Source organism: Clavelina lepadiformis, chromosome 6 (genome assembly GCF_947623445.1).
Source record: "Clavelina lepadiformis chromosome 6, kaClaLepa1.1, whole genome shotgun sequence".
NCBI classification, from domain to species: domain Eukaryota; kingdom Metazoa; phylum Chordata; class Ascidiacea; order Aplousobranchia; family Clavelinidae; genus Clavelina; species Clavelina lepadiformis.
The window spans coordinates 19,306,447-19,428,342 of NC_135245.1; the positions used below are offsets into that span (position 1 = coordinate 19,306,447).

Below are 121,896 nucleotides of genomic sequence, written 5' to 3' on the forward strand. Positions count from 1 at the left end.
AGCCATATTGCTCCTGATCGGTACAGGGCTGAAATTCGTGCAAGTCCCTTTCTGTGCGTAATACATGTTGAAATATTGTGATTGCTTTACATGTGCGCTTGAATTTCTATAACGACGGCACCAGTGAAATGACGTGTCGTCGATAAATGTAATTACTATGGTGTCTCTTTTACATCACGTAGACAAAACTCTTTTAACTTTCTGCATGTAGATCAGCTTTTCTTTCGGTGTTCTTTCATTTACCCATTTCCGTGCGTCCACTTCATCCCACAAAGTTTAGCTACCACGTTACTTGGACCCGTTTCATTCTTGGTTCATCTCTTTCCGCCCGTGTAGCTAAACCTATGAGAGCCCTCGCGTCGGTCTTTAGTTTGGTTCATTTGCAGACTTTCAACCGTTTCTGTTTGTTTTTCAGGGGTAAGATCGACCCCTCGCTTGCGGCTACTCTGGCCCGGTCGCTGCCACGCCCGTCGCAGAGGTACCACCCCTTGCTCAGTCCGATACCAAACTCGGAAAATTTCGTCTTCACGGAAGACCTTGGAACGTCGCACTTTTGATGATCGGCACTTCCCGTGGCTTAGTAGACGGTCTTTTTAATTGCAGCGATTCCTTTCGAAATCAATTATCTACATTCGCGGTTTATAGCAATTTTTCTGTTCGATATTATACTGTATAGTTTGTATCACGGTTTCGGAAAGATAGCGCGGCTCTATGCTTTTGGACAAAGTTTACGGTGTTTCATTGCGCAAGTTTCTTAATTTATTATGATTTTGTGCTTCATTTGCGATTTGGAGCTTGTGTAAATGGAGTTGATCCAATCTCGTAAATTGGAAATATTCAAACTTGAGTTCAAGCGATTGGTACCGAATGTGATGTTTGTGCAAAAATCCAATTTTCTTTTGTCGTCATTTCAACGAGTTAATTCCGCTTAGCTATTAGCACCGCTTTATGGTTTTTTTCCTGCGTTGTGTTGTCTGTACGTCCTTTTCGCGAGTAATTCTTGCTATCGTGTGTATTGCTGCCAGATTTTTATTAACGTTTGAAAAAAATGAATGTAGTTTGCATTTTGCTTTTTCGAGATGTTCGAAAGTGAGATGTTGTTCCTCGCGAGAAACAAGCGCTTGCACCAAAGTGAAATTGGGTATTTTCTTTAAGGGCTCAATTCCCAATATAAAGACAATTTCGAGCCGGCAACACAGTGATTATTACGTGTTCGTACGTCAATGCGTCATATTAAAAAAAGTAAGAAATTTTCCGGTCCAATGCGCATGTGACGTCGATGTGAACTAGTTTTGTTGTTGTTTTGGCGACAGCTGGTTCCAGGTTTAGGCTAAATTGTACATTTTTTGAGGGTTTGATTTATTTTTCGGCTTTTAGGAGTATTTGTGCTAAATTTTTAAGTTCAAAACTTGCTGTAAAGTTTAGGTAGCTGTTATAGAAAACTGAGTACATGGATTTTGTCCAAATTAAGACTGCAGACAGTCCTGACCTAGATGTCGTTGCAAGCCAAAATTCAGTGTAGGTTTATGATGTGAATTTGCGACAGTAGCGTCTTGATTTAATGTACTTTGCATTGAAAAGCCTATCTCTTTCAAATGGGAATTGACCCCATAAGCAGGCAGGTACCCGGTTAAAGTTGTAATTATAACTTGTCTGTAGCCATTGGGTATGCTTACTGCTTCGCCATTGTCACCCAAAGAGATGTGGACAACTCACACCGCAGCAGGTGATCAGAGCTATAAACTTGTATAGTGCTGAGGTGCGCAGATTATGCGATCGTGATACTTTGCGGCAAGCGAGTCGCTACAAGGTGCAAACGATGCACTACCCGGTTCAAAGATTTCTGTCGAAATGGGAGTCTTTATAGATTTCTATTAGTGTTCCTGTATATGCAATTTACTAATACGACGAAACTATTTCCTAACGTTGTAAGCTTATTATAATTTTGCTAAATTATTATTATTTTAAAATTAAAAATGATGGTAACACAAAACAACAGGAAGGAAAAAAACAAGTAAGTATACACACAAAACGAGTTTCAAGAGATATGACTGTTGTAGTCCTCCGTCACAATTAGAAAACAATTTGAATACATGACGTAATAATGGACATAAGGAAAAAGGCCTTGTTGTGTAACGAAACTTTTCCTTAGCCAGGAATCTTCCCGCTCTAACGGCTAGTCACTTAGCCGGTTTTGCCTTGTTTACTTTTAATGGCATTTTACTTAATAAAAACGATCATCTCTCACTAAAACCGAAACGTAACTGCCCAGCCGCGCACAGTACTACACCAAACAAATTCCACGCGATGAAGGAATCAACGTGGAACGTAAAACACGATACTAATTTAGCCTTTGGGGTAACTACGTGAGACGTCACAAGAGATTTGATAAAAACAGGTGTACAAGAACAAGTAAAATACGGCAGACCGTGAACATGCATAAAAACAACACAATGCAAAGAAAAGACGGTGTATAATGTGGTGTCTACAAAACAGGTGCATAAAAATAATCCCGTGACAGTTGCAGATTCTTAAAGAAGATTTCCTCCTCTTCACGATGGTCACCTTGAAATCGTTCGGTATGGACCGGAAAGTTCCGAAATTCACAAAAACGCGACAGGTACTAAGAAATGCGATAATACCCCCAAAACGTACAAAATGCCGTATTTATGAAATGTTTCACGTCAATTCTGCTGAGTGTTGTTTTTTTCACGCTTGGGGGGGGGGGGGGCCGCCGGAGGCTCGAGTCTCCTCATTTTTTTGTGGTGAAATGGATCTGGGGATTTCCCACAAAACCGATCCCTTTGCGCCGGATAATTAAAAAGTACGGCACCGTCATTCGTATTTTCTCTTTAAATCTATCCAGGAGTTGCCCCGGTACGCTTGTCATCCCTGACGGCTGGCTGTGTTACCTCGCACCCGAAGTGGTCAAAGCTCTTCGATTCCCCGAAAACGAGAAAGATGACGTGATATCAACGCTCCCTTACACCGCGCACTCCGACGTATACGCTTTCGGGTTCGTTGTATTCTTTGTTACAAACTTTGCGGGAAAACTAATTTTTCTAGCAAGTTATTCGTGGTTAAAAGTTGGATGCCGCAGGTGTAAAAGGTCCCTGGTGTTTATTTCAGCACCGTTTGGTACGAACTACTGTCCGGGTCGTGGCCCTTCAGTGGATTCTGCGCCGAGTCAATTATCTGGCAAGTGGGCTCCGGAAAGAAACAAAATCTGAGCCAACTTCAGGGTCGTGGAGAAGTTAAGGTAGAAACCAAAGTTATCTCCGTCCTAAAACTTACAGATCATTTTAAAGAGTTTGGAAATGCTATGAAATACCGCAGCGAGCAAACTTACCGGTTATTTTCAGGATATCTTGATGCAGTCGTGGGCGTTCGATCCGAGCAGACGCCCGGACTTTAGCGACGGCGGACTCATGGGCATATTAAAGAAGTTGCAGACCCAGATTCCCAGGTCTCTGTCTTCTCATCCCCGCCGCGGTGGGGTTAATCGGGGAATTTCGCACGAGAGGCTCTTCGACCCATTGAGGCATGGCACTTTTTCTACCATTCACGATCTTGAAGAGTGATTCCTTGAAAGAGTATTATCGGAGTCGCACGAAAGAATTTTTTCTGTTTTTTGCAGCAGATGTTAAACGATTATATCATATTTTAGCAAGCAAATTTTCTACCTATCGTTGATTCTTAAAGTCTTTGTGAAATGTCAGTATTGTCGACCGGTAATCCCTTCAAAAACACCCCGCTTATTTCGGTGGGTTTAGAAATCTCTAGCAGAATGCTTGATGGTGCAGCTGGCGTAAAAGCTACGAAAGAGTGTTACGATTGTCATTCACCTTTGCTCTGTTGTCATTCTAATAATTGCACTTCGTAGACCGGTGACGGTAATTTTTATCCAAATCTTAACATTTTAGCTGACCTTTTGCGCCGCTTTTAACGTCGTATGCCGGATAGTATTCTTCGAACCAACTTTTCTTGGTTTTCGTTCCTTTATTTTCACCAAGCGGAGGCTTCACCACGAACGTCGATAATAATTAAGCTTTCATTTAGCTACGAGCTATTCTCCACGTCAGTGCCTTTGGCGAAAAATCTTGTTACACGGTGATGGTTTATATCGCCCTGCTCGCGGCACATCTAGAACTTAACTTGTAAAATGAGTTATAACTGTGCCTCAGATGTTGCTGAACTGCGTTCTTGTCGCGGGCAAAAGCGATAGTTATGTTTTTTACATTTTGTTAGTTCCACATTTTCAATTCATTAACTTTTACAAGCCTTTGATGATGAAAACGTGGTACATTCTTGCTCGATACGTTTGAAACTGATCGTTGCATTCTATCTAGGCAAGAACTAACTTCTTTACCACAAGTCCATTATAATAAGCGTATTTTTCATTCAATGTTTCTTTGTGTGGTGCGCGACAGTCTCACGCCGCGTTCGTCATCGTCGGTTCGTGTTGTCATTCGCCGAGTGTTTTATAACTGTCGTTTTGTGCTAAAGTATGTTCCACAAATCCATCATCTTCCAATTTACAGTGACTGCTGTTTCTTTTTGTGGCGCCAACCACCATATGTTTATCAGTAGACATCTTATTTACTTCAAGCATCACCCGCTCGTCGGTTTCGTGTGTGCCGTGTGCCGTGCCTAACTGTCCTCTGTGCTTCCACTAACATTTTCCGTGGCCTCGGCCAGTCGGGGTGGTTGTTCCGCTCGTCACACCTGCACCTGAACGTCGTGAGTTGCATGGATTTCTTTGTCATCGGACTGCACAAATTTTAGCCCAGTATGGAGGCTTTCGTTTCGGTGTGTTCGAGCTCTCGCTTAAAAGTTAATTTCCTTCATAAAAATTGTTTTCAGCCATATTGCTCCTGATCGGTACAGGGCTGAAATTCGTGCAAGTCCCTTTCTGTGCGTAATACATGTTGAAATATTGTGATTGCTTTACATGTGCGCTTGAATTTCTATAACGACGGCACCAGTGAAATGACGTGTCGTCGATAAATGTAATTACTATGGTGTCTCTTTTACATCACGTAGACAAAACTCTTTTAACTTTCTGCATGTAGATCAGCTTTTCTTTCGGTGTTCTTTCATTTACCCATTTCCGTGCGTCCACTTCATCCCACAAAGTTTAGCTACCACGTTACTTGGACCCGTTTCATTCTTGGTTCATCTCTTTCCGCCCGTGTAGCTAAACCTATGAGAGCCCTCGCGTCGGTCTTTAGTTTGGTTCATTTGCAGACTTTCAACCGTTTCTGTTTGTTTTTCAGGGGTAAGATCGACCCCTCGCTTGCGGCTACTCTGGCCCGGTCGCTGCCACGCCCGTCGCAGAGGTACCACCCCTTGCTCAGTCCGATACCAAACTCGGAAAATTTCGTCTTCACGGAAGACCTTGGAACGTCGCACTTTTGATGATCGGCACTTCCCGTGGCTTAGTAGACGGTCTTTTTAATTGCAGCGATTCCTTTCGAAATCAATTATCTACATTCGCGGTTTATAGCAATTTTTCTGTTCGATATTATACTGTATAGTTTGTATCACGGTTTCGGAAAGATAGCGCGGCTCTATGCTTTTGGACAAAGTTTACGGTGTTTCATTGCGCAAGTTTCTTAATTTATTATGATTTTGTGCTTCATTTGCGATTTGGAGCTTGTGTAAATGGAGTTGATCCAATCTCGTAAATTGGAAATATTCAAACTTGAGTTCAAGCGATTGGTACCGAATGTGATGTTTGTGCAAAAATCCAATTTTCTTTTGTCGTCATTTCAACGAGTTAATTCCGCTTAGCTATTAGCACCGCTTTATGGTTTTTTTCCTGCGTTGTGTTGTCTGTACGTCCTTTTCGCGAGTAATTCTTGCTATCGTGTGTATTGCTGCCAGATTTTTATTAACGTTTGAAAAAAATGAATGTAGTTTGCATTTTGCTTTTTCGAGATGTTCGAAAGTGAGATGTTGTTCCTCGCGAGAAACAAGCGCTTGCACCAAAGTGAAATTGGGTATTTTCTTTAAGGGCTCAATTCCCAATATAAAGACAATTTCGAGCCGGCAACACAGTGATTATTACGTGTTCGTACGTCAATGCGTCATATTAAAAAAAGTAAGAAATTTTCCGGTCCAATGCGCATGTGACGTCGATGTGAACTAGTTTTGTTGTTGTTTTGGCGACAGCTGGTTCCAGGTTTAGGCTAAATTGTACATTTTTTGAGGGTTTGATTTATTTTTCGGCTTTTAGGAGTATTTGTGCTAAATTTTTAAGTTCAAAACTTGCTGTAAAGTTTAGGTAGCTGTTATAGAAAACTGAGTACATGGATTTTGTCCAAATTAAGACTGCAGACAGTCCTGACCTAGATGTCGTTGCAAGCCAAAATTCAGTGTAGGTTTATGATGTGAATTTGCGACAGTAGCGTCTTGATTTAATGTACTTTGCATTGAAAAGCCTATCTCTTTGAAATGGGAATTGACCCTTTAAGCAGGCAGGTGCCCGGTTAAAGTTGTAATTATAACTTGTCTGTAGCCATTGGGTATGCTTACTGCTTCGCCATTGTCACCCAAAGAGATGTGGACAACTCACACCGCAGCAGGTGATCAGAGCTATAAACTTGTATAGTGCTGAGGTGCGCAGATTATGCGATCGTGATACTTTGCGGCAAGCGAGTCGCTACAAGGTGCAAACGATGCACTACCCGGTTCAAAGATTTCTGTCGAAATGGGAGTCTTTATAGATTTCTATTAGTGTTCCTGTATATGCAATTTACTAATACGACGAAACTATTTCCTAACGTTGTAAGCTTATTATAATTTTGCTAAATTATTATTATTTTAAAATTAAAAATGATGGTAACACAAAACAACAGGAAGGAAAAAAACAAGTAAGTATACACACAAAACGAGTTTCAAGAGATATGACTGTTGTAGTCCTCCGTCACAATTAGAAAACAATTTGAATACATGACGTAATAATGGACATAAGGAAAAAGGCCTTGTTGTGTAACGAAACTTTTCCTTAGCCAGGAATCTTCCCGCTCTAACGGCTAGTCACTTAGCCGGTTTTGCCTTGTTTACTTTTAATGGCATTTTACTTAATAAAAACGATCATCTCTCACTAAAACCGAAACGTAACTGCCCAGCCGCGCACAGTACTACACCAAACAAATTCCACGCGATGAAGGAATCAACGTGGAACGTAAAACACGATACTAATTTAGCCTTTGGGGTAACTACGTGAGACGTCACAAGAGATTTGATAAAAACAGGTGTACAAGAACAAGTAAAATACGGCAGACCGTGAACATGCATAAAAACAACACAATGCAAAGAAAAGACGGTGTATAATGTGGTGTCTACAAAACAGGTGCATAAAAATAATCCCGTGACAGTTGCAGATTCTTAAAGAAGATTTCCTCCTCTTCACGATGGTCACCTTGAAATCGTTCGGTATGGACCGGAAAGTTCCGAAATTCACAAAAACGCGACAGGTACTAAGAAATGCGATAATACCCCCAAAACGTACAAAATGCCGTATTTATGAAATGTTTCACGTCAATTCTGCTGAGTGTTGTTTTTTTCACGCTTGGGGGGGGGGGGGGGGCCGCCGGAGGCTCGAGTCTCCTCATTTTTTTGTGGTGAAATGGATCTGGGGATTTCCCACAAAACCGATCCCTTTGCGCCGGATAATTAAAAAGTACGGCACCGTCATTCGTATTTTCTCTTTAAATCTATCCAGGAGTTGCCCCGGTACGCTTGTCATCCCTGACGGCTGGCTGTGTTACCTCGCACCCGAAGTGGTCAAAGCTCTTCGATTCCCCGAAAACGAGAAAGATGACGTGATATCAACGCTCCCTTACACCGCGCACTCCGACGTATACGCTTTCGGGTTCGTTGTATTCTTTGTTACAAACTTTGCGGGAAAACTAATTTTTCTAGCAAGTTATTCGTGGTTAAAAGTTGGATGCCGCAGGTGTAAAAGGTCCCTGGTGTTTATTTCAGCACCGTTTGGTACGAACTACTGTCCGGGTCGTGGCCCTTCAGTGGATTCTGCGCCGAGTCAATTATCTGGCAAGTGGGCTCCGGAAAGAAACAAAATCTGAGCCAACTTCAGGGTCGTGGAGAAGTTAAGGTAGAAACCAAAGTTATCTCCGTCCTAAAACTTACAGATCATTTTAAAGAGTTTGGAAATGCTATGAAATACCGCAGCGAGCAAACTTACCGGTTATTTTCAGGATATCTTGATGCAGTCGTGGGCGTTCGATCCGAGCAGACGCCCGGACTTTAGCGACGGCGGACTCATGGGCATATTAAAGAAGTTGCAGACCCAGATTCCCAGGTCTCTGTCTTCTCATCCCCGCCGCGGTGGGGTTAATCGGGGAATTTCGCACGAGAGGCTCTTCGACCCATTGAGGCATGGCACTTTTTCTACCATTCACGATCTTGAAGAGTGATTCCTTGAAAGAGTATTATCGGAGTCGCACGAAAGAATTTTTTCTGTTTTTTGCAGCAGATGTTAAACGATTATATCATATTTTAGCAAGCAAATTTTCTACCTATCGTTGATTCTTAAAGTCTTTGTGAAATGTCAGTATTGTCGACCGGTAATCCCTTCAAAAACACCCCGCTTATTTCGGTGGGTTTAGAAATCTCTAGCAGAATGCTTGATGGTGCAGCTGGCGTAAAAGCTACGAAAGAGTGTTACGATTGTCATTCACCTTTGCTCTGTTGTCATTCTAATAATTGCACTTCGTAGACCGGTGACGGTAATTTTTATCCAAATCTTAACATTTTAGCTGACCTTTTGCGCCGCTTTTAACGTCGTATGCCGGATAGTATTCTTCGAACCAACTTTTCTTGGTTTTCGTTCCTTTATTTTCACCAAGCGGAGGCTTCACCACGAACGTCGATAATAATTAAGCTTTCATTTAGCTACGAGCTATTCTCCACGTCAGTGCCTTTGGCGAAAAATCTTGTTACACGGTGATGGTTTATATCGCCCTGCTCGCGGCACATCTAGAACTTAACTTGTAAAATGAGTTATAACTGTGCCTCAGATGTTGCTGAACTGCGTTCTTGTCGCGGGCAAAAGCGATAGTTATGTTTTTTACATTTTGTTAGTTCCACATTTTCAATTCATTAACTTTTACAAGCCTTTGATGATGAAAACGTGGTACATTCTTGCTCGATACGTTTGAAACTGATCGTTGCATTCTATCTAGGCAAGAACTAACTTCTTTACCACAAGTCCATTATAATAAGCGTATTTTTCATTCAATGTTTCTTTGTGTGGTGCGCGACAGTCTCACGCCGCGTTCGTCATCGTCGGTTCGTGTTGTCATTCGCCGAGTGTTTTATAACTGTCGTTTTGTGCTAAAGTATGTTCCACAAATCCATCATCTTCCAATTTACAGTGACTGCTGTTTCTTTTTGTGGCGCCAACCACCATATGTTTATCAGTAGACATCTTATTTACTTCAAGCATCACCCGCTCGTCGGTTTCGTGTGTGCCGTGTGCCGTGCCTAACTGTCCTCTGTGCTTCCACTAACATTTTCCGTGGCCTCGGCCAGTCGGGGTGGTTGTTCCGCTCGTCACACCTGCACCTGAACGTCGTGAGTTGCATGGATTTCTTTGTCATCGGACTGCACAAATTTTAGCCCAGTATGGAGGCTTTCGTTTCGGTGTGTTCGAGCTCTCGCTTAAAAGTTAATTTCCTTCATAAAAATTGTTTTCAGCCATATTGCTCCTGATCGGTACAGGGCTGAAATTCGTGCAAGTCCCTTTCTGTGCGTAATACATGTTGAAATATTGTGATTGCTTTACATGTGCGCTTGAATTTCTATAACGACGGCACCAGTGAAATGACGTGTCGTCGATAAATGTAATTACTATGGTGTCTCTTTTACATCACGTAGACAAAACTCTTTTAACTTTCTGCATGTAGATCAGCTTTTCTTTCGGTGTTCTTTCATTTACCCATTTCCGTGCGTCCACTTCATCCCACAAAGTTTAGCTACCACGTTACTTGGACCCGTTTCATTCTTGGTTCATCTCTTTCCGCCCGTGTAGCTAAACCTATGAGAGCCCTCGCGTCGGTCTTTAGTTTGGTTCATTTGCAGACTTTCAACCGTTTCTGTTTGTTTTTCAGGGGTAAGATCGACCCCTCGCTTGCGGCTACTCTGGCCCGGTCGCTGCCACGCCCGTCGCAGAGGTACCACCCCTTGCTCAGTCCGATACCAAACTCGGAAAATTTCGTCTTCACGGAAGACCTTGGAACGTCGCACTTTTGATGATCGGCACTTCCCGTGGCTTAGTAGACGGTCTTTTTAATTGCAGCGATTCCTTTCGAAATCAATTATCTACATTCGCGGTTTATAGCAATTTTTCTGTTCGATATTATACTGTATAGTTTGTATCACGGTTTCGGAAAGATAGCGCGGCTCTATGCTTTTGGACAAAGTTTACGGTGTTTCATTGCGCAAGTTTCTTAATTTATTATGATTTTGTGCTTCATTTGCGATTTGGAGCTTGTGTAAATGGAGTTGATCCAATCTCGTAAATTGGAAATATTCAAACTTGAGTTCAAGCGATTGGTACCGAATGTGATGTTTGTGCAAAAATCCAATTTTCTTTTGTCGTCATTTCAACGAGTTAATTCCGCTTAGCTATTAGCACCGCTTTATGGTTTTTTTCCTGCGTTGTGTTGTCTGTACGTCCTTTTCGCGAGTAATTCTTGCTATCGTGTGTATTGCTGCCAGATTTTTATTAACGTTTGAAAAAAATGAATGTAGTTTGCATTTTGCTTTTTCGAGATGTTCGAAAGTGAGATGTTGTTCCTCGCGAGAAACAAGCGCTTGCACCAAAGTGAAATTGGGTATTTTCTTTAAGGGCTCAATTCCCAATATAAAGACAATTTCGAGCCGGCAACACAGTGATTATTACGTGTTCGTACGTCAATGCGTCATATTAAAAAAAGTAAGAAATTTTCCGGTCCAATGCGCATGTGACGTCGATGTGAACTAGTTTTGTTGTTGTTTTGGCGACAGCTGGTTCCAGGTTTAGGCTAAATTGTACATTTTTTGAGGGTTTGATTTATTTTTCGGCTTTTAGGAGTATTTGTGCTAAATTTTTAAGTTCAAAACTTGCTGTAAAGTTTAGGTAGCTGTTATAGAAAACTGAGTACATGGATTTTGTCCAAATTAAGACTGCAGACAGTCCTGACCTAGATGTCGTTGCAAGCCAAAATTCAGTGTAGGTTTATGATGTGAATTTGCGACAGTAGCGTCTTGATTTAATGTACTTTGCATTGAAAAGCCTATCTCTTTGAAATGGGAATTGACCCTTTAAGCAGGCAGGTGCCCGGTTAAAGTTGTAATTATAACTTGTCTGTAGCCATTGGGTATGCTTACTGCTTCGCCATTGTCACCCAAAGAGATGTGGACAACTCACACCGCAGCAGGTGATCAGAGCTATAAACTTGTATAGTGCTGAGGTGCGCAGATTATGCGATCGTGATACTTTGCGGCAAGCGAGTCGCTACAAGGTGCAAACGATGCACTACCCGGTTCAAAGATTTCTGTCGAAATGGGAGTCTTTATAGATTTCTATTAGTGTTCCTGTATATGCAATTTACTAATACGACGAAACTATTTCCTAACGTTGTAAGCTTATTATAATTTTGCTAAATTATTATTATTTTAAAATTAAAAATGATGGTAACACAAAACAACAGGAAGGAAAAAAACAAGTAAGTATACACACAAAACGAGTTTCAAGAGATATGACTGTTGTAGTCCTCCGTCACAATTAGAAAACAATTTGAATACATGACGTAATAATGGACATAAGGAAAAAGGCCTTGTTGTGTAACGAAACTTTTCCTTAGCCAGGAATCTTCCCGCTCTAACGGCTAGTCACTTAGCCGGTTTTGCCTTGTTTACTTTTAATGGCATTTTACTTAATAAAAACGATCATCTCTCACTAAAACCGAAACGTAACTGCCCAGCCGCGCACAGTACTACACCAAACAAATTCCACGCGATGAAGGAATCAACGTGGAACGTAAAACACGATACTAATTTAGCCTTTGGGGTAACTACGTGAGACGTCACAAGAGATTTGATAAAAACAGGTGTACAAGAACAAGTAAAATACGGCAGACCGTGAACATGCATAAAAACAACACAATGCAAAGAAAAGACGGTGTATAATGTGGTGTCTACAAAACAGGTGCATAAAAATAATCCCGTGACAGTTGCAGATTCTTAAAGAAGATTTCCTCCTCTTCACGATGGTCACCTTGAAATCGTTCGGTATGGACCGGAAAGTTCCGAAATTCACAAAAACGCGACAGGTACTAAGAAATGCGATAATACCCCCAAAACGTACAAAATGCCGTATTTATGAAATGTTTCACGTCAATTCTGCTGAGTGTTGTTTTTTTCACGCTTGGGGGGGGGGGGGGGGCCGCCGGAGGCTCGAGTCTCCTCATTTTTTTGTGGTGAAATGGATCTGGGGATTTCCCACAAAACCGATCCCTTTGCGCCGGATAATTAAAAAGTACGGCACCGTCATTCGTATTTTCTCTTTAAATCTATCCAGGAGTTGCCCCGGTACGCTTGTCATCCCTGACGGCTGGCTGTGTTACCTCGCACCCGAAGTGGTCAAAGCTCTTCGATTCCCCGAAAACGAGAAAGATGACGTGATATCAACGCTCCCTTACACCGCGCACTCCGACGTATACGCTTTCGGGTTCGTTGTATTCTTTGTTACAAACTTTGCGGGAAAACTAATTTTTCTAGCAAGTTATTCGTGGTTAAAAGTTGGATGCCGCAGGTGTAAAAGGTCCCTGGTGTTTATTTCAGCACCGTTTGGTACGAACTACTGTCCGGGTCGTGGCCCTTCAGTGGATTCTGCGCCGAGTCAATTATCTGGCAAGTGGGCTCCGGAAAGAAACAAAATCTGAGCCAACTTCAGGGTCGTGGAGAAGTTAAGGTAGAAACCAAAGTTATCTCCGTCCTAAAACTTACAGATCATTTTAAAGAGTTTGGAAATGCTATGAAATACCGCAGCGAGCAAACTTACCGGTTATTTTCAGGATATCTTGATGCAGTCGTGGGCGTTCGATCCGAGCAGACGCCCGGACTTTAGCGACGGCGGACTCATGGGCATATTAAAGAAGTTGCAGACCCAGATTCCCAGGTCTCTGTCTTCTCATCCCCGCCGCGGTGGGGTTAATCGGGGAATTTCGCACGAGAGGCTCTTCGACCCATTGAGGCATGGCACTTTTTCTACCATTCACGATCTTGAAGAGTGATTCCTTGAAAGAGTATTATCGGAGTCGCACGAAAGAATTTTTTCTGTTTTTTGCAGCAGATGTTAAACGATTATATCATATTTTAGCAAGCAAATTTTCTACCTATCGTTGATTCTTAAAGTCTTTGTGAAATGTCAGTATTGTCGACCGGTAATCCCTTCAAAAACACCCCGCTTATTTCGGTGGGTTTAGAAATCTCTAGCAGAATGCTTGATGGTGCAGCTGGCGTAAAAGCTACGAAAGAGTGTTACGATTGTCATTCACCTTTGCTCTGTTGTCATTCTAATAATTGCACTTCGTAGACCGGTGACGGTAATTTTTATCCAAATCTTAACATTTTAGCTGACCTTTTGCGCCGCTTTTAACGTCGTATGCCGGATAGTATTCTTCGAACCAACTTTTCTTGGTTTTCGTTCCTTTATTTTCACCAAGCGGAGGCTTCACCACGAACGTCGATAATAATTAAGCTTTCATTTAGCTACGAGCTATTCTCCACGTCAGTGCCTTTGGCGAAAAATCTTGTTACACGGTGATGGTTTATATCGCCCTGCTCGCGGCACATCTAGAACTTAACTTGTAAAATGAGTTATAACTGTGCCTCAGATGTTGCTGAACTGCGTTCTTGTCGCGGGCAAAAGCGATAGTTATGTTTTTTACATTTTGTTAGTTCCACATTTTCAATTCATTAACTTTTACAAGCCTTTGATGATGAAAACGTGGTACATTCTTGCTCGATACGTTTGAAACTGATCGTTGCATTCTATCTAGGCAAGAACTAACTTCTTTACCACAAGTCCATTATAATAAGCGTATTTTTCATTCAATGTTTCTTTGTGTGGTGCGCGACAGTCTCACGCCGCGTTCGTCATCGTCGGTTCGTGTTGTCATTCGCCGAGTGTTTTATAACTGTCGTTTTGTGCTAAAGTATGTTCCACAAATCCATCATCTTCCAATTTACAGTGACTGCTGTTTCTTTTTGTGGCGCCAACCACCATATGTTTATCAGTAGACATCTTATTTACTTCAAGCATCACCCGCTCGTCGGTTTCGTGTGTGCCGTGTGCCGTGCCTAACTGTCCTCTGTGCTTCCACTAACATTTTCCGTGGCCTCGGCCAGTCGGGGTGGTTGTTCCGCTCGTCACACCTGCACCTGAACGTCGTGAGTTGCATGGATTTCTTTGTCATCGGACTGCACAAATTTTAGCCCAGTATGGAGGCTTTCGTTTCGGTGTGTTCGAGCTCTCGCTTAAAAGTTAATTTCCTTCATAAAAATTGTTTTCAGCCATATTGCTCCTGATCGGTACAGGGCTGAAATTCGTGCAAGTCCCTTTCTGTGCGTAATACATGTTGAAATATTGTGATTGCTTTACATGTGCGCTTGAATTTCTATAACGACGGCACCAGTGAAATGACGTGTCGTCGATAAATGTAATTACTATGGTGTCTCTTTTACATCACGTAGACAAAACTCTTTTAACTTTCTGCATGTAGATCAGCTTTTCTTTCGGTGTTCTTTCATTTACCCATTTCCGTGCGTCCACTTCATCCCACAAAGTTTAGCTACCACGTTACTTGGACCCGTTTCATTCTTGGTTCATCTCTTTCCGCCCGTGTAGCTAAACCTATGAGAGCCCTCGCGTCGGTCTTTAGTTTGGTTCATTTGCAGACTTTCAACCGTTTCTGTTTGTTTTTCAGGGGTAAGATCGACCCCTCGCTTGCGGCTACTCTGGCCCGGTCGCTGCCACGCCCGTCGCAGAGGTACCACCCCTTGCTCAGTCCGATACCAAACTCGGAAAATTTCGTCTTCACGGAAGACCTTGGAACGTCGCACTTTTGATGATCGGCACTTCCCGTGGCTTAGTAGACGGTCTTTTTAATTGCAGCGATTCCTTTCGAAATCAATTATCTACATTCGCGGTTTATAGCAATTTTTCTGTTCGATATTATACTGTATAGTTTGTATCACGGTTTCGGAAAGATAGCGCGGCTCTATGCTTTTGGACAAAGTTTACGGTGTTTCATTGCGCAAGTTTCTTAATTTATTATGATTTTGTGCTTCATTTGCGATTTGGAGCTTGTGTAAATGGAGTTGATCCAATCTCGTAAATTGGAAATATTCAAACTTGAGTTCAAGCGATTGGTACCGAATGTGATGTTTGTGCAAAAATCCAATTTTCTTTTGTCGTCATTTCAACGAGTTAATTCCGCTTAGCTATTAGCACCGCTTTATGGTTTTTTTCCTGCGTTGTGTTGTCTGTACGTCCTTTTCGCGAGTAATTCTTGCTATCGTGTGTATTGCTGCCAGATTTTTATTAACGTTTGAAAAAAATGAATGTAGTTTGCATTTTGCTTTTTCGAGATGTTCGAAAGTGAGATGTTGTTCCTCGCGAGAAACAAGCGCTTGCACCAAAGTGAAATTGGGTATTTTCTTTAAGGGCTCAATTCCCAATATAAAGACAATTTCGAGCCGGCAACACAGTGATTATTACGTGTTCGTACGTCAATGCGTCATATTAAAAAAAGTAAGAAATTTTCCGGTCCAATGCGCATGTGACGTCGATGTGAACTAGTTTTGTTGTTGTTTTGGCGACAGCTGGTTCCAGGTTTAGGCTAAATTGTACATTTTTTGAGGGTTTGATTTATTTTTCGGCTTTTAGGAGTATTTGTGCTAAATTTTTAAGTTCAAAACTTGCTGTAAAGTTTAGGTAGCTGTTATAGAAAACTGAGTACATGGATTTTGTCCAAATTAAGACTGCAGACAGTCCTGACCTAGATGTCGTTGCAAGCCAAAATTCAGTGTAGGTTTATGATGTGAATTTGCGACAGTAGCGTCTTGATTTAATGTACTTTGCATTGAAAAGCCTATCTCTTTGAAATGGGAATTGACCCTTTAAGCAGGCAGGTGCCCGGTTAAAGTTGTAATTATAACTTGTCTGTAGCCATTGGGTATGCTTACTGCTTCGCCATTGTCACCCAAAGAGATGTGGACAACTCACACCGCAGCAGGTGATCAGAGCTATAAACTTGTATAGTGCTGAGGTGCGCAGATTATGCGATCGTGATACTTTGCGGCAAGCGAGTCGCTACAAGGTGCAAACGATGCACTACCCGGTTCAAAGATTTCTGTCGAAATGGGAGTCTTTATAGATTTCTATTAGTGTTCCTGTATATGCAATTTACTAATACGACGAAACTATTTCCTAACGTTGTAAGCTTATTATAATTTTGCTAAATTATTATTATTTTAAAATTAAAAATGATGGTAACACAAAACAACAGGAAGGAAAAAAACAAGTAAGTATACACACAAAACGAGTTTCAAGAGATATGACTGTTGTAGTCCTCCGTCACAATTAGAAAACAATTTGAATACATGACGTAATAATGGACATAAGGAAAAAGGCCTTGTTGTGTAACGAAACTTTTCCTTAGCCAGGAATCTTCCCGCTCTAACGGCTAGTCACTTAGCCGGTTTTGCCTTGTTTACTTTTAATGGCATTTTACTTAATAAAAACGATCATCTCTCACTAAAACCGAAACGTAACTGCCCAGCCGCGCACAGTACTACACCAAACAAATTCCACGCGATGAAGGAATCAACGTGGAACGTAAAACACGATACTAATTTAGCCTTTGGGGTAACTACGTGAGACGTCACAAGAGATTTGATAAAAACAGGTGTACAAGAACAAGTAAAATACGGCAGACCGTGAACATGCATAAAAACAACACAATGCAAAGAAAAGACGGTGTATAATGTGGTGTCTACAAAACAGGTGCATAAAAATAATCCCGTGACAGTTGCAGATTCTTAAAGAAGATTTCCTCCTCTTCACGATGGTCACCTTGAAATCGTTCGGTATGGACCGGAAAGTTCCGAAATTCACAAAAACGCGACAGGTACTAAGAAATGCGATAATACCCCCAAAACGTACAAAATGCCGTATTTATGAAATGTTTCACGTCAATTCTGCTGAGTGTTGTTTTTTTCACGCTTGGGGGGGGGGGGCCGCCGGAGGCTCGAGTCTCCTCATTTTTTTGTGGTGAAATGGATCTGGGGATTTCCCACAAAACCGATCCCTTTGCGCCGGATAATTAAAAAGTACGGCACCGTCATTCGTATTTTCTCTTTAAATCTATCCAGGAGTTGCCCCGGTACGCTTGTCATCCCTGACGGCTGGCTGTGTTACCTCGCACCCGAAGTGGTCAAAGCTCTTCGATTCCCCGAAAACGAGAAAGATGACGTGATATCAACGCTCCCTTACACCGCGCACTCCGACGTATACGCTTTCGGGTTCGTTGTATTCTTTGTTACAAACTTTGCGGGAAAACTAATTTTTCTAGCAAGTTATTCGTGGTTAAAAGTTGGATGCCGCAGGTGTAAAAGGTCCCTGGTGTTTATTTCAGCACCGTTTGGTACGAACTACTGTCCGGGTCGTGGCCCTTCAGTGGATTCTGCGCCGAGTCAATTATCTGGCAAGTGGGCTCCGGAAAGAAACAAAATCTGAGCCAACTTCAGGGTCGTGGAGAAGTTAAGGTAGAAACCAAAGTTATCTCCGTCCTAAAACTTACAGATCATTTTAAAGAGTTTGGAAATGCTATGAAATACCGCAGCGAGCAAACTTACCGGTTATTTTCAGGATATCTTGATGCAGTCGTGGGCGTTCGATCCGAGCAGACGCCCGGACTTTAGCGACGGCGGACTCATGGGCATATTAAAGAAGTTGCAGACCCAGATTCCCAGGTCTCTGTCTTCTCATCCCCGCCGCGGTGGGGTTAATCGGGGAATTTCGCACGAGAGGCTCTTCGACCCATTGAGGCATGGCACTTTTTCTACCATTCACGATCTTGAAGAGTGATTCCTTGAAAGAGTATTATCGGAGTCGCACGAAAGAATTTTTTCTGTTTTTTGCAGCAGATGTTAAACGATTATATCATATTTTAGCAAGCAAATTTTCTACCTATCGTTGATTCTTAAAGTCTTTGTGAAATGTCAGTATTGTCGACCGGTAATCCCTTCAAAAACACCCCGCTTATTTCGGTGGGTTTAGAAATCTCTAGCAGAATGCTTGATGGTGCAGCTGGCGTAAAAGCTACGAAAGAGTGTTACGATTGTCATTCACCTTTGCTCTGTTGTCATTCTAATAATTGCACTTCGTAGACCGGTGACGGTAATTTTTATCCAAATCTTAACATTTTAGCTGACCTTTTGCGCCGCTTTTAACGTCGTATGCCGGATAGTATTCTTCGAACCAACTTTTCTTGGTTTTCGTTCCTTTATTTTCACCAAGCGGAGGCTTCACCACGAACGTCGATAATAATTAAGCTTTCATTTAGCTACGAGCTATTCTCCACGTCAGTGCCTTTGGCGAAAAATCTTGTTACACGGTGATGGTTTATATCGCCCTGCTCGCGGCACATCTAGAACTTAACTTGTAAAATGAGTTATAACTGTGCCTCAGATGTTGCTGAACTGCGTTCTTGTCGCGGGCAAAAGCGATAGTTATGTTTTTTACATTTTGTTAGTTCCACATTTTCAATTCATTAACTTTTACAAGCCTTTGATGATGAAAACGTGGTACATTCTTGCTCGATACGTTTGAAACTGATCGTTGCATTCTATCTAGGCAAGAACTAACTTCTTTACCACAAGTCCATTATAATAAGCGTATTTTTCATTCAATGTTTCTTTGTGTGGTGCGCGACAGTCTCACGCCGCGTTCGTCATCGTCGGTTCGTGTTGTCATTCGCCGAGTGTTTTATAACTGTCGTTTTGTGCTAAAGTATGTTCCACAAATCCATCATCTTCCAATTTACAGTGACTGCTGTTTCTTTTTGTGGCGCCAACCACCATATGTTTATCAGTAGACATCTTATTTACTTCAAGCATCACCCGCTCGTCGGTTTCGTGTGTGCCGTGTGCCGTGCCTAACTGTCCTCTGTGCTTCCACTAACATTTTCCGTGGCCTCGGCCAGTCGGGGTGGTTGTTCCGCTCGTCACACCTGCACCTGAACGTCGTGAGTTGCATGGATTTCTTTGTCATCGGACTGCACAAATTTTAGCCCAGTATGGAGGCTTTCGTTTCGGTGTGTTCGAGCTCTCGCTTAAAAGTTAATTTCCTTCATAAAAATTGTTTTCAGCCATATTGCTCCTGATCGGTACAGGGCTGAAATTCGTGCAAGTCCCTTTCTGTGCGTAATACATGTTGAAATATTGTGATTGCTTTACATGTGCGCTTGAATTTCTATAACGACGGCACCAGTGAAATGACGTGTCGTCGATAAATGTAATTACTATGGTGTCTCTTTTACATCACGTAGACAAAACTCTTTTAACTTTCTGCATGTAGATCAGCTTTTCTTTCGGTGTTCTTTCATTTACCCATTTCCGTGCGTCCACTTCATCCCACAAAGTTTAGCTACCACGTTACTTGGACCCGTTTCATTCTTGGTTCATCTCTTTCCGCCCGTGTAGCTAAACCTATGAGAGCCCTCGCGTCGGTCTTTAGTTTGGTTCATTTGCAGACTTTCAACCGTTTCTGTTTGTTTTTCAGGGGTAAGATCGACCCCTCGCTTGCGGCTACTCTGGCCCGGTCGCTGCCACGCCCGTCGCAGAGGTACCACCCCTTGCTCAGTCCGATACCAAACTCGGAAAATTTCGTCTTCACGGAAGACCTTGGAACGTCGCACTTTTGATGATCGGCACTTCCCGTGGCTTAGTAGACGGTCTTTTTAATTGCAGCGATTCCTTTCGAAATCAATTATCTACATTCGCGGTTTATAGCAATTTTTCTGTTCGATATTATACTGTATAGTTTGTATCACGGTTTCGGAAAGATAGCGCGGCTCTATGCTTTTGGACAAAGTTTACGGTGTTTCATTGCGCAAGTTTCTTAATTTATTATGATTTTGTGCTTCATTTGCGATTTGGAGCTTGTGTAAATGGAGTTTATCCAATCTCGTAAATTGGAAATATTCAAACTTGAGTTCAAGCGATTGGTACCGAATGTGATGTTTGTGCAAAAATCCAATTTTCTTTTGTCGTCATTTCAACGAGTTAATTCCGCTTAGCTATTAGCACCGCTTTATGGTTTTTTTCCTGCGTTGTGTTGTCTGTACGTCCTTTTCGCGAGTAATTCTTGCTATCGTGTGTATTGCTGCCAGATTTTTATTAACGTTTGAAAAAAATGAATGTAGTTTGCATTTTGCTTTTTCGAGATGTTCGAAAGTGAGATGTTGTTCCTCGCGAGAAACAAGCGCTTGCACCAAAGTGAAATTGGGTATTTTCTTTAAGGGCTCAATTCCCAATATAAAGACAATTTCGAGCCGGCAACACAGTGATTATTACGTGTTCGTACGTCAATGCGTCATATTAAAAAAAGTAAGAAATTTTCCGGTCCAATGCGCATGTGACGTCGATGTGAACTAGTTTTGTTGTTGTTTTGGCGACAGCTGGTTCCAGGTTTAGGCTAAATTGTACATTTTTTGAGGGTTTGATTTATTTTTCGGCTTTTAGGAGTATTTGTGCTAAATTTTTAAGTTCAAAACTTGCTGTAAAGTTTAGGTAGCTGTTATAGAAAACTGAGTACATGGATTTTGTCCAAATTAAGACTGCAGACAGTCCTGACCTAGATGTCGTTGCAAGCCAAAATTCAGTGTAGGTTTATGATGTGAATTTGCGACAGTAGCGTCTTGATTTAATGTACTTTGCATTGAAAAGCCTATCTCTTTGAAATGGGAATTGACCCTTTAAGCAGGCAGGTGCCCGGTTAAAGTTGTAATTATAACTTGTCTGTAGCCATTGGGTATGCTTACTGCTTCGCCATTGTCACCCAAAGAGATGTGGACAACTCACACCGCAGCAGGTGATCAGAGCTATAAACTTGTATAGTGCTGAGGTGCGCAGATTATGCGATCGTGATACTTTGCGGCAAGCGAGTCGCTACAAGGTGCAAACGATGCACTACCCGGTTCAAAGATTTCTGTCGAAATGGGAGTCTTTATAGATTTCTATTAGTGTTCCTGTATATGCAATTTACTAATACGACGAAACTATTTCCTAACGTTGTAAGCTTATTATAATTTTGCTAAATTATTATTATTTTAAAATTAAAAATGATGGTAACACAAAACAACAGGAAGGAAAAAAACAAGTAAGTATACACACAAAACGAGTTTCAAGAGATATGACTGTTGTAGTCCTCCGTCACAATTAGAAAACAATTTGAATACATGACGTAATAATGGACATAAGGAAAAAGGCCTTGTTGTGTAACGAAACTTTTCCTTAGCCAGGAATCTTCCCGCTCTAACGGCTAGTCACTTAGCCGGTTTTGCCTTGTTTACTTTTAATGGCATTTTACTTAATAAAAACGATCATCTCTCACTAAAACCGAAACGTAACTGCCCAGCCGCGCACAGTACTACACCAAACAAATTCCACGCGATGAAGGAATCAACGTGGAACGTAAAACACGATACTAATTTAGCCTTTGGGGTAACTACGTGAGACGTCACAAGAGATTTGATAAAAACAGGTGTACAAGAACAAGTAAAATACGGCAGACCGTGAACATGCATAAAAACAACACAATGCAAAGAAAAGACGGTGTATAATGTGGTGTCTACAAAACAGGTGCATAAAAATAATCCCGTGACAGTTGCAGATTCTTAAAGAAGATTTCCTCCTCTTCACGATGGTCACCTTGAAATCGTTCGGTATGGACCGGAAAGTTCCGAAATTCACAAAAACGCGACAGGTACTAAGAAATGCGATAATACCCCCAAAACGTACAAAATGCCGTATTTATGAAATGTTTCACGTCAATTCTGCTGAGTGTTGTTTTTTTCACGCTTGGGGGGGGGGGGGGGGCCGCCGGAGGCTCGAGTCTCCTCATTTTTTTGTGGTGAAATGGATCTGGGGATTTCCCACAAAACCGATCCCTTTGCGCCGGATAATTAAAAAGTACGGCACCGTCATTCGTATTTTCTCTTTAAATCTATCCAGGAGTTGCCCCGGTACGCTTGTCATCCCTGACGGCTGGCTGTGTTACCTCGCACCCGAAGTGGTCAAAGCTCTTCGATTCCCCGAAAACGAGAAAGATGACGTGATATCAACGCTCCCTTACACCGCGCACTCCGACGTATACGCTTTCGGGTTCGTTGTATTCTTTGTTACAAACTTTGCGGGAAAACTAATTTTTCTAGCAAGTTATTCGTGGTTAAAAGTTGGATGCCGCAGGTGTAAAAGGTCCCTGGTGTTTATTTCAGCACCGTTTGGTACGAACTACTGTCCGGGTCGTGGCCCTTCAGTGGATTCTGCGCCGAGTCAATTATCTGGCAAGTGGGCTCCGGAAAGAAACAAAATCTGAGCCAACTTCAGGGTCGTGGAGAAGTTAAGGTAGAAACCAAAGTTATCTCCGTCCTAAAACTTACAGATCATTTTAAAGAGTTTGGAAATGCTATGAAATACCGCAGCGAGCAAACTTACCGGTTATTTTCAGGATATCTTGATGCAGTCGTGGGCGTTCGATCCGAGCAGACGCCCGGACTTTAGCGACGGCGGACTCATGGGCATATTAAAGAAGTTGCAGACCCAGATTCCCAGGTCTCTGTCTTCTCATCCCCGCCGCGGTGGGGTTAATCGGGGAATTTCGCACGAGAGGCTCTTCGACCCATTGAGGCATGGCACTTTTTCTACCATTCACGATCTTGAAGAGTGATTCCTTGAAAGAGTATTATCGGAGTCGCACGAAAGAATTTTTTCTGTTTTTTGCAGCAGATGTTAAACGATTATATCATATTTTAGCAAGCAAATTTTCTACCTATCGTTGATTCTTAAAGTCTTTGTGAAATGTCAGTATTGTCGACCGGTAATCCCTTCAAAAACACCCCGCTTATTTCGGTGGGTTTAGAAATCTCTAGCAGAATGCTTGATGGTGCAGCTGGCGTAAAAGCTACGAAAGAGTGTTACGATTGTCATTCACCTTTGCTCTGTTGTCATTCTAATAATTGCACTTCGTAGACCGGTGACGGTAATTTTTATCCAAATCTTAACATTTTAGCTGACCTTTTGCGCCGCTTTTAACGTCGTATGCCGGATAGTATTCTTCGAACCAACTTTTCTTGGTTTTCGTTCCTTTATTTTCACCAAGCGGAGGCTTCACCACGAACGTCGATAATAATTAAGCTTTCATTTAGCTACGAGCTATTCTCCACGTCAGTGCCTTTGGCGAAAAATCTTGTTACACGGTGATGGTTTATATCGCCCTGCTCGCGGCACATCTAGAACTTAACTTGTAAAATGAGTTATAACTGTGCCTCAGATGTTGCTGAACTGCGTTCTTGTCGCGGGCAAAAGCGATAGTTATGTTTTTTACATTTTGTTAGTTCCACATTTTCAATTCATTAACTTTTACAAGCCTTTGATGATGAAAACGTGGTACATTCTTGCTCGATACGTTTGAAACTGATCGTTGCATTCTATCTAGGCAAGAACTAACTTCTTTACCACAAGTCCATTATAATAAGCGTATTTTTCATTCAATGTTTCTTTGTGTGGTGCGCGACAGTCTCACGCCGCGTTCGTCATCGTCGGTTCGTGTTGTCATTCGCCGAGTGTTTTATAACTGTCGTTTTGTGCTAAAGTATGTTCCACAAATCCATCATCTTCCAATTTACAGTGACTGCTGTTTCTTTTTGTGGCGCCAACCACCATATGTTTATCAGTAGACATCTTATTTACTTCAAGCATCACCCGCTCGTCGGTTTCGTGTGTGCCGTGTGCCGTGCCTAACTGTCCTCTGTGCTTCCACTAACATTTTCCGTGGCCTCGGCCAGTCGGGGTGGTTGTTCCGCTCGTCACACCTGCACCTGAACGTCGTGAGTTGCATGGATTTCTTTGTCATCGGACTGCACAAATTTTAGCCCAGTATGGAGGCTTTCGTTTCGGTGTGTTCGAGCTCTCGCTTAAAAGTTAATTTCCTTCATAAAAATTGTTTTCAGCCATATTGCTCCTGATCGGTACAGGGCTGAAATTCGTGCAAGTCCCTTTCTGTGCGTAATACATGTTGAAATATTGTGATTGCTTTACATGTGCGCTTGAATTTCTATAACGACGGCACCAGTGAAATGACGTGTCGTCGATAAATGTAATTACTATGGTGTCTCTTTTACATCACGTAGACAAAACTCTTTTAACTTTCTGCATGTAGATCAGCTTTTCTTTCGGTGTTCTTTCATTTACCCATTTCCGTGCGTCCACTTCATCCCACAAAGTTTAGCTACCACGTTACTTGGACCCGTTTCATTCTTGGTTCATCTCTTTCCGCCCGTGTAGCTAAACCTATGAGAGCCCTCGCGTCGGTCTTTAGTTTGGTTCATTTGCAGACTTTCAACCGTTTCTGTTTGTTTTTCAGGGGTAAGATCGACCCCTCGCTTGCGGCTACTCTGGCCCGGTCGCTGCCACGCCCGTCGCAGAGGTACCACCCCTTGCTCAGTCCGATACCAAACTCGGAAAATTTCGTCTTCACGGAAGACCTTGGAACGTCGCACTTTTGATGATCGGCACTTCCCGTGGCTTAGTAGACGGTCTTTTTAATTGCAGCGATTCCTTTCGAAATCAATTATCTACATTCGCGGTTTATAGCAATTTTTCTGTTCGATATTATACTGTATAGTTTGTATCACGGTTTCGGAAAGATAGCGCGGCTCTATGCTTTTGGACAAAGTTTACGGTGTTTCATTGCGCAAGTTTCTTAATTTATTATGATTTTGTGCTTCATTTGCGATTTGGAGCTTGTGTAAATGGAGTTGATCCAATCTCGTAAATTGGAAATATTCAAACTTGAGTTCAAGCGATTGGTACCGAATGTGATGTTTGTGCAAAAATCCAATTTTCTTTTGTCGTCATTTCAACGAGTTAATTCCGCTTAGCTATTAGCACCGCTTTATGGTTTTTTTCCTGCGTTGTGTTGTCTGTACGTCCTTTTCGCGAGTAATTCTTGCTATCGTGTGTATTGCTGCCAGATTTTTATTAACGTTTGAAAAAAATGAATGTAGTTTGCATTTTGCTTTTTCGAGATGTTCGAAAGTGAGATGTTGTTCCTCGCGAGAAACAAGCGCTTGCACCAAAGTGAAATTGGGTATTTTCTTTAAGGGCTCAATTCCCAATATAAAGACAATTTCGAGCCGGCAACACAGTGATTATTACGTGTTCGTACGTCAATGCGTCATATTAAAAAAAGTAAGAAATTTTCCGGTCCAATGCGCATGTGACGTCGATGTGAACTAGTTTTGTTGTTGTTTTGGCGACAGCTGGTTCCAGGTTTAGGCTAAATTGTACATTTTTTGAGGGTTTGATTTATTTTTCGGCTTTTAGGAGTATTTGTGCTAAATTTTTAAGTTCAAAACTTGCTGTAAAGTTTAGGTAGCTGTTATAGAAAACTGAGTACATGGATTTTGTCCAAATTAAGACTGCAGACAGTCCTGACCTAGATGTCGTTGCAAGCCAAAATTCAGTGTAGGTTTATGATGTGAATTTGCGACAGTAGCGTCTTGATTTAATGTACTTTGCATTGAAAAGCCTATCTCTTTGAAATGGGAATTGACCCTTTAAGCAGGCAGGTGCCCGGTTAAAGTTGTAATTATAACTTGTCTGTAGCCATTGGGTATGCTTACTGCTTCGCCATTGTCACCCAAAGAGATGTGGACAACTCACACCGCAGCAGGTGATCAGAGCTATAAACTTGTATAGTGCTGAGGTGCGCAGATTATGCGATCGTGATACTTTGCGGCAAGCGAGTCGCTACAAGGTGCAAACGATGCACTACCCGGTTCAAAGATTTCTGTCGAAATGGGAGTCTTTATAGATTTCTATTAGTGTTCCTGTATATGCAATTTACTAATACGACGAAACTATTTCCTAACGTTGTAAGCTTATTATAATTTTGCTAAATTATTATTATTTTAAAATTAAAAATGATGGTAACACAAAACAACAGGAAGGAAAAAAACAAGTAAGTATACACACAAAACGAGTTTCAAGAGATATGACTGTTGTAGTCCTCCGTCACAATTAGAAAACAATTTGAATACATGACGTAATAATGGACATAAGGAAAAAGGCCTTGTTGTGTAACGAAACTTTTCCTTAGCCAGGAATCTTCCCGCTCTAACGGCTAGTCACTTAGCCGGTTTTGCCTTGTTTACTTTTAATGGCATTTTACTTAATAAAAACGATCATCTCTCACTAAAACCGAAACGTAACTGCCCAGCCGCGCACAGTACTACACCAAACAAATTCCACGCGATGAAGGAATCAACGTGGAACGTAAAACACGATACTAATTTAGCCTTTGGGGTAACTACGTGAGACGTCACAAGAGATTTGATAAAAACAGGTGTACAAGAACAAGTAAAATACGGCAGACCGTGAACATGCATAAAAACAACACAATGCAAAGAAAAGACGGTGTATAATGTGGTGTCTACAAAACAGGTGCATAAAAATAATCCCGTGACAGTTGCAGATTCTTAAAGAAGATTTCCTCCTCTTCACGATGGTCACCTTGAAATCGTTCGGTATGGACCGGAAAGTTCCGAAATTCACAAAAACGCGACAGGTACTAAGAAATGCGATAATACCCCCAAAACGTACAAAATGCCGTATTTATGAAATGTTTCACGTCAATTCTGCTGAGTGTTGTTTTTTTCACGCTTGGGGGGGGGGGGGGGCCGCCGGAGGCTCGAGTCTCCTCATTTTTTTGTGGTGAAATGGATCTGGGGATTTCCCACAAAACCGATCCCTTTGCGCCGGATAATTAAAAAGTACGGCACCGTCATTCGTATTTTCTCTTTAAATCTATCCAGGAGTTGCCCCGGTACGCTTGTCATCCCTGACGGCTGGCTGTGTTACCTCGCACCCGAAGTGGTCAAAGCTCTTCGATTCCCCGAAAACGAGAAAGATGACGTGATATCAACGCTCCCTTACACCGCGCACTCCGACGTATACGCTTTCGGGTTCGTTGTATTCTTTGTTACAAACTTTGCGGGAAAACTAATTTTTCTAGCAAGTTATTCGTGGTTAAAAGTTGGATGCCGCAGGTGTAAAAGGTCCCTGGTGTTTATTTCAGCACCGTTTGGTACGAACTACTGTCCGGGTCGTGGCCCTTCAGTGGATTCTGCGCCGAGTCAATTATCTGGCAAGTGGGCTCCGGAAAGAAACAAAATCTGAGCCAACTTCAGGGTCGTGGAGAAGTTAAGGTAGAAACCAAAGTTATCTCCGTCCTAAAACTTACAGATCATTTTAAAGAGTTTGGAAATGCTATGAAATACCGCAGCGAGCAAACTTACCGGTTATTTTCAGGATATCTTGATGCAGTCGTGGGCGTTCGATCCGAGCAGACGCCCGGACTTTAGCGACGGCGGACTCATGGGCATATTAAAGAAGTTGCAGACCCAGATTCCCAGGTCTCTGTCTTCTCATCCCCGCCGCGGTGGGGTTAATCGGGGAATTTCGCACGAGAGGCTCTTCGACCCATTGAGGCATGGCACTTTTTCTACCATTCACGATCTTGAAGAGTGATTCCTTGAAAGAGTATTATCGGAGTCGCACGAAAGAATTTTTTCTGTTTTTTGCAGCAGATGTTAAACGATTATATCATATTTTAGCAAGCAAATTTTCTACCTATCGTTGATTCTTAAAGTCTTTGTGAAATGTCAGTATTGTCGACCGGTAATCCCTTCAAAAACACCCCGCTTATTTCGGTGGGTTTAGAAATCTCTAGCAGAATGCTTGATGGTGCAGCTGGCGTAAAAGCTACGAAAGAGTGTTACGATTGTCATTCACCTTTGCTCTGTTGTCATTCTAATAATTGCACTTCGTAGACCGGTGACGGTAATTTTTATCCAAATCTTAACATTTTAGCTGACCTTTTGCGCCGCTTTTAACGTCGTATGCCGGATAGTATTCTTCGAACCAACTTTTCTTGGTTTTCGTTCCTTTATTTTCACCAAGCGGAGGCTTCACCACGAACGTCGATAATAATTAAGCTTTCATTTAGCTACGAGCTATTCTCCACGTCAGTGCCTTTGGCGAAAAATCTTGTTACACGGTGATGGTTTATATCGCCCTGCTCGCGGCACATCTAGAACTTAACTTGTAAAATGAGTTATAACTGTGCCTCAGATGTTGCTGAACTGCGTTCTTGTCGCGGGCAAAAGCGATAGTTATGTTTTTTACATTTTGTTAGTTCCACATTTTCAATTCATTAACTTTTACAAGCCTTTGATGATGAAAACGTGGTACATTCTTGCTCGATACGTTTGAAACTGATCGTTGCATTCTATCTAGGCAAGAACTAACTTCTTTACCACAAGTCCATTATAATAAGCGTATTTTTCATTCAATGTTTCTTTGTGTGGTGCGCGACAGTCTCACGCCGCGTTCGTCATCGTCGGTTCGTGTTGTCATTCGCCGAGTGTTTTATAACTGTCGTTTTGTGCTAAAGTATGTTCCACAAATCCATCATCTTCCAATTTACAGTGACTGCTGTTTCTTTTTGTGGCGCCAACCACCATATGTTTATCAGTAGACATCTTATTTACTTCAAGCATCACCCGCTCGTCGGTTTCGTGTGTGCCGTGTGCCGTGCCTAACTGTCCTCTGTGCTTCCACTAACATTTTCCGTGGCCTCGGCCAGTCGGGGTGGTTGTTCCGCTCGTCACACCTGCACCTGAACGTCGTGAGTTGCATGGATTTCTTTGTCATCGGACTGCACAAATTTTAGCCCAGTATGGAGGCTTTCGTTTCGGTGTGTTCGAGCTCTCGCTTAAAAGTTAATTTCCTTCATAAAAATTGTTTTCAGCCATATTGCTCCTGATCGGTACAGGGCTGAAATTCGTGCAAGTCCCTTTCTGTGCGTAATACATGTTGAAATATTGTGATTGCTTTACATGTGCGCTTGAATTTCTATAACGACGGCACCAGTGAAATGACGTGTCGTCGATAAATGTAATTACTATGGTGTCTCTTTTACATCACGTAGACAAAACTCTTTTAACTTTCTGCATGTAGATCAGCTTTTCTTTCGGTGTTCTTTCATTTACCCATTTCCGTGCGTCCACTTCATCCCACAAAGTTTAGCTACCACGTTACTTGGACCCGTTTCATTCTTGGTTCATCTCTTTCCGCCCGTGTAGCTAAACCTATGAGAGCCCTCGCGTCGGTCTTTAGTTTGGTTCATTTGCAGACTTTCAACCGTTTCTGTTTGTTTTTCAGGGGTAAGATCGACCCCTCGCTTGCGGCTACTCTGGCCCGGTCGCTGCCACGCCCGTCGCAGAGGTACCACCCCTTGCTCAGTCCGATACCAAACTCGGAAAATTTCGTCTTCACGGAAGACCTTGGAACGTCGCACTTTTGATGATCGGCACTTCCCGTGGCTTAGTAGACGGTCTTTTTAATTGCAGCGATTCCTTTCGAAATCAATTATCTACATTCGCGGTTTATAGCAATTTTTCTGTTCGATATTATACTGTATAGTTTGTATCACGGTTTCGGAAAGATAGCGCGGCTCTATGCTTTTGGACAAAGTTTACGGTGTTTCATTGCGCAAGTTTCTTAATTTATTATGATTTTGTGCTTCATTTGCGATTTGGAGCTTGTGTAAATGGAGTTGATCCAATCTCGTAAATTGGAAATATTCAAACTTGAGTTCAAGCGATTGGTACCGAATGTGATGTTTGTGCAAAAATCCAATTTTCTTTTGTCGTCATTTCAACGAGTTAATTCCGCTTAGCTATTAGCACCGCTTTATGGTTTTTTTCCTGCGTTGTGTTGTCTGTACGTCCTTTTCGCGAGTAATTCTTGCTATCGTGTGTATTGCTGCCAGATTTTTATTAACGTTTGAAAAAAATGAATGTAGTTTGCATTTTGCTTTTTCGAAAGTGAGATGTTGTTCCTCGCGAGAAACAAGCGCTTGCACCAAAGTGAAATTGGGTATTTTCTTTAAGGGCTCAATTCCCAATATAAAGACAATTTCGAGCCGGCAACACAGTGATTATTACGTGTTCGTACGTCAATGCGTCATATTAAAAAAAGTAAGAAATTTTCCGGTCCAATGCGCATGTGACGTCGATGTGAACTAGTTTTGTTGTTGTTTTGGCGACAGCTGGTTCCAGGTTTAGGCTAAATTGTACATTTTTTGAGGGTTTGATTTATTTTTCGGCTTTTAGGAGTATTTGTGCTAAATTTTTAAGTTCAAAACTTGCTGTAAAGTTTAGGTAGCTGTTATAGAAAACTGAGTACATGGATTTTGTCCAAATTAAGACTGCAGACAGTCCTGACCTAGATGTCGTTGCAAGCCAAAATTCAGTGTAGGTTTATGATGTGAATTTGCGACAGTAGCGTCTTGATTTAATGTACTTTGCATTGAAAAGCCTATCTCTTTGAAATGGGAATTGACCCTTTAAGCAGGCAGGTGCCCGGTTAAAGTTGTAATTATAACTTGTCTGTAGCCATTGGGTATGCTTACTGCTTCGCCATTGTCACCCAAAGAGATGTGGACAACTCACACCGCAGCAGGTGATCAGAGCTATAAACTTGTATAGTGCTGAGGTGCGCAGATTATGCGATCGTGATACTTTGCGGCAAGCGAGTCGCTACAAGGTGCAAACGATGCACTACCCGGTTCAAAGATTTCTGTCGAAATGGGAGTCTTTATAGATTTCTATTAGTGTTCCTGTATATGCAATTTACTAATACGACGAAACTATTTCCTAACGTTGTAAGCTTATTATAATTTTGCTAAATTATTATTATTTTAAAATTAAAAATGATGGTAACACAAAACAACAGGAAGGAAAAAAACAAGTAAGTATACACACAAAACGAGTTTCAAGAGATATGACTGTTGTAGTCCTCCGTCACAATTAGAAAACAATTTGAATACATGACGTAATAATGGACATAAGGAAAAAGGCCTTGTTGTGTAACGAAACTTTTCCTTAGCCAGGAATCTTCCCGCTCTAACGGCTAGTCACTTAGCCGGTTTTGCCTTGTTTACTTTTAATGGCATTTTACTTAATAAAAACGATCATCTCTCACTAAAACCGAAACGTAACTGCCCAGCCGCGCACAGTACTACACCAAACAAATTCCACGCGATGAAGGAATCAACGTGGAACGTAAAACACGATACTAATTTAGCCTTTGGGGTAACTACGTGAGACGTCACAAGAGATTTGATAAAAACAGGTGTACAAGAACAAGTAAAATACGGCAGACCGTGAACATGCATAAAAACAACACAATGCAAAGAAAAGACGGTGTATAATGTGGTGTCTACAAAACAGGTGCATAAAAATAATCCCGTGACAGTTGCAGATTCTTAAAGAAGATTTCCTCCTCTTCACGATGGTCACCTTGAAATCGTTCGGTATGGACCGGAAAGTTCCGAAATTCACAAAAACGCGACAGGTACTAAGAAATGCGATAATACCCCCAAAACGTACAAAATGCCGTATTTATGAAATGTTTCACGTCAATTCTGCTGAGTGTTGTTTTTTTCACGCTTGGGGGGGGGGGGGGGGGGGGGCCGCCGGAGGCTCGAGTCTCCACATTTTTTTGTGGTGAAATGGATCTGGGGATTTCCCACAAAACCGATCCCTTTGCGCCGGATAATTAAAAAGTACGGCACCGTCATTCGTATTTTCTCTTTAAATCTATCCAGGAGTTGCCCCGGTACGCTTGTCATCCCTGACGGCTGGCTGTGTTACCTCGCACCCGAAGTGGTCAAAGCTCTTCGATTCCCCGAAAACGAGAAAGATGACGTGATATCAACGCTCCCTTACACCGCGCACTCCGACGTATACGCTTTCGGGTTCGTTGTATTCTTTGTTACAAACTTTGCGGGAAAACTAATTTTTCTAGCAAGTTATTCGTGGTTAAAAGTTGGATGCCGCAGGTGTAAAAGGTCCCTGGTGTTTATTTCAGCACCGTTTGGTACGAACTACTGTCCGGGTCGTGGCCCTTCAGTGGATTCTGCGCCGAGTCAATTATCTGGCAAGTGGGCTCCGGAAAGAAACAAAATCTGAGCCAACTTCAGGGTCGTGGAGAAGTTAAGGTAGAAACCAAAGTTATCTCCGTCCTAAAACTTACAGATCATTTTAAAGAGTTTGGAAATGCTATGAAATACCGCAGCGAGCAAACTTACCGGTTATTTTCAGGATATCTTGATGCAGTCGTGGGCGTTCGATCCGAGCAGACGCCCGGACTTTAGCGACGGCGGACTCATGGGCATATTAAAGAAGTTGCAGACCCAGATTCCCAGGTCTCTGTCTTCTCATCCCCGCCGCGGTGGGGTTAATCGGGGAATTTCGCACGAGAGGCTCTTCGACCCATTGAGGCATGGCACTTTTTCTACCATTCACGATCTTGAAGAGTGATTCCTTGAAAGAGTATTATCGGAGTCGCACGAAAGAATTTTTTCTGTTTTTTGCAGCAGATGTTAAACGATTATATCATATTTTAGCAAGCAAATTTTCTACCTATCGTTGATTCTTAAAGTCTTTGTGAAATGTCAGTATTGTCGACCGGTAATCCCTTCAAAAACACCCCGCTTATTTCGGTGGGTTTAGAAATCTCTAGCAGAATGCTTGATGGTGCAGCTGGCGTAAAAGCTACGAAAGAGTGTTACGATTGTCATTCACCTTTGCTCTGTTGTCATTCTAATAATTGCACTTCGTAGACCGGTGACGGTAATTTTTATCCAAATCTTAACATTTTAGCTGACCTTTTGCGCCGCTTTTAACGTCGTATGCCGGATAGTATTCTTCGAACCAACTTTTCTTGGTTTTCGTTCCTTTATTTTCACCAAGCGGAGGCTTCACCACGAACGTCGATAATAATTAAGCTTTCATTTAGCTACGAGCTATTCTCCACGTCAGTGCCTTTGGCGAAAAATCTTGTTACACGGTGATGGTTTATATCGCCCTGCTCGCGGCACATCTAGAACTTAACTTGTAAAATGAGTTATAACTGTGCCTCAGATGTTGCTGAACTGCGTTCTTGTCGCGGGCAAAAGCGATAGTTATGTTTTTTACATTTTGTTAGTTCCACATTTTCAATTCATTAACTTTTACAAGCCTTTGATGATGAAAACGTGGTACATTCTTGCTCGATACGTTTGAAACTGATCGTTGCATTCTATCTAGGCAAGAACTAACTTCTTTACCACAAGTCCATTATAATAAGCGTATTTTTCATTCAATGTTTCTTTGTGTGGTGCGCGACAGTCTCACGCCGCGTTCGTCATCGTCGGTTCGTGTTGTCATTCGCCGAGTGTTTTATAACTGTCGTTTTGTGCTAAAGTATGTTCCACAAATCCATCATCTTCCAATTTACAGTGACTGCTGTTTCTTTTTGTGGCGCCAACCACCATATGTTTATCAGTAGACATCTTATTTACTTCAAGCATCACCCGCTCGTCGGTTTCGTGTGTGCCGTGTGCCGTGCCTAACTGTCCTCTGTGCTTCCACTAACATTTTCCGTGGCCTCGGCCAGTCGGGGTGGTTGTTCCGCTCGTCACACCTGCACCTGAACGTCGTGAGTTGCATGGATTTCTTTGTCATCGGACTGCACAAATTTTAGCCCAGTATGGAGGCTTTCGTTTCGGTGTGTTCGAGCTCTCGCTTAAAAGTTAATTTCCTTCATAAAAATTGTTTTCAGCCATATTGCTCCTGATCGGTACAGGGCTGAAATTCGTGCAAGTCCCTTTCTGTGCGTAATACATGTTGAAATATTGTGATTGCTTTACATGTGCGCTTGAATTTCTATAACGACGGCACCAGTGAAATGACGTGTCGTCGATAAATGTAATTACTATGGTGTCTCTTTTACATCACGTAGACAAAACTCTTTTAACTTTCTGCATGTAGATCAGCTTTTCTTTCGGTGTTCTTTCATTTACCCATTTCCGTGCGTCCACTTCATCCCACAAAGTTTAGCTACCACGTTACTTGGACCCGTTTCATTCTTGGTTCATCTCTTTCCGCCCGTGTAGCTAAACCTATGAGAGCCCTCGCGTCGGTCTTTAGTTTGGTTCATTTGCAGACTTTCAACCGTTTCTGTTTGTTTTTCAGGGGTAAGATCGACCCCTCGCTTGCGGCTACTCTGGCCCGGTCGCTGCCACGCCCGTCGCAGAGGTACCACCCCTTGCTCAGTCCGATACCAAACTCGGAAAATTTCGTCTTCACGGAAGACCTTGGAACGTCGCACTTTTGATGATCGGCACTTCCCGTGGCTTAGTAGACGGTCTTTTTAATTGCAGCGATTCCTTTCGAAATCAATTATCTACATTCGCGGTTTATAGCAATTTTTCTGTTCGATATTATACTGTATAGTTTGTATCACGGTTTCGGAAAGATAGCGCGGCTCTATGCTTTTGGACAAAGTTTACGGTGTTTCATTGCGCAAGTTTCTTAATTTATTATGATTTTGTGCTTCATTTGCGATTTGGAGCTTGTGTAAATGGAGTTGATCCAATCTCGTAAATTGGAAATATTCAAACTTGAGTTCAAGCGATTGGTACCGAATGTGATGTTTGTGCAAAAATCCAATTTTCTTTTGTCGTCATTTCAACGAGTTAATTCCGCTTAGCTATTAGCACCGCTTTATGGTTTTTTTCCTGCGTTGTGTTGTCTGTACGTCCTTTTCGCGAGTAATTCTTGCTATCGTGTGTATTGCTGCCAGATTTTTATTAACGTTTGAAAAAAATGAATGTAGTTTGCATTTTGCTTTTTCGAGATGTTCGAAAGTGAGATGTTGTTCCTCGCGAGAAACAAGCGCTTGCACCAAAGTGAAATTGGGTATTTTCTTTAAGGGCTCAATTCCCAATATAAAGACAATTTCGAGCCGGCAACACAGTGATTATTACGTGTTCGTACGTCAATGCGTCATATTAAAAAAAGTAAGAAATTTTCCGGTCCAATGCGCATGTGACGTCGATGTGAACTAGTTTTGTTGTTGTTTTGGCGACAGCTGGTTCCAGGTTTAGGCTAAATTGTACATTTTTTGAGGGTTTGATTTATTTTTCGGCTTTTAGGAGTATTTGTGCTAAATTTTTAAGTTCAAAACTTGCTGTAAAGTTTAGGTAGCTGTTATAGAAAACTGAGTACATGGATTTTGTCCAAATTAAGACTGCAGACAGTCCTGACCTAGATGTCGTTGCAAGCCAAAATTCAGTGTAGGTTTATGATGTGAATTTGCGACAGTAGCGTCTTGATTTAATGTACTTTGCATTGAAAAGCCTATCTCTTTGAAATGGGAATTGACCCTTTAAGCAGGCAGGTGCCCGGTTAAAGTTGTAATTATAACTTGTCTGTAGCCATTGGGTATGCTTACTGCTTCGCCATTGTCACCCAAAGAGATGTGGACAACTCACACCGCAGCAGGTGATCAGAGCTATAAACTTGTATAGTGCTGAGGTGCGCAGATTATGCGATCGTGATACTTTGCGGCAAGCGAGTCGCTACAAGGTGCAAACGATGCACTACCCGGTTCAAAGATTTCTGTCGAAATGGGAGTCTTTATAGATTTCTATTAGTGTTCCTGTATATGCAATTTACTAATACGACGAAACTATTTCCTAACGTTGTAAGCTTATTATAATTTTGCTAAATTATTATTATTTTAAAATTAAAAATGATGGTAACACAAAACAACAGGAAGGAAAAAAACAAGTAAGTATACACACAAAACGAGTTTCAAGAGATATGACTGTTGTAGTCCTCCGTCACAATTAGAAAACAATTTGAATACATGACGTAATAATGGACATAAGGAAAAAGGCCTTGTTGTGTAACGAAACTTTTCCTTAGCCAGGAATCTTCCCGCTCTAACGGCTAGTCACTTAGCCGGTTTTGCCTTGTTTACTTTTAATGGCATTTTACTTAATAAAAACGATCATCTCTCACTAAAACCGAAACGTAACTGCCCAGCCGCGCACAGTACTACACCAAACAAATTCCACGCGATGAAGGAATCAACGTGGAACGTAAAACACGATACTAATTTAGCCTTTGGGGTAACTACGTGAGACGTCACAAGAGATTTGATAAAAACAGGTGTACAAGAACAAGTAAAATACGGCAGACCGTGAACATGCATAAAAACAACACAATGCAAAGAAAAGACGGTGTATAATGTGGTGTCTACAAAACAGGTGCATAAAAATAATCCCGTGACAGTTGCAGATTCTTAAAGAAGATTTCCTCCTCTTCACGATGGTCACCTTGAAATCGTTCGGTATGGACCGGAAAGTTCCGAAATTCACAAAAACGCGACAGGTACTAAGAAATGCGATAATACCCCCAAAACGTACAAAATGCCGTATTTATGAAATGTTTCACGTCAATTCTGCTGAGTGTTGTTTTTTTCACGCTTGGGGGGGGGGGGGGCCGCCGGAGGCTCGAGTCTCCTCATTTTTTTGTGGTGAAATGGATCTGGGGATTTCCCACAAAACCGATCCCTTTGCGCCGGATAATTAAAAAGTACGGCACCGTCATTCGTATTTTCTCTTTAAATCTATCCAGGAGTTGCCCCGGTACGCTTGTCATCCCTGACGGCTGGCTGTGTTACCTCGCACCCGAAGTGGTCAAAGCTCTTCGATTCCCCGAAAACGAGAAAGATGACGTGATATCAACGCTCCCTTACACCGCGCACTCCGACGTATACGCTTTCGGGTTCGTTGTATTCTTTGTTACAAACTTTGCGGGAAAACTAATTTTTCTAGCAAGTTATTCGTGGTTAAAAGTTGGATGCCGCAGGTGTAAAAGGTCCCTGGTGTTTATTTCAGCACCGTTTGGTACGAACTACTGTCCGGGTCGTGGCCCTTCAGTGGATTCTGCGCCGAGTCAATTATCTGGCAAGTGGGCTCCGGAAAGAAACAAAATCTGAGCCAACTTCAGGGTCGTGGAGAAGTTAAGGTAGAAACCAAAGTTATCTCCGTCCTAAAACTTACAGATCATTTTAAAGAGTTTGGAAATGCTATGAAATACCGCAGCGAGCAAACTTACCGGTTATTTTCAGGATATCTTGATGCAGTCGTGGGCGTTCGATCCGAGCAGACGCCCGGACTTTAGCGACGGCGGACTCATGGGCATATTAAAGAAGTTGCAGACCCAGATTCCCAGGTCTCTGTCTTCTCATCCCCGCCGCGGTGGGGTTAATCGGGGAATTTCGCACGAGAGGCTCTTCGACCCATTGAGGCATGGCACTTTTTCTACCATTCACGATCTTGAAGAGTGATTCCTTGAAAGAGTATTATCGGAGTCGCACGAAAGAATTTTTTCTGTTTTTTGCAGCAGATGTTAAACGATTATATCATATTTTAGCAAGCAAATTTTCTACCTATCGTTGATTCTTAAAGTCTTTGTGAAATGTCAGTATTGTCGACCGGTAATCCCTTCAAAAACACCCCGCTTATTTCGGTGGGTTTAGAAATCTCTAGCAGAATGCTTGATGGTGCAGCTGGCGTAAAAGCTACGAAAGAGTGTTACGATTGTCATTCACCTTTGCTCTGTTGTCATTCTAATAATTGCACTTCGTAGACCGGTGACGGTAATTTTTATCCAAATCTTAACATTTTAGCTGACCTTTTGCGCCGCTTTTAACGTCGTATGCCGGATAGTATTCTTCGAACCAACTTTTCTTGGTTTTCGTTCCTTTATTTTCACCAAGCGGAGGCTTCACCACGAACGTCGATAATAATTAAGCTTTCATTTAGCTACGAGCTATTCTCCACGTCAGTGCCTTTGGCGAAAAATCTTGTTACACGGTGATGGTTTATATCGCCCTGCTCGCGGCACATCTAGAACTTAACTTGTAAAATGAGTTATAACTGTGCCTCAGATGTTGCTGAACTGCGTTCTTGTCGCGGGCAAAAGCGATAGTTATGTTTTTTACATTTTGTTAGTTCCACATTTTCAATTCATTAACTTTTACAAGCCTTTGATGATGAAAACGTGGTACATTCTTGCTCGATACGTTTGAAACTGATCGTTGCATTCTATCTAGGCAAGAACTAACTTCTTTACCACAAGTCCATTATAATAAGCGTATTTTTCATTCAATGTTTCTTTGTGTGGTGCGCGACAGTCTCACGCCGCGTTCGTCATCGTCGGTTCGTGTTGTCATTCGCCGAGTGTTTTATAACTGTCGTTTTGTGCTAAAGTATGTTCCACAAATCCATCATCTTCCAATTTACAGTGACTGCTGTTTCTTTTTGTGGCGCCAACCACCATATGTTTATCAGTAGACATCTTATTTACTTCAAGCATCACCCGCTCGTCGGTTTCGTGTGTGCCGTGTGCCGTGCCTAACTGTCCTCTGTGCTTCCACTAACATTTTCCGTGGCCTCGGCCAGTCGGGGTGGTTGTTCCGCTCGTCACACCTGCACCTGAACGTCGTGAGTTGCATGGATTTCTTTGTCATCGGACTGCACAAATTTTAGCCCAGTATGGAGGCTTTCGTTTCGGTGTGTTCGAGCTCTCGCTTAAAAGTTAATTTCCTTCATAAAAATTGTTTTCAGCCATATTGCTCCTGATCGGTACAGGGCTGAAATTCGTGCAAGTCCCTTTCTGTGCGTAATACATGTTGAAATATTGTGATTGCTTTACATGTGCGCTTGAATTTCTATAACGACGGCACCAGTGAAATGACGTGTCGTCGATAAATGTAATTACTATGGTGTCTCTTTTACATCACGTAGACAAAACTCTTTTAACTTTCTGCATGTAGATCAGCTTTTCTTTCGGTGTTCTTTCATTTACCCATTTCCGTGCGTCCACTTCATCCCACAAAGTTTAGCTACCACGTTACTTGGACCCGTTTCATTCTTGGTTCATCTCTTTCCGCCCGTGTAGCTAAACCTATGAGAGCCCTCGCGTCGGTCTTTAGTTTGGTTCATTTGCAGACTTTCAACCGTTTCTGTTTGTTTTTCAGGGGTAAGATCGACCCCTCGCTTGCGGCTACTCTGGCCCGGTCGCTGCCACGCCCGTCGCAGAGGTACCACCCCTTGCTCAGTCCGATACCAAACTCGGAAAATTTCGTCTTCACGGAAGACCTTGGAACGTCGCACTTTTGATGATCGGCACTTCCCGTGGCTTAGTAGACGGTCTTTTTAATTGCAGCGATTCCTTTCGAAATCAATTATCTACATTCGCGGTTTATAGCAATTTTTCTGTTCGATATTATACTGTATAGTTTGTATCACGGTTTCGGAAAGATAGCGCGGCTCTATGCTTTTGGACAAAGTTTACGGTGTTTCATTGCGCAAGTTTCTTAATTTATTATGATTTTGTGCTTCATTTGCGATTTGGAGCTTGTGTAAATGGAGTTGATCCAATCTCGTAAATTGGAAATATTCAAACTTGAGTTCAAGCGATTGGTACCGAATGTGATGTTTGTGCAAAAATCCAATTTTCTTTTGTCGTCATTTCAACGAGTTAATTCCGCTTAGCTATTAGCACCGCTTTATGGTTTTTTTCCTGCGTTGTGTTGTCTGTACGTCCTTTTCGCGAGTAATTCTTGCTATCGTGTGTATTGCTGCCAGATTTTTATTAACGTTTGAAAAAAATGAATGTAGTTTGCATTTTGCTTTTTCGAGATGTTCGAAAGTGAGATGTTGTTCCTCGCGAGAAACAAGCGCTTGCACCAAAGTGAAATTGGGTATTTTCTTTAAGGGCTCAATTCCCAATATAAAGACAATTTCGAGCCGGCAACACAGTGATTATTACGTGTTCGTACGTCAATGCGTCATATTAAAAAAAGTAAGAAATTTTCCGGTCCAATGCGCATGTGACGTCGATGTGAACTAGTTTTGTTGTTGTTTTGGCGACAGCTGGTTCCAGGTTTAGGCTAAATTGTACATTTTTTGAGGGTTTGATTTATTTTTCGGCTTTTAGGAGTATTTGTGCTAAATTTTTAAGTTCAAAACTTGCTGTAAAGTTTAGGTAGCTGTTATAGAAAACTGAGTACATGGATTTTGTCCAAATTAAGACTGCAGACAGTCCTGACCTAGATGTCGTTGCAAGCCAAAATTCAGTGTAGGTTTATGATGTGAATTTGCGACAGTAGCGTCTTGATTTAATGTACTTTGCATTGAAAAGCCTATCTCTTTGAAATGGGAATTGACCCTTTAAGCAGGCAGGTGCCCGGTTAAAGTTGTAATTATAACTTGTCTGTAGCCATTGGGTATGCTTACTGCTTCGCCATTGTCACCCAAAGAGATGTGGACAACTCACACCGCAGCAGGTGATCAGAGCTATAAACTTGTATAGTGCTGAGGTGCGCAGATTATGCGATCGTGATACTTTGCGGCAAGCGAGTCGCTACAAGGTGCAAACGATGCACTACCCGGTTCAAAGATTTCTGTCGAAATGGGAGTCTTTATAGATTTCTATTAGTGTTCCTGTATATGCAATTTACTAATACGACGAAACTATTTCCTAACGTTGTAAGCTTATTATAATTTTGCTAAATTATTATTATTTTAAAATTAAAAATGATGGTAACACAAAACAACAGGAAGGAAAAAAACAAGTAAGTATACACACAAAACGAGTTTCAAGAGATATGACTGTTGTAGTCCTCCGTCACAATTAGAAAACAATTTGAATACATGACGTAATAATGGACATAAGGAAAAAGGCCTTGTTGTGTAACGAAACTTTTCCTTAGCCAGGAATCTTCCCGCTCTAACGGCTAGTCACTTAGCCGGTTTTGCCTTGTTTACTTTTAATGGCATTTTACTTAATAAAAACGATCATCTCTCACTAAAACCGAAACGTAACTGCCCAGCCGCGCACAGTACTACACCAAACAAATTCCACGCGATGAAGGAATCAACGTGGAACGTAAAACACGATACTAATTTAGCCTTTGGGGTAACTACGTGAGACGTCACAAGAGATTTGATAAAAACAGGTGTACAAGAACAAGTAAAATACGGCAGACCGTGAACATGCATAAAAACAACACAATGCAAAGAAAAGACGGTGTATAATGTGGTGTCTACAAAACAGGTGCATAAAAATAATCCCGTGACAGTTGCAGATTCTTAAAGAAGATTTCCTCCTCTTCACGATGGTCACCTTGAAATCGTTCGGTATGGACCGGAAAGTTCCGAAATTCACAAAAACGCGACAGGTACTAAGAAATGCGATAATACCCCCAAAACGTACAAAATGCCGTATTTATGAAATGTTTCACGTCAATTCTGCTGAGTGTTGTTTTTTTCACGCTTGGGGGGGGGGGGGGCCGCCGGAGGCTCGAGTCTCCTCATTTTTTTGTGGTGAAATGGATCTGGGGATTTCCCACAAAACCGATCCCTTTGCGCCGGATAATTAAAAAGTACGGCACCGTCATTCGTATTTTCTCTTTAAATCTATCCAGGAGTTGCCCCGGTACGCTTGTCATCCCTGACGGCTGGCTGTGTTACCTCGCACCCGAAGTGGTCAAAGCTCTTCGATTCCCCGAAAACGAGAAAGATGACGTGATATCAACGCTCCCTTACACCGCGCACTCCGACGTATACGCTTTCGGGTTCGTTGTATTCTTTGTTACAAACTTTGCGGGAAAACTAATTTTTCTAGCAAGTTATTCGTGGTTAAAAGTTGGATGCCGCAGGTGTAAAAGGTCCCTGGTGTTTATTTCAGCACCGTTTGGTACGAACTACTGTCCGGGTCGTGGCCCTTCAGTGGATTCTGCGCCGAGTCAATTATCTGGCAAGTGGGCTCCGGAAAGAAACAAAATCTGAGCCAACTTCAGGGTCGTGGAGAAGTTAAGGTAGAAACCAAAGTTATCTCCGTCCTAAAACTTACAGATCATTTTAAAGAGTTTGGAAATGCTATGAAATACCGCAGCGAGCAAACTTACCGGTTATTTTCAGGATATCTTGATGCAGTCGTGGGCGTTCGATCCGAGCAGACGCCCGGACTTTAGCGACGGCGGACTCATGGGCATATTAAAGAAGTTGCAGACCCAGATTCCCAGGTCTCTGTCTTCTCATCCCCGCCGCGGTGGGGTTAATCGGGGAATTTCGCACGAGAGGCTCTTCGACCCATTGAGGCATGGCACTTTTTCTACCATTCACGATCTTGAAGAGTGATTCCTTGAAAGAGTATTATCGGAGTCGCACGAAAGAATTTTTTCTGTTTTTTGCAGCAGATGTTAAACGATTATATCATATTTTAGCAAGCAAATTTTCTACCTATCGTTGATTCTTAAAGTCTTTGTGAAATGTCAGTATTGTCGACCGGTAATCCCTTCAAAAACACCCCGCTTATTTCGGTGGGTTTAGAAATCTCTAGCAGAATGCTTGATGGTGCAGCTGGCGTAAAAGCTACGAAAGAGTGTTACGATTGTCATTCACCTTTGCTCTGTTGTCATTCTAATAATTGCACTTCGTAGACCGGTGACGGTAATTTTTATCCAAATCTTAACATTTTAGCTGACCTTTTGCGCCGCTTTTAACGTCGTATGCCGGATAGTATTCTTCGAACCAACTTTTCTTGGTTTTCGTTCCTTTATTTTCACCAAGCGGAGGCTTCACCACGAACGTCGATAATAATTAAGCTTTCATTTAGCTACGAGCTATTCTCCACGTCAGTGCCTTTGGCGAAAAATCTTGTTACACGGTGATGGTTTATATCGCCCTGCTCGCGGCACATCTAGAACTTAACTTGTAAAATGAGTTATAACTGTGCCTCAGATGTTGCTGAACTGCGTTCTTGTCGCGGGCAAAAGCGATAGTTATGTTTTTTACATTTTGTTAGTTCCACATTTTCAATTCATTAACTTTTACAAGCCTTTGATGATGAAAACGTGGTACATTCTTGCTCGATACGTTTGAAACTGATCGTTGCATTCTATCTAGGCAAGAACTAACTTCTTTACCACAAGTCCATTATAATAAGCGTATTTTTCATTCAATGTTTCTTTGTGTGGTGCGCGACAGTCTCACGCCGCGTTCGTCATCGTCGGTTCGTGTTGTCATTCGCCGAGTGTTTTATAACTGTCGTTTTGTGCTAAAGTATGTTCCACAAATCCATCATCTTCCAATTTACAGTGACTGCTGTTTCTTTTTGTGGCGCCAACCACCATATGTTTATCAGTAGACATCTTATTTACTTCAAGCATCACCCGCTCGTCGGTTTCGTGTGTGCCGTGTGCCGTGCCTAACTGTCCTCTGTGCTTCCACTAACATTTTCCGTGGCCTCGGCCAGTCGGGGTGGTTGTTCCGCTCGTCACACCTGCACCTGAACGTCGTGAGTTGCATGGATTTCTTTGTCATCGGACTGCACAAATTTTAGCCCAGTATGGAGGCTTTCGTTTCGGTGTGTTCGAGCTCTCGCTTAAAAGTTAATTTCCTTCATAAAAATTGTTTTCAGCCATATTGCTCCTGATCGGTACAGGGCTGAAATTCGTGCAAGTCCCTTTCTGTGCGTAATACATGTTGAAATATTGTGATTGCTTTACATGTGCGCTTGAATTTCTATAACGACGGCACCAGTGAAATGACGTGTCGTCGATAAATGTAATTACTATGGTGTCTCTTTTACATCACGTAGACAAAACTCTTTTAACTTTCTGCATGTAGATCAGCTTTTCTTTCGGTGTTCTTTCATTTACCCATTTCCGTGCGTCCACTTCATCCCACAAAGTTTAGCTACCACGTTACTTGGACCCGTTTCATTCTTGGTTCATCTCTTTCCGCCCGTGTAGCTAAACCTATGAGAGCCCTCGCGTCGGTCTTTAGTTTGGTTCATTTGCAGACTTTCAACCGTTTCTGTTTGTTTTTCAGGGGTAAGATCGACCCCTCGCTTGCGGCTACTCTGGCCCGGTCGCTGCCACGCCCGTCGCAGAGGTACCACCCCTTGCTCAGTCCGATACCAAACTCGGAAAATTTCGTCTTCACGGAAGACCTTGGAACGTCGCACTTTTGATGATCGGCACTTCCCGTGGCTTAGTAGACGGTCTTTTTAATTGCAGCGATTCCTTTCGAAATCAATTATCTACATTCGCGGTTTATAGCAATTTTTCTGTTCGATATTATACTGTATAGTTTGTATCACGGTTTCGGAAAGATAGCGCGGCTCTATGCTTTTGGACAAAGTTTACGGTGTTTCATTGCGCAAGTTTCTTAATTTATTATGATTTTGTGCTTCATTTGCGATTTGGAGCTTGTGTAAATGGAGTTGATCCAATCTCGTAAATTGGAAATATTCAAACTTGAGTTCAAGCGATTGGTACCGAATGTGATGTTTGTGCAAAAATCCAATTTTCTTTTGTCGTCATTTCAACGAGTTAATTCCGCTTAGCTATTAGCACCGCTTTATGGTTTTTTTCCTGCGTTGTGTTGTCTGTACGTCCTTTTCGCGAGTAATTCTTGCTATCGTGTGTATTGCTGCCAGATTTTTATTAACGTTTGAAAAAAATGAATGTAGTTTGCATTTTGCTTTTTCGAGATGTTCGAAAGTGAGATGTTGTTCCTCGCGAGAAACAAGCGCTTGCACCAAAGTGAAATTGGGTATTTTCTTTAAGGGCTCAATTCCCAATATAAAGACAATTTCGAGCCGGCAACACAGTGATTATTACGTGTTCGTACGTCAATGCGTCATATTAAAAAAAGTAAGAAATTTTCCGGTCCAATGCGCATGTGACGTCGATGTGAACTAGTTTTGTTGTTGTTTTGGCGACAGCTGGTTCCAGGTTTAGGCTAAATTGTACATTTTTTGAGGGTTTGATTTATTTTTCGGCTTTTAGGAGTATTTGTGCTAAATTTTTAAGTTCAAAACTTGCTGTAAAGTTTAGGTAGCTGTTATAGAAAACTGAGTACATGGATTTTGTCCAAATTAAGACTGCAGACAGTCCTGACCTAGATGTCGTTGCAAGCCAAAATTCAGTGTAGGTTTATGATGTGAATTTGCGACAGTAGCGTCTTGATTTAATGTACTTTGCATTGAAAAGCCTATCTCTTTCAAATGGGAATTGACCCCATAAGCAGGCAGGTACCCGGTTAAAGTTGTAATTATAACTTGTCTGTAGCCATTGGGTATGCTTACTGCTTCGCCATTGTCACCCAAAGAGATGTGGACAACTCACACCGCAGCAGGTGATCAGAGCTATAAACTTGTATAGTGCTGAGGTGCGCAGATTATGCGATCGTGATACTTTGCGGCAAGCGAGTCGCTACAAGGTGCAAACGATGCACTACCCGGTTCAAAGATTTCTGTCGAAATGGGAGTCTTTATAGATTTCTATTAGTGTTCCTGTATATGCAATTTACTAATACGACGAAACTATTTCCTAACGTTGTAAGCTTATTATAATTTTGCTAAATTATTATTATTTTAAAATTAAAAATGATGGTAACACAAAACAACAGGAAGGAAAAAAACAAGTAAGTATACACACAAAACGAGTTTCAAGAGATATGACTGTTGTAGTCCTCCGTCACAATTAGAAAACAATTTGAATACATGACGTAATAATGGACATAAGGAAAAAGGCCTTGTTGTGTAACGAAACTTTTCCTTAGCCAGGAATCTTCCCGCTCTAACGGCTAGTCACTTAGCCGGTTTTGCCTTGTTTACTTTTAATGGCATTTTACTTAATAAAAACGATCATCTCTCACTAAAACCGAAACGTAACTGCCCAGCCGCGCACAGTACTACACCAAACAAATTCCACGCGATGAAGGAATCAACGTGGAACGTAAAACACGATACTAATTTAGCCTTTGGGGTAACTACGTGAGACGTCACAAGAGATTTGATAAAAACAGGTGTACAAGAACAAGTAAAATACGGCAGACCGTGAACATGCATAAAAACAACACAATGCAAAGAAAAGACGGTGTATAATGTGGTGTCTACAAAACAGGTGCATAAAAATAATCCCGTGACAGTTGCAGATTCTTAAAGAAGATTTCCTCCTCTTCACGATGGTCACCTTGAAATCGTTCGGTATGGACCGGAAAGTTCCGAAATTCACAAAAACGCGACAGGTACTAAGAAATGCGATAATACCCCCAAAACGTACAAAATGCCGTATTTATGAAATGTTTCACGTCAATTCTGCTGAGTGTTGTTTTTTTCACGCTTGGGGGGGGGGGGGGCCGCCGGAGGCTCGAGTCTCCTCATTTTTTTGTGGTGAAATGGATCTGGGGATTTCCCACAAAACCGATCCCTTTGCGCCGGATAATTAAAAAGTACGGCACCGTCATTCGTATTTTCTCTTTAAATCTATCCAGGAGTTGCCCCGGTACGCTTGTCATCCCTGACGGCTGGCTGTGTTACCTCGCACCCGAAGTGGTCAAAGCTCTTCGATTCCCCGAAAACGAGAAAGATGACGTGATATCAACGCTCCCTTACACCGCGCACTCCGACGTATACGCTTTCGGGTTCGTTGTATTCTTTGTTACAAACTTTGCGGGAAAACTAATTTTTCTAGCAAGTTATTCGTGGTTAAAAGTTGGATGCCGCAGGTGTAAAAGGTCCCTGGTGTTTATTTCAGCACCGTTTGGTACGAACTACTGTCCGGGTCGTGGCCCTTCAGTGGATTCTGCGCCGAGTCAATTATCTGGCAAGTGGGCTCCGGAAAGAAACAAAATCTGAGCCAACTTCAGGGTCGTGGAGAAGTTAAGGTAGAAACCAAAGTTATCTCCGTCCTAAAACTTACAGATCATTTTAAAGAGTTTGGAAATGCTATGAAATACCGCAGCGAGCAAACTTACCGGTTATTTTCAGGATATCTTGATGCAGTCGTGGGCGTTCGATCCGAGCAGACGCCCGGACTTTAGCGACGGCGGACTCATGGGCATATTAAAGAAGTTGCAGACCCAGATTCCCAGGTCTCTGTCTTCTCATCCCCGCCGCGGTGGGGTTAATCGGGGAATTTCGCACGAGAGGCTCTTCGACCCATTGAGGCATGGCACTTTTTCTACCATTCACGATCTTGAAGAGTGATTCCTTGAAAGAGTATTATCGGAGTCGCACGAAAGAATTTTTTCTGTTTTTTGCAGCAGATGTTAAACGATTATATCATATTTTAGCAAGCAAATTTTCTACCTATCGTTGATTCTTAAAGTCTTTGTGAAATGTCAGTATTGTCGACCGGTAATCCCTTCAAAAACACCCCGCTTATTTCGGTGGGTTTAGAAATCTCTAGCAGAATGCTTGATGGTGCAGCTGGCGTAAAAGCTACGAAAGAGTGTTACGATTGTCATTCACCTTTGCTCTGTTGTCATTCTAATAATTGCACTTCGTAGACCGGTGACGGTAATTTTTATCCAAATCTTAACATTTTAGCTGACCTTTTGCGCCGCTTTTAACGTCGTATGCCGGATAGTATTCTTCGAACCAACTTTTCTTGGTTTTCGTTCCTTTATTTTCACCAAGCGGAGGCTTCACCACGAACGTCGATAATAATTAAGCTTTCATTTAGCTACGAGCTATTCTCCACGTCAGTGCCTTTGGCGAAAAATCTTGTTACACGGTGATGGTTTATATCGCCCTGCTCGCGGCACATCTAGAACTTAACTTGTAAAATGAGTTATAACTGTGCCTCAGATGTTGCTGAACTGCGTTCTTGTCGCGGGCAAAAGCGATAGTTATGTTTTTTACATTTTGTTAGTTCCACATTTTCAATTCATTAACTTTTACAAGCCTTTGATGATGAAAACGTGGTACATTCTTGCTCGATACGTTTGAAACTGATCGTTGCATTCTATCTAGGCAAGAACTAACTTCTTTACCACAAGTCCATTATAATAAGCGTATTTTTCATTCAATGTTTCTTTGTGTGGTGCGCGACAGTCTCACGCCGCGTTCGTCATCGTCGGTTCGTGTTGTCATTCGCCGAGTGTTTTATAACTGTCGTTTTGTGCTAAAGTATGTTCCACAAATCCATCATCTTCCAATTTACAGTGACTGCTGTTTCTTTTTGTGGCGCCAACCACCATATGTTTATCAGTAGACATCTTATTTACTTCAAGCATCACCCGCTCGTCGGTTTCGTGTGTGCCGTGTGCCGTGCCTAACTGTCCTCTGTGCTTCCACTAACATTTTCCGTGGCCTCGGCCAGTCGGGGTGGTTGTTCCGCTCGTCACACCTGCACCTGAACGTCGTGAGTTGCATGGATTTCTTTGTCATCGGACTGCACAAATTTTAGCCCAGTATGGAGGCTTTCGTTTCGGTGTGTTCGAGCTCTCGCTTAAAAGTTAATTTCCTTCATAAAAATTGTTTTCAGCCATATTGCTCCTGATCGGTACAGGGCTGAAATTCGTGCAAGTCCCTTTCTGTGCGTAATACATGTTGAAATATTGTGATTGCTTTACATGTGCGCTTGAATTTCTATAACGACGGCACCAGTGAAATGACGTGTCGTCGATAAATGTAATTACTATGGTGTCTCTTTTACATCACGTAGACAAAACTCTTTTAACTTTCTGCATGTAGATCAGCTTTTCTTTCGGTGTTCTTTCATTTACCCATTTCCGTGCGTCCACTTCATCCCACAAAGTTTAGCTACCACGTTACTTGGACCCGTTTCATTCTTGGTTCATCTCTTTCCGCCCGTGTAGCTAAACCTATGAGAGCCCTCGCGTCGGTCTTTAGTTTGGTTCATTTGCAGACTTTCAACCGTTTCTGTTTGTTTTTCAGGGGTAAGATCGACCCCTCGCTTGCGGCTACTCTGGCCCGGTCGCTGCCACGCCCGTCGCAGAGGTACCACCCCTTGCTCAGTCCGATACCAAACTCGGAAAATTTCGTCTTCACGGAAGACCTTGGAACGTCGCACTTTTGATGATCGGCACTTCCCGTGGCTTAGTAGACGGTCTTTTTAATTGCAGCGATTCCTTTCGAAATCAATTATCTACATTCGCGGTTTATAGCAATTTTTCTGTTCGATATTATACTGTATAGTTTGTATCACGGTTTCGGAAAGATAGCGCGGCTCTATGCTTTTGGACAAAGTTTACGGTGTTTCATTGCGCAAGTTTCTTAATTTATTATGATTTTGTGCTTCATTTGCGATTTGGAGCTTGTGTAAATGGAGTTGATCCAATCTCGTAAATTGGAAATATTCAAACTTGAGTTCAAGCGATTGGTACCGAATGTGATGTTTGTGCAAAAATCCAATTTTCTTTTGTCGTCATTTCAACGAGTTAATTCCGCTTAGCTATTAGCACCGCTTTATGGTTTTTTTCCTGCGTTGTGTTGTCTGTACGTCCTTTTCGCGAGTAATTCTTGCTATCGTGTGTATTGCTGCCAGATTTTTATTAACGTTTGAAAAAAATGAATGTAGTTTGCATTTTGCTTTTTCGAGATGTTCGAAAGTGAGATGTTGTTCCTCGCGAGAAACAAGCGCTTGCACCAAAGTGAAATTGGGTATTTTCTTTAAGGGCTCAATTCCCAATATAAAGACAATTTCGAGCCGGCAACACAGTGATTATTACGTGTTCGTACGTCAATGCGTCATATTAAAAAAAGTAAGAAATTTTCCGGTCCAATGCGCATGTGACGTCGATGTGAACTAGTTTTGTTGTTGTTTTGGCGACAGCTGGTTCCAGGTTTAGGCTAAATTGTACATTTTTTGAGGGTTTGATTTATTTTTCGGCTTTTAGGAGTATTTGTGCTAAATTTTTAAGTTCAAAACTTGCTGTAAAGTTTAGGTAGCTGTTATAGAAAACTGAGTACATGGATTTTGTCCAAATTAAGACTGCAGACAGTCCTGACCTAGATGTCGTTGCAAGCCAAAATTCAGTGTAGGTTTATGATGTGAATTTGCGACAGTAGCGTCTTGATTTAATGTACTTTGCATTGAAAAGCCTATCTCTTTCAAATGGGAATTGACCCCATAAGCAGGCAGGTACCCGGTTAAAGTTGTAATTATAACTTGTCTGTAGCCATTGGGTATGCTTACTGCTTCGCCATTGTCACCCAAAGAGATGTGGACAACTCACACCGCAGCAGGTGATCAGAGCTATCAACTTGTATAGTGCTGAGGTGCGCAGATTATGCGATTGTGATACTTTGCGGCAAGCGAGTCGCTACAAGGTGCAAACGATGCACTACCCGGTTCAAAGATTTCTGTCGAAATGGGAGTCTTTATAGATTTCTATTAGTGTTCCTGTATATGCAATTTACTAATACGACGAAACTATTTCCTAACGTTGTAAGCTTATTATAATTTTGCTAAATTATTATTATTTTAAAATTAAAAATGATGGTAACACAAAACAACAGGAAGGAAAAAAACAAGTAAGTATACACACAAAACGAGTTTCAAGAGATATGAATGTTGTAGTCCTCCGTCACAATTAGAAAACAATTTGAATACATGACGTAATAATGGACATAAGGAAAAAGGCCTTGTTGTGTAACGAAACTTTTCCTTAGCCAGGAATCTTCCCGCTCTAACGGCTAGTCACTTAGCCGGTTTTGCCTTGTTTACTTTTAATGGCATTTTACTTAATAAAAACGATCATCTCTCACTAAAACCGAAACGTAACTGCCCAACCGAGCACAGTACTACACCAAACAAATTCCACGCGATGAAGGAATCAACGTGGAACGTAAAACACGATACTAATTTAGCCTTTGGGGTAACTACGTGAGACGTCACAAGAGATTTGATAAAAACAGGTGTACAAGAACAAGTAAAATACGGCAGACCGTGAACATGCATAAAAACAACACAATGCAAAGAAAAGACGGTGTATAATGTGGTGTCTACAAAACAGGTGCATAAAAATAATCCCGTGACAGTTGCAGATTCTTAAAGAAGATTTCCTCCTCTTCACGATGGTCACCTTGAAATCGTTCGGTATGGACCGGAAAGTTCCGAAATTCACAAAAACGCGACAGGTACTAAGAAATGCGATAATACCCCCAAAACGTACAAAATGCCGTATTTATGAAATGTTTCACGTCAATTCTGCTGAGTGTTGTTTTTTTCACGCTTGGGGGGGGGGGGGGGGGGCCGCCGGAGGCTCGAGTCTCCTCATTTTTTTGTGGTGAAATGGATCGCAGGATTTCCCACAAAACCGATCTCTTTGCGCCGGATAATTAAAAAGTACGGCACAGTCATTCGTATTTTCTCTTTAAATCTATCCAGGAGTTGCCCCGGTACGCTTGTCATCCCTGACGGCTGGCTGTGTTACCTCGCACCCGAAGTGGTCAAAGCTCTTCGATTCCCCGAAAACGAGAAAGATGACGTCATATCAACGCTCCCTTACACCGCGCACTCCGACGTATACGCTTTCGGGTTCGTTGTATTCTTCGTTACAAACTTTGCGGGAAAACTAATTTTTCTAGCAAGCTATTCGTGGTTAAAAGTTGGATGCCGCAGGTGTAAATGGTCCCTGGTGTTTATTTCAGCACCGTTTGGTACGAACTACTGTCCGGGTCGTGGCCCTTCAGTGGATTCTGCGCCGAGTCAATTATCTGGCAAGTGGGCTCCGGGAAGAAACAGAATCTGAGCCAACTGCAGGGTCGTGGAGAAGTTAAGGTAGAAACCAAAGTGATCCCCGTCCTAAAACTTACAGATCGTTTTAAAGAGTTTCGAAATGCTATGAAATACCGCAGCGAGCAAATTTACCGGTTATTTTCAGGATATCTTGATGCAGTCGTGGGCGTTCGATCCGAGCCGACGCCCGGACTTTAGTGACGGCGGACTCATGGGCATATTAAAGAAGTTGCAGACCCAGATTCCCAGGTCTCTGTCTTCTCATCCCCGCCGCGGTGGGGTTAATCGAGGAATTTCGCACGAGAGGCTCTTCGACCCATTGAGGCATGGCACTTTTTCTACCATTCACGATCTTGAAGAGTGATTCCTTGAAAGAGTATTATCGGAGTCGCACGAAAGAATTTTTTCTGTTTTTTGCAGCAGATATTAAACGATTATATCATATTTTAGCAAGCAAATTTTCTACCTATCGTTGATTCTTAAAGTCTTTGTGAAATGTCAGTATTGTCGACCGGTAATCCCTTCAAAAACACCCCGCTTATTTCGGTGGGTTTAGAAATCTCTAGCAGAATGCTTGATGGTGCAGCTGGCGTAAAAGCTACGAAAGAGTGTTACGATTGTCATTCACCTTTGCTCTGTTGTCATTCTAATAATTGCACTTCGTAGACCGGTGACGGTAATTTTTATCCAAATCTTAACATTTTAGCTGACCTTTTGCGCCGCTTTTAACGTCGTATGCCGGATAGTATTCTTCGAACCAACTTTTCTTGGTTTTCGTTCCTTTATTTTCACCAAACGGAGGCTTCACCACGAACGTCGATAATAATTAAGCTTTCATTTAGCTACGAGCTATTCTCCACGTCAGTGCCTTTGGCGAAAAATCTTGTTACACGGTGATGGTTTATATCGCCCTGCTCGCGGCACATCTAGAACTTAACTTGTAAAATGAGTTATAACTGTGCCTCAGATGTTGCTGAACTGCGTTCTTGTCGCGGGCAAAAGCGATAGTTATGTTTTTTACATTTTGTTAGTTCCACATTTTCAATTCATTAACTTTTACAAGCCTTTGATGATGAAAACGTGGTACATTCTTGCTCGATACGTTTGAAACTGATCGTTGCATTCTATCTAGGCAAGAACTAACTTCTTTACCACAAGTCCATTATAATAAGCGTATTTTTCATTCAATGTTTCTTTGTGTGGTGCGCGACAGTCTCACGCCGCGTTCGTCATCGTCGGTTCGTGTTGTCATTCGCCGAGTGTTTTATAACTGTCGTTTTGTGCTAAAGTATGTTCCACAAATCCATCATCTTCCAATTTACAGTGACTGCTGTTTCTTTTTGTGGCGCCAACCACCATATGTTTATCAGTAGACATCTTATTTACTTCAAGCATCACCCGCTCGTCGGTTTCGTGTGTGCCGTGCCTAACTGTCCTCTGTGCTTCCACTAACATTTTCCGTGGCCTCGGCCAGTCGGGGTGGTTGTTCCGCTCGTCACACCTGCTCCTGAACGTCGTGAGTTGCATGGATTTCTTTGTCATCGGACTGCACAAATTTTAGCCCAGTATGGAGGCTTTCGTTTCGGTGTGTTCGAGCTCTCGCTTAAAAGTTAATTTCCTTCATAAAAATTGTTTTCAGCCATATTGCTCCTGATCGGTACAGGGCTGAAATTCGTGCAAGTCCCTTTCTGTGCGTAATACATGTTGAAATATTGTGATTGCTTTACATGTGCGCTTGAATTTCTATAACGACGGCACCAGTGAAATGACGTGTCGTCGATAAATGTAATTACTATGGTGTCTCTTTTACATCACGTAGACAAAACTCTTTTAACTTTCTGCATGTAGATCAGCTTTTCTTTCGGTGTTCTTTCATTTACCCATTTCCGTGCGTCCACTTCATCCCACAAAGTTTAGCTACCACGTTACTTGGACCCGTTTCATTCTTGGTTCATCTCTTTCCGCCCGTGTAGCTAAACCTATGAGAGCCCTCGCGTCGGTCTTTAGTTTGGTTCATTTGCAGACTTTCAACCGTTTCTGTTTGTTTTTCAGGGGTAAGATCGACCCCTCGCTTGCGGCTACTCTGGCCCGGTCGCTGCCACGCCCGTCGCAGAGGTACCACCCCTTGCTCAGTCCGATACCAAACTCGGAAAATTTCGTCTTCACGGAAGACCTGGGAACGTCGCACTTTTGATGATCGGCACTTCCCGTGGCTTAGTAGACGGTCTTTTTCATTGCAGCGATTCCTTTCGAAATCAATTATCTACCTTCGCGGTTTATAGCAATTTTTCTGTTCGATATTATACTGTATAGTTTGTATCACGGTTTCGGAAAGATAGCGCGGCTCTATGCTTTTGGACAAAGTTTACGGTGTTTCATTGCGCAAGTTTATTAATTTATTATGATTTTGTGCTTCATTTGCGATTTGGAGCTTGTGTAAATGGAGTTGATCCAATCTCGTAAATTGAAAATATTCAAACTTGAGTTCAAGCGATTGGTACCGAATGTGATGTTTGTGCAAAATCCAATTTTCTTTTGTCGTCATTTCAACGAGTTAATTCCGCTTAGCTATTAGCACCGCTTTATGGTTTTTTTCCTGCATTGTGTTGTCTGTACGTCCTTTTCGCGAGTAATTCTTGCTATCGTGTGTATTGCTGCCAGATTTTTATTAACGTTTGAAAAAAATGAATGTAGTTTGCATTTTGCTTTTTCGAAAGTGAGATGTTGTTCCTCGCGAGAAACAAGCGCTTGCACCAAAGTGAAATTGGGTATTTTCTTTAAGCAGGCAGGTGCCCGGTTAAAGTTGTAATTATAACTTGTCTGTAGCCATTGGGTATGCTTACTGCTTCGCTATTGTCACCCAAAGAGATGTGGACAACTCACACCGCAGCAGGTGATCAGAGCTATCAACTTGTATAGTGCTGAGGTGCGCAGATTATGCGATTGTGATACTTTGCGGCAAGCGAGTCGCTACACGTCACAAGATGCAAACGATGCACTACCCGGTTCAAAGTTTTTCTGTCGAAATGTGAGTGGCCTATCGGTTTATAGACTTGTATTAGTTTTCCTGTGTATGCAATTTACTAATACGACGAAACTATTTCCTAACGTTGTATTATAATTTTGCTAAATTGTTATTAAGGAGGTGTCAAAGAGTTATAGCAAATGACATGACTTGATTTGACTTGCTTTATATTTTTACTTGACTTGATCCAATCAGTAATTTGACTCAGCATGACTTAAGTCAACTTCCCAAATGACTTGACTTGACTCGAGTCCTAAAAAAATGACTTGGTTACAGCACTGATAGTGACTGGTAAGTTAATGTAATTTCTCCTTTTGTGTCTTTCTAAAATCATTAAATTTGCTAAACTAATTTCTCCCGAGTGTTGCAGAGTTGCCATGTAGAACTTAAATCTAATTTTAAAGTAATAAATGTTATGAAATTTCATAGAAACCGATGTTGAAGAGTTTTGTTTTGACCACACCTGCCGCAAATCATCAACAATAAAAAGAAGAGTATTAAGAACCTTCTAGAATTATAGATGTCCATATACGTTCATTAATTCAGAAAGGGTATTGTTCAGTTTCAAGACATATATCACTTAAATAATAACAATGACGACAATGTGAAGAAAATTACCGGCGCCAGTTTAATGGCTATTGATTGTTGTACTGAATAAAATCAATTTTGGAGAAGATTTATTTATTTTATTAATATAAAAGTGGACAATAAAGAATATTTTTTTAATTTATTCACCTTCATCCACTTAGTGTGTTTGCAACAAGTATCTTTTCTTATGTCTATGACAGGCAGTGTCACGCATACTCACAGACATCTTTAACATTCATGGAAGAATTCATTTAACTTTAACATGCATTCATGGAAGCCAAGTCGTGTCGGCTGCTCAGTTGTCATAACCAACAAGACAAAATTTACACATGCTGCTCGATTAATGCGGTTAACTGCGTCAGTCTTAAATACCGTACTTGTGGTTTCTTACAAAGTTTACGCAAGTGGCAAGCTGTACCCTATTGTGGCTTCTGCCTACGTCACATGCCTGTGTTTACGTCACATGCCTCAGCTGTTTCAATCGCGTTGTAGTATTTCAGCATTTTGTTGCGTCATCTGAAAACCACGCTGTCATTCTGGCAGAATCCTAGCAGAATCATACTATCCAAACGAACAACAGTGTATCCGACTCCAAAATTTTCAAAAACAGAATGAAACAACATTTTATAACAAAGCAGACAAAGTTTAACGCTTCCAATCATCCAAGTTAAAAAAAAAAATTTAGACACATATTTTAAAATTAAAAATGATGGTAACACAAAACAACAAGAAGGAAAAAAACAACAAAGTATACACACAAAACGAGTTTCAAGAGATATGAATGTTGTAGTCCTCTGTCACAATTAAAAAACAATTTGAATACATGACATAATAATGGATATAAGGAAAAAGGCCTTGTTGCAGATTCTTAAAGAAGATTTCCTCCTCTTCACGATGGTCAACTTGAAATCGTTCGGTATGGACCGGAAAGTTCCGAAATTCACAAAAACGCGACAGGTACTAAGAAATGCGATAATACCCCCAAAACGTACAAAATGCCGTATTTATGAAATGTTTCACGTCAATTCTGCCTTTGTTACAAACCTTGCGGGAAAACTAATTTTCTAGAAAGTTATTCGTGGTTAAAAGTTGGATGCCGCAGGTGTAAACGGTCTCTGGTGTTTTTTTCAGCACCGTTTGGTACGAACTGCTGTCCGGGTCGTGGCCCTTCAGTGGATTCTGCGCCGAGTCAATTATCTGGCAAGTGGGCTCCGGGAAGAAACAGAATCTGAGCCAACTGCAGGGTCGTGGAGAAGTTAAGGTAGAAACCAAAGTGATCCCCGTCCTAAAACTTACAGATCGTTTTAAAGAGTTTCGAAATGCTATGAAATACCGCAGCGAGCAAATTTACCGGTTATTTTCAGGATATCTTGATGCAGTCGTGGGCGTTCGATCCGAGCCGACGCCCGGACTTTAGTGACGGCGGACTCATGGGCATATTAAAGAAGTTGCAGACCCAGATTCCCAGGTCTCTGTCTTCTCATCCCCGCCGCGGTGGGGTTAATCGGGGAATTTCGCACGAGAGGCTCTTCGACCCATTGAGGCATGGCACTTTTTCTACCATTCACGATCTTGAAGAGTGATTCCTTGAAAGAGTATTATCGGAGTCGCACGAAAGAAATTTTTCTGTTTTTTGCAGCAGATATTAAACGATTATATCATATTTTAGCAAGCAAATTTTCTACCTATCGTTGATTCTTAAAGTCTTTGTGAAATGTCAGTATTGTCGATCAGTAATCCCTTCAAAAACACCCCGCTTATTTCGGTGGGTTTAGAAATCTCTAGCAGAATGCTTGATGGTGCAGCTGGCGTAAAAGCTACGAAAGAGTGTTACGATTGTCATTCACCTTTGCTCTGTTGTCATTCTAATAATTGCACTTCGTAGACCGGTGACGGTAATTTTTATCCAAATCTTAACATTTTAGCTGACCCTTTGCGCCGCTTTTAACGTCGTATGCCGGATAGTATTCTTCGAACCAACTTTTCTTGGTTTTCGTTCCTTTATTTTCACCAAACGGAGGCTTCACCACGAACGTCGATAATAATTAAGCTTTCATTTAGCTACGAGCTATTCTCCACGTCAGTGCCTTTGGCGAAAAATCTTGTTACACGGTGATGGTTTATATCGCCCTGCTCGCGGCACATCTAGAACTTAACTTGTAAAATGAGTTATAACTGTGCCTCAGATGTTGCTGAACTGCGTTCTTGTCGCGGGCAAAAGCGATAGTTATGTTTTTTACATTTTGTTAGTTCCACATTTTCAATTCATTAACTTTTACAAGCCTTTGATGATGAAAACGTGGTACATTCTTGCTCGATACGTTTGAAACTGATCGTTGCATTCTATCTAGGCAAGAACTAACTTCTTTACCACAAGTCCATTATAATAAGCGTATTTTTCATTCAATGTTTCTTTGTGTGGTGCGCGACAGTCTCACGCCGCGTTCGTCATCGTCGGTTCGTGTTGTCATTCGCCGAGTGTTTTATAACTGTCGTTTTGTGCTAAAGTATGTTCCACAAATCCATCATCTTCCAATTTACAGTGACTGCTGTTTCTTTTTGTGGCGCCAACCACCATATGTTTATCAGTAGACATCTTATTTACTTCAAGCATCACCCGCTCGTCGGTTTCGTGTGTGCCGTGCCTAACTGTCCTCTGTGCTTCCACTAACATTTTCCGTGGCCTCGGCCAGTCGGGGTGGTTGTTCCGCTCGTCACACCTGCACCTGAACGTCGTGAGTTGCATGGATTTCTTTGTCATCGGACTGCACAAATTTTAGCCCAGTATGGAGGCTTTCGTTTCGGTGTGTTCGAGCTCTCGCTTAAAAGTTAATTTCTTTCATAAAAATTGTTTTCAGCCATATTGCCCCTGATCGGTACAGGGCTGAAATTCGTGCAAGTCCCTTTCTGTGCGTAATACATGTTGAAATATTGTGATTGCTTTACATGTGCGCTTGAATTTCTATAACGACGGCACCAGTGAAATGACGTGTCGTCGATAAATGTAATTACTATGGTGTCTCTTTTACATCACGTAGATAAAACTCTTTTAACTTTCTGCATGTAGATCAGCTTTTCTTTCGGTGTTCTTTCATTTACCCATTTCCGTGCGTCCACTTCATCCCACAAAGTTTAGCTACCACGTTACTTGGACCCGTTTCATTCTTGGTTCATCTCTTTCCGCCCGTGTAGCTAAACCTATGAGAGCCCTCGCGTCGGTTTTAGTTTGGTTCATTTGCAGACTTTCAACCGTTTCTGTTTGTTTTTCAGGGGTAAGATCGACCCCTCGCTTGCGGCTACTCTGGCCCGGTCGCTGCCACGCCCGTCGCAGAGGTACCACCCCTTGCTCAGTCCGATACCAAACTCGGAAAATTTCGTCTTCACGGAAGACCTTGGAACGTCGCACTTTTGATGATCGGCACTTCCCGTGGCTTAGTAGACGGTCTTTTTCATTGCAGCGATTCCTTTCGAAATCAATTATCTACATTCGCGGTTTATAGCAATTTTTCTGTTCGATATTATACTGTATAGTTTGTATCACGGTTTCGGAAAGATAGCGCGGCTCTATGCTTTTGGAGAAAGTTTACGGTGTTTCATTGCGCAAGTTTCTTAATTTATTATGATTTTGTGCTTCATTTGCGATTTGGAGCTTGTGTAAATGGAGTTGATCCAATCTCGTAAATTGGAAATATTCAAACTTGAGTTCAAGCGATTGGTACCGAATGTGATGTTTGTGCAAAAATCCAATTTTCTTTTGTCGTCATTTCAACGAGTTAATTCCGCTTAGCTATTAGCACCGCTTTATGGTTTTTTTCCTGCATTGTGTTGTCTGTACGTCCTTTTCGCGAGTAATTCTTGCTATCGTGTGTATTGCTGCCAGATTTTTATTAACGTTTGAAAACAATGAATGTAGTTTGCATTTTGCTTTTTCGAAAGTGAGATGTTGTTCCTCGCGAGAAACAAGCGCTTGCACCAAAGTGAAATTGGGTATTTTCTTTAAGCAGGCAGGTGCCCGGTTAAAGTTGTAATTGTAACTTGTCTGTAGCCATTGGGTATGCTTACTGCTTCGCTATTGTCACCCAAAGAGATGTGGACAACTCACACCGCAGCAGGTGATCAGAGCTATCAACTTGTATAGTGCTGAGGTGCGCAGATTATGCGATTGTGATACTTTGCGGCAAGCGAGTCGCTACACGTCACAAGATGCAAACGATGCACTACCCGGTTCAAAGTTTTTCTGTCGAAATGTGAGTGGCCTATCGGTTTATAGACTTGTATTAGTTTTCCTGTGTATGCAATTTACTAATACGACGAAACTATTTCCTAACGATGTATTATAATTTTGCTAAATTGTTATTAAGGAGGTGTCAAAGAGTTATAGCAAATGACATGACTTGATTTGACTTGCTTTATATTTTTACTTGACTTGATCCAATCAGTAATTTGACTCAGCATGACTTAAGTCAACTTCCCAAATGACTTGACTTGACTCGAGTCCTAAAAAAATGACTTGGTTACAGCACTGATAGTGACTGGTAAGTTAATGTAATTTTTCTTTTTGTGTCTTTCTAAAATCATTAAATTTCCTAAACTAATTGCTCCCGAGTGTTGCAGAGTTGCCCTGTAGAACTTAAATCTAATTTTAAAGTAATAATTGTTATGAAATTTCATAGAAACCGATGTTGAAGAGTTTTGTTTTGACCACACCTGCCGCAAATCATCAACAATAAAAAGAAGAGTATTAAGAACCTTCTAGAATTATAGATGTCCATATACGTTCATTAATTCAGAAAGGGTATTGTTCAGTTTCAAAACATATATCACTTAAATAATAACAATGACGACAATGTGAAGAAAATTACCGGCGCCAGTTTAATGGCTATTGATTGTTGTACTGAATAAAATCAATTTTGGAGAAGATTTATTTATTTTATTAATATAAAAGTGGACAATAAAGAATATTTTTTTAATTTATTCACCTTCATCCACTTAGTGTGTTTGCAACAAGTATCTTTTCTTATGTCTATGACAGGCAGTGTCACGCATACTCACAGACATCTTTAACATTCATGGAAGAATTCATTTAACTTTAACATGCATTCATGGAAGCCAAGTCGTGTCGGCTGCTCAGTTGTCATAACCAACAAGACAAAATTTACACATGCTGCTCGATTAATGCGGTTAACTGCGTCAGTCTTAAATACCGTACTTGTGGTTTCTTACAAAGTTTACGCAAGTGGCAAGCTGTACCCTATTGTGGCTTCTGCCTACGTCACATGCCTGTGTTTACGTCACATGCCTCAGCTGTTTCAATCGCGTTGTAGTATTTCAGCATTTTGTTGCGTCATCTGAAAACCACGCTGTCATTCTGGCAGAATCCTAGCAGAATCATACTATTCCAAACGAACAACAGTGTATCCGACTCCAAAATTTTCAAAAACAGAATGAAACAACATTTTATAACAAAGCAGACAAAGTTTAACGCTTCCAATCATCCAAGTTAAAAAAAAAAATTTAGACACATATTTTAAAATTAAAAATGATGGTAACACAAAACAACAAGAAGGAAAAAAACAACAAAGTATACACACAAAACGAGTTTCAAGAGATATGAATGTTGTAGTCCTCTGTCACAATTAAAAAACAATTTGAATACATGACATAATAATGGATATAAGGAAAAAGGCCTTGTTGCAGATTCTTAAAGAAGATTTCCTCCTCTTCACGATGGTCAACTTGAAATCGTTCGGTATGGACCGGAAAGTTCCGAAATTCACAAAAACGCGACAGGTACTAAGAAATGCGATAATACCCCCAAAACGTACAAAATGCCGTATTTATGAAATGTTTCACGTCAATTCTGCCTTTGTTACAAACCTTGCGGGAAAACTAATTTTCTAGAAAGTTATTCGTGGTTAAAAGTTGGATGCCGCAGGTGTAAACGGTCTCTGGTGTTTTTTTCAGCACCGTTTGGTACGAACTGCTGTCCGGGTCGTGGCCCTTCAGTGGATTCTGCGCCGAGTCAATTATCTGGCAAGTGGGCTCCGGGAAGAAACAGAATCTGAGCCAACTGCAGGGTCGTGGAGAAGTTAAGGTAGAAACCAAAGTGATCCCCGTCCTAAAACTTACAGATCGTTTTAAAGAGTTTCGAAATGCTATGAAATACCGCAGCGAGCAAATTTACCGGTTATTTTCAGGATATCTTGATGCAGTCGTGGGCGTTCGATCCGAGCCGACGCCCGGACTTTAGTGACGGCGGACTCATGGGCATATTAAAGAAGTTGCAGACCCAGATTCCCAGGTCTCTGTCTTCTCATCCCCGCCGCGGTGGGGTTAATCGGGGAATTTCGCACGAGAGGCTCTTCGACCCATTGAGGCATGGCACTTTTTCTACCATTCACGATCTTGAAGAGTGATTCCTTGAAAGAGTATTATCGGAGTCGCACGAAAGAATTTTTTCTGTTTTTTGCAGCAGATGTTAAACGATTATATCATATTTTAGCAAGCAAATTTTCTACCTATCGTTGATTCTTGAAGTTTTTGTGAAATGTCAGTATTGTCGATCGGTAATCCCTTCAAAAACACCCCGCTTATTTCGGTGGGTTTAGAAATCTCTAGCAGAATGCTTGATGGTGCAGCTGGCGTAAAAGCTACGAAAGAGTGTTACGATTGTCATTCACCTTTGCTCTGTTGTCATTCTAATAATTGCACTTCGTAGACCGGTGACGGTAATTTTTATCCAAATCTTAACATTTTAGCTGACCCTTTGCGCCGCTTTTAACGTCGTATGCCGGATAGTATTCTTCGAACCAACTTTTCTTGGTTTTCGTTCCTTTATTTTCACCAAACGGAGGCTTCACCACGAACGTCTATAATAATTAAGCTTTCATTTAGCTACGAGCTATTCTCCACGTCAGTGCCTTTGGCGAAAAATCTTGTTACACGGTGATGGTTTATATCGCCCTGCTCGCGGCACATCTAGAACTTAACTTGTAAAATGAGTTATAACTGTGCCTCAGATGTTGCTGAACTGCGTTCTTGTCGCGGGCAAAAGCGATAGTTATGTTTTTTACATTTTGTTAGTTCCACATTTTCAATTCATTAACTTTTACAAGCCTTTGATGATGAAAACGTGGTACATTCTTGCTCGATACGTTTGAAACTGATCGTTGCATTCTATCTAGGCAAGAACTAACTTCTTTACCACAAGTCCATTATAATAAGCGTATTTTTCATTCAATGTTTCTTTGTGTGGTGCGCGACAGTCTCACGCCGCGTTCGTCATCGTCGGTTCGTGTTGTCATTCGCCGAGTGTTTTATAACTGTCGTTTTGTGCTAAAGTATGTTCCACAAATCCACCATCTTCCAATTTACAGTGACTGCTGTTTCTTTTTGTGGCGCCAACCACCATATGTTTATCAGTAGACATCTTATTTACTTCAAGCATCACCCGCTCGTCGGTTTCGTGTGTGCCGTGCCTAACTGTCCTCTGTGCTTCCACTAACATTTTCCGTGGCCTCGGCCAGTCGGGGTGGTTGTTCCGCTCGTCACACCTGCACCTGAACGTCGTGAGTTGCATGGATTTCTTTGTCATCGGACTGCACAAATTTTAGCCCAGTATGGAGGCTTTCGTTTCGGTGTGTTCGAGCTCTCGCTTAAAAGTTAATTTCCTTCATAAAAATTGTTTTCAGCCATATTGCTCCTGATCGGTACAGGGCTGAAATTCGTGCAAGTCCCTTTCTGTGCGTAATACATGTTGAAATATTGTGATTGCTTTACATGTGCGCTTGAATTTCTATAACGACGGCACCAGTGAAATGACGTGTCGTCGATAAATGTAATTACTATGGTGTCTCTTTTACATCACGTAGACAAAACTCTTTTAACTTTCTGCATGTAGATCAGCTTTTCTTTCGGTGTTCTTTCATTTACCCATTTCCGTGCGTCCACTTCATCCCACAAAGTTTAGCTACCACGTTACTTGGACCCGTTTCATTCTTGGTTCATCTCTTTCCGCCCGTGTAGCTAAACCTATGAGAGCCCTCGCGTCGGTTTTAGTTTGGTTCATTTGCAGACTTTCAACCGTTTCTGTTTGTTTTTCAGGGGTAAGATCGACCCCTCGCTTGCGGCTACTCTGGCCCGGTCGCTGCCACGCCCGTCGCAGAGGTACCACCCCTTGCTCAGTCCGATACCAAACTCGGAAAATTTCGTCTTCACGGAAGACCTTGGAACGTCGCACTTTTGATGATCGGCACTTCCCGTGGCTTAGTAGACGGTCTTTTTCATTGCAGCGATTCCTTTCGAAATCAATTATCTACATTCGCGGTTTATAGCAATTTTTCTGTTCGATATTATACTGTATAGTTTGTATCACGGTTTCGGAAAGATAGCGCGGCTCTATGCTTTTGGAGAAAGTTTACGGTGTTTCATTGCGCAAGTTTCTTAATTTATTATGATTTTGTGCTTCATTTGCGATTTGGAGCTTGTGTAAATGGAGTTGATCCAATCTCGTAAATTGGAAATATTCAAACTTGAGTTCAAGCGATTGGTACCGAATGTGATGTTTGTGCAAAAATCCAATTTTCTTTTGTCGTCATTTCAACGAGTTAATTCCGCTTAGCTATTAGCACCGCTTTATGGTTTTTTTCCTGCGTTGTGTTGTCTGTACGTCCTTTTCGCGAGTAATTCTTGCTATCGTGTGTATTGCTGCCAGATTTTTATTAACGTTTGAAAAAAATGAATGTAGTTTGCATTTTGCTTTTTCGAAAGTGAGATGTTGTTCCTCGCGAGAAAAAAGCGCTTGCACCAAAGTGAAATTGGGTATTTTCTTTAAGCAGGCAGGTGCCCGGTTAAAGTTGTAATTGTAACTTGTCTGTAGCCATTGGGTATGCTTACTGCTTCGCTATTGTCACCCAAAGAGATGTGGACAACTCACACCGCAGCAGGTGATCAGAGCTATCAACTTGTATAGTGCTGAGGTGCGCAGATTATGCGATTGTAATACTTTGCGGCAAGCGAGTCGCTACACGTCACAAGATGCAAACGATGCACTACCCGGTTCAAAGTTTTTCTGTCGAAATGTGAGTGGCCTATCGGTTTATAGACTTGTATTAGTTTTCCTGTGTATGCAATTTACTAATACGACGAAACTATTTCCTAACGTTGTAAGCTTATTATAATTTTGCTAAATTATTATTAAGGAGGCGTTAAAGAGGTATAGCAAATGACATGACTTGATTTGACTTGCATTATATTTTAACTTGACTTGATCCAATCAGTAATTTTACTCGACTTGACTTAAGTCAACTTCCCAAATGGCTTGACTTGACTCGAGTACTAAAAAAATGACTTGGTTACAGCACTGATAGTGACTGGTAAGTTTATGTAATTTTTCTTTTTGTGTCTTTCTAAAATCATTAAATTTCCTAAACTAATTGCTCCCGAGTGTTGCAGAGTTGCCCTGTAGAACTTAAATCTAATTTTAAAGTAATAATTGTTATGAAATTTCATAGAAACCGATGTTGAAGAGTTTTGTTTTGACCACACCTGCCGCAAATCATCAACAATAAAAAGAAGAGTATTAAGAACCTTCTAGAATTATAGATGTCCATATACGTTCATTAATTCAGAAAGGGTATTGTTCAGTTTCAAAACATATATCACTTAAATAATAACAATGACGACAATGTGAAGAAAATTACCGGCGCCAGTTTAATGGCTATTGATTGTTGTACTGAATAAAATCAATTTTGGAGAAGATTTATTTATTTTATTAATATAAAAGTGGACAATAAAGAATATTTTTTTAATTTATTCACCTTCATCCACTTAGTGTGTTTGCAACAAGTATCTTTTCTTATGTCTATGACAGGCAGTGTCACGCATACTCACAGACATCTTTAACATTCATGGAAGAATTCATTTAACTTTAACATGCATTCATGGAAGCCAAGTCGTGTCGGCTGCTCAGTTGTCATAACCAACAAGACAAAATTTACACATGCTGCTCGATTAATGCGGTTAACTGCGTCAGTCTTAAATACCGTACTTGTGGTTTCTTACAAAGTTTACGCAAGTGGCAAGTTGTACCCTTTTGTGGCCTCTGTTTACGTCACATGCCTCAGCTGTTTCAATCGCGTTGTAGTATTTCAGCATTTTGTTGCGTCATCTAAAACGATTTATGGTCTTGTGACAGCGGTGTGTAGTTTGGCGAACGTATTCGTGTTTAGGGAACTATTACTTGAAGTGTTTAGCGTATTTTCTTCTGCTGAAGAATGTGGAGTAATACAATTCATGGAAAGAATAGAATTGGGATAAACGTCACCAATGGGTAATGTCCATGAAATGTTTTCGCCAGAGTTGAGGTTGGTTTGTTTGTTACAATGAATCGTAGCATTGGAGCAGTCCTAGCTGATGTACAGAATGAAGGCAATTGCCATAAATTATTACTGACGAGCGAAATAACCCTTCATGGGTGTAACGTCAATAAAATGTCCATATGAGTGTCAAAAGTTAACGTTTATTTATAAGTTTTAACAACAATGAATTAACTGATGTACAGAACATTGACCAACAGCTGTAACTTTTTCATTGCGACGCCTTTGGAAAAGTTTGCTGGACTTGCGACGCACCAGCGGTAAGAATCTAATAAAGACGCTTATTATCAAAGTTGTACTTATTGATACAACAAAAAACGAAATATGAATAAAAAAGAATGTCATTTAATGTGATGTTTGGGCTTGCTTGCTGTCGCAAAGTTTATCGAATCTTGGGAGAATTCGAATTCATGTGCCAGGAGATAGTAAATTATTTTGCGACGAAATTACATATTGTTATGAGTTGATATAAGGTTAGCTACGAAATAGAATTATTCTGTGACGCCCCTGGAAAATTAAAATCACACACCCGGGCGTCGCGTTGCACAGTTTGAGAATCGCTGACCAACAGGGTACATGAATTAGTAATGATTTTCCTTCTCGATAATTTCTACCCAAGTCCCAGTTTATACATGCATGACATATACGGCCCCCATTTCATGCTCTACTCTTCTTTGGTAACGTTACCAGTATAACTGAAATTATGAGCTTGTTAGGTGTTGCAGCTACAGAGATATATACAAGCACAATGGAATGCGTTTCCATGTGAAGTTTGCAAACAAGTATTTACCTGGCTAAGTGTTTGATTTGCTAATTTCCCATATCGCTAACTGCTACTTGACACTGTACTTTGTCTAAAAACACCGGTATTTGCATACATAGTTATAAATGCTGTATCAAGGTTTAAAGTAATGGTTGTTATATAACTCCATTGTTAATAACTGCTTGAGGGTATTATAATAAAATATGTTTCATCTAACAGTTACAGCTTTAAAAACATTTAAAAAATTTCTGGTTGGACTTGTGAAATCTTCAGAAAGACTTAAGATGGATGCATCATTGACCTCAAAAGATCTTCGGAAGATGTTCATAAACTTTTTTGAAGAAAGATACAATCATAAGTACATCCACTCTTCAAGCACCATTCCTCTAGATGACCCAACACTCTTGTTTGCTAATGCCGGGATGAATCAGTTCAAGTCAATATTTCTCGGAACCATTGCTCCTTCGAACCCTTTGTCAAAAGTGAAGCGTGCCTGTAATTCCCAAAAATGCATCCGTGCCGGTGGAAAACACAATGATTTGGATGACGTTGGAAAAGATACTTATCATCACACATTCTTCGAAATGCTCGGGGTGTGGTCTTTTGGTGATTATTTCAAACGAGAAGCAATAAAAATGTCTTGGGAACTGCTTGTTGATGTTTTAAAAATACCAGCAGAACGGATGTATGCGACTTATTTCGAAGGAGATCCAGAAAATGGGCTTGAGCCTGATTTCGTGACCAGGGATGCGTGGCTTGAAATTTTACCACCGGAGCGAGTGTTGACAGGAAACATGAAAGATAATTTTTGGGAGATGGGTGATATTGGTCCATGTGGACCGTGCACAGAAATCCATTTCGATCGAATTGGTGGTCGTGATGCCGCCCATCTAGTCAACATGGATGATCCTGATGTGTTGGAAGTTTGGAACCTCGTCTTCATGCAGTTTAACAGGGAAAAAGGTGGAATTTTAAAGCCACTGGCAAGACAACACGTGGATACAGGTATGGGATTAGAACGCTTGGTTTCAGTGATCCAAGGAAAGCGATCCAACTACGACACGGATATGTTTATTCCTATTTTTGAAGCCATTCAAAAAGGAACTGGTGCTCGCCCATATACTGGCAAGGTTGGAAGGGAGGACAGTGATGGTATTGATATGGCGTACAGAGTGTTAGCCGACCACATTCGCACTCTAACAATTGCTCTATCAGATGGAGGACGCCCTGATAATGTTGGGCGCGGATATGTCCTACGCAGAATACTGCGGCGTGCTACTCGTTTTTCAAGAGAAAAACTTAATGCTAAAAAAGGTTTCTTTGCATCCTTAGTCCCAGTTGTAGTTGACATACTAGGTGAGGCGTTCCCGGAAATAACTCATGACCCTCAGGTTGTCATAGACATCATAAATGAAGAGGAAGAACAGTTCTTGAAGACGTTGAACCGAGGACACAGAATTATGACGCGGAAGATCAAGAGCTTACCAGAAGGTTCAACTGTCTTCCCTGGTGATACTGCATGGTTACTTTATGACACTTATGGATTTCCGCTTGATTTAACACAAATTATGGCTGAAGAACAAGGCCTGAACGTGGATCTGGAAAGTTTTGAACTTTCAAAGGCAGCTGCAATACTAAGGTCTCAAGCGATCGGCGATGGTGAAGACGAACGTATTACACTTGATGTCCATGCAATTACTGACTTGCAACAACGTAAGTTTGCACCAACAGATGATACACCCAAGTACAAGTATACCTCAAGTGTTGACGGAGACTACACGTTCGAGCGTTCTTCTGGAATAATTATGGCCCTGCGTGCCGGGAATTCATTTGTTGAAGAGGTTTGCTCTGGTCAAGAGTGTGGGATACTCTTGGACCAAACTTCATTTTATGCTGAGCAAGGTGGCCAGATTTATGATCTTGGCTACATGGTAAAATCAGACGATGACCAAACAGAATTCACCGTCAAGAATTGCCAAGTGCAGGGTGGTTATGTGCTGCACGTAGGAACAGTGGTTGGTACTCTGCGTGTTGGAGATAAGCTAAACCTCTTTATTGACGAGCAGCGTCGTCACACTGTTATGAGCAACCATACTTCGACTCATATTCTTAATTTTGGTTTGCGGTGTGTGTTGGGTGAAGCTGACCAAAGGGGATCCCTGGTTGCTCCCGATCGACTTCGGTTTGACTTTACAGCGAAAAAAGCAATGACAACCGCACAGATCAAGCGAACGGAAGAAATAGCCAATGAAGTGATTGATAAAAAGGAAACTGTGTATGCCAAAGTTTCACCTCTGGCTCAAGCCAAATCAATTCAAGGTCTTCGCGCCATCTTTGACGAAACGTACCCTGATCCAGTTCGAGTTTTATCGGTCGGAGTTCCTGTTGAAACCCTTCTGGAAGATCCCACTTCAGAAATTGGACTGAAAACTTCAATTGAATTTTGTGGGGGGACTCATCTGCAGAACAGTGGTCACGCCGGGAAGATGGTTATAATAAGCGAGGAGGCAATTGCGAAAGGTATCAGAAGAATAGTGGCTGTAACTGGACAGGAGGCATTCAAAACTATACGCAAGGCTGCTCTTTTGGATGAGGAGTTGTCTAAAGTTAAATCCTCCACGGAGGATGCGATTAAAAACAAGGAAAACTTGAAGCAAGTGAACAAGATGATTGCCGACTTTACAGAGGAGCTGGGAGCTTGCGCGATTGCTCAATGGAAAAAGGATGAACTGAGGGAGCTGGCTGCAAAGCTGAAGAAGAACATTGACAATGTAGAGCGTGCTGCCAAAGCCGATGCCACCAAAGCGGCTCTTTTAAAGACAGAAGAGAGCATTCAAAATCACCCGAACCAACCTGTGGTAGTCACTGAATTGAAAACAAATGCTAATGCAAAAGCTCTAAACGACGCCTTGAAAATATACAAGTCCAAATCAAAGGAGTCTGCAGTCATGCTTTTTAGTGTGGATGAAGATGCGAGAAAGATCGTATGTTTAAGTCAGGTGCCTAAGACTTGCGTAGACAGGGGGCTGACTGCAGATCAGTGGATAAAATCTGTTTGTGGAGTGATTGGTGGAAAGGGAGGTGGTAAAGATGTAAGTGCCCAAGCTTCTGGTCAACATATCGAATCGCTGGACAAAGCAATGAACCTTGCTAAGAAATTTGCCCACGAAAAATTGAAGATTGAAAATGATGTATTATATTAATGGGAATAATTTTCTTGGTGGTATATTCAATACTGAAAAATCTGTTGCACCTGGGATTGCTTCGGTTACCATGAACACTTTTTGTATGAAGTTCCTTAAAGATTTACTGAGAGCAATTTGTTTCAGAGCCACATAAAGTTGCATAACTAAGACTGTTGAACTGTTTAAGTGCGGTGAGTTGTTGTGAGGGAGTAAGAAGCATAAACGTCACCTGATTTGCTGCGTAAGATTTATTGTTGCTGTAAAAATTACATTTGTACCAAACAATTACTATAAACATTTTTTGTGGAAAGTAACACATAATTCTGAAGTTCAGTGAATAATGTTTGTGGCACCTTCTTTAGAAGGTGTGGATGCATTGAAATTAAAACTGTTATTATTAACTATGTACAATGTTTAATGTCATAAGTTATTACCTTAAAAAATTCAGCTTATGACATGGACATTTGTGACTTTCTATATCAAAGCACTTGTAAACAGTAGTTCCACACCATTTTGATATGATATGAAAATTATCATATGATATGAAACCTATCATATTATGTTGACGTCATATCATGCATACATCCCACTAACCTGCTTGTTAGCTTGCCTTGTAGTACAATTAGTTTAATGTTTTTGCAGAATTTGCTGTAAATGTCACTCAATTGCAATTTCTTTACAGTGGCATTTAACCTCATTGTGTGATTTGGGCTATTGTTGTAGGTAATTGGAAATTGGACCTGGTGATAGCGGCTTTATTTAAAATTTGACTTTTGCATTTTCAGGTGTTGTTTGGATTTGATGATCAATTTGTAGCCTGTGATCTCAAATAATATTTAACCATGGACGCTGTTATGGCTTTATGCCATTTCTGTGAACAGCACGGGCCCAGTATTGTCTTCACATGTGAGAAAGTAAAGAAGGCTCACTACCCCAGCGAAAACATTGTCAATGAGCAAGACAGCGAAGTGTTTACTGAACCATGTTCAAGTGCCATGGACATAGGCTACGCCACGCCATATGGCTCACTGGACTCACTCGCTTCAAATGTCACAATATCAAGCAACAGAAGCTCGATAAAGAAAGCCGATTTGTGCCAGGCATGCCGTTCGCTGCCAGAAGGACACCAGCACTTCGTGAGTCATGACAAAGATGCAGGGGTGATATATCGGAGTATGCAGCATCCAAACAACCCCGATGTGTTTCGACTCGTTCGGCACGCTTGCGTGAGGAGCCTGAGCTCTGAAGTTTGTCCCGGTAGAGAAGGGCCAATCATGTTTGGGGACGAACAGCACGGTTATGTGATCAGTTTCACGTTTTACGTCAAGGATAATTATGCCCGTGGTGGACAGAGGTGGTACAGCATCATCTGTATCATGACTGACCGCGTATTTCTAATTCAGTCGTGGCCATTTTTGGTTGACTGCATTGGGCATATCATTGAATATCTGCAGGTAAATTACCAGGTTGTGTGATTCAAGTCCTGTTTGCATAATATCTTACCAGTGTGGGCGTGGCCATTGATATCATAGTAGCAGAAACATGTGATATCGATTGCAGGAAACGGTCATCTACTATGTTCAAGTAAAGTGCAAGAAATCAAGAATACTTATTTTTACTTGTTTATGTTTTGCAACTGCAGTGAATTTCTATCTTGCATCAAGAAATTTTAATGATGTCCTTTAAAACCAGATGGAAGCCGACGTAGTTTTTAAATCTGAATCGAATGAAGATACACAAAGTAACTCACGTCCAAGGGCAAGATGGTCAAATGTTGTTACTCCACGTAACTTTCATCAACAGAGAGGAGATAATTCAAACGCCAGGCCACTGGTACAGCTGACAGGTATGCATAACTTACACTGTAAATCATGAACAGGCTTGTAACTTACAAAGATACTCGTAAATTATTAATTTATTTGTTTTAATGTTGAGGTTTCAAATATTACAACCAGTTGATTTCTAATCTGTTGTCCAGGCAACCAAGACCTCTACACCTACATTCACACAGCGTTCACCTGGATCATGCGAGCTTGCAGGAAGCGTTTGAAAGAGCAAGTCACTCACGGTAAGATAACTGACGAAAACCTCATGCGTGCAGAAATTCTCGCTCGTGCCAAAAGGTCGTACTCTGTGATGTCTATGGATGACCCAAATGTTGCGGCGGCAAGTGCAGAACTGAACTCACTGTCTTTGGTGGCGCTTAAGTCCCCAGATGAACCAACATCGCCCACGAGAGCAATTTTTACTTCCCTGAGGCAGATGAGAGAAGTTTTGCAGCCGCCTCTGTTCAAGGCAATCGCTTGGCATCTTCTGTTGGGGAATCAAGTGATCTGGAGAGGTCAGGACCAGGCATTGGTGTCATCTGCTCTCCACATTTTAAAGGACATCCTGCCCATAGGATGTGTAAAAATGCAAATAAATTCTGATGTCTATGTCAACTCGTACAAGGCAAACATCCTGGGGTTAAATGACAAAGTGGCAATACCGCAGCATGTTCAGAAGCAGGAATTTTTCATATTAGTGGACGTCGTACCAAAAGTTAGCACAACTCAAAAACTCAACCAGTATTACCCAGCCTTGTTCGACATGCCACAGTCCCCACTGAGTGGAATTGAGTTTCGGATGACCAGTGGCTGTCTTATTCCCGAGAAAGTTCCTGCAATGCTTCACAAGCTAGAAGTCGCCCTCGCAAACGACAACCTCTCCAACGAAGTGGTCAAACAATGCTTGATTTGTCTTAAACAAGAATGGATGAAGTGAGTGCTTTTGCTAGATTGGTAACATGAGTAAATTTACGATGACTTTTGAGCGTCTGGTTACTTCGGTGGTAAATAAATCGTTTTTGTAGAAAATATTAGAAAGCTATCTACCTGTTATGTGCAGTTTAAAGACAAGTCAGCATGTTGTGATGGCATGCCCCACAATGTGGACAAATAACGTCTAACATGATGCTCATCTGTTGTTATTAATGGCTGGTATCAAGAATTTTGTAAAAAAAAAATTTTCAATACAAAACTTTCTATATCACCTGAACCGAATTGTCAGCCATAACAAGGGTGATTTTATTTATCAATTATTCCTCAACACTATTAGTGGTTGGGTTTAACTTCTACTAAAAAACTTTCATACTTTTCAGCAAGGCGAAGATCTTGTACAAGTTCACAAAGATCGACAATCGTGATAAAGAGGACACTAGCAAATTACTTCAGACCGTCCTCAATTGCTCAGAAGAAGACTTTCGTTTGATGAAGTTCTGGATAACTGGACTCAGCACACAGTACAAGGAGGAGTTAAGACGTTCGGCACTCGAGGCTTGAGATATTTTTGTGGTCTTCATTTGATTGTAGCGATTGTGATCGTCAGATGCTCGTTACACTCAACAGAATTGTGGCCAACTCACACCTCAAAGCAGCGAGTGAATCACTTCAATATTCTGTCATTATCTGTACATTCTGCACTTTCGTTTCTTGTGTGCAATTTCCTATCAACTTGCGTCACAGTGTTATTGTACAGTGTTTCATTTATGTTTTTATTGAATGATATTTTAAATACATGGCTCACATATTGGACTGGCTTGATGATGTCAATGACTTAGACTCGTCTACTCCTTGCCAAGTACCTTCCATAATATGTGTCAGTGTCTGCATTCTTGACAATAGCGTTATCTCTGATAATAATCTTGTTTTAAACTGTGGACAAATTTATAGGCCTGGCGTACAATGAAACATTACAGCACCAGCAACAAAGAAAGCGTTACTTATAGCAATGCACTGCGCTATGATTCCAAATAGGTAATGCGGTTTAAACAAAAGGGTTTGACATTTCCCACGGTTGTTAACGTATCACCATAGAATACTAGAATATTGTTCTTAGTATTCTATTATGCTATCACACAATTACCACAGCACAAGCTAGTCCATAAAAAAATTATCAAATTGTGAGTGGATGAAGATCATTAAAGCGTATTTCATACGTGCACAAAACAAACATTCTTAAAAATAAATAAAACAGCAAGGTATACTAATGTCAAAAATTTTCTCTCAGACTAATGCAGCAATAAATTGACTGCAATATCGAACTGTGTATGGTCATTTTTCCTTGAAATAACAACCATAACCTTTTAGCAGCTTTTTTTCGTCTACTGGTACTAAAATATATGTAATTACTTCGAACGTTTAATTTGATATAGAATTTTAGTTAGAGATCTTGTGCTGTACAAGAAGTACTGCAAATAACATTATGTGAAGCTGTGTGTTTTATTAAAACTTTCAAAAAAACGTTAAACATTATCGGATTTGGATAAAAGTCCGTAATATTATCGAATCCGTTCTGTAACCTTACCGTCACGCTTAAATGTTTCGAAACTATCAGAGCGTAAAAGTCGTTTGTGACATAATAAAGTAATCAGCTGGCTCAAAACAATAACACAAGAGTCGTTGTGGAACTTGTTCACTTGCCGGGTTTCGAACAACGAAGGTTCAGGTTTGAAGTAGTTTGGGTATCAATGATATTTACTATCCGGAAAAGGGATATTTATACTTTAACTAACTGGCTAACCGGACAATAAACGGTACGCATAAAGCAACTTTTTTACAAAGTGACTATTTCACCCTATGTATAGATCACGCAGCCTGTTGTTAAAGATAGGCGGTTAGGCTAGGAGAATAGGTAAGCAAAAAGTTGATTTTAGCTGTTTAAGGTTTTATGGTAGTTAGATTTAGATTAGAAGGTAGATTTAGGTTTGGTTGAAGTTGCTATGTAATAACATTTAAGTCTGGTTAACAAGAAACTGAAAAATAGCTTTGAACGTACGATTTTTTCCAATGAAATAGTGACAGCCACCTTTTTATCCTAAATTCCGTTAAAACAGTATGTATCCATTGTAAAAACGTTTAAGTGTGGTAAAATTTTTTTCTGAAATCACACTACCTCCAAATTTTCACAAATTCTTAATGTTTATTTAGTATTTTTGTTTTTTTTAGAATTTATTTTTAAATTTTGTAAACTCAGAAGCAAGCAATCCATCTCAAACAGCTTTCTTAAGAAAACCGTCCAAATCCTCACCTTGCAATGTATAGCCTACTACTAGTGTTAATGCCTAGAGGATAACTTAAAGTTATACTTAGGCATTTCGATCGAGTCAAACAGCATTTCTGTTTTGCTAGACGGCCCACATCTGAAAACAGAAGAGTTCAAAATTTGCTAAAAAGGCATAAAAATGTACACACGCTCTAATAACGTCATGCATTTCAGAGAGCAAAAAATGCTTTGGTTAACCAATATCCGGATACCTAGTCCAACCCTAGTTCAGATCGTAACCTATAATTGCGTTGGCTTTGTAAACAAATGCTTATGTTTTAAAAGTAGTTTACTGTAAGCCAGAATATGCAAGTTCTGGGCATAACATACACAGTAGTAGTCTGACAGTGAGACAGTTGTAGGTTAAGGCAGTTTATTGCTTCAGTGCTAGGCCATTATGACAAACTAGCAGTCTAGCACACAGCCTGGAAATGACTAAATGGTGAAGTGCCAGTGTAAGCCACAACAGCATGTTTAGTTGACCTGATTCGGTAGAAAACTTCTCAAATTTTGCTTGTTTAACAATTACACTTTCACCAGAGGTACAGTATCATACTTATGTAAAGAGGATTTTATAATAGACCTATACTGCAAAGTGGAAACATATTTACAATTTTAGGCTGTAATGCCAGAATTATACTGCCTAGTTTTTAGTTGCAGCATTGAACAAGGGTAACATCAAGCATGTTTTCAGTTGTGTAGTTAAAGTGCATTAATGCACGCCGTTATAAATATATATGCGTAATATTTTTTGCATACATTTATTCAATCGTGGATACAGGTGTTATGCATATTTGCATGATTTATACTAGTTTTAATGAAGGGTTAAGGCGAACTTAGCCCTAATTACTGGTACTTTGCTGCCTACTATATATATGTAGACTAATGCTTGCAACTATGTGTTGATTGTTTTTGTTAATATCTTTTTTTCATATTTTAAGACTCTAATCTGCTGTAAATTGGCAGGTAACTTCGTTGTGTGAAAAGCAGAAATACGTTGAATGCAATAACTGTAAATTATTAAAGTATGTGTGCAGTGTTTTTGGCGTTAACGTTGAGTTTTCAGCTGATATAACTTCACAACTGTCAGCTGATGCATTTTTCTAACTGCTATCTGCACCAACATGTATGAGAAATATATTCACTTTGGCTGATGAATGCTCACTTTTAAAACTAGATTGAATTGGAGTTTAAAACTTCTAAATTGTATATGAACAATATTTTTAGATTATACACTCACTTGGTTTCTTTGTAATGTTTTCAGTTATTTGTTAATGTGTATGTGTTCACTGTCCTAAGAACCCCTTTGCCTTTTAAAACTATGTGACTTGCAAGAAACCTCTCATAACTAACGCCAAAAAATGGATAAACTGACACCCAAGCTGCAGTGGCTTGATTATCTCAACCATGTCTGGTTAAAAGAAGGGATTGCATCGAAAATTCATGATCGGACAGAAGTTAAAAAACATTATGACACCTTAACACAAAATAAAGAAGTTTCGTTTGCTGTGAATTCTGTTTTACTCGACCGTGAACCACACTTGTCTTATTTTGAACGAGAATTCTCAAGTTTGAATGAGCAAAGACACTACATAAATGCCTTGCTTGCAAACCAAGTAAGTGGAAGTTTTATGTAGGCCTATTTTGTGTGAAGAGAATTCAGAAAGATATAACTTTGTATATACAGTCAGACCTCATTAATCCGGACCACTTTGTTTCGTCATAAAATGTCGGTTTAGCGGGGTATCCGGATTATCGGAAAGCAAACAATCAATCAATTTGCAAATGCAGCACCGTGTTGAAAAAGCAGATGCATCTTACTCCTATTCAAAGTACCGAGCTACTGACTGGAAAGCAACTAAAACAAAGCAATATTTTTTGTATGATCCAACCCAGTGTCAAACCCCAGAACTACCGTATTAAAGACGAATGCTCTAATCATTAGGTTATCTCTGCGACCTTAATCGATCTTTATTTATCAAAGTACATCAACCTCACAAGATGACGAGAACAGATCTTAAAGCAATAAAGATTGTTGGAGAGGTTTAAAGAGTGAAACTGCAACATTATTACGCGTAGATAATCGGCTATTGTTTTCGTCAACTAACTATTGTATCTAGGACAATCGTGAAGCATTTCCACTTCACTCGTAATGATCCAGTTTATCGGATTTTATTTCTATTTATTTAGCACATTTGTTTCAAAACTTTTGTGTCGGAGTCAGACAGCGGGGTTTCTCGATTAAAGGGGTAAAATGCATAGGAAGAAATCCGTTCCCGACAGTTTTGTGTCAGATAACGTGGATTACGGTTCTTCAGGGTCCGGATTAACAACGTTTGACTGTATATATATATGTGTGTGTGTGTGTTTTGCTAAGTTTCAATGTTTTTCTAAATGTTTTAGCGAGAGATGTAGAATGTTGCCGGTTATACTAAAATCATACAAGTTTCACGGCATCAGTTTTAGCTGATCTATTGAATTTCCTGGACATGTTTTAATTTTGATCCCATTTGCACTACCTTGTATAACTTTTCCGAAACAAACTTATCTTTGCTTTAGCTTGCACTGGGACAAGTTGTATGTGAGGAATCCTTATACGGTCATCATCTCAGGAAGCAACTCGTAGTGCTGCAAAGAATGTTTTATGCATGTGCTACAAAATTTCATAATATCAGTGAAATTAAGACAAATCAGGTAAAGCATAAATAGTTTGCACACCGTACCAATGGTAGCTCTTCGAAATTATAAGATTTATTTAAATATGGGTATATATAGTTATCGAGTTGTTGTGGAAGCATCATAAACCATCTTATTTTTAACAGCCTTCTTTCTATAAATAACTGTAATTTATCATTGTACATGAGTTGTATGTTTTTATTTGTGTACTGTTAAGTGAGGATTGAATTTAAGCAAGTTAAAATGTTTGTGTAATTTCAGTTGCCTGGAACTGGTGAAACCGTGGTTAAGGGCCAAGTCGAAGATCAAGTAATTCACTGTATTAGAAGTGAGCCAAATAAAATCACCGGCTCTGAAGCACTGATAGAAATGGGTAAGAACTTTAATTACTATCAAAGCGTTTTCAGGACATTCGAGAACAACTCAAGATGAATAAAATCTACTGCCACTGGTAGATGGAGCATGAATTAAAATTGTCGAAAGATTTGATTATTTACCATTTAACAAGATCTTATTAATTTGTGTGCTTACTTTGAGTGCTTGTTACTCGAACGCTTGCCATTGCCTCTGTTATCAATTTCAAGACTCTTTTTAAATGAACCAACAACTGTTACCATTTAGTAAATAATTCTGTGTTTTCCATCTCAACACAGGCGTGCGTACGGGTTTGCGACTTCTATTTACTCTCATACGCCACAGTTGGACGCAACCGTCATTGGCATATTCCATCTGTACTGATGTGCTACAGACTGCATTTGACGTTGTGAACCACTTGCCACCATTGTCACTGGCTGATGACAGTAAAATACCAGCCATGGGTTTAGACTGTTTGCAGCAGGTTTTGAGCAAGCTCTTAGTTAATTTGTAGCTGAGGTCTTCAGACATGTCAGCTTTATATTAATGTGATATATGTTCAATGTGCTTTCTAAACTATCGTTTCCTGGAAGTTTTATCTCGAATAGTTTTAGTGTGCATTGGCTGTAGGTATAATGCAAATCGTGCAGCTGCACTCTGCAAATACACTTCAGTCACTTTAACGAGCTTTGTGTCATTCTTGATCTTAATTCTTTTTAGGTCAATGATTTTCTCCGCAGCATAATTGCCCCTCAGTCGGGTGCCAATGCTACAGCTCGACAAATTTCGTGTGAGCTCCTACTTCTCCTAGCAGTCCATCGTGGCTCACTAGGACACTTACTGGATTGGATTGCAATGGCTCTGTCGTCTTCTTCGTCTTGTAAGAAGTTACCTGTTGGTTTATAAATGTTTTATATAACTTGAATTATGAAGCTTTATTGTAAATTATGCATCCTGTGCTCTTATTCAAAGAAAAACACAAAATGTTGGAAAATATTTGAGTAATTTTAGAAAAACTTCGTTTAATGCTTGCATTATACTTCTACATTCTTTTTACCTGTGTTCAGCTGCAGATGACGGCGCAGAGGGTCGACTTATATCGCAACAACTTCTTCAAAAAGTTCTGAGTGAAACGTCAAAGTCTATGGTAAATATGACGTTGCACCGGTCCTTTACTCGAGTATGTAACTTTGCAGATCCTTTTGACTCTGTTACTTTATCTATTTACCAGAATGCTGAAAGTTCCATTCCACTACCGTTTAACCTTGAAAATAAGAACAATGTTTCAATTAACTCAGCCGCAACGATGCTGTTAGCACAATTGGTCAGCCTCGCTAACGAATATGCGAAGACTTGTACTGATGATGGCGTTGAAAGGTGGAATTATCATGTCATAATCTGGTTGTTCATAACAATGTCTTTAAAGTATATTGTGTCCAGGTTTCAAACATCTCCAGCGTTCGGCCCTAGATGGTTTTGCGTTCATTTAAATAGGGATTGTAATACAAACACAATTGTTTTAGTGTCGACAACACTCACTCTGACGTGTTTGCTTGGGGTAGCAATAGCAGTCACCAACTTGCTGAGTCCGGTTCAGAGAAGGTCCTCGCCCCAAAAAAGTTGGCCAGTTTTTGTAATGCACAAGCGGTATGTTGATGCACTAACGTTAAATAATCGTTAAACATTTGTACCTTTACTTATCTTAAAATTATCAGGCTGTGATGTTATAATTGTAGCAACGGGTATGTTGTTAAATAACTGACATGTTTCCAACTACTTTTCAGTTCCGCTTCGGAGAGAAAATGAATAGATTTGAACTGAACAAGACAAATTTGTCTTGCCTGTCCTTTATTATCCTTACTCATGATGATCTGTTTTAAACGCATTGTTTATGTTGTTGTTTACATTGTTTATGTTTACAAACGTTTATCACCATGTCTTGATTTAGTTTCACATCTGTTCATTATTGCTCTGAAGAGGAACAGCAGCATGTTCTGAAAACACATTTATTTATGTTATAAATGTGTGTTTCTGTCTTTTGTCTGATTACAACATTTTGGTTTATTTAGAACTAAAATTTTAACACAGCATTTTTATGCATTTTTTGATTTATTATTGAGGTTTGTGCTAAAATATTTCTATTACAGTTGGAAGCAGGCCAATATTGCACATTTGCGGTGGCCGTAGATGGTACTGTGCGCTCATGCGGAAAGGGAAGTTACGGTCGACTAGGACTGGGAGATTCCAACAACCAATCATCTTTAAAGCAATTAACCTTTAACCCAGAACATACAATTCGAAAAATTTCTTCCTCAAAAGGTCTGCATTGTTATGTGCATAGTGATGGTATGATGTATACTGTACAGTTATTTCTAGCAATATGATTTATTGTCAGGTTCCGATGGCCATACACTTGCGCTTACGACTGACGGGAGTCTATTTTCGTGGGGTGATGGAGATTATGGTAAACTGGGTCACGGGTCAAGCTTAACCCAGAAAGTACCCAAGTTGATTACGGGGCCATTAGCTAAAAGGGTATGGGTGTTATTTTAACTTAACAGTATACAGATGATGACCTTATAATATACAGTATTTTTAACAAAACTATATTTTATTGTGAAGTTTAAGTGTTTTTGTAGAAATATGGTAACTTTTGAGTTGATGCTGTTACCGTGTTACAAACAGGAAATGCAGTGTGTAGACACTTTGTTTATATCTGTTTTAAGCCGCGAACATAATCAAATTTGAGGTGATGCAACACTACATGCTGTCATCCTTTCCGGTTTTTGCTCATACAGGATGCTGTCTGTTTGTGTTTTGATAATTTCGTTGTATGATTTGATGCTGAGTCATGTCTTCAGTGTGGTTGTCTAGTAGATTTCTGCTGACCAATAATTAAAAGTTTTCTGCCTCATAATGATTATCATCACGCAATTGAAGCTTATAGCAGTATACTTAAAATTAGTTACAATCCAGAATTTGAAGTAATTATTTTGTTTTTCTGCTTTCTTAACCCACAACACCATCGGACGTAGGTCATTGTACCTGTTTTGATTTTGTGTATGACTCTACGTTGTTTTTACAACACATCTCTTAAGTGACATTTTTGGCTTGTTGTATGACTGATGTCATCCTTACATATACCTTTTAATATACAAGCTTATATTTTTTTTGATAAATTAATAACCTTTTGAACAGGTGGTTGTCAGCATATCGGCAGGCTACAGACATTCTGCGTGCGTAACTCAAGATGGTCAGCTCTTCACTTGGGGTGAGGGTGACTATGGAAGATTGGGACTTGGTGATAACACCAGTCGTAATCAGCCGGTACTTGTGAAAGAGATCAGCAGTGCAGCATCGGTAAGCAACTGATCCAACTCATATGTCTATGATATGTCCTGGATGCTATGCGACAATTTAAACCCGATAATAATTCTCCCTTCTAACTTACTAACAATTCAAACCCTAATTCTTACAATTGTTTGCTTTCAATTGACGCAATCCTGGATAACAATATTTTTGTGAAAACAATTTTTTTCTTTCGCCAATGCTGTAAATTTTTCACAACTAATCATGTTTGAAACTATTTATGCCGATTATATCCAGGTCGTGTGTGGCAGCTCACATACGCTTGTGCTATCCCAAGATCAAACGACAATATGGAGCTTCGGAGCTGGAGATAACGGTAAACTTGGCCATGGAGACACGAGCAGGGTATACAGGTAACTGACCATTCCATCTTGTGCTTATTTAAATGTTTGAAAGACTTGGACTTTATGTTACAAGCTATCCATCTATTGCAATGTTTGTTAATTTGAATATATTTTCATTTACAAGTCAGTAACCGCTGCTGTTTAATTATTAAGCTGAGTTTTTTGCTTGTAGGCCAAAGGTTATTGAAGGACTCGGTGATCTTTTGTTTCAAAAATTGTGTGCGGGAAGCCAATATTCGCTCGCGCTGACTACCACTGGATCGGTGAGCAGCCTTTCAAATACGCTATGAATAACAACTTTAACTTTGAAATTTTAAACCTTCAAGTACAGTGGCATTATAATGAAACTCCTAAAATCATGAGCATCAACGCAGAAAGGCCTTCCAGGAGACGTTGTATGTTATTATGACATTACTAGACACACGGCCTGTCACTGTCACCAATGCTGTGCGCTCAGTTTGCCCGTCCAAGCAAAATGGCTTAGTCGGTTTTTTAACCTATGTCCTCACTCGATTTGTTCACATCTTTTGACCTTCCTAAGTTAAATCTTTGAAATTTGAACTGAGGTAGATTTACATAAAAAAGTGAAACGCCACTGATCGTGTTTAGCCAATTAGCAGCAACCTGTTTAACGCTTTGGTACATGACATGTCAGAGTTTTCAGGTATGTTTCTATATTTTGAAGGTGTATTCTTGGGGCTGTGGGGCGTGCCTTGGGTGTGGCTCACCAGATACGGTTGTCATGAAACCAACTTTGATAGAGGAGCTTACTTTCACACGAGTTGTTGACGTGGCTTGTGGGGATGGTCATTGTCTAGCTATCACCCACAGTAAGTTGCATTTTTCTCCGATTTTGCTGTTAGTTTGGTGAAATTCTTGGTTTTTAAAGAAATTTTCCCAGGAACGAGATTGGGAATATCCTTTAAAATTCTGGAATTTCGGGATCGCATAATGCCAGGATCCCAACACCAATGATAGCATGAAACTAACGTTGGCTTTGTTTGGTTATAACTACATTCACACAAACAGTTCAACTGTACAGTTCGTTGTGTTATTTTACCGCACGATTAATGTTAACTTCCCAATTTCTTTACCAGTCAACGATGTATTCGCTTGGGGTAACAACGCCATGGGCCAATGTGGCTTGGGTCACACAACTAGTCCCGTATCAGTACCCACAAGGGTGACGTCACTTTCGAACATGAACATTCATCAGATATCTGCCGGTACATCACACAGCCTGGCGTGGACCGCCCTGCCATTGGACAGGTTCTATGCGCTTTCTACTACTGTTGTGTGCTGGCTCTATTTGCGTGATTGAGTGTGATTGTTGAAATTAAGTAAAACGCTTTAAATTAAACTGTTTAGAATTTGACTTGTGAAGAGTTAAAACGGCTTTATCATGCCAAAGTGTTGCAAAAATAACAACAAGTGTAGAAATAATCATATTGTACTGTGTGGAATTTAATGGGTTCAGTCCTAGCCTGCCTATTAGAAACCTTAAATTACCAGTCTCACCGCTCCTCATGTTCTTATTTATTCTGTTGTAACAGGCACGTTATTTCCTGGCAACGGGCATATTGCATAGACTTGAACACAGGGACGTTCAGTAAACTCAACGAATTCCTAAAAAAATATTGTCTATCGTTCGTCGGTGAACCCCCGCGACCTTTTACCACAAACAGGTACTTTGAAAAAATCCAACCGTACTCAGAAAATCAAAAAAGTTGTAGCTTGTTTAGGACAAGACTTCTTTGTGGTTTAGTAGCCTCTGGTGTTGTTCTCTGTACGTGTTAATGACCACGCAGACGCATTGTAATTACTATCACGTGATACTTTTCGTAGTCTAATGGACTTGTTTGACCTTACAATTTCTTATCATATTTGCTTTGTAACTGATTTTTGTTGGCTGTTAAGCTCGCATGGTTATAGGAATGACGTAACGCAGTAGTTGTTCTTGTTTCCTGAACTGACGTCACAATGGTGAAATCATTTATAATACTAATAACCACTGCCGTAGCAACAATATCAGCTCTACTTCTTACGCAGCGACCACCACGATTTTGTGCTGATGTGTCTGCAAATGATTTGCACCCACCTCAAGTTGGCGGTGAAGGGGAATCTCTCGAACTTTGTTCTGGGCGAGGAAAGCAAAGTTTTGCGATCTCTATTGTTCCGTCTCATCGACCATGACGCCCCGGATAAGATAAAAGATGTAATTTTTTGCAGTAGTATTTATGCTGTCACTATTTCGCCCGAACAATCGTACGTTTGAAGCTATTTTTTACGGTTACTTATTAACCTATTTTAAATGTTATTACTTGTCAACCTAAACCTAACCCAAATCTACGTTCTAATCTAAATCTAACTTCAAGTAAACTCTCCACAGCCAAAATCAACTTTTTGCAAACCCGTTCTCCTAATTTAACCGTTTATCTTTAATCAGTTCTTTCTGCACAGTTTTTGCTGCACAGTCTTGCAAACACTTTGTTACTTAGTTGTGATTTGAATAGTACTTGAATCTACTTCAAGCAATGTCTAACACCAAATCATACCTTTAAGTGCAATGCGTCTTCAACGATCGTTGAAAGATAATACTTTTTGTGACGTAGGTGGTACGTGAATGTGTAAGCATCGGCGCATCCTTGCTGCTTCCTTGCATGCAAGAGAGAGTTTCTCTTCTTTTGTCATTTCTTCCAAGAAAGCTTGACAAGTGGAAGCGTCTTTCTGTCGGACAGGTTTCTATCATATTGTACTGTATATTTAAGTATATTATGTTTTGCCTGCTGTAATTTTTTCAACTTCCATTTTAAGTTATTATTCTGCACATGCCCGGATAATTCAAATTGATCTGATTTTAGTTGTCAATTTAGAAAAAAAAAACTTCCATTTCAGAGAATGCAGCTGGATGTGGTTCTTTCAAGTCTCCAGGACAGTGTCCATGTGTCCAGCATGCTCAACTTTCGTGGCAAGCATGGTGCAGGGGAGAGCGAGGGACAAACCAGCCTCGCCAGCGAGCTGCTTCTCGTGCTGCTCGAAAACGTTCACTTTCACTCTGTAATTTACGTTTAATAATTTACGATAGATAGATCTGTAGCGTTAGTGAGTGTGTTATAACGCTGAAAGGGCGCAATGATTGTTTTATGTCTATTTTGTACTGCAGCTGTGATGGTAATTTCGTATGTGAAGTGTTTGTAAATGTATCATAACATTGCAATGAGTGTGTTGTGAACGTGAGTATTGCCCATTTCCAGGTACAAAAGCTTGAAGAATTGAAATGTAAGCTCGATAAAGACGTCTCCAATGAGTGCCAGTCGAAGCCGGTTTCAACCAGTTTGGACGACGAACAGATGGAAAAAGTTTTCAATCTCATTTCTTCAATGTTCCTTCACTTGTTTTCACATTGCTATCAAAGCTCGCATGTAAGTTTGATTTCTTTTTTATTTCTGCAACACAGCCTTTTAAAAAACATGTAGCTCAACTACAAACCGCCTTGAGTTTACTATTTGAATTATTGTAAGCAAGTCACACAACACGTCATCCGTCGATATAAATAGGAAAGTTGTATTCAACAGTACTTTGAGTATATACTCGCTTATGTTGTTATACTCAATTAATTATTTTTCAATTATATATTATATTTTGAAGGTTTTGCCTTTTGCCACTGTGCTCATACAAACCAGTGTTAGACAGCTCTTGGCTCAAGCATGTGTGGAACTGAAGCTTGCCTGTTCGCTTGCTCGAAATCTATGCGACAAAGATGCGCTGTCTTTGTTGAATGGTATAATTTGTAGCGAAAAGAGTTATTGATACCAATTAGTTAATTAATCCATTGCATTTACGTTTTCGCAAATATTAATAGAGTGAAAATACCGCCGTGGTCGCCCTTTGACATCGGTTGTTTGCAAAAATTATATGATGTTGCTGTGATAAAACCAATTTGTGCTGGGCAATTAATATAGTTCTTTGCTTGTCGTTACAGACGTCTTAAATCTTTCTTCCGCCGGCCATTTACTTTCCTTAGCCACGAATTCTTTGTTGTTATGTCGATTGAGCGAAGTTTTTCCGCTTTTGCAAACTTTTATCGATATTCTACCCGTTCTAGATGAATTCAACAGGTATTCTTGCTTGGATTTAATGTTAGAATAGCAAAGTACAAGTAGGTTTTACCAAGTTAGTTTTCTCGTATGCTTTCATATTAACTTCAAAGTTTTGTCCAAGCTCAATATTTTAAATGACAAAAATTGACATGAATTTTTTTTGTCTTAACTTAAGAATGTTCTTTAAATTTCGATTCATGGCAAAACACAATTAGCTCTGGTTTTACAGGTCTGTGTCTGACGCGGCTGAAGTCCATGACTCGAGCGAACTGGCGTGGCCTGTTGATAGAGACCAACCGTCAGTCTCACCCGGTAAGTTTTATGACATTTGTATATGTCAAGAAATGAAATGGAAAATGTGATAAACATAACTACACCTAGCCCGTTGTTTAGGATGCCCTGGTTGTTATAGGTTAATTTCCTTTATGTCTTTGACTTTGAACCTGTTGGCATTTTTCTGTTGTAATGCCGCGACGTGATGGATTTTCAGGTCCCGTCGAATGGACGTGGTTGGGTGACATTGAACGCTCTTGCGCGCTTCTGATTGGCCGAATTTTAAATTCGGTTGCCCACGGCAACGTTAATCAGAAGGAAGAAGAAAGAGATAATATTGCAACCCTTTCCATGCCCATATTAGGAAGTGGTTTGCAGGGAGAGAGCAATTTGATTCGTGAGTTGATTTTCTAAAGTAGGTTATAAAAATTGACAGTTTGGTTGTTGAATTAACTGTCATATCTCATGATTGAATTTTAAGTTAAAAATCCGTTAATTATTTATTATTGAATCCAAAACCCAGACATACTATATAGTATATACAGTAGACTTCGCCTATATCGACTTCGGCTATATCGACTTCGCCTATATCGACACCTTTTTTGATCACTTTTTTGATCCCCCAGAGCATTTTGTTCGTTTATAGTGACAGTTGTAGCTCTTCTTTTCACTCCGGGACGTAATCCCACTTACGACTTTATGACGTTATCGTATGACGGTTTAGGTTGCCTAGTCGTATTTGACGTAATTATTATGTCACTATGACTTATTAGTTATTACGACTTAAGCAGTGTCCGCAAATTGTCACGTTAGATAGCTGTCTTTGGTTTGGCTATCGTCTTTGTCGGCTGGTGAGTCTCTTCTCTTCTCAGTTCTCACCGAAGAATTTTGACCACTCCGTTTTATATCAATATGTAAATACAATTTTACAAATCAATATGTAAATGCAGAAAGTTTTACATTCGCTAACAAAAATTTCAGCAACATGTGTTGAACAAAGCTGGCGCAAAATCAAAACAGAAAAAATAACGATATTTTTGCAAGGAAGTAAATACTGCACTGTACCTTGCTGTATTAACGCCATATTGCTCCGCATCCGTACCGTCTGCGTTCGAATTACGTGTAAACACAAGTACCATTATTTTTCACGATCTTATTTGTGTTCATCTCTGCCGTAGTGTACGCGAAAATATAAAATTAAGCGGCAGTGCTGATTAGAGTGCACATTTAACCCTTACATTGAACTAAAACCGGAATTTAGGTACAATTTATATTGATTCGTCTATATCGACACTTTTTCTTCATCCCCTTCCGGTGTCAAAATAGGCGAATTCTACTCTACTGCTTTTTGACCAAATACGCTTTGGTCCCTCTGCGTTGTCCTAAGACCTAAGTAGATTAAAAGCGAAAGACAAGGGTCAAATCCCTCACAAACCGCAGACAGCGAAGTAAGCTTCCACAGCGGGGGGACCTTTTACCCTCCAAACATTGGTACAAGGCGAAACCTTGTCGTCCCAGTTTCACCTGGGACTGTTATTTTCCTTACTCATTAGTTTACGGCACGAAGTGGAAGTGCTGGGAAAATAGTATTCATAGGGTTTATTTTGCTTTTCATTTGTGGTACTCAGTTGTTGATTTATACCTTTATGGACGCTATCTTAAAGATGCATTTAATAGAACGTCACAATAATGCGTTAGAACTTCCACGCTTTTATGCAAACTAAGGCTTTATTCTTTTCCAAGTTAGTCCAATTCCCAGCGAAGTTTTTCTTATTGCAACACTGCCCAAGTTCGGGTTGATAATCAAGCAGACAGCATGTTTAGCTTAAAACTTTTCGATATGTTGTCCCCTTTGCGTTGAAACCGGCCAATATTTATATTAACGGATAGATCGTTACCTCGAGTGGTGTGACAAGGAAATTACAATGTAAAATTTAATTTTTAGTTGAAAAGTTGGATGCTTTGTTAAATTGCGTCGAAACTGGAAATGTGGGAACTGTCAAAGACAAATTCAACGAAGACATAAAGCTTCTGATCAATGTAAGATCACTGTTAATTCATCTGAAGAAGAAAATATTTTAGTTTTTTATTTGGCGAATAAAATTTTTGTTTATGCTCCAATAAAATGCTACATATTTAATATGACCGCTTGATGGTGCTGCAGCTTGCTCTCGGCGAAGATTTTCCCGACTCTCAGCATCTGTGGAACAACATGATTGACTTTGCCAGGAATAGAGGTGAGTATAGATGTGAAAACATGAACAGTTTGGAATAAATCTGTGTTTGAAAGTTGACAACTTGACATTTCCAGTTGGTTTCACTCAAGTAATAGTTTCATTTCAAGCTTTTTGGGAAAAAAAATCTAATTAAAATTTATTTACACAAAAGTTGTCTAAAATTATCTTATTGTGTTAAACGTGTAACTATTTCAATTAGATCCTGTTAATAATTTAATCTGTAACTTCTCAATTCCCAATGTTGGTTAAGCAAATCACCTCGTCTTCATGCAGAATGGAGCGGCCTGGACAATGCACACGATGACCATCTTCTCGAAGGCGCGTCTAGATTCCTGCTTGCTGCCCTAATCAAGCACACCAATGTCGATCCACACGGCCTCAACCTGCAACCGCTCTACACCACCGTTTTTAAGGTATAAGTGTGTTTGGAGTGAAAGTTTGGAAGACGAATTTAGTTGTTCCTCATCATTATGCATTTTACTGAACTTTACCGTTTGACGCGCCAGGCTAGATTGCATCTACTCGCTCGACGGCCGCAATACGACTCTGACCAGAACGCAACCGTGGATAACCAACCGAGCACTTCACAAGCTGCTACTACAGCTAGCACCGATAAAAGTATTGACAAAAGTATGATTCCTGGTTTTCATTCCACCTAAACCATTGAACTTCGGTTGCATGCTGTCTTTTAATTATTACTTTCAATTTTCAGAATATCAATTCTTCTTCCAACGTTCTCAGGCCAGAAAGCAATTGAATCTATCTGAGCAAAAAGCAAACGGTTTGTTTATTTGAAAAATGAATAGCGTGATGGTTGGAGTTTGGTTTAACTTTGTTTGTTTTAACTATTCCGGACATTTTTGTCGCTACTTTTGGTAACTTAGTTTTACTCCTAAAACTTCTGCCTTGAAGTGATTTGAATTTCTTTTGATTTTATCCAGAGACAACATATAACAAAGACTGGTACACAACCTCGTGTTTGAGAATCATTGAAAGGGCGGCGTTCCTGCTCATTGGGGTCAAACCTGCTCATAATACTGACAATCTACATGAAGGTCAGCATGCCTTTTGTGTTTCGGTACCGGGATTTATAAGACCATCATATTCATAGTGAAACAGGCTATAACCCTAACTTTTTTCGAAAATTTTTCTTACAAAAAATCGAGTGAGAAACGAACTAGACAACGCTTGTTAGTAGAACTCACTACAGTGAGAACTAACCAGACAAATATAAGGTCGTTCAGAATCTGTCGCCCTGACACATAGACGCAAAGTTGTAACGTGAGTAAAACCATGTTTAAGCAACAACATAACTGCAACTGCAGATTCAACATCTTCTGAAAACTGAACTAAGAGACGCACTTTGGTTACACACAAAGTGACATTCTTTACTTCCAATAACATGCGTCAAAATTATGTAATTACATAGTATTTTTAAGTTACTTAACTAATATTTTCAATTAAGCTTAGCTCTAGTGTCTATGTATCATTTCTATAGAATCGTCATCCGAAAGTTTGGAGTGTCTTCACCATGAGCGATCGTCTCATCCTACAAATTCCACTTCTGAGGAGAATGCTCTGAATGCGACTTCTCGCGGATCAATATCGGATGGGCTTCTTTCGCAATTTGCAAATGGTACAATAGAAACAATATTAACAATTTTTTTGTTTGGCTGATTTGTTCAGAAATCTGAATAATTGAACATAAATTTTCAACGTTTGGATAATTTTATGAGTAAATATTTTTTTTAAATTGTTGAATTTGAAAATTATTAGTTGACAGATTAAGATCTGTCATTAGTCTGACTAATGACAGATGCTTTTTTCTTTCTATCCAGGAAGGGAAACTCCCAGCGTAAGCCGATCACAGCAGAGTGCGCTAGAGAGGAGCATTGACCTCAACGATTCTCAACCCCATGGAAAGTAAGATGTCTATGTTAATTCTGCAGCAGTTTTATTAAAATATCGTTTGTTTTGTCTTTTTGCGTTAATTTTGGGACATAAATCAAAGCCAGCCCAAGCAAAAACCATATTTTTTGAGAAAAACGGTTTTAAAGAATTTGGTTTTTTCATCACATTGAAGATGAACTTGAATGAAAACAAAATTGACTTGAAGTATGAACTTTGCTTTTGGTGCCACCTTTTGAAATAAACTTTTCAATTACATCAAGTAAATTTTGCAGCTGCTGACATACTATCAGATTGTCATATAAATTTTACATCCAAGTCAGCATGAATCGATTTTGAAATAATTTTACAAAACTTTGCCCTGGAACCAACTGGTTTTAAAACTACACGGCGCCTGAAGCATCCATAGAAGCATGAAACACTCACGCATTTGGTAGCAACTGTGCGAGAATCAACAATGAAGCAAACTTATTGTTTTCACCAGAACTTGCATGTTCATCCTGGAATTCTGCTGTCCTGATATAAATGGTCCTGCTGCCAGTTCAAACCCCGAAGAAAGACCGGAAAACTATAAGACATCAGTATCCTGCAGAACACTTGCTAAGTTGATGGACACTCAGCAAAAAAGAGCCCAGGTACGCTGAGATGGAACAAAGAACGGTGATTATTGAGTTCTAAGTTCTTCAGCCAAACAATGTTACAAATTAAAACACTTTCAGTTCTGCTTTAAAGTTATTCTTCGATTATAACCAGTGGCAAAATCACTTATCAGTGCTTGGTACTGTAAGTCAATATTAAATAAACTTTAATGCAATTTCATTTTGTAGTTTAATGTAGGAAGGCTTAAATTGATCTCTTACACAGGAGCGAATCTTTGCCCTTCGTGAGATTTCTCGATTGCTTCAATCCGAGTCGGGATTTCACGAGATATCCAACGGACTTCTTCCATCTGTTTACTTCCAGCTCATGGTCGGTTGCTTTGGTCTTGTCACCATTCAACCGCTTGTGAAGGAGCATATGACAGTTAGGTAAGGTCGTTTTGCCTGTTTTAAAAGATTGAGACTCCATCTGGGTCAGTGAGCGAAAAAGAAAATTTCAAAGCACTGGCAGATTTAATAGAAATGAATTGACTGAGTTATGAAGTATAAGGCAGTGGTTCTCAAGCTGCGGCACACTGCCTCGCTGTAAGATCTTTACAGAAGTGACTTGAAATTTTTGACAAGTGCTTCTGTTTATCCACTTTTTAAACATCAACTGTTTTGCAGTGTGTTGTGTTTTGGAGGTAGCAATTAATTACACTGATTTAAATAGAATTGCCTTTTTAAAAAATCTACAGGCTTACTATTTTTTGTGCAATAAGCGATTTTATGGTCAACTTTCAACCTATTTTTACATCAAATTGAAGTCAACCTTCTTGATTATCTCTTCTAAATTTAAAATGTGCCACAACAAACTTTTCTTTTTCTAATGTGCCACAATCTAACAGGGTATTTAAGTAAATATCACACGTTGCAACTGAAATAAGGTCAGTGCACGAACAACTGAAACTTTTCCTGTCATACGTCGTACAAACATCTCTGTTTTATATTTCAGCTTCAGTTTACTATTGCTACCGCTAGTTCTGTGCACTTAAGTTCACCGAACAGTTTGGATGCATTTTAACACAGCTTTTGCTTGAATCTTCTTTGTACTGAGTTAATATTGAAAATAACTATTTTCCATCGAAGTGTTTTGAATCCCGATGATGGGATAATGAGTGCTGCTCCCTCAGAGCGGAACGAAGTTAGAAAGTGGATGAACGCAGTCCGAGATATTCTCTACCACAAGATGTCCCTGCTGAGCTTCATGCCACACTCAAGTCAGTCCCTGAGCGCAGTCGATCCTAAGATTCCTTATAAATGTTGTGTTGTTTTTCTGCAATTTATTCCCATGATAATTAGATGATCCTAAAAATCCCTAAAATATTGTTCATGTTTAGACTGGAAAGAATTAAGAATTCTTGTCACCTGCTTATTTGCGCTGGGAACATTCCGTTACCATGCCAACGATTTATCCCATATCAGCAATGATGCGTTGCGGGCACTCATCAAGCTCTGTGACTCCAGAAAAGTGATCGGTCTCACTCAGGAGTCACTCTTTGACTGGCTTGGCTCCGCGTCCTACCACGGCAAGATGGTTGCCATGACAAAGATTGTTGCTGGCAATTTGTTTAGAATGCTGGCCACATGCGTCAGGTGAGTTATAAAGATTGTTCTTTATAAAAACTTACATCGATGTGTTATCAAAGTGTGAGTGTTTCATCACAACAAATTTTCTTCAACCCGGCTTTAAGCAAATGTCATCTTCTTGTGTTACAGCGCCAATGTGAAGGAAGTCGACACTTCAATCACAGCTGGTATCGTTGATGTTTTGCTTTCGTTGATCAAGAAACTATTCTTCTCACTTGGTGGCAGTGAAGACAATCAAACTGCCATTGACCCGTGGAATGCCGAGAAATTAACTTTGCTAAAACAGTAGGTTTATTTCATATTAGCCCTTGTAATTTTCATAGAACTGCGAATAACGCTTGTCTTATGCAATTTGAATTAACATAGAAAGGAAGATGGTGTTCGTAAAGCAATGGAAAATTCCCTGGGTGATAGCCTTGTTTTCGTTCGGTTGTTGCTTTCTAGCGACACCATGTGTCAAATGCTTGCGTCTTGGTCGTGGATAGGGACGCTCCTTAAAATCACCGGACAAACTCATTCCGATGGTTGGTTTTATTTTTTTAGGTTTGATGGTTGAAATATTTTTGGGATATTTAATTATTATTGTTCTTTTATTATGTTTAATGATTGCTTTGAACATCTATTGTTTTTCGCTGTTTCTTTCCATGAAAAAATTCTGAAAATGAAACAATCCGTAATTTATTTTCTGGTGTTTCAGGAACTTTTATCATTGAAAGTTTGCAAACTCGACTGCTGGCTGTACACCTGCTCGGGGCAATTCTGCCATGCACTGAGAAAAATGAAAAATCACGGTAATTATTTTTTTCAATTTTAAAAAATATCTTGATCCCCCTTCCATGACAACTAAAAATAAATCAAGTAAATAAAAGTAAGAAATCCATTGAATGACTTGAAATTTGATGTAGAGATCTGATGTCTCGTGTTATCAAGGAAATGTTTCAAATAATAGCACGAACGCACTGGCTAGCTCTGCCTGCAAGCGAGAGACAGCACTGCGTTAAGCTGCTCCCTGATGAGAACTTCTCTGATAAGGACTTTGAGGTTGGTTGTCAATTTGGTGTCATCTCTCTTTTTTAAGCAATTTCTTTTGTGTCCAGTTTGTAATTTGCACAATGTCATTCTTATTGCTTTGGACATAATGACGTCATAATGACGTTGTACGTGTGTTAATTTGTCAACCAAACACCAAAAGATCAATGAACCAAGCTTACTTATAGTTACAATCTACCATAGCAACGGTGGCTTAGTTAAGGTTTTTGTCAGGTTGTACTTCGGTTAACTCAGTAACTGACCAAAACGTGTTAATTTGGTTAGTTAGCAAGTTAGCTTTAGTTAATGAGTTAGTTAGTGAGTTAACTTTATTTGATTGATGTAGCAAGTAATATTGATAAATCTGTGTTTAGCAACCAGAAGAATCTGACATCACTGAAGGAGACAGCTGGCCCTTAACCGATGAATTTTCGTTCGACCCCCAAAAGTGTTTGTGTACAACGGTGAAAAATAAATACATTCTGGTGCACTCTAGTGGTGGGCGTGGCTACGGTATGCTGTCGTACGGGATAACTCAGGGTTGTTATAAATGGAAGGTGAGGAGTTTGTGGTTAGATGTGCTTGGCAGGGATTTTCGGTTAAAACTTGGTTCTTTTTTCTGTGGATAAACATTCCAATTTATAAATTTTTGCAGCATCCTGTTGTTCTTTTTCTTTAAAGTCAAAAAACTTATAACTGTGAAATTTTATGTGCCAAGTAATCTTAACGTCGCTTATCTTGTTTAAAGTTTCACATCTTAAACGAAACACCGGGTAATGAAGGAACATGCGTTGGTGTTTCGCGTTACCCCGTGGAAGACTTCAGCCACCGTTCGACCAGCGACATGTGGCTATACAGGGCGTACAGGTACCTCAGCATAATGTATGTCTTGCGATAGCTTGGCCCATAACGTCACTCTTTGTAATGTGAATACTCGAACCAAAAATGTCACTAACACTCCAAGTCTTAGGTTATTTCTGCCATAATGTAGTCAAACACCGATGCGTAGGGGGGAGGTAGCGCCTTATTTTCCCCTCTAAAGAAATTTTTTGGCTACGCCCCTGCTCTAACAGGGTATAATTAGACAAGTGTCACGAAAAATATAAAAATAATCGTTTTGATAAATTACCAATAATAATAATAATAAGTTAACAATTTGCAATGTGATGCAGTGGGAACCTCTACCACAGTGGTGAATACAGTCACCAACTTCCCAGCTACAGCAAAGGAGACGTGATCACTTGTGTGCTTGATTTTGGAGAGAAGACAATGAGCTTTGCAGTCAACAACGATCCGCTGGAGGTTGCGTTTCGTGATCTTGATGCATCCAGGCCACTTTATCCTTGCGTCATGTACTACAGCAGCAACTCCGGGGAACAAGTTAAAATAACAAACTTTCAGGTCTAAATCTTCATGCTATTTGTTAGAAACGAACAAACTGTGACAAACTGTTGAAAAACTGATTTAACAAAAGTGCAACATGCGACTTAAGAACAAATTTGGTGAACAATTTAAAGAAACATGCAGATTTAGTTAAATTGCACAATTTAATTAAATCGTCATGTTACAATTCCACAAATGCTGTTCAAAACCACATCCCAATTAAGTTAAAGTTGCAAAATTGCACACCTGTCGGGGTATTTTAAATTGTTATCAAACAACAGTTTTAACTTTGACACAGAGTTTAGGAAGCGGACAAGACCTTGCTGTTGGTGACCCCATATGCTCCACTGAGCACGGCACCATAGCTCAAGCTTGCATACAATTGCTTTCTGATCTGCACGTGTCAAAAAGTATTAAATGGTATGATGTCATCACCGATGAAGTCATTTTAGCGCTAAACCAGCTTCCGGGTATTTTACGGACTCATAATGGGAGTGAAAAAGACGAAAGCCCCAACGAGGATTTAACAGGTTTGTATTTGATTGCTCATAGTATGACTTAATATCCTAAATGCCATATATACCTACTTGTAAATGTCATATGCAGGTGTTTTTGGGCACCGAATATGTCTCTTAAATTTTACTTCTGCAACAACAGCTGAAAATTAACAGATGGTCTTTAAAACTTGCGGTCTCTTAAAAAAAATTCTCAAAGTCAAACCTTAAAAAACACTGGTGTTATGTGGAAAGTGTTTTAATGATAAACGTCATCGTAAATGTTAAAATATGCGTAACAAGTCTCAAATGTCTTCTGCTTTCTCCAGTCTACAATTTGGACCCTGAATGCAGGGGCCGTTTACTGTGGGACGTCTGGCCCGCCCTTGCTCTCATATCCGGGGTGGATGGGGGCCTTCGAAATGGGGGCAGGTGCAGGGTGATCAACACTTCGCGAAGTGGGATACTGCTAGGGATGACCCACGACGGCAAGTTGAGGGTGCAGTGGGACGATGCCACCGAGGTAAAAGCTATTTGGGTGAAATACGAGTCACTGTCAGAAATTTTTACAAGAAATTATTTTATTATTATTTATTATTGAAATTCTTTATTATTTTAGAAAATTTTTTACAAACAAGCTGATTAGTAATCACTAATGTGATATTTTTGAGTTACCTCACTACGTTAGTAAAACATGTATGCAGGTTACCAATAAACTAATAACCACTAACTTTTCTTAGACGTTGGTGAGCAATTGTTCGATGTATTCCATTGAACCAATTCCGGAACCTTCTTTTCTAATGAGCGACTTCCCGCTTCTGAAACCATCTGTGTTAAGCTCCATCTGCCAGCTTTCAGGAATATTGAACCCTGCGTCGAAAAAGGTCCGCTCTGTGGTTAGCTGTAAACTGTACTCAATGAATTTTGTGTGTGATGTCAGCATGATTAGTATCCTGTAACCTGTAATTTATGGTAGAAGAAATATCAAACATATTAAAAATGTTGTTCATAGAAGTCATACCCCTCGCATTTTTTTATTACATCAGAAACATTACTTTGTTTGCAGAAAATTCCAATTGGAAACATTGAAAAAGAACTCGACCAGGAGATTGCCGAGAAGATGAACGATGACTACCTGGATGTTGCGGATAAGCCACAGACTCCAAACTTAGTGAAAGAGTCAGAAGAATTTCTCCACATCGACTCTGACAAAGAGACAGAGAAAGACCCGACAAAAAGTAAGTTTACTTTTTAACCGAAAATTGAATTTTTTCTCTTATGCCGTTTATTGCCTCCTTCATCCACTCAAAACATCTTCTCCCTCAGGCTGCGAGGAGGACGAATGGTGGAAGATCAGCGCCAACCTTATACAGACTCTCGCTCTTTCAACGCTGGAAAATATCTTCATGAGCAGCAGGTGATTTGAAGTAAAATGAATTGAATAAAGATGTCGTAAGCATCATAATAATAAAAATGTTTCAACAATAATTAATAACATCAACAAAGACCGCGTAAGAATAATAGTGGTAATGTGTCAGTAAAATAGCAAAATTTATAACATATCCTAGTGTACCCATATAACGAAAAACTTGTAGTCGATGGTTCTTTATTGCGTTATAAACGGTGTATGATTTATCTCAGGTATATTGAGCTCGTCCTACCAACACAGAAGCCTGACAAACCATTCGGCACTGAGGATAAGGAAGCCTCGGAAATATCCAAAGACAAATCTTCTGGCAGCGATACTTGCAAAGATGACAACCAACAGGTGTTGTTAGCTTTATATATGCTATTGCTTATTGCTATCAGCTGAGCTTTTGGCTGTTCTGTCTGACACCGTTCACTTGAGTAGGCATCAAGCACCAAAAAGGCCCAGTTTCTCAGTTTGTTGTGTTATTTAATGAAATGGCTAAAAATCAGATTTACTCGAAGCATTTTACATAAATAATTTTCATAATAATTACACATAATTTTCAGTGAGTTGGTTTTCAGCATTTTATGCTTCGTTTCTACAGGACCTTAAGGACGTTGTGCGGAAAGTGATGCTGTGTGTTGTGAAGCATGCTGTGAAGACAGGCTACCACTGCAACATAAGTGAAATTGACAGAGCGGGTTCTGTTCTTCTCAAGGTTGGTCCCTCGTGGGTCTTTACCCTGAAGTGTGGAAAAAGCAGCGATAAGATAAAGATGCAGAGAAACTTTTATTCTGTGTCTTTTCACAGATATCAGCCAATGCAATTCTACGTGATAAACTCAATCTTGCTTTTGCTCCAGTTTATTCAGAGGATGTCTTCGCAGAAAAAGAAAATTTCAGTAAACGACGTCATATTTTTAGCTTTTTAAGAAAATAATAATAATTGACTTCTTTGTCTACATGTGAGTTAGTAAGCTGAGTGTTGAAACTTGTTCTGGTTGGTTTTAAAGTTCTCTTTTTCAGATTCTTCCCAACAATCCGGTTCGAACACCGCTGAATCTATTTCAAGTTTGGCTGAAGATGGATCAGAGCAAGCCATTTTCTCGTGAGTAATGTTTCTTCCCAAATATCCGCTTCTGCAAATTACGGTGCAAATTGAGCATTTCAAATATCAACACAGATAGATAAAGCATCGTTTCGAGTGAGGTTTAAGTGGGCTGAGACATGCAGAAATAGGTTTAAAGTTTTTCTCTGGTTGAATGAATTTTCATTTACTTTTTGATTTCATATTACCAGTTGTATGACGTGAATATCTTCTTTGTGCTAGATGCTTGTTTAGCTTTTCAATTCGTTTCTTTATGCTGTGTAAGCATTATATTTATTTCAAACCCATATTTATTGACTTGTTTTTCATTTTTTAAAGCATAGATAGACATCCTTTCCTATTGCTTTCTTAATCATTCCATTGCATTAAACATACTAACTCTTGTCGTAGAAATACTAACATTAAACCTAGGTTTTCTTTGCAAAAATGGAATGCAATTTTTTGCGATGTCAGATAAATGCCTGCTTATATGCTTATGTAGTGGCATGGATTTTGAGTTGTTTGGTATCGGCATGCATCCGTCAATGGGGCCGATATACCGTGGCATGCACAGGAGGGCACAGCAGGGAAGTGCCAGAAACCACAGGCAAATAAAGTTTTATTCATTTTTTGTTGAAATAACGTTAATTTTGAGCCGGAACTTTCTGGCTTTGTTTGTATTGAAGCACTCATTGCTTGTCGAACATCAATGAGTGCTGCAGGGTACATGCGTTATTATCAACTTCGTTGTTGTCTGATGATATGCCGCTCTTCTTTGTTACATGTGTTGCTTTGGCTGCTTTTGTAGAAACGAAGATCGAATAAGTGCTGAGCAAAGAACACACCGCACTTATTTGAGGTCTGTTTTTTTTTATTTCTCTGCGAGTCTATTTTCTGCACGTCAGAAATCAGATGTTTACTTGAGGGTGACCCTTTTAAGTTTAGTATCGTATAAAATATGCTGGTAGCTATAACTTACACTAAATACGTCCGTAATTGAGATTCGTACTTTACCCAAATCACAGGTTACCCAGGGTTCCTCAATATGGGACCCCATTTCAACAGACCGCGTTATCTGAATCTCGTAGCTCCACCACTTCCACACAAACCGCCGCCGAAGCGTCTGCCGGTATTTATCCGCTTACACTTTCTTAGCTAGAAAATGATGTCGGTTTTATCTGCGCAAAGTCAATGGAATTAGTCAGTGACGATGTTAATACGATTTCTATAGAAACGTCCGATGACCAACCGATCGTGTCAGCAAACATCCTTCAACAGCTGCTAGAAATGGGATTTTGGAGCCAACATATAATGCAAGCGGTCAGAGAATCGGGTAAAAGAAATTTCCATAATCAATGCGATTCGCAATTTTTGCCACTTTTAATCCTCACATCGGCAATAGTTAACCTGAATTGTGCACTTAGATTACAGAAATCGACAACCAGGATCGGACGATGATCTTGCCCGACAAGTTGGTGTGCTTGCTTCATGGATGATTGACCATCCCTATAACAATGACGATGATATTTTTGATGGCAACAGTAATGAAGGTAAAAACGCGTAACTGGCTTGATAGTTGTTAATGAAGTATCTGGTTTTCAGGGCGTTTTCACCTTAAATTTACGTCTTCTTGAGGTGGTGATCTGATATGTAATATTGCTTAAGATAATTTGTTTTTGCAGAGTCTCCAAACAACCCCCCAGCGCGAAACAACCAATCAGAACAGTCCGCATCAGCTGCGTCATCTTCAGAACCAAATGTAAGATCTTATAGCCACGGGTGTCTTTTTTCTCCGATTTTATTTAAGACCGACTGTTTCAGTTAGAATCGCTTTCGGAGTGACGGCTGCCATTATAAGAAGTAGTGAATTGCCTAACTATGTGAGCCTTATTGCAGAGAACCATGTCACTTCTCAACCAAGACGATGAACAAGACTTAAAGAATCCCTTCGTAGTTTCATCTGCTGGAAAGAAGGCAAAAGGTACCGAGACTTCATTGAGCTTCTTACAACAAAATCATTGAATATAAGTGTATTGTGTGGACCAAGTAACCGTAGGAAGCACATGATCTAAATTCTCCGACAATTCGCGAACTATAATTTCAATTGTCTTCATAAAAACTACAACATTTCTATAAGCTGCCAAATAGCGTTAAATTACAATCTTGTCTACATAGAACGAATGCTAGATGAGGCAGTTTCCAGCAATGACCTATCTTCGGTCATCTCGCTTCTTGACGACCCTGATCAACCTAACACCACCCCTGCCATTAAACCTGACGTTCCCGATCCACTTGGCGCGAGATCGTTCATGCATGACGAGGATAATGCAAGTTCACTGAAGTGTGACCAATCTTTGAAGGACCCAGACGACTCATTCCTGGTCAATGCGATTGGGTAAGCACCCAGTTAATAAGATAATAAAAATTACTAATAAAAATATATCTAGAACTAAATGCCAACACTTGCATTTCGTCAATTGATTCAAACATGAAGTCAGTCATCAAACTTTTCCACTTAAATAAAGTGACTTCCATCCATTAATCTATCTTCCCCTGTAGTCTGCAGTCTGGCACAGAGCGATTGGATTTCATGGAGGAAATCTACAGCGCGGCAAAAATCCTAATCTCCAGATCGATAGTCGCTCGCCTCATTATGATTCTGGCGGTGAGCCCAGAATCCCATGACGTCGCTTCCTCTTTGAAGATGCTGGGTCTGGACGATATGAGGTTGGAATGGATAGTTGTTATAAAAATTTTAAAATGAATTGAACAAACGGCATAATTGCACTTTGCTTTATCTGTTTACAACTGAATGCGGAGTTTCTATCGACATTAGAATAGAATTTCTGAGTCTCTCAACGTTTTTTCCCCAGGATTTTACTCTTGTTGCTGAAGCTGGCCGTAAATGGTGTCTTGTCTGGTGACCCCGCCAACACGTGTACTGGCCTACACGCATATGAAAACCACTCGGTAAACATGGCATTAGTAATGTCTTAAAATTTAGTGTTCGTCGACTTCATTTTTAATAGTGCAGAGACTTTAATAAATTGATGTCACATAATTGCGATCGTTTTTTGAAAAAAAATTGCCCCAGATGTCGACCAAATGTTTTTTTCATCCAGACCACAGAAGTGGATCGTTCTTATGTCAAATACATCAGTGGAATTATCAGCATCTTGGCTGCAACTGATTTAAATACATTTAACACTCTTGTTCGATCTTGTAGAAAGGTAGATGTCTTTTTATACCATAATCCACCCTGTCCTTTGCTTGAAATGATGACGTTTACATCTAAATCGATTGCATTTTATTTTTAACCCGTTGCTTCAATTGAATTTCAAAGTTATTTCATACTATGACTGACGCTAGAAATTTTTCTTTCCCAAGGAACTTTTAGCCGCAGCAGTTGGGGCTTCATCGCACGACCACTCGTCGGTTGAGTTTGCCGTCACCAAGTCTTGCGCAGCTTTGTTGGCGCAGCCTAGTGTCCATTACTGCGACCAGGAAGATAGAATGAAAGGTGGTGAAATGCCCAGACACTTTCACTGTACTGTCAGTCGTTTCAGAAACTGCAAGTTGTGCAAAAAAATTCCCCAAGGGATTTCCCGTCCGAGGAGATTTGCTCACTTTGATGATGGCGCGAGAGACCTTAAGAGTCAATTCAAAGTTACTTTTTTGTTCTAGGCTTCATGCAGTTAATAGACGCTTTGTCAGCTTGCTGTCTCAGCGCCCACTTAGCCAACGAAACACGAACGTGGGCTCTACACCACCTCGTCACCACCATGGCCCTTCACGCCTCGTCGATTCAAGGTCACGTGAAACCGGATGATGGTCACGGTCTCCCGACTTGCGCGATGAAAACCATCCGGGCACACGAGGGCGCTGTCACTGATTGTATGTGGCACCAACGCAAAAAGCTTCTGGCGACAATGTGAGATCATTTTCTTTCGATTTGTTACGGTTTGTTCTTGTTGGTAAGCGGTTGTTGTCTGGTTCCATATTGCCTTAGCATAATTAGATTGTATCTACTCTGTTTGATTGCGAAAAAGAATGATGCAAAACGTAGTTTAATGTGACAAAAATGAAGAATAAAACCCCCCTACGTGCTCATTAGCCTGCCTTGTGTGTGTGTGTGTGTGCTTTCTAACAATGTTTTTGGCTCTGTGTCGGGTTATAACTGTAAATGGTTTGACATGTCTACTTTCACTGGAATCCCAACTTTGTTTTCCCTTCCACAGGGGAGAGGACCACATGCTACGAACCTGGTCCGTTTCTGGAAAATTGTCAAACACATCCGGTTGTCAGCTGGAGAGAGTGTGCCATTTCCATAGCAACGGAGACGATGACGCCGCCGCGCTCATGCGGAACGGATGTTGGAACGCAAACGGGAAGTTGTTCGCTGCTTCTGTTGAGCACGTGATCAATATTTGGCCAACTTCGGGTGAGTTCTTAACGAATTTAAGGTTTCATTTTCCGAGAAATCTCTATAATCTAATTGTATTTTATGGATGCAATCATCACGCTTGCACTGCGGTGAGATGCTTTCGTCATTTATCGTTAAAGAGCTTTCACGTTTGCAGCGATCTTCTCTGTCTTGTCATATTATTTCAATTCAGCAACCATTTCAGGAAGCAACCCCCACGTCGACATGCAACCCCACCTAGTGACAGCAATGACCTGGCCCAGCGAACCCGGGGCGGTGGAGGGGGGCGCCGGGACCGGGTTGGATCCGCTTTTAATCGGACTCAGCAACGGGCAGGTCGCCATGCTGGATGTTTTTGATATTTCGACTTTCCACAAAAGAGAGCTCACTCACTGCAGCAGGAAATCAGGTGCTTCCCCTGTTTTGATACTCTTAACCTGGACCGTGTTTGTATTTTTTAAAACAATTTTTGAAAAGTGGAAGCTTTAAGGTTTGAAGTCGCGGAGGGAAATTCGTGTTTTGCAATAACTTAAACCGTTTTGCGCTTTATATGAATGAGAAGTTCTTTGGAGATGTCAGAATGTCACCTTTAAGAATGACGTCATGTTTTGCAGTTGCTGTATCCAGTGTTGCTTGGTTTAAAGAGGATCGACCTTTTGCGATCGGTTTCACCGACGGGAAAGTTTTGCTTGCAATGCGCGACCACGAACGGGCGGTCACAACGATTGATGCGTGCCAGGCGCAAGTCACAAGGCTCATCTGGGACCCAACCGGTGTGAAATCGCAAGCACGACCTACAGTATATCAGAGTTATTAGCATAGTCGCTTATTAAAACTCTCTCTCAGGCGAAATGTTGGCCGTACAAGCGTCTGGATCGTCCACCGTCAGAATCTGGAGATCTCGCGGCGATAGTTGGCATGACGACTATTCACTCAAGCATGACGTGCCTGTCACGGTGGTCACGTGGTGTCCATTGTTGGGGAAGTCACATTCCCCATACCTAATGATAGCTACGTAAGTGTTTTGTTTCTTGTCTGCATGCACTTTTTGCTATTGTGTGGTCGTGACCCGGAAATATCTGTAGCCATCAGATCTGGCGCTTGAATGGCTCTGTATAATGTATATACCGTAAAACCTCTATTTCACCGCCATAGCGCTCTATTTTTCAACTCTTGTTTAAAAGTGGCGTTCTATTAGAGGTGACGTTCAATTAGAGGTTGGCGCTCTATTTTTCGACTAGCTGGTCAGAATTTTGAAATAAAGTTTATTAATGAAAAGAAAAAACACCAAACACATTTACCGGTATATACAGGTAATTAGGTGGCGTTCAATTAGACTATTAGAGGGAGGCGCTCTATTTTTCAACCCTTCTTTAAAAGTGGCGTTCTATTAGAGGTGGCGCTCAAATAGAGGTTTTACGGTTGTGAAATATTAGTTGGTGTGAATTTGTTTCTGTTTCAGTGGCTGTGAGAACGGCAAGGCCAACACATGGACACTTCCACAGCCAGATAGCTGCGGACTTACCAGTGAATTACGATCAACCTCGTCGGAAACTTTCACTAAATTCAAGCCGCTAGATGTCAGGCTATCTCGCAGCACATCAGGCATGGCAGGTTGGCACTGGCATTATACTTTGTAAAGTGAAGAAATCGTTTGTAAATATACAGACGACCATACGGGTTGGGGCCATACTGTATATCAGCTTGGTGGTTAGCAAATGTTTTCTTTCAAGTACTGTGTGGAAACTCAGACATTCCATGGCTAATCGTGACGTCAGTGTAATGAGGAAACGTAATTTGACGCGATTAATTTTCTCTTTTCCTCGTTCTCCAATTTCGTCTTTTAACGCAATAAACTTTCCAGAAATCGACTGCGAGCCATCCACGGTTTGTCATCATGTTCACACCTTCACCCGTAACCATGGCGACCGAATAACAAGGCTCGCGTTCAATCCGGCTGGGTTGCTATTGGCAACGGGTGACGTCGGCGGCAGGATCAGCGTGTGGTCGTTACATGTGAGTGTTCCAATAGACACAGTATAAACATCTTTAATGGTACGTTGTTTTAGTAGTGGCGTTATTTCTTGCATTTTGAGTCGAGTAATCTGCTACGAGTTGAGTTGTTAATAAACTTCTGGTCTTGTTTTGACTCCTGTTGGTTTTGATTTGCTCCAGTTTTAAAAATCTTACATATTTACGTCATTTTTGTAATATTTCTCTCAGGACCAATCTCTTCTGCAGTCTCTTGAAAATAACGGTCATGTGACCAGCACGACATGGTTGAGCGAATATCTGTTAGTGACGTCATCCTCCGATGCCAAACACATGAACATTCTATCGGTGAGCGCAACATTTTCAAACATTCGAAAACTTAATCCTGAATAAGAGGGGTCGATCGGATGCTTTCGTCCTGTCCTGGACTCTGGTCCTCGACAAAGTTGAAATTGAAATTGCTTTAAAGTCGGTCGTTCCTTGCCAGGTCCCAGCGGTCCAATTTCTTGTAGTTGATTTAGTCTTTATCGACGGAATGCTTGTTTGTCCGTGAGCTTAACGCTACGATATCACAGATGAATAAAACTTGTTGTGTGCTTCAGATCCCGGACAGTTGGATACAAAAGAACCAAATCGTAGCCAAAGCGCGCCAGACTCTTCTCCACTTGTCATTGGACGATTTCAGTCAGCTGACTTGTTTCAAAACTCTCCTGGAGAGACTGCCACAGATATTGAAGAGCCAACATGGCTTGGAGAAGGTGAGCCGATGTGAAAATAACTTGACCGTCCACATCGGGCTATTAGAACCATAGGACAGATCTGACCAAGATTTAAATCTCTTACAATACATCATGCTGTTATTGATGCTGTTATATGTTGTTGTTGATACTTTGTCCGTACAACGATAACTGTCGTTGTTTTATAGGTCGGCTTGATGAGTGGCGACCGTCTTTCATTTAGCCCATTTCTGCAAAATCTTGCCGCCATCTGCGTCGGCTTTGACCTTTCCAAGACTTTCTGTTTCGCCTCTGACCTCCCGCCTCATCACAAGGTCGTTATGACGTCACGTCGTAACATCTTATACTGTACTTGCCGTAAAACCGTTAAAAGCGAAAATATTGCTTACGTCATTCATTTTTAACCAAACGTTTAGCAGATACGGGATCAGGCGAAAATGCCTTTCACTGATTGGTCCTGGCTATCCAACCTTGACGTCACGTGCCAAGCAATAGGCAGCTTCACGAACCGCACAAAATTGAAAAAGGAATTCTTCAGCGATCGAACCCTTGAGGTCTCGTTAGTCAAAGACCCTCTGGTAATTTGGTGTTTGCGTTGCGCTGATTACTTCATTATTTAGTGATTTATTTCAGCGCCGATCCATGTTTCTACCACTTTTACCATTTCGTACTTTCTCGTGAAACGGTTCTGCTTTTTTGACTTTACTTTTTTCGAGATGCTTTAGGCAGCAGTAGATGTGTAACGACAATCTTCCCAAGTTTCTTATCAACGGAACTCAAGATGTTTCATTTTATACCGACAGGACAATTCACTGTGGCCGCCATCTGTGGACGAGCAGCTTGTTCAGTGGCTTGAGGAGAGGCCAGACGACTGGCAGATGAGCGGCAAGTGTGACGCTTATCTTTTTGGGGCGTCACGTCACGGACAGCTGGCAGACGCACCACAAGACAGCCTGGAACCTGGCCTGGCTCCCTCGTTTCAAGCGGCCCAGTGTGTAAGTGCGATTTGATGCCAAAGTTATACTAAAGCAAGGTTTAGAAAATAATATTCTTATTGATTAATTAATAAGCCGTTGTGACGTTTAAACTCCTTCTTCTTACATTTGCATAGATCGTTTGTGGTCAGAATTGTACTTTCGTGGTGACCACAACAGGCAGTATCTTTTCGTGCGGAGAGGGAAGTTACGGACGACTTGGCCATGGAAATTCTGACGATCTTCCACGGCTAACTGTCATTTCTTCTTTGCAAGGTTGTCATTACGTAACACTGCCTTATATTTGTGTGCGTGATATTTGCAAGAAGCAGTTTACCTGCGGGAGTAACTAGACCAATCTTTTTTGAGTTTAATTAAACAAGTAAATATTTCCACGAATTTCAACTTTATCGATATCACAACGATAAACGACTGCTAGCACAATGGCAAAAAAATTGGCAAAAAACGGACCGATTTTTAACAAAAATATTCCCGAAATCTTGGCAGGTTTCGTTGTGAAGCAACTCGCCTCATCTGCCGGTAGCGACGGGCACTCTATCGCTCTCACGGAGTCAGGTGAAGTCTTCTCATGGGGTGATGGGGATTATGGAAAGCTGGGACACGGGAACAGCGACAGACAGAGAAGACCGCGGCAGATTGAAGCTCTAAGAGGAGAGGAAGTGACGCAGGTAACCACTCTCTCACTTTCTCTCCTTTCGTTAACATTTTTACTTATGGCCGGAATAAGTACACTTGCGTCACTTAGACATCCACGACATTTTGTTCATAAGTTCCACTTTAGTGGAAGTTGTCCAGCTACAGGAGTCTGATATGTTCACTGTTTGCATAATCGTTGAAATCTACAGATCCTTATAACATCACTGCTGGCCGTCTAAGTGAATGCTTTCAGTCTACTCCGCCAGTCTAAATTATATTAATAAACGTGTACACAAACACTGGGTCGGTATTCTAACAGCGGCCAGTAACAGACAAACGACCACTGGGTCGACTAGGTCCTGCCCTATTAGTTTGCAATCGGACCCTGACTTTATTTCACTTAAACATTAAATTATTTTAAGCATCATTTCTTTCATACAAAATCACTCACAATGTTTTACGTAGGTGGCCTGCGGCTTCAAGCATTCCGCTGTAGTGACGTCAGATGGTAAGCTCTTTACTTTCGGATATGGCGACTACGGAAGGCTTGGGCATGGAAATACAACCAACAAGAAACTTCCAGAAAAAGTTGTCGCACTTGAAGCTTTCCAGATCGGACAGGCAAGTTAGCTTGTAACATGTGGATTGAACGTGATGGAAGAACCTGTTTGTGTTGCTCATGTCATTATAATGCTGATGGTAGCAAGTTAATTTAGAGTGAAACAGTATTCAAAAAGTAATAAAGGATTTAAAAAAGTATATAAAAAGTATATAACAAGTAAAAGTGTATTCAAAAAAGTAACAAGTATTTATAATGTTACTGGAAGTTAAACCTATCATTTTTAATTTTAATGTTTCATTTTCTATTTGGCAGGTCGCCTGTGGATTAAATCACACCCTTGCACTGTCACAAGATGGCTTAGTCATATGGGGTTTCGGGGACGGGGATTATGGCAAACTGGGGCTCGGTAATACGTCATCCAAGTCGACCCCGACCAAAATAGAAGCACTCTGCGGGGTTGGGATCAAAAAGTTAGGCTGCGGGGCGCAATTTTCTGCTGCTCTGACTTGGGACGGCAGGTTGTTCATGTTCGGCCAAGGTGAGACACGACTGATATTACGACGCTCAGTATTTTGTGCAACAGGCTGTTGTTTGAATAAAGGTTTCAGCAGATTTAGCGCTTTGAGGTTAAATGGATATTTGCAGACTAATAGATATTATTGATAGTTTGCATTCAGTTGTTATTTTAATCCCAAACAGACCGGATGTGCGGCAACCCGGAAAACAGGCAAGTTGGAAGTCACCGCCCTCATGTGGTGGGGTCTCTCTCAACCCACAATCTGGTTGATGTCGCTGTGGGGAGCGAGCACACGATAGCGCTCACTGCAAAGCAGCTGGTATTTGTGTGGGGTTCAAACGCAGATGGACAGGTATGCGGTGGCGTTGTTACTTCGTTACTTGCTGTTTAGTAAATAGTCTTCATAATTTGCGCAGTGTTCTAAGTTAATGTTTTGAATTTTCCTTGTATCAATTATAAAATGAAAAATTTTCGCATAAAATTATTGAAAAGTCACTTTTTTCTTTTTCCAAAATAACCGGATTCCATGTTTCCTTTCCAACAGCTTGGCCTGGGTCACACCAACGCCGTACAAGAGCCGAAGCTTATTGAAGCCTTGTCCGGCAAAAACATCCGCCAGATTTCCGCTGGAAGAACTCACTCGGCCGCGTGGACAACCGAACCTGGAAGCACACGGGGGCATCAGCTTGGGACGCCCGACCACATCCCGCAGGAGTATGATCTCCTCTCCGAACTCTCAGTCCCAGCTGTCCGCTCCAGGATGGCTGTTCTCAAAAAATTCTCAGAATATGTCTCCGGCTCTTGGCCGCTCATCAACTTAAAACCGGTTAGATTCAAAATTTTTTTATCTCTTTGCAGTAAATTTCATCAAACCATATTTTATATATAAGCGATATTGTTTTCTATATGGGTGATATATGATACTTTCAGTGTTGCTCTGTCTGAACATTTCCTTGTTGACTTAGCTAGCTCTTGGAGATTTTTTTGCAATAAAAAGCAGAATTATGTAAGTTTTTTTTGCAAAATGTTGGCATCTATATTTCTACCAAGGGCGGTACGGACAAATTCTTCAGCAAATTCACAGCCGGAAGTTACGGTTTATTGAACGGAGCGATCAGACCAATCTTATTTCCAAGGGTTTGCAGTCTACCCCTGGTCAGAGCTTTGGGTAAGAATGTTGCTATTCGTATATTTCGCTCTGTTTTCTTTATTATACTCGTTAAACTTGTTATTGTGGCTTTGTAAAAAGTTTGTTTTCGCCAAACTAGGCAAGACCATGATACAAGGAAAAAACTACGGGCCTCAGATAACCGTTCGTCGATTGTCGGTTCGAGGGAAGAAATGTGCCCCGATATTCCAACAAATATCCCATCAGGTGAGTTCAAAATAACTCCGATCTCATCTTTCAAAGTCCATCGTTGCATTCAACTTTTCTTCCTTTTTATTTAAATCCTCCGTTGTTGAACATTTTCCTCTTCCTTGAAGATCTTGAAGCAAAATGCGGAGGACCTTCGTCTTCCAGCGCGAGCTTGGAAGATCAAGTTGGTCGGAGAAGGAGCGGACGACGCAGGAGGAGTGTTTGATGACACCATCACCGAGATGTGCCAGGTGAGAAAGTCGGGAACAGAACCTGGTCTCACACCTGGCACCTGGTTGTCAAACTCAAAAATTGCAGAATACATGTCAGCAATCTTGAGTTAACTTCTATTTTAATTTTCTCGACGCAAGCTTCATCTTAGCAGTTAGTACTCGATGTCTTAGTACACCTGATGAAGCAAGCTGCTTGTTGGATTGCTTGCGAAAGTAAATAACAAGTGTCGAGAAAATACGAATAAAAGTTCACCCAAGAGCGCCATGAAATATTCTGCATCTTATTTTTACTATATATTGAGTTGACACCGTTCAGTGACCATTAACTTAATCAGCTGCGCAATGAGAGAATGTTCATTTTCAAGATGTGAGTATTTAGATTGAAATTTATTGTTCTGTGAACGTTCAGGAACTTCAAAACGGAACTGTGAATCTTCTTATTCCGACGCCAAACGCGACATCGGAGACGGGTCAATACAGAGACAGGTCAGAGTCACAAAAACTTGACCCCGTTATTTTGTAATTTTTGTCGTGTGCGCTTGTCTGTCGCTCAAGAACTGGAAAATATCTGCACACGCATTTCAAATTCTTAGGAACAGGAAGCGTCGAAATATAGAAGTAATAACCGATTATCTTGTTGTGATTTTCGATTTTTCAGGTTTTTGTTGAATCCCGCGTTGGCGACGGTAGATGGCGCACAAGCTTTTCGCTTCCTGGGCATTTTGCTCGGAGTTGCAATTCGAACAAAGAAACCTCTCGACCTACACCTGGCCCCGATTGTGTGGAAACTCCTTGCAGGTAAATAAATGCACGTGTCGGCCACAACACGCATGTTGCTTATAACGCAAATTAAAGATTTAACAATTATATCTTTTCTTCCTCTGTATTTCACTTGTTGAATCGCTCGCACGACTTATTTCCTGTTCAATTAATTTAAGTTTTTGAGTGATATTTCGTTCTTCAAAATTTCTACTTAGTTTGGCGTTCGCGATAGTTACCACCTAAATTACTAAAATCGTTCGTATTATGCGACTTTAAGGGAGCGTCAAACACCAAAAAAGTCCTAATTGCTTGTTGATTTAAAAAAACAACATACACCACGTCATTCAAAAATCCCGCATGGAGTTCTCAAAATCTCGAGCTGGCATCCATATCAAGATTAAATATTTTGGTCAGGAATCATCTATTTTACCAATTTTTAGCAAAGTCGCTAGTTGGGGGATTTTTAAAACCACACCAACCATACCACCCTCTGCTGGGTCTGACCAGTTGTAACTCTTTTGTAAGAGTTCAATATGTTAAATCTGAATTCTGGGCGTTTGACGGCTCCTCCTAGTAACTGACCCTTTCTTATACACAAAGACAACAATAAGATTGTTTCCTTTTTGTCCCACAGCGTCGATTTCAAAAACTTAAAACTAAATATTTCTCTTTCTTTAAGGAATGCGCGCCAGTGCTGGTGATATCGAGGAAACTGACGAACTGTTCGTGCAAATGCTTCACGCTCTCCGGGATATTCATTCTGCCGGAGTTGACGAAACAAACTTTAATGAAGTGAGTTACGAGATTTCACAATAAAAGTTTGTAAACTTGACTTACAAATGTTGTTGCAACAAGTAATACGATATAAGGGATCTTACTGATAAACATTTTGCTCCTATGATAAACTCACAAGTACCGGATCTCTGAGCAAGTTTACATGAAAACTTCATCAAACAAAATGTCATTTTTTTTCACCAGATCATTCCTCTGGAAACCTTCAAAGCACAGAGCTGGGACGGAAGTTTCGTGTCAGTCGTAGTTGGCGGTGACGGCATCCCCCTGACATTCTCGAATAGGAACCAGTACGCTGACCAGGCACTGGAATTTCGACGACATGAAATGGACAGACAGGTAGAACAATATTTAGGATTCATTGAATAATTTTATGGCGCTAAGCTAATACTTTTTTCATTACTATTTCCAAAATTTCCCTTCTTAAACTTATTGGCAATTTATTTTGCCCAAAATCGTTTCAACTATTGTTTCTTACACGTGACACTTTTATCAACAAAGATTCAGTGGGTAAGAGAGGGGATTTCCCGTATCGTGCCGATACCCCTATTCTCGCTGCTGACAGCGTCCAGGTTGGAGCAGTTGGTGTGTGGGATGCCTTATATTGACTTCAGTGTACTTAAGACCAATGCAAGGTACAGTGGGTGTGATGTTGCGTTCTTTAAGAAATAAATACTTTGCCCGCTATTGGTTGTATCTGTCAACATGACGAGTTATGCTAACGCTCTCGTCAATAACGACTGTAGGTTAGTGTTAGATATTGGTGACGTAGATTGGGTTTAAGACATGGCGACGTTAAGTTGATATTCGTTTGACACATCTCGCTATTTCGTTGTTGAAATGGAAGCGGCTGTTAAAATTAACGGCCATACAACGATTGACGCAAAGACAAGAAAGAAAAATGAACTTGGACTCGACAACTTTGTCGAAAAACCGCAAAACAGCGACTCAATGTATCTTCTGTTCAAGAAGCAAAAACGGCGTTAAGATCCTCCTCATCTTAATATTAAAGATGGATCTCCGATTAACGCGATTTATCCCACCCAGGTATCGCGACACGGCGGAAGACAGCGAGTTGATCACTTGGATGTGGCAGACCCTGGAAGAGTTTAACCGGGAGGAGAGAGTGCTCTTCCTCAAGTTTGTGTCCGGAAGATCAAGACTGCCAGTGTCGCCGGCCGACCTTCCTCAGAGGTTTCAAGTCCTCAAGATAGAACGGGTAAAGTTGCGGCTATTGCGTCACAATGCCGCTTTATTTGCTCACACTTGCTTCCAAGTCCGTAGATTTTCCGCCAAAATTTCTTCAATTTACCTGTTTAAAATTATGACGTAACGATCTTCTTCGTTTTTTAGCCAATAGATAGCCTTCCAACCAGCCAGACCTGCTTCTTCCAGCTGCGGTTGCCACCGTACAGCAGTCAGGCGGCTATGGCGGAGAGATTACGTTACGCCATACGTCATTGCCGTTCCATTGACATGGATAACTATATGCTCTTACGTAACGCTGACGACATCGTTCCCAACGAACCGGATATGTGACGTCGTAAGTTTGGACGTCACCAGAAAATGAAAAATTTAATTTTGTCCTTTCATATTGGTAATTTTTACGTTAAAACGATAGCTAAGTTTGCTTTATTTTCTACCTTCTTGTATTAGTTTCGTTTTATGTCTATAACCTTTAACCCCCAGTGTTGTTCGTTCGTTGAAGGCTTGGTTGACCTATGACCCTTGCACACTGTGATGTCATTGGCTGCCTTTTCGTCAGTAGTTTCTAATCAAATGTATTTGTAGATCACATGTTTGTTGTCTTTGTAAACTTTTGAAATTATTATATCAAACTTGCCGGAATAGTCGATTTAAATCTCACTAAGCTGAGGTTGGAAATATGCATGCAACAGCACAGTTTCATTTCTGTCACAAATTTGAAGTATTATTTTAAAATTATCGTTCTTGTATTTTTGTTTGTTTTTTGCACACGAAAAATTGCAAAGCTTTCATTCGTAATTCACTTTGTAAAAGAACTTTAGTTTCATCGGCTTTCCCGTGTAATAGTCAGACTGCTAACTAACCCTCGTGTACGTGTCGTCCGCACCTTTTCCAGTTTCATTTCAATAACGCCGCTGTGAATTACAAGTGAAACTTCAGACAATTTTTATCAAATTCTACCTTAACCAGCTTGAACACAGCCTGGAGCTTACAAAGAAATATCAAATACGGATCAATTCATCTCATAGGATGGCGGTTCCTGCCATATTCCCACTTGCGTACCCCTAACTTCAAACTGGTTATTTAATAGGCTATTTATGAAGAATTGAAGCGTTCATGGCGAACCTCAGGTCGGGAACCACGGTTATAGTCGACGTATTCTGCAAAATTGCAGAAAGAAAATTGTGTCATCCTTTTCTTTCCAAGTGGATCCACTATAGACAACCCAGCAGTGTCCTTTACGTTTGTCGGAAAAAACAAAAAGTTATTGCCACTAGATATTAGGGCTGCTCCGTTGTGGTTTAAGTTTCTTCGCTTTTTTCTAATACTCGTCTGAAATTAAGATCGAAAGAAGCTATGAAAAATAAAACATTAACATTCGTTTTGTCTTTGAAGATGTTGGACCTCAATCAAAAGTATGCACTTCGGTATTTTCCCACCAATTCTTATCTCGGTAAAACAATGACACATGACGTAACATACAATTTTCAAGCGTGGTGCACCTTACTAATGAGTGACGTAGAGAAGAATCTCATCAACACACAGCAAAAAATCATCAAAAAAATATCATTTACGTCTTGAAATAAACGGTGATACAGACACAATGACAACATCTACCGTGATGTGCGCTATTTAACAATTTCCTGCTTAATCGTCAAATTTTTAAAACTTTTTCCTAACAACGGGAATAATCTTTTAAAGTCTGGAAGACGAATCTTATTTATCGGTAGTTTGGCGGCTACTACTGGCTTTCCTGCCGGCGGTATGGCTCTGGCGCCTAAACAGTCTTCCCGAAGACATTCATACGATTCGTCGTAATAGAACCGGTCAAAGCTATTTCCGCTGTACGACTTGCGCTTCCGGTTTGAGAGCATCAAGCGGCAAAGTCTGACGTCACCGGTCTCTGCGTAAAGCTCGGCAAGTTTTAAAGTGCGCTCATCTGGCTCTTCTATCCACCTGAAATACTCCCTGTACGCTGTATCGTTTGAGTGAAGATAGTTGAGGTATTTAGCAAGGGAGGTTGGCGAGTCAAAGTCATCGGTGTGGATAAAGGAACCAGTGGGAGCCAGCTCCGTCAGATCCCTTTTTGACGCTCCCCAAACCACCGGTACCCTTCCGTGTAGAAGAGAGTTATTCCAGAATTTCTCTGTGACGTAATCTTTACAGTATCTAGTGTTTTCAAAGGCCATATAAAACTTGTAGGTGTCAAGTTGGTCTTCAGTTTTAGCCTGGAGCTGCAATTTATTATTGAAGCATCGTCCGTAACGATCTACGGACAAGCCAGCATTGACCAGGGCATTAATATAAACCAATCGCATTCGAGTCCCATAGATGGTATTGCAGTTACTGACCACCCAAATCTAAAAAACGTCTAAAGTATTAAAGATCTCTTTATGGACGCTATACTGTACGTTAATGCCTTACGATAAAGCGTTGTTAGTGTTGGTTTGTCAATTTTTTTTTACAAGTGTTGCCCGAATACCTGTTGTATGAACGTGTTTACGAATTTTACGCTGAAAGTAATGTGATCGTATATGTAAGTAATTTAAACGTATTGCGGCTTAAATTTCGTCTCGATGTGTAAACAATTGTTCATGCGGCTACTTACCGCCATTTTCCTTTTCCTTGCCAGCTTTTGATCCACCCAAGATTTTCCGGACTCGATAATAGACTTGAGCCCTGCCGAGTCAGGATAAGGATAAAAAACGTCAGAGTCCCTTCGATGAGTGAAAGTCCAATTGATGAAGTCATTACCGTAGACCCTCATCGCGTGCCTCCCCTCCGCGTTCTTCACCCAGGAGGGGCTTTCCAGGGAGTAGAAGACAAAAAGTTGATTTGGGTCCCTGAACGTTTAAACCTTTTTATACCAAGGATCGTGGCCTGGCTTAATTAGTGGCGAACGCATGATAGGACGCATAACTGCAGCGAAGCTTGTTTATGAGTATCTTTGATTTTTAAGGGTTGGGCGAATAAGACCGTATTGGTCCAAGCTTGATTCTCGTGGTAGAAACGTTATTGTTATTTCATTTGTTTAAAATCGACATTTTTTGCGACAAAGAATCCTAGGGCCCAAGTGTTCAGATGTGTAAAGTGAAATGTTATTTCAAAGACTTATTTTCTTCACATGTGTATAAAAATTCCGTAGCTATCGGTTTGATAGACTCTATGTGGCACGGCGTAGCCTAATCAGGCTTTAAACCAACCTGTAATGCATCCATGGTCTATCTCGTTCCATGGGTAAGTTTGTGAAATGAAAGACAACTGCGCCAGCTTGTGGAAGTAACTTCCGATTGTTGGTGGCCACGCAACCTCCCATGTTGTAACCTTCCTTGAACCCCATGCTCGCTACACCCCACGGATGGTTCCAAAACAGTATCAAGGTACGGTTTCTACAGAAAACTTTTTAGCTGATTTTTTCGTCACCGAAACAGAATAAAATAGGTTAACCGTTATGGAATTTATAGCACTCTTTCTATTTTAATATTCCAAACAGGTCTCATACTTCTTATCAATCAGTGGCTCCAGTGTCTTTGTTGGTAAGCTTGTTTCTTTAAGCGAAGTATTGCGTCGCTTGTGTTCTTGTTGCATAGGGGACTGTTGTTTCGTCACAATGGACTTTTCATCTTTGGACAGATGGTTGATTGTGGTAGATCTGTATCGGGACGTAACAGGTTTATTCAGTTCACTTAATTATTATGTTTCCCGCAACTTTCCTTAGACTACGATTAGAAAATATTTTATTCATCTTTTATTGTATCTTAAGTTTGTATAAGTTCAGTTTCAATTAGGCTATTTAATTTACTTTACAGGCCTACATATATCTCCTCACCCCGAGGCCACCTTTAGCTTTGTTCCTTTTTGAACCTGAAGGACCAGCAGGCAAGACAAATAAAGCATAAACAAAAATGAGACAATTAAAAAAGACCATTTTACTAGAGTTCTCTTTCGCACAATTTTGCGCATTCCAACGTCCGAAGAGTTTAAGTTGCTTCAAATCTAGCTTTGTACAGGAATTCGATAAAGACAAATAAAAAAGTTATTCTCAACTACAAGTAGGCTATACATCGCTTGCCGAAGAGCTAGGCTCTAGAACTTCTCTGCCAGCCTGCTGTTGTCGGTGGCCTTATAGGAGAGCTTAACAATCAAGTACAGAAGTTTAATGAAAAAGCACGCGCAAGAAGTTATCAATGGTTTAATTTAATGAAGTAGAACGATCGACCACAAGGACCTGTCAATCATGCTTTTAAAACCATCTTGCCTTCGACCTTAACGATGCGAACACGTTTAAAAGAATGGCGTCTTTCATCTAAGATTTAAACCAGGCCCCTTCAAAGTGATGGGTTTGGGTTAGTCGACAGGCAACACTACCCAAGCGTTTTAAAATCGAAGCAAAATTAGTCTTTCCTTTAACCCTATCCAAACCGGGCTCGCGACTTTACTATTTTCACTAAGTGTGGCCGACCCTGCACACACATTTTCAATCGTTAATTACTCGAAAACTATACGTCGTAAACTGATCGGATTTTTACATGTTAGTAGCAAAAAAATCTGGCTTCCTGTATACATCATAATTGTAAAATTAAAGAAAGTGCATTTAGTGTAAATTAAGTATGTCTACAAGTGATACATTTCTAGAAGTTTTTCTTGTTACGCCGCGCCACTTTTGTGCGGAAAACCAGCAGACCGCGAGAAGAGAAGACAAGAGAATAGTTAGTCGAGTTAGTGGTGCGTAAATGAGTAAACGAAAACGATTCGCCTCAATGTGGAGAGAGCAAAATTATGAAAATATGACAATATATCAAAAATTACAAAATCCAACTTCATAAAATGAACATGGACCGATAGCTGAACATTTTTTAGGAAAAGTAAACAAATTTCAAGTTTCTACACCAAACAATGCTACTGTACCCCACGTTCTACTGTGACTGTGTGCAGGAGAATCCACACCTGGTGTAGATAGGGTTAAGTTGTTTGCCGAATTCCAGAATTCACGCGCAGGCGGTATTAAGAGGAAATAAATACTTAAAGCATAAATACGTAAATACTTAGAGCATTGTTTTGTACCAAACTATGTTCCCGTCTTTACCAACGAGCGTTTAATTACGGTAACTTGTGACGTAACTTTACCAAGGAAAGCGACACGGTGGTAACAAGAGGGCGGTCAACTGAGCTGCTAAAACGCTACAAGTCGTTCGAAGCGTGAGAAAGTTATTAACTATGAGAAAATGTCTGTTCACTCTGAAATATCTGAAAATCTTTACATGATCAAAGATAAAAAGACAGAGGCTGTTTAGGTCGCCACTGTGGTTATATTCTAAGTATCTACTGTCGTGGGAACCCGACAACTTTGTCGAAAAACTGCAAAAACAGCGACACAATGTATCTTCTGTTCAAGAAGCAAAAATAGCGTCCTCCCCATCTTAATATTAAAGATGGATCTCCGATTAACGCGATTTATCCCACCCAGGTATCGCGACACGGCGGAAGACAGCGAGTTGATCACTTGGATGTGGCAGACCCTGGAAGAGTTTAACCGGGAGGAGAGAGTGCTCTTCCTCAAGTTTGTGTCCGGAAGATCGAGACTGCCAGTGTCGCCGGCCGACCTTCCTCAGAGGTTTCAAGTCCTCAAGATAGAACGGGTAAAGTTGCGGCTATTGCGTCACAATGCCACATTATTTGCTCACACTTGCTTCCAAGTCCGTAGATTTTCCGCCAAAATTTCTTCAATTTACCTGTTTAAAATTATGACGTAACGATCTTCTTCGTTTTTTAGCCAATAGACAGCCTTCCAACCAGCCAGACCTGCTTCTTCCAGCTGCGGTTGCCACCGTACAGCAGTCAGGCGGCTATGGCGGAGAGATTACGTTACGCCATACGTCATTGCCGTTCCATTGACATGGATAACTATATGCTCTTACGTAACGCTGACGACATCGTTCCCAACGAACCGGATATGTGACGTCGTAACTTTGGACGTCACCAGAAAATGAAAAATTTAATTTTGTCCTTTCATATTGGTAATTTTTACGTTAAAACGATAGCTAAGTTTGTTTTATTTTCTACCTTCTTGTATTAGTTTCGTTTTATGTCTATAACCTTTAACCCCCAGTGTTGTTCGTTCGTTGAAGGCTTGGTTGACCTATGACCCTTGCACACTGTGATGTCATTGGCTGCCTTTTCGTCAGTAGTTTCTAATCAAATGTATTTGTAGATCACATGTTTGTTGTCTTTGTAAACTTTTGAAATTATTATATCAAACTTGCCGGAATAGTCGATTTAAATCTCACTAAGCTGAGGTTGGAAATATGCATGCAACAACACAGTTTCATTTCTGTCACAAATTTGAAGTATTATTTTAAAATTATCGTTCTTGTATTTTTGTTTGTTTTTTGCACACGAAAAATTGCAAAGCTTTCATTCGTAATTCACTTTGTAAAAGAACTTAAGTTTCATCGGCTTTCCCGTGTAATAGTTAGACTGCTAACTAACCCTCGTGTACGTGTCGTCCGCACCTTTTCCAGTTTCATTTCAATAAGGCCGCTGTGAATTACAAGTGAAATTTCAGACAATTTTATCAAATTCTACCTTGACCAGCTTGAACACAGCGTGGAGCTTACAAAGAAATATCAAATACGGATCAATTTATCTTATAGGACGGCGGTTCCTGCCATATTCCTACTTGCGTACCCATAACTTCAAACTGGTTACTTCATAGGCTATTTATGAAGAATCGAAGCGTTCATGGCTAACCTCAGGTCGGGAACCACGGTTATAGTCGATGTATTCTGCAAAATTGCAGAAAGAAAATTGTGTCATCCTTTTCTTTCTAGTGGGTCCACTACAGACAACCCAGCAATGTCCTTTACGTTTGTCGGAGAAAACAAAAACTTATTGCCTCTATATATTAGGGCTGCTCCATTGAGACTTAAGTATCTTCGCTTTTTTCTAATACTCGTCTGAAATTAAGATCGAAAGAAGCTATGAAAAATAAAACATTAACATTCCTTTTGTCTTTAAAGATGTTGGACCTCAATCAAAAGTATTCACTTCGGTATTTTTCCACCGAATCTTATCTCGGTAGAACAATGACACATGACGTAACATAATTTTCAAGCGTGGCAAACCTTACTAATGAGTGACGTAGAGAAGAATCTCATCAACACACAGCTAAAATTTTCAAAAAAATATCATTTACGTCTTGAGATAAATATTAAACGGAGATACAGACACAATGACAACATCTACCGTGATGTGCGCTATTTAACAATTTCCTGCTTAACCGTCAAATGTTTAAAACTTTTTCCTGACAAGGGTAATGATCCTTTAAGGTCTGGAAGACGAATCTTATTTATCGGTAGTTTGGCGGCTACTACTGGCTTTCCTGCCGGCGGTATGGCTCTGGCGCCTAAACAGTCTCCACGAAGACATTCATACGATTCGTCGTAATAGAACCGGTCAAAGCTATTTCCGCTGTACGACTTGCGCTTCCGGTTTGAGAGCATCAAGCGGCAAAGTCTGACGTCACCGGTCTCTGCGTAAAGCTCGGCAAGTTTTAAAGTGCGCTCATCTGGCTCTTCTATCCACCTGAAATACTCCCTGTACGCTGTATCGTTTGAGTGAAGGTAGTTGAGGTATTTAGCAAGGGAGGTTGGCGAGTCAAAGTCATCGGTGTGGATAAAGGAACCAGTGGGAGCCAGCTCCGTCAGATCCTTTTTTGACGCTCCCCAAACCACCGGTACCCTTCCGTGTAGAAGAGAGTTATTCCAGAATTTCTCTGTGACGTAATCTTTACAGTATCTAGTGTTTTCAAAGGCCATATAAAACTTGTAGGTGTCAAGTTGGTCTTCAGTTTTAGCCTGGAGCTGCAATTTATTATTGAAGCATCGTCCGTAACGATCTACGGACAAGCCAGCATTGACCAGGGCATTAATATAAACCAATCGCATTCGAGTCCCATAGATGGTATTGCAGTTACTGACCACCCAAATCTAAAAAACGTCTAAAGTATTAAAGATCTCTTTATGGACGCTATACTGTACGTTAATGCCTTACGATAAAGCGTTGTTAGTGTTGGTTGGTCAATTTTTTTTACAAGTGTTGCCGGAATACCTGTTGTATGAACGTGTTTACGAATTTTACGCTGAAAGTAATGTGATCGTATATGTAAGTAATTTAAACGTATTGCGGCTTAAATTTCGTGTCGATGTGTAAACAATTGCTCATGCGGCTACTTACCGCCATTTTCCTTTTCCTTGCCAGCTTTTGATCCACCCAAGATTTTCCTGACTCGATAATTGACTTAAGACCAGCCGAGTCAGGATAAGGATAAAAAACGTCGGAGTCCCTTCGATGAGTGAAAGTCCAATTGATGAAGTCATTACCGTACACTCTCATCGCGTACCTCCCCTCCGCGTTCTTCACCCAGGAGGGGCTTTCCAGGGAGTAGAAGACAAAAAGCTGATTTGGGTCCCTGAAAGATAAGATCTTTTTATACCAAGGATCGTGGCCTGGCTTTAGTGCATGGCGAACGCATGATAGGAGGCATAACTGCAGCGAAGCTTGTTTATAAGTATCTTTGATTTTTAAGGGTTGGGCGAATAAGACCGTATCGGTCCAAGCTTGATCCTCGTGGTAGAAACGTTATTGTTATTTCATTTGTTTAAAATCGACATTTTTTTGCGACAAAGAATCCTAGGGCCCAAGTGTTCAAATGTGTAAAGTGAAATGTTATTTCAAAGACTTATTTTCTTCGCATGTGCATAAAAATTCAGTAGCTATCGGTTTGATAGACTCTATGTGGGACTGCGTGTAGCCTGGGTCAGGCTTTAAACCAACCTGTAATGCATCCATGGTCTATCTCGTTCCATGGCTAAGTTTGTGAAATGAAATACAACTGCGCCAGCTTGCGGAAGTAATTTCCGATTGTTGGTGGCCACGCAACCTCCCATGTTGTAACCTTCCTTGAACCCCATGCTCGCTACACCCCACGGATGGTTCCAAAACAGTATCAAGGTACGGTTTCTACAGAAAACTTTTTAGCTAATTTTTTCGTCACCGAAACAGAATAAAATAGGATGACCACTATGGAAATTATAGCACTCTTTCTATTTTAATATTCCAAACCGGTCTCATACTTCTTATCAATCAGCGGCTTCAGTGTCTTTGTTGGTAGGCTTGTTTCTTTAAGCGAAGTATTGCGTCGCTTGTGTTCTTGTCGCATAGGGGACTGTTGCGTCGTCACAAGGGACTTGTCATTTTTCGACAGATGGTTGATCGTGGTAGATCTGTATTGGGACGTAACAGGTTTATTCATTTCACTTAATTATGTTTCCCGCAACTTACCTTTGACCATGATATGAAAATATTTTATTCATTTTATTGTATCTTGCAAGTTTGTATAAGTTCAGTTTCAATTAGGCTATTTAATTTACTTTGTAGGCCTAGATATTCATCCTCACCCGGCGGCCACTTTTAGCTTTGTTCCTTTTTGAACCTGAAGGACCAGCAGGCAAGATAAATAAAGCAAAAAAATAAATGAGACAATTAAAAAAGACCATTTTACTAGAGTTCTCTTTCGCACAATTTTGCGCATTCCAACGTCCGAAGAGTTTAAGTTGCTTCAAATCTGGCTTTGTACAGGAATTCGATAAAACAAATGACAAAGTTATTGTCAACTACAAGTATACATCGTCTTGCCGAAGAGCTAGACTGTAGAACTTCTCTGCCAACCTGCTGTTGTCAGTGGCCTTATAGGAGGGCTTAACAATCAAGTACAGAAGTCTAATTTAATGGTTTAATTTAATGATGTAGAACGGTCGGCCACAAGGGCTTGTCAATCATGCTTTTAAAACCATCCTGCCTTCGACCTCAAAGAAGCGAACACGTTTAAAAGAATGACGTCTTTAAATTAAGATTTAAACCAGGCCCCTTCAAATTTAT

General features: G+C 40.6%; 6 protein-coding genes and 1 non-coding gene across 11 annotated transcripts; 4 read left to right on the top strand and 3 right to left on the bottom strand.

Annotated features, from left to right (window-relative positions):
* Nucleotides 1–66,776: 66,776 nt before the first annotated feature.
* Nucleotides 66,777–70,556, top strand: LOC143461871 (alanine--tRNA ligase, cytoplasmic-like). The gene has a single exon (XM_076959783.1). The coding sequence runs from the start codon at nucleotides 66,790–66,792 to the stop codon at nucleotides 69,787–69,789; it is 3,000 nt and encodes a 999-aa protein (XP_076815898.1). The 5' UTR covers nucleotides 66,777–66,789; the 3' UTR covers nucleotides 69,790–70,556.
* Nucleotides 70,557–70,613: 57 nt separating this feature from the next.
* LOC143461872 (folliculin-like) lies at nucleotides 70,614–73,343 on the top strand. The gene is made up of 4 exons (XM_076959784.1): nucleotides 70,614–71,225; nucleotides 71,464–71,617; nucleotides 71,750–72,530; nucleotides 72,911–73,343. The coding sequence occupies exons 1-4, from the start codon at nucleotides 70,614–70,616 to the stop codon at nucleotides 73,089–73,091; spliced, it is 1,728 nt and encodes a 575-aa protein (XP_076815899.1). The 3' UTR covers nucleotides 73,092–73,343.
* Nucleotides 73,344–76,066: 2,723 nt separating this feature from the next.
* LOC143461870 (putative E3 ubiquitin-protein ligase HERC1) lies at nucleotides 76,067–112,900 on the top strand. 5 transcript variants are annotated; one of them, XM_076959778.1, is made up of 92 exons: nucleotides 76,067–76,469; nucleotides 77,413–77,547; nucleotides 77,791–77,902; nucleotides 78,183–78,367; nucleotides 78,604–78,763; nucleotides 78,951–79,030; nucleotides 79,115–79,260; nucleotides 79,407–79,530; nucleotides 80,031–80,202; nucleotides 80,279–80,418; nucleotides 81,082–81,243; nucleotides 81,490–81,605; nucleotides 81,769–81,859; nucleotides 82,282–82,426; nucleotides 82,694–82,865; nucleotides 83,150–83,281; nucleotides 83,646–83,811; nucleotides 84,209–84,334; nucleotides 84,492–84,653; nucleotides 84,851–85,018; nucleotides 85,245–85,377; nucleotides 85,579–85,714; nucleotides 85,926–86,008; nucleotides 86,187–86,366; nucleotides 87,915–88,009; nucleotides 88,134–88,206; nucleotides 88,480–88,619; nucleotides 88,713–88,836; nucleotides 88,919–88,987; nucleotides 89,148–89,261; nucleotides 89,705–89,842; nucleotides 90,045–90,129; nucleotides 90,599–90,749; nucleotides 90,979–91,142; nucleotides 91,842–91,972; nucleotides 92,093–92,348; nucleotides 92,472–92,627; nucleotides 92,709–92,866; nucleotides 93,040–93,133; nucleotides 93,248–93,383; nucleotides 93,746–93,928; nucleotides 94,120–94,238; nucleotides 94,544–94,772; nucleotides 95,053–95,284; nucleotides 95,578–95,771; nucleotides 95,989–96,132; nucleotides 96,315–96,486; nucleotides 96,575–96,665; nucleotides 96,890–97,016; nucleotides 97,264–97,377; nucleotides 97,470–97,560; nucleotides 97,685–97,766; nucleotides 98,248–98,352; nucleotides 98,554–98,604; nucleotides 98,771–98,874; nucleotides 98,977–99,078; nucleotides 99,170–99,295; nucleotides 99,428–99,504; nucleotides 99,642–99,726; nucleotides 99,921–100,140; nucleotides 100,305–100,472; nucleotides 100,619–100,715; nucleotides 100,868–100,975; nucleotides 101,133–101,265; nucleotides 101,430–101,676; nucleotides 101,984–102,186; nucleotides 102,362–102,577; nucleotides 102,783–102,941; nucleotides 103,015–103,183; nucleotides 103,631–103,782; nucleotides 104,033–104,184; nucleotides 104,392–104,508; nucleotides 104,763–104,918; nucleotides 105,086–105,211; nucleotides 105,314–105,475; nucleotides 105,701–105,892; nucleotides 106,009–106,147; nucleotides 106,379–106,560; nucleotides 106,994–107,149; nucleotides 107,403–107,628; nucleotides 107,790–107,959; nucleotides 108,152–108,433; nucleotides 108,658–108,775; nucleotides 108,876–108,982; nucleotides 109,093–109,215; nucleotides 109,607–109,683; nucleotides 109,856–109,995; nucleotides 110,639–110,751; nucleotides 110,938–111,090; nucleotides 111,253–111,386; nucleotides 111,799–111,970; nucleotides 112,105–112,900. In XM_076959778.1, exons 1-92 carry the CDS (start codon nucleotides 76,215–76,217, stop codon nucleotides 112,288–112,290), a joined length of 13,248 nt encoding a protein of 4,415 aa, XP_076815893.1. In that variant the 5' UTR covers nucleotides 76,067–76,214; the 3' UTR covers nucleotides 112,291–112,900. The 5 variants fall into 5 exon arrangements, with proteins under 5 accessions (XP_076815893.1, XP_076815895.1, XP_076815896.1 ...); XM_076959780.1 differs by having other exon boundaries at nucleotides 102,374–102,577; XM_076959779.1 differs by having other exon boundaries at nucleotides 76,068–76,469; nucleotides 105,317–105,475.
* LOC143463698 (U12 minor spliceosomal RNA) lies at nucleotides 87,385–87,532 on the bottom strand. Its single transcript, XR_013118452.1, has one exon. It is a non-coding gene; the product is annotated as a U12 minor spliceosomal RNA (small nuclear RNA).
* A 267-nt stretch (nucleotides 112,901–113,167) lies between the features above and the next one.
* On the bottom strand, nucleotides 113,168–117,178 carry LOC143461873 (alpha-(1,3)-fucosyltransferase 7-like). Its single transcript, XM_076959785.1, has 5 exons — nucleotides 115,787–117,178; nucleotides 115,460–115,609; nucleotides 115,161–115,346; nucleotides 114,566–114,800; nucleotides 113,168–114,317 (listed from the first exon to the last, which is right to left on the bottom strand). Exons 1-5 carry the CDS (start codon nucleotides 115,918–115,920, stop codon nucleotides 113,586–113,588), a joined length of 1,437 nt encoding a protein of 478 aa, XP_076815900.1. The 5' UTR covers nucleotides 115,921–117,178; the 3' UTR covers nucleotides 113,168–113,585.
* A 196-nt stretch (nucleotides 117,179–117,374) lies between these two features.
* LOC143461874 (putative E3 ubiquitin-protein ligase HERC1) lies at nucleotides 117,375–118,526 on the top strand. The gene is made up of 2 exons (XM_076959786.1): nucleotides 117,375–117,596; nucleotides 117,731–118,526. Exons 1-2 carry the CDS (start codon nucleotides 117,390–117,392, stop codon nucleotides 117,914–117,916), a joined length of 393 nt encoding a protein of 130 aa, XP_076815901.1. The 5' UTR covers nucleotides 117,375–117,389; the 3' UTR covers nucleotides 117,917–118,526.
* Nucleotides 118,527–119,132: 606 nt separating this feature from the next.
* On the bottom strand, nucleotides 119,133–121,673 carry LOC143462535 (alpha-(1,3)-fucosyltransferase 7-like). The gene is made up of 5 exons (XM_076960741.1): nucleotides 121,416–121,673; nucleotides 121,092–121,241; nucleotides 120,793–120,978; nucleotides 120,193–120,427; nucleotides 119,133–119,945 (listed from the first exon to the last, which is right to left on the bottom strand). Exons 1-5 carry the CDS (start codon nucleotides 121,547–121,549, stop codon nucleotides 119,214–119,216), a joined length of 1,437 nt encoding a protein of 478 aa, XP_076816856.1. The 5' UTR covers nucleotides 121,550–121,673; the 3' UTR covers nucleotides 119,133–119,213.
* Nucleotides 121,674–121,896: the final 223 nt, after the last annotated feature.

Bases quoted from the DNA above. Each gene is read 5' to 3' on its own strand.
- LOC143461870 (XM_076959778.1), top strand. From the start codon at position 76,215: ATGGATAAACTGACACCCAAGCTGCAGTGGCTTGATTATCTCAACCAT. The intron at 89,843-90,044 runs GTACAATAGAAA...CTTTCTATCCAG, and splicing joins TCTTTCGCAATTTGCAAATG to GAAGGGAAACTCCCAGCGTA. The intron at 104,185-104,391 runs GTGAGTGTTCCA...TATTTCTCTCAG, and splicing joins TCAGCGTGTGGTCGTTACAT to GACCAATCTCTTCTGCAGTC.
- LOC143462535 (XM_076960741.1), bottom strand. From the start codon at position 121,549: ATGCGCAAAATTGTGCGAAAGAGAACTCTAGTAAAATGGTCTTTTTTA. The intron at 121,242-121,415 runs GTGAGGATGAAT...GTCCCAATACAG, and splicing joins AAGCTAAAAGTGGCCGCCGG to ATCTACCACGATCAACCATC. The intron at 120,979-121,091 runs GTATGAGACCGG...AGTTTTCTGTAG, and splicing joins AAGCCGCTGATTGATAAGAA to AAACCGTACCTTGATACTGT.
- LOC143461873 (XM_076959785.1), bottom strand. From the start codon at position 115,920: ATGCGCAAAATTGTGCGAAAGAGAACTCTAGTAAAATGGTCTTTTTTA. The intron at 115,610-115,786 runs GTGAGGAGATAT...GTCCCGATACAG, and splicing joins AAGCTAAAGGTGGCCTCGGG to ATCTACCACAATCAACCATC. The intron at 114,801-115,160 runs GTTGGTTTAAAG...TTAAACGTTCAG, and splicing joins AGACCATGGATGCATTACAG to GGACCCAAATCAACTTTTTG.
- LOC143461871 (XM_076959783.1), top strand. From the start codon at position 66,790: ATGTTTCATCTAACAGTTACAGCTTTAAAAACATTTAAAAAATTTCTG.
- LOC143461872 (XM_076959784.1), top strand. From the start codon at position 70,614: ATGGACGCTGTTATGGCTTTATGCCATTTCTGTGAACAGCACGGGCCC. The intron at 71,226-71,463 runs GTAAATTACCAG...CTTTAAAACCAG, and splicing joins ATATCATTGAATATCTGCAG to ATGGAAGCCGACGTAGTTTT. The intron at 72,531-72,910 runs GTGAGTGCTTTT...CATACTTTTCAG, and splicing joins CTTAAACAAGAATGGATGAA to CAAGGCGAAGATCTTGTACA.
- LOC143461874 (XM_076959786.1), top strand. From the start codon at position 117,390: ATGGATCTCCGATTAACGCGATTTATCCCACCCAGGTATCGCGACACG. The intron at 117,597-117,730 runs GTAAAGTTGCGG...TTCGTTTTTTAG, and splicing joins AAGTCCTCAAGATAGAACGG to CCAATAGACAGCCTTCCAAC.